At 41.9% G+C, this 129573-nt stretch overlaps 1 protein-coding gene across 1 annotated transcript; it reads left to right on the top strand.

Annotated features, from left to right (window-relative positions):
- The first annotated feature begins 14293 nt into the window (after positions 1-14293).
- Positions 14294-100318, top strand: LOC126412495 (lipase 3-like). The gene is made up of 8 exons (XM_050082113.1): positions 14294-14419; positions 41929-42124; positions 50430-50544; positions 56027-56273; positions 79355-79513; positions 90020-90104; positions 92603-92745; positions 100054-100318. The coding sequence occupies exons 1-8, from the start codon at positions 14297-14299 to the stop codon at positions 100204-100206; spliced, it is 1221 nt and encodes a 406-aa protein (XP_049938070.1). The 5' UTR covers positions 14294-14296; the 3' UTR covers positions 100207-100318.
- The last annotated feature ends 29255 nt before the right edge of the window (positions 100319-129573 follow it).

Here is a 129573-nt window from a genome sequence, read left to right on the forward strand (position 1 = left end):
CGTTTTGGTTAGTGTTACAAGGCCAGATCATTCAATCATCCAGACTGTTGCCCCTGCAACTATTGAAAAGGCTGCTGCCCCTCTTCAGGAACCACACGTTTGTCTGGCCTCTCAACAGATACCCCTCTGTTGTGGTTGTGCCTACGGTACGGCTATCTGTATCGTTGAGGCACGCAAGCCTCCCCACCAACGGCAAGGTCCATGGTCCATCGATCATGTCACATTTATTATGACTGAAACTGTCCTACAGTGCTAGTTCAGGAGATGAATGTGGACGTTTTAAAGTACCGTACAGAAGCAGCTCGAGGTGCCAGATTTTATTCTTCACAAACACTCAGTAGTTTTCCTAGTCTTGCGCTTGTGCAGTAGTAGTGCTTAATCTGTAGAGCATGTATATGATCGTTGTTCTTTAGATTGTGGGCGACTGTTCTTGTGGAGCCTGGCAGCTCCCTCGTATTGTCGCTATGTGTGATGACAGACCGTGATGCTCTGTGATGCTTCGGGGAAGTTGCGAGTCGGTTAGTAATGACTGTATGGAGCACTCAGTCACTTGACTGCGGTTTTGACAAAGCGAAAACATATGCAGATGCAACTGCCTCTACACATTTGTGTAGCTTCTAGGTGTCTTCTCACGTCACAAAGCAAAGCATTACTGATGTGACGGCTAATTCTTTGCAGTGTAGCTGATCATTTTTTTCTAAGTTTTATGTGCTCAGTACTTAAAATAAGCATTCCGTTTAAATAGAATACGCTCTTCTTTTATTTTGTGTGCTTTGATCTGTCCTCTGTTGTATGCATGCAAATAATAAGTAAAAAAGTATAGATTTTTAAATCTGTGATTGGAAATATCACGTGGCTGTGAATTTGTATTGGGTTGGTACATAAGTTCGTAGTGTTATTCGATAAGTTTAATAAACGCAACAGATACATATAACAGATACTTAGGCCTATTCGTAAAATAAGATAATTTACTAATGAATAAACCCTTACGATTAAGACATCCTTTTATTAAAATTATTAACAACTCTTTAGTTGATTTACCTGCACCAACAAATATTTCATTTTGATGAACTACTCTCCTTCAATATTTACAATAGTCTGCCAGCGCTGGGGTAACTTTTCGATTCAGCAACTGCACAAATTACGCCTTTTTGAGGCGTAGAGCTCGTCGAACCAAGTTCGGAGCACATTTTACCCAGAAAGTAAGTTGCTTGATGGTATTTCGATACGCAGCGAAAAATATGAAAATCTGAGGACACACTATCAGATTACTAAGGCGGGTACGGAATGATTTCCCAACCCAACTCCAGTATAGTGTTTTCTGTCAGTCTAGCAGAATGCGGGCGGGATTATCGTGGGGTAGCATCAATTCACGCAGTCTTCCTGGTCGTTGTTCTTGGATTCCGTCTGTAAGAAGTCTCAGTTTTTGACAGTAAATATCAGCAGTGATGGTTCAAATGGCTCTGAGCACTATGGGACTTAACGTCTGAGGTCATCAGTCCTCTAGAACTTAGAACTACTTAAACCTAACCTAAGGACATCTGCCCGAGGCAGGATTCGAACCTGCGACCGTAGCGGTCGCGCAGTTCCAGACTGAAGCACCTAGAGCCGCTCGGCCACCCCGGCCGGCAGTAGTGATGCTTAAACCTTGGATTCGTAGTGCACCACACCGTCGCTGTAGCACCAGATGCGTAACATTCTCTTTAGTGAATGCGCGCACGTCTTTGCATGGGGACTTGCTGTTTTGTTTGGGCTCAATCGTTACTTTCTTTTCCTCATCTTAGCATAAACACACCATTCCTCTCACCAGCAACGATACAAGATGGTAACGGTCGATGTTGTTGACAAGCCATTTGATGACGAGCAAACAGAGATGCGCATACAGCTAGCCGCAGATTTTTGTAATTTTGGGTTATAGCATGCGGTACCCAAACACCCGATTTTTGAACCTTCCCAACTGCTACAAATTTCACACGATGATGGAATGATCATAATTCATCACATCCTGTAGTTCTCGAGTACACTGACGTGATCTTCATCAAAGCCCGAAGTTCTTCCTGATCGTGGAGAGTCTCTAATATCAAAACGATCCTCTTTAAAACTTGCCGTGCTCTGTCCAGTAGCACTATCCACGTACATAGTACAAACGTTTCTGGATTCCTCCGCTGCTGTCAACCCTGTGTTGAACTACAACAGAAGAATGAAATGTTCTGATTTCTCCACTTGCCTCTCCATTATCTAGCGCCCACAGCTCCATTCACTATCTCTAAATTACAAAATGGCGATATTTGCACTCAAATAGCAACAATGAACTACAAACAAAAAATTACAGTCGATTAACAAAGTCATAGCTTCCGGGATACCAACAAGCAAATCTAAAACGCTACGGGCTTATGCTTCAACCTAATATGAATTCATAGCAGTCCATAAAAATACTGTCCCCCTTGGGGTTGAAATCGAGCCTAACTGTGAAATTATCTGGACACTAGCAATAGTCCTTAATAAACTAAAATCTGATTCTGGCGTAAGAGTTCATTCAAAGAAACTCTACTCTCAGTAGCACGGACATATGCCGATTATGCATATTATGTGGGGGCGACATTAACCTAGGGGTCATCCGCAAATTACATCACACGTTGAGGGATTGACAGAGGGTCAACAAGAGTGACATCGTGTGACAAGGGGGAGAAGGGCGGGGTGACGAGTCAGAAGTTTCACGACGTAACGCGTGTAAATCTAAAGTATTACAACTCTAAACTTCAACTCTAACGAAAAACTTTAAAATATTACCAACTTTATCAATATTGTTAAATAAGGTTTAAATTTGTTTGTGTCACTTTTTGGGGAAACGGGGCGGCGAGGCAAGTTCACGTTCGCTGTACCTACGGTGTCGCACCTCGGACGCCTCTGACATACGCAGAAAGGCCAATGCCGCCTTTGAGGATTTGACAAAAGCCGCCGCTGGCCCGAATTCGTCTATGTTTAATTGTTTACATCTTTCGGTAAATTAAAAAATAGCAAATAAAATTGACGAAAAAGAGAGCAACACTTGTAGATTTTGTTTTCAAACGTTCCTTCGTCGTCAAAATCACCAAAACAGCTAGAGCCCATGGGCCTGAAAGTAAGTTCGAATTTTAGATTATTTTAAAATTTCATTCTCCCCGCCAAAAATATTTGTAGTGTTTCGTGGCAAACTGATACTCGGAACAGCACAGTCAGTTGTATTCAGTTGTTATTCATTACTTATTACAAAGCAGTCGGCAACCGCATCTTTTCGTCCGTCTGTCCTAGGTAGTCCAGAAAAGTACAGGGTCGATTTCAGTGCTGTTTTCGCTACCGTGTAGCTAGTTTCTTCAGGGCGACTTAGCACACATTTTGTGTGAAATGCCCGTATTCAATATTTTACGTCTTTTCTTTTAATTGCAGGAAGAAAACAAACAATACTTTCCAGAAGACTCTAAAGATGTTAATATGCAGTCAAGTGGAAGTCAGTTACTTCAAACGATGCCTAAATCAACGCCTAGTCAGAAAACTTCTAGGAATAAAATTGGATTCCCAAAATCTGAACTCAGTAGCTTGCTGCTACCACGTGATGCTGGCATGGCAACAGATAAAAAAAATAAGGAAAACATTAAACTGGAAAAAACATGTTGACGAGAAAAATCAAAGCAGCGGAAATACAAAAAACCTGTGATTTTAAAAACGAAAAATTGTAGAAATTTCTGAAAGTAATTCCGGCTTAGCACCAGCTCTTAAAATTCTAAATACTGTTGGTCAGCCTAGAGTAGAAGCAAATCAGTGAGGTTTATTTCATATCACAAAGGAGGCTGCATTTTCTGGTGGCACTATGATGTTCGACGTCGCACTGAAGTTACAAGTTGCTGCAAAACAGTGGACGACTTACAAGCCGACCTTTGCAAACAACGCTAAACTATCAGAGGTTGAGGGTTATGCTTAAGACTCCTTCTCAGATGAATCACAACAGAGGAAGGAAAAAAAAACACTTGGTAACTGTTTCTGTTAAATTATGCAAACCAAACTCTACGCCACTTGTAAAGCATAAAGATGTCAAATACATTATAGCTACGATAATAACAAATTCTTTTAATCAGTAGATGCCAAAGCACGTGTTCCATTAGATATTACACCAGCAAATGCTCAAGCACCAATATTAATGCACCTCCACTAGCGTAAAATTACCAGATCGTGATTGTGTGCTCGCTGAAAAACGTAAGCTTTTTCCCTCTGTTTATGCAGGTATTGTAATAAAGAAAGATGTTGAAGGGAAACCCGAAACCGTGAGACACTCTGGGTGCACATTCGTAGCGATTCGTCGTTGAAAACATTCTTTCTATTACATGGAGACTAATTCCACAGACGTACAAGGACTTTCTGAATTACCTGCTTTAGAAAAGTTAATGAGAACTCAAGACGCTTTCATAAAATCAGTCTTTATTTTTACTTGCGATGGTGATCCGGACGAAAATCCAGGATAGGAGCGAGTTATTGTTTCATCTGTACAACATTTCAAAGATTTTGTCTTGGATGCTATTTACATTGCCACAAATGCTCCAAAAAACAGTGCGTTTAAAAAAAATGGAGCAGTGAATGGCGTGTCTTAGTTGCGAACTTCTGGTGTTGTATTAAAACATGACGATTTCAGTTCATACCTTCCTTCTAATGATCGAATTACTGACTCGGAGCTAGAAAAACGGAACTCCATGGGTGCCGACATCGTGTTGGCTAATATATGGAGCGAATTGTTTATTGACGATTTCCCTGTGATTGATGAATACATGTGCCAACAGATACCAGTGTGGATATCGCAGAGGTGAGGACACTAAAAAATTATGTTACGTGGTACACAAATCACGTACATGAATCACAATCTTTTTTTACAAATTGTAAAATGCGACGTTGTCGTATGTTGCGGTGTGCGACGATCTAGCCTGTGGCGATCAATATGAGTGGGGCTGTTTTTATTGAACAGACTTCAGACGGGTATATACCCGTAGGCAATGGTAACTCCGAAGGTAAACTTGCTCCGGTCTCACTACATTTATCTGTGGATATCGGAGCTCCATCACATTTGAGGCAAGTTCAGTTCGATGGCTATTGTTGCAGTGTCGAAGCATACTTACTTAAGCAATCGTGTGGAATCTGTGGTCTATATTTTTCATCATACAAAGCCACCAACCAATATTCCGCCCCGATAGCTCAGCATGTTCGGTCAGAGGGTTAGCTGCCCTGTGCAATAAAAAAAAACTGAGTTAATCGATCAACAACGAACTTAAACGGGTGTCTTAAGACGTCCGCCCTGAGCAGATGCAACGAACGAAAGCGAACAAAATGCGATTACAAAAAAAAGTGGTCAGCGTGACGGACTGCCGTCCTAAGGGGCCCGGGTTCAAAAAATGGCTCTGAGCACTATGGGACTTAACAGCTGAGGTCATCACCCCCCTAGAACTTAGAACTACTTAAACCTAACTGACCTAAGGACATCACACACATCCTTGCCCCAGGCAGGATTCGAACCTGAGACCGTAGCGGTCGAGCGGTTCCAGACTGAAGCGCCCAGAACCGCTCGGCCACGGGCCCTGGTTCGATTCCCAGCTGGTTCAAATGGTTCAAATGGCTCTGAGCACTATGGGACTCAACTGCTGAGGTCATTAGTCCCCTAGAACTTAGAACTAGTTAAACCTAACTAACCTAAGGACATCACAAACATCCATGCCCGAGGCATGATTCGAACCTGCGACCGAAGCGGTCTTGCGGTTCCAGACTGCAGCGCCTTTAACCGCACGGCCACTTCGGCCGGCGATTCCCAGCTGGGCCGGGGATTTTATCCGCTCAGGGACTGGGTGTTGTGTTGTCTTCATCATTTCATCCGCATCTGGCGCGCAGGTCGCCCAGTGTGGCGTGGAATGTAATAAGATCTGCACCAAGGCGGCCGGACCTGCCCCACGAGGGGCCTCCCGGCCAATGACGACAAACGCTTATATCCATTTACCAACCAATACATGTAATCGTATAAGAGCCAAAAAGAGGTTTTGCTCAACATAAAGATACGTCCTCAAAGTTGCTCAGCACGAAGATACGTCCTCAAAGAATAGCAGCTTGACATTCCAGGTCAATTACTTTGTCTGATAAACGATCACGATGCTATGTCGCTAGATGAAGAAGACGTGGACAAAACGAATGTTTCTCACATTATACAAATCGAAAACATAGTGACTGCTACGCCACTTTTAAATAATTCTCCAGCCTTTGTTATGCTTTGTAAGTTTTCTGACATGTTTGATTTATTGTTGTTTTTATGAAATAAAGATTTTGGATAGAAATATGTAAATAATTTTGGAAGTGCTATTTTAATTTATTGACTTCTAAATTTAAAATTACAAAATACGTGACGTCACATCAGACGAAGAAAGGAAGGTGGTGGAGTATACACTCATGTGTGACCTCCTGTGAGAATATCGGTGTCAGAGAGCTCCAAAAGATCATGGAATTCATGTGATGTAATTCATGCACAGCACCCTACCGAGTATAGATCATTGCAGGTGATACGGACACACAATCTTGTGAAGTAGTTATGAATACGTTTTCCGAAAGCTTTCTTGAGCACCTAGTTCGACAACCCACACGCAGTGGAAATGTTTCAGGCTTTATAACAACAAACAGATCTAACGTCATCGACAGTGTCAGTAGAAAGAATCACAGCGATGATGGATACTAAAGACAATTAATCCATCATAAAGGCTACGATAGTATTAATGGTAGAAACAGCTGACAAGCAGTTGTTAGCATCCTACTTAGACAATGATAGGAAGTACACTATTGGTCATTAAAATTGCTACACCACGAAGATGTGCTACAGACGCGAAATTTAGCCGACAGGAAAAAGATGCTGTGATATGCAAATGATTAGCTTTTCAGAGCATTCACACAAGGTTGGCGCCGGTGGCGACGCCTACAACGTTCTGACATCAGGAAAATTTCCAACCGATTTCTCATACACAAACAGCAGCTGACCGGCGTTGCCTGGTGAAACGTTGTTGTGATGCCTCGTGTAAGGAGGAGAAATGCCTACCATCATGTTTCCGACTTTGGTAAAGGTCGGATTGTAGCCTATCGCGATTGCTGTTTATCGTATCGCGACATTGCTGCTCGCGTTGGTCGAGATCCAATGACTGTTAGCAGAATATGGAACCGGTGGGTTCAGGAGGGTAATATGGAACGCCGTGCTGGATCCCAACGGCCTCGTATCACTAGCAGTCGAGATGACAGGCATCTTATCCGCATGGCTGTAACGGATCGTGCAGCCACGTCTCGATCACTGAGTCAACAGATGGCGACGTTTGCAAGACAACAACCGTCTGCACGAACAGTTCGACGACGTTTGCAGCAGCATGGACTATCAGCTCGGAGACCATGGCTGCGGTTACCCTTGACGCTGCATCATAGACAGGAGTGCCTCCGATGGTGTACTCAACGACGAACCTAGGTGCACGATTGGCAAAACATCATTTTTTCGGTTGAATCCAGGTTCTGATTACAGCATCACGATGGTCGCATCCGTGTTTGGCGACATCGCGGTGAACGCACATTGGAAGCGTGTATTCGTCATCGCCATACTGGCATATCACCCGGCGTGATGGCATGGAGTGTCATTGGTTACACATCTCGTCACTTCTTGTTCGCATTGACGGCACTTTGAACAGTGGACGCTGCATTTCAGATGTGTTACGACCCGTGGTTCTACCCTTCATTCGATCCCTGCGAAATCCTACATTTCAGCAGGATAATGCACGACCGCATGTTGCAGGTCCTGTACGGGCCTTTTTGGATACAGAAAATGTTCGACTGCTGCCCTGGCCAGCACATTCTCCAGATCTCTCACCAACTGAAAACGTCTGGTCAATGGTGGCCGAGCAACTGGCTCGTCACAACACTTGATGAACTGTGGTATCGTGTTGAAGCTGCATGGGCAACTGTACCTGTACACACTATCCAAGCTCTGTTTGTCTCAATGCCCAGGCGTATCAAGGCCGTTTTTATGGCCAGAGGTAGTTGTTCTGAGTACTGATTTCTCAGGATCTATGCACCCAAATTGCGTGAAAATGTAATCACATGTCAGTTCTAGTATAATATATTTGTCCAATGAATACCCGTTTATCATTTGCATTTATTCTTGGTGTAGCAATTTTAATGGCCAGTAGTGTAACTTAGTTGCAGTGGGATGGACGTAGATGAATTGGGACAGTTTAAACTGACCGTAAATCGCGCCGACTATGTGGAATGAGGATGGAAAAGACACACCGTGGTTTTAAGAAAATTCGGAAAATATGGAGGAAGCAGAGATCGTTACACGGTTGGGTGAAAAAAGGACGTGGAAATGTCGACAGGAAGAAGTTAGTAGAAATTTGCGCGTGTGTATAAATATAGCTGCGTGAAGCACACATCTACCACCGTCATACCTTAGCCAACGATCTTGTTGTGAACCTGAGAAAATTCTGGTCCTACGTAAACTCTCTAAGTGTGTCAAAAGCTTCTATCCAGTCAGTTGTTGATCGTTCTCGTTAGGACGTAAAAGACAGCAAAAGGAAAGCATTTTAAAAAATCATTCACGCAGGAGAAACATACAGATACGATTGGTTGTCCGTCATACTGACTTCGTTTGCAGGACATAGAAATAGAATCCCTGGCGCTGAGAAGCAACTGAAAGAGTTGAAAACAATTAAGTCACTAGGTTTTTACGGAATGCCAGACTCGGTTTTACAGAGGATGCTCTACAGCAATGGCCCCTTACTAAGCTCGCATTTGTGGCGAATCTTTTGTCCAGCTAAAAGCCTCAAGCGAATAGAAAAAAAGCGAAAGTGACTCCTGTGTACAAGGAAGGTAAAATAGTGGATGGTATGCTGTAGATTTCTTGAACATATTCTGGGTTCTTATATAATAAATTTTCTGGGGGCAATTTTCTGTCCCACAAATCAACGTGGATTTAGAAAGCATCGCTCATGCAAAACTCAGCTTGACCTTTTCTTGCACGATACCCTGCGAACTGACTCCTTATGCAGCCTACAAGCTCTCGACCATTGCTTCCCTCGCCATCCTTCCGGAGACTGATTTCGATCGGTCTTCCGCTGCAAGATTTTCGTGATTTGGGAAACTGAATGGCGCACCCTCAGTACACCAAATAAACTACGTGTTATCAAGGAGACAACGAATGTATGGCGGTCAGCCATACAAGCCACTCGCAGGGACTCCGTTGTCCTTTTCCAGCTCCACATCGGCCATAATTGGCTAACACCTGGTCACCTCCTCCATCACGAGGACCCTCCTAGGTATTGCTGTGGCTCCCACATGACTGTCGTCCGCATCTTCTTGGACTGCCCAATTTTAGGCGCTCTGCGGAGGACTTATAACCTTTCCAGCACCCTGCCTCTGGTGTTGGATAAGAATTCCTCAATGGCTGATATATATATTTCTTTTTTTTGCGTTTTATTCGTGAAGGGAGTTTTTATCGCACAGTCTAAGGGTGTGCGTCTGGCCTACTCTTCCAGGCCCCCAGCCTCCCTCCATTTTAACTCTACCTCACTCTTTCTTTGCTGTTTTATTTCCGCTTGGTGTTCTTCTTGTCCCTACGTGTGTTCATCTCGCCTTCTCTTTTAAGCTGGAGATTTTAGTGTGTTGCAGAGTAGCTGGCTCATCCTTTTTTATTCTTGTGATCAGAGAGCCTTGGTAATCTGCTATATTATTTGAATACCTTCCACTACTTTTCCTTTTAGTGTACGTTTTCCCCTTTTGGTTAACTTTTTTCATTTTCTATAACCGTGTGGTTCCCCGTTAGTTTTCCGCTCTTTTCCTCTTCCCGACTCCTTTTGGGAATTATTTTAATCTGAGCCTTGTTTGCATATGGAGAAAGGGACCGATGACCCTCTAGTTTGCTCTCTTTATACCCCAAACCAACCAACCAACCACCGATGGAGATCTATGTTCATATCATACAGAATGATTCTTATTAAAGTTTAAAAACCGCTGAATAAATGTAAATAACTCTGAGACAAGTAATTTAGTACAAGGCAAAAGGGGCCGCAAATGTCGGGAAATACCCGAAAAGTGGATGACAAATCTTGAACATGTGATGTCACTAGTTGACATACCTCGGTGCACAGTCAGCACTTATACTTGACGATCTGACCCTCGACTGTAGGAGGCAGAACCACACATCGCTCGCTATACTACTGCGTTTTCGTTCTTGTATTATTTGGTGTGATACAATAGCGCTCGCAGTAGTAGTAATACAAGACTACTATGCATCGATTTACGTTTATCTCCAATTTTGGGGATTTGCCGTCGTGCGCGGCTCCGCGTGTCTTACATTAAATTACTTGATTCAGCGTCATCTACGTCACTTCGGTGCTTTCTAAATGTCAGTAAAAAATCACTCTGTATATTTATAGATTTTCGGAAAGCGTTTGACACGGTGCTCGCTGCAGGCTGTTAAAGAAGATACGACCAGATGAAATAGGTTCACAGATGCTGAGTGCTCGAAGTCTTCATAAGTAATAAAACTCTCTACGTTGTTCTCGACGGTGAGTGTTCATCAGAGACAGGTATATCATCAGGAGTTCAATGGTTCAATGGCTCTGAGCACTATGCGACTTAACTTCTGAGGTCATCAGGATTCGAACCTACGACCGCAGCGGTCGCTCGGCTCCAGACTGTAGCGCCTAGAACCTCACGGCCACTCCAGCCGGCTACCATCAGGAGTGATCTAGGAATTTTATGATAGGACTGTTATTATTTCCTATATATATAAATGATCTGGCGGACAGGGTGGGCAGTTATCTGCGGTTATTTGCTAGTGCTGCTGTGGTGGACGGAAAGTTGTCGAAGTTGGGTGATTGTAGGGGGATGCCAGATGACTTAGACAAAATTCCTAGTTCGTGTGATGAATGGCAGTTAGCTCTAAATGCAAAAAAAAAGTAAGTTAATGCAGACGAGTAGGAAAAACAAACCCGCGATGTTCGGACACAGCAATAGTAGTGTCCTCCCTGACACAGTCGCGCTGTTTAAATATCTCGGCGTAACGTTTCAAAGTATTATGAAATGAAACGATCATGTGATGATTGTGGTAGGGAAGGCGAATGGTCGACTTCGGTTTATTGGGAGAATTTTGGGAAGGTGAGGTTCATCTGTAAAGGAATTCGCATATAGGACGCTAGTGCGACCCATTCGTGAATACTGCTCGAGTGTTTGAGATTGGCACCAAGTCGGATGAAAGGAAGACATAAATCAATTCACAGATGGGCTCCTATACTTGTTACCGATACGTTCGAACAACGCGCAAGTATTACGAAGATGTTTCGGGAACTGAAATGGGAATCCCTGGAAGGAAAGCGACGTTCTTTTAGAGGAACACAACTGAGAAAATTTAACGAACCGGCATTTGAAACAGAAATGTCTTACTGCCACCAAAGTAAAGACGACGAACATAACATACGAGAAACTAGGGCTCTTGCGGAGACCTACAGACAGTCGATTTTCCCTCGCTACATTTGCGAGTGGAATAGTAAATGGAACGATTAGTAGTGGTACGTGGTGACCGAAACCTTACGCCATAAGGTGACTTGCTGAGTATGTATTTAGATGTAGAGATAAAAAGATATGGTACGACTCAAAGTAGCGCTTCATCAACTTTTCCATTAGCCCTATTTCCTGCACAGGTGTAAAAATCCAGGCCTGACTTCCCGGTCTGTATGTCACAGATTGGTTCTTGGTACTGCAACGCTGTTGTTCCTTCTTCTGAGCGTCCACGGTCAACAAGTGAGCCAGCTGTCCTATTTCTTCAGTCCTGGTGATGAGAAGTTTTGCATAGTCATCCTGCGCATCGTCCAGCTGAAACGGGAACCGGTGCATCCATTGTCGTTTCGGCCATGCGATCGTTGAGTCCAGAGTACGGTGATGAGCTTCTGACCACAAGTTTACTATAATCATCTGCAGTTGACTGGCGTGAATAGGACTGTTCTGATGGTTGACACTTTGCAGCGTAATAGTCGACTTCTTTCTGTCCAGTAATGAACAAAGTGTCCATGGTGGCCACGATGAGATCAAACTGGAGTGTTGTCCTCCATATCCTCTAAATGTCTGTTCTTCTGGCGGACGTGTTACTTGGTGGATGAGTCTGTTGTACCAGCATTGGTTGGATAGTGGATTGTCGTTTAACGATGGCGACCGAAGTCCGAGTCTTTATTTTTTTGCCTTAGTTTCTAATCCGGGAAAGAGTTCCTTACAAAATATTTTGATTATACTTACGGTGTGTTATGTCATGTTTTCGCTCATGAGAGACGTCATTTCCTTGCACGCTTTAGAGGTATTCCATCGTTTCGCACTGTTGATTCTGGATTAAAGCCACATTGCTTTGAAGAACTATCAATTTCTTGTTGTGGGACATAGCATACTGAAGTACCATTACCAACTGCTAGTTTTCCGCTTGATCCAAAGTTGTTCTCTTCCTCCGCGATTCGTCATATGTCTGTTAAGCTGTTTAATTGTATTACTATGTATTTATTTTATGTGTAAGAGAAATGAAGGAGTAGTAATGGAGTTGAAGATCTAAACGGTGAGTAGCGGGAGAGGGGAGCGGGAGTGGATTGGGGGGGGGGGGGGGCAAATATGATTGAACAGTGGCTGCGAATTAGTGGAATTAATAGTGAACTGGACGTAAAGGGGTGAGGACCAAGAGGTGAAATGAAAACGGGGGGGGGGGGGGGGGGGGCGGAGGTAGAGAGAGAATGAAGAAAGGAAGGTACCTTTTGCGCAGTTTTTCACGTCTGATTTCCAATATTTCCTGTATAAGGCCTTTAAATCTACATACATACTCCGCAAGCCACCCAACGGTGTGTGGCGGAGGGCACTTTACGTGCCACTGTCATTACCTCCCTTCCTGTTCCATGGTTCGCGGGAAGAACGACTGCCGGAAAGCCTCCGTGCGCTCTCGAATCTCTCTAATTTTACATTCGTGATCTCCTCGGGAGGTATAAGTAGGGGGAAGCAATATATTCGATACCTCATCTAGAAACGCACCCTCTCGAAACCTGGACAGCAAGCTACACCGCGATGCAGAGCGCCTCTCTTGCAGAGTCTGCCACTTGAGTTTGCTAAACATCTCCGTAACGCTATCACGGTTACCAAATAACCCTGTGACGAAACGCGCCACTCTTCTTTGGATCTTCTCTATCTCCTCTGTCAACCCGACCTGGTAGGGATCCCACACTGATGAGCAATACTCAAGTATAGGTCGAACGAGTGTTTTGTAAGCCACCTCCTTTGTTGATGGACTACATTTTCTAAGGACTCTCCCAATGAATCTCAACCTGGCACCCGCCTTACCAACAATTAATTCCACTTCAAATCGTTCCGTACGCATACTCTCAGATATTTTACAGAAGTAACTGCTACCAGTGTTTGTTCCGCTATCATATAATCGTATAATAAAGGATCCTTCTTTCTATGTATTCGCAATACATTACATTTGTCTATGTTAAGGGTCAGTTGCCACTCACTGCACCAAGTGCCTATCCGCTGCAGATCTTCCTACATTTCGCTGCAATTTTCTAATGCTGCAACTTCTCTGTATACTACAGCATCATCTGCGAAAAGCCGCATGGAACTTCCGACACTATCGACTAGGTCATTTATATATATTGTGAAAAGCAATGGTCCCATAACACTCCCCTGTGGCACGCCAGGGGCTACTTTAACGTCTGTAGACGTCTCTCCTGCGGTCCAAGACCTTCTAGCAATGCTCACGATTCGGCTGAAAGAGAGTTTTCTAAACTACCTCCTTCGTATATGTTGACTTTGCTACCGGTATCCCACGTAACTCAAATCTCTCACGGCGATCACTGCACGTGCACATTCTGCTAAAGAGCAGACATATCAGTTAAAACGAAAAAATGAAAGTGCTAATTTAAGAAGCATAAAGATTTTCACGTCGAACTTTGCAATAATATGAAGTGTTTACATTTAGATACAGCTCTTTCTTCCTTATCAAACCATTAATCGTGTAAAAGTATCTCCTTTCATATTTATCTCCTTGTATCGGAGCTGTCCACGGAAGATTGTTTTTCCCCACGATGTTTCGAAACTGTGATGTGAATCATTCTCTGTGCATATGTGACGAGATAAATGTAAATCTAAATAGTATAGACTCGTGATGCAGCGTGAGATAAGACGATGGGTATTTAATGGGGGAACGCCTTGAGCTGGTGCAGGCACTCACTAGATAGCGATGATGGCCGGCGGAGCTCTTCCTCAGGCGCTGGTGCTGCTGCTGGTGGTGATCGGCGCAACCACGGCGGCACCCGCTGCGGGTGTACCTGTCGCCCACAACGAGGACGAAGACTTGGACACAGTAAGTCCACGATTCGCAACCATTTCTCGACTTCTGTTGGATAGAAGTCCCTTTCAGACTTCTCCACATGTCCGATATTTGGCTTCACGCAAGTACAGATTTCCTATCTCTTTCCTAACGTTACTGATCCTCTTTTATTCGATCGTGCTCATGATTGTTTTTTATCGTAAGGAATACAGCAACCAAAAAAAAAAAAGAACAAGTTTCGCTAGCCATGAAAACGTGCTACATTGAATAATGTTAATAACGTGTTGCTGTTCATTCATATTTTGTTGAATGTCTCGTTCACATGACCATTAAGGAGCCCACTACTTTCGCACAATGTGTTACATAGTCCAGTCACACTAATGAGACCGCCGTATATGTTCGAAGCCAATGTGCTATAACCTCCCACAGATAGCTGGTGGGAGTACTAGCAGTGGAAATTTCGCATACCACTACCGCAACTTGAGATCCACTGAGTGGCGACATCTGCATCTACATCTACATCCATACTCCGCAAGCCACCTGACGGTGTGTGGCGGAGGGTACTTTGAGTACCTCTATCGGTTCTCCCTTCTATTCCAGTCTCTTATTGTTCGTGGAAAGAAAGATTTTCGGTATGCCACTGTGTGGGCTCTAATCTCTCTGATTTTATCCTCATGGTCTCTTCTCGAGATATACGTATGAGGGAGCAATATACTGCTTGCAACCTCGGTGAAGGTATGTTCTCGAAACTTCAACAAAAGCCCGTACCGAGCTACTGAGCGTCTCTCCTGCGGAATCTTCCACTGGAGTTTATCGATCATCTTCGTAACGCTTTCGCGATTACTAAATGATCCTGTAACGAAGCGCGCTGCTCTCTGTTGGATCTTCTCTATCTCTTCTATCAACCCTATCTGGTACAGATCCCACACTGGTGAGCAATATTCAAGCAGCGGGCGAACAAGTGTACTGTAACCTACTTCCTTTGTTTTCGGATTGCATTTCCTTAGGATTCTTCCAATGAATCTCAGTTTGGCATCTGCTTTACCGACGATCAACTTTATTTAATCATTCCATTTTAAATCACTCCTAATGCGTACTCCCAGATAATTTATGGAATTAACTGCTTCCAGTTGCTGACTTGCTATATTGTAGCTAAATGATAAAGGATCTATCTTTCTATGTGTTCGCAGCACATTACACTTGTCTACATTGAGATTCAATTGCCATTCCCTGCACCATGCGTCAATTCGTTGGAGATCCTCCTGCATTTCAGTACAATTTTCCATTGTTACAACCTTTCGATATACTACAGCATCATCCGCAAAAAGCCTCGGTGAACTTCAGATGTTATCCACAAAGTCATTTACGTATATTGTGAATAGCAACGGTCCTACGACACTCCTCTGCGACACACCTGAAATCACACTTACTTCGCAAGACTTCTCTCCATTGAGAATGACATGCTGCGTTCTGTTATCTAGGAACTCTTCAATCCAATCACACAATTGGTCTTATAATCCATATGCTCTTACTTTGTTCATTAAACGACTGTGGGGAAATGTATCGAACGCCTTGCGGAAGTCAAGACATACGGCATCTACCTGGAAACCCGTGTCTATGGCCCTCTGAGTCTCGTGAACGAATAGCGCGAATGACGTTTTGTGCTCCAGCAGACAGATGTTGGCGTGAACGGTGTGAAACGTCTGAAAGCAAAGGGTCCAGGCCCGAAGAGAGAGTGTTATGGTCTGGGGAATGTTTTCATAGCATTCCCTGGGTAGTCTCGTTAATCTGGAAGACACAATGGATCAACACAAAAATGTCTCTGTCGTTGGGAACCATGTTCACTATAACATCTACCACAGGGTGGTTCGGAGAGGACCAAGACGAGCTTATTGTAATCCTCCAGCCACAAAACCCCCCGAATTTAAACCCAATTGAGAATCTGTGTGACCACCGCGATCGGGTTGTTCGTGCGATTGATCCTCAACCGAGAAATCCAATGCAGCTGGCGACAGCACTGGAGTCGGCATTACTCCAAATCACTGTCGGTACCTTCCAAAACCTCACTGCCTCTCGCAGGAGTCCACGCTGCAATGCGTGATATACAGCCTTTTGACAGGTTATCACATTAATGTGACTGGACAGTGTATTTCAATAAAATCTTTATTAACAGCTCTAGAGTAACAGTGCACTATGGTGAATAATTGACACGCCATTGCTACTGTTTCCACTTGATTCTCAGCATAGTGAGAAAAACAGAACTGAAAGTGGAATCAGGAACGGACGTTGTTGTTGTTCTGGTCTTCAGTCCCGAGACTGGTTTGATGCAGCTCTCCATGCTACTCTATCATGTGCAAGCTTCTTCATCTCCCAGTACCTACTGCAACCTACATCCTTCTGAATCTGCTTAGTGTATTCATCTCTTGGTCTCTACGCTGCCCTCCAGTACTAAATTGGTGATACCTTGATGCCTCAGAACATGTCCTACCAACCGATCCCTTCTTCTTGTCAAGTTGTGCCACAAACTCCTCTTTTCCCCAAACCTATTCAATACCTCCTCATTAGTTATGTGATCTACCCATTTAATCTTCAGCATTCTTCTGTAGCACAACATTTCGAAAGCTTCTATTCTCTTCTTGTCCAAACTATTTATCATCCACGTTTCACTTCCATACATGGCTACACTCCATACAAATACTTTCAGAAACGACTTCCTGCCACTTAAATCTGTACTTGATGTTAACAAATTCCTCTTCTTCAGAAACGCTTTCCTTGCCATTGCCAGTCTACATTTTATATCCTCTCTACTTCGACCATCATCAGTTATTTTGCTCCCCAAATAGCAAAACTCCTTTACTTCTTTAAGTGTCTCATTTCCTAATCTAATTCCCTCAGCATCACCAGACTTAATTCGACTACATTCCATTATCCTCGTTTTGCTTTTGTTGATGTTCATCTTATATCCACCTTTCAAGACACTGTCAATTCCGTTCAACTGCTCTTCCAAGTCCTTTGCTGTCTCTGACAAAATTACAATGTCATCGGCGAACCTCAAAGGTATACGTCGTCAAAACGATTCTCAGCAGTTCTGAAGTCATCTTTCGAATCCTTATAAAGGACAAACTAAAAAGAGACAACGGCCTGGATTGTTTTGATAAACTAAATAGAATTTCCAAAACTACGCTTTCACTGTGTCTGGAAAAATAAAGCTTGCAATTAGTGTGTACTTCCAGATTTTACTTACGGCAGTGAGACATGAACTGTTGATGCTGTTAATTACAAACTGATGCTTGTCACCGTAAGGGAAAATAAGCGGGTGGTTCAGAAAACTTTTGATTTGCACTATGCTATGTTAGTATACTACCAAGTGACGTTTTAAACGCTGCACTGAAGCTGTTGCACATCATAGATAAGATATGGATTTCCAAAGATGACGTATTATGCGATATGCTGTAGTTTATCGGAGCAAAGCGTCAAGGACTAACGGTTGTGATAAGTGTGACTGATTACATAGATGATGATGAAATAGTGATAATCTGCGCCATCATTTCTCGCATTACGAACTACTTACTTCTTGAAAACTAAACAATGATATCTTCCCGTCTCTTACAAAGTGACTATCAGACCTGTTTATCACAGATTTTGGTGAGTATAAAGAATGTTTTAGAGGAACCTCTACAGAGTACCTGCCTAGCTGCTTTTCATGCGATGGCCCCTAGTTTCCGAGAAAACCGAAGTTCTATGCGTTCCTCCTATACCAGTAGTATTAAATACGTTTCGACCCACCGAGTGTAGAGTCTGGGCTAAGATCCATGCCTGCCTGCCACGTTGGTGGAATGGGTTCAAACCAAGCCATTGTACTTTTTTTTCAATTTCCCGGAAAGAGTATTATCAAATAATATATGTCATGCAAAATTATTCAAAAATAGTCATTTTCACCCTAGTAATTCCATTAATAAATAAATTATTACAGCTAACATTCTACATTATCTGATCAAAAGCGTCCGGACACCTGGCTGAAAATGACTTACCAGTTCGTGGCGCCCTCCATAGGTAATGCTGGAATTCAGTATGATGTTGGCCCACTCTTAGCGTTGATGACAGCTTCCACTCTCGTAGGTGTACGTTCAATCAGGTGCTGGAAGGTTTCTAGGGGAACGGCAGCCCATTCTTCACGGAGCGCTCCACTGAGGAGAGGTATCGATGTCGGTCGGTGAGGCCTGGCACTAAGTCGACGTTCCAAAACATTCCAAAGGTGTTCTATGGGATTCAGGTCAGGACTCTGCGCAGGTCAGTCCATTATGGGGATGTTATTGTCTTGTAACCACTCCGCCACAATCCGTGCATTATGAGCAGGTGCTCGATCGTGTTGAAAGATGCAATTGCCATCCCCGAATTGCTCTACAACAGTGGGAAGCAAGAAGGTGCTTAAAACATCAATGTATACCTATGCTGTGATAAAGCCACGCAAAACAACAAGGAGTGCAAGCCCTCTCCATGAAAAACACCACCACACCATAACACCACCGCCTCCGAATTTTACTGTTGGCACTACACACGCTGGCAGATGACGTTCACCGGGCATTCGCCACACCTACACCCTGCCATCGGATCGCCACGTTGTGTACCGTGATTCGTCACTTCACACAACTTTTTCCACTGTTCAATCGTCCAGTGTATACGCACCTTACCCGAAGCGAGGCGTCGTTTGGCATTTATCGGCGTGATGTGTGGCTTATGAGCAGCCGTTCGACCATGAAATGCAAGTTTTCTCACCTCCTGCCTAACTGTCACAGTACTTGCAGTGGATCCTGATGCAGTTTGGAACTCCTGTGTGATGGTCTGGTTAGATGTCTGCCTATTACACATTATGACGCTCTTCAACTGTCGGCAGTCTCTATCAGTCAACAGACGAGGTCGGCCTGTACGCTTTTGTGCTGTATGTGTCCCTTCACGTTTCCACCTGACTATCACATCAGAAACAGTGGACCTAGGGATGTTTAGGAATGTGGAAATCTGGCGTACAGATGAATGACGCAAGTGACATCCAGTCATATTCTGCTCTGTCACGATGTCTAATGATTACTGAGGTCGCTGATATGGAGTACCTGGCAGTAGGTGGCAACACAATACACCTAATATGAAAAATGTATGTTTTTGGGCGTTTCCGGATACTTTTGATCACATAGTGTATGGATGTCTATTCAGTTTGTTACAGACTAAATTTCATAATAGTTTTACTCGCTATCACTTGCTGTACTAGAGCAGAACTCCTGATGTTATTTGTCGCAAAAGCAACCGAAACATAAATTCGTAGAGCACCATGCACGTTCAGGGAAATCTATTGCCTTGCAGGCACTCAGATTTTTCAGAAGCGATGTCAGAAAACACAGTTTGTTTAAATTGAAAAACTTCAATGCGAACGACGTGTATCTGAACATTCCTGTGAAAGGTGGTGTACTAAATTGCTGCAGAATAAATTTTCATGGAATCTTCTCTCTCCTCTACTTATCTTCAGAAAGTCGGCAGCATTTTGAATTTTTTTCGTGAACATTTTAATCTGACTGTAATGCTAACTTCGCAGGATGGGCAAAGTAGAGTACATTTGGGTGAGATAATTTTTACGATCCAGCTTGCTCGCTTGCCTTTCATTTACAAAGATTTGATCGTAAAACATCTAATCAGTCTGCCCTCTCCATGAATCAGTAATGTAAATTATATTTTTTTGCCCCTTTTATGGAAGAATGACAGATTAAAAGTTTTGCATGTAGCACTTTCGTATATTTCCCAGATTTCGTGAAGGTCAGAAATACATTTCTTTAATTTATGAGTCAAGCCGACAATCCTTTTCTGTTATAATACGACCAAATTTCCCGGATAGTTCTTGCACCTTTCCTGACGCAGTTATAGTATACTGTGCTGTGAAGAAATGACTAATTGTGTTCAAATTAGATTTTGTCCATTGTTCCACAAGAGATCTACAGTAGTGGAAATCAGTGTAAAGGCAGAGATATTTGTAGGAAAATTACGTTGTCTGTTGGAACACTTAGGCACAGTGTGCATGCAATAGTATGAGATCCAGTATACAGAAAAATTCCATCAAACGGTGTCGCATTTGATGTCGTAGTACATTCTATAACAATACATCAACGAATCAAGTGGTAGAGGGTGGAACTAGCTATAAAGGCAGACGGCTCTGCGGTGTTAGTGTGTGCATACGTGCCTGTACTACAGATAGGAAGTAGACATCGTTAGTGACAGGGCGTGTTGTGTACTTAAACCACGATTTTGACAATGCTACGCGGAAAACTGTTATCATGTGACGAAAAAGTAAAAATCGGTGCGTACAACGAAATGAGATTCTTTAATCGTCAAATCGCCAAAATCTTGAACAATTCAAGTACAGTGACTGATAATATCGTTATATTGGGCGCTTGATGTGGGTAGAACGGAAAATATGGGAAAAGTAGAAAGTTATCTGACGCATGGAAATGGTTACTTTTGGGCAAAGTAAGGAACACAACCCGTTACTCCTTTCAACTTGTTGCTGGTTTACAGTTACCAGTGATTTCCAGACAGGTACGACAGATTTTGTCACATGTCAGATATCTAGCATTCAAGACACGACAGCAGAAACCTGTTCCCTAATCTCCCTGAAACAGAGGAAGTTCATTTATGCATACGATCTTGATTTCGCCATTCAGCAGAAAATCCTGAAGCTGGTGAAGCGATGCTCTCTGCAGATCTAAGTACAATACACGAATACTCCAAGAAGAGGAGATTAATACCAAATCCAACGAAGACCAAAGTTGACTGCTTTCATCTTAACAATTGAAAGGCCAACGCAAAGCTATATGTCACCTTTAATGATATAGTTCTACACCATCGAGACGCAGTCAAGAAGCGACTACAGAAACCTGCTCTAACAATCAAAGATAAACAGGGAGGATTGGTGTTTGCTGAAAAACATATGTCATGGACTTCAAATGGGATAAAGTGATCTTCAGTGACGAGAAGAAGCTTACTTTAGATGGGCTGCATGGATTTCAATATTATTGGTTTGATATGAGAACGGAGCAGCAGATAAGAATGAGCAGAAATTTTGGTGGCGGAATAGTTACGATTTTGGCAGCCTTCTGCGTTAAAGATAAAGCACGCATTGCCTGACTGAACACCAGAATGAATCAGATGTGTACTAAGAAGCTAGAGGCAGAACTGATTACAATACGTGAGGACCTATGGGATGAAAGCCCGACGTTTGAAGAAGATAATGCATCTGTGGATGTTTCTGCAACAACTAAAAAATTAGTTTTAAGATAAAAATATCGGTGTATTGCCTTGGCCTGCACGTAGCCCGGATTTGAATCCCGTGATAAGCCTTCGGGGAATACTGCCAAGGCGCGTTTATTACAATAGAAGGCAATTTGAGGCTGTGTTTGAGATGAAAAAAAAACAATGGGAGAAGAGTGGGCGACAATTTCACTGCAAGAACGACAACCCCCACCGAAATCAATGCCAAAGAGAATTTTTGAGGTGATAAGGAAGAACGGAGGTTGGAAAAAGTACAAACAATGCAATAATACAGGCTGGAGCAGATAAAAGTGACCCGGAGAACAGAGTTCCAGCATACAAAGAACCACAGCAGAGGAAAGAAATACAGTGCTAACCTGATTATAGCAGATGTTGAAAGGGACCAGCATTGATCTCTTGGCATTTTTCGGTAGTGGACAGCAAGTTACTGAAGGCGGATCGAAGTTGGACTGCTGAAATTGTTGCAGTCTTATCCGAAATGTTCAGCTGCACTTCTTGAAGACTATGAGGGTTGTTGCGATACACCTTAGTCTTGAGGGCTCTCCACACTAAGTATTTGCACGCTGACAGATCAGGTGACCTGTGAAGTCGGCTAGGGCAGCGACCAGTCTCACCTCTGCTAACTACATTGTCAGGCGTAAAGATTGTGTAAATCTGCTCCAAGGTTCGGCCGGATGTATGGGCAGTTGTCCATCCTCTTGGAAGTAACTGGGGTGTCTTACTCTTCCGTCAATGCTGGCAAATATAGTTTCAAAATGTTGGCAATGTAACGCGCTGAAGTCAGCTTATGGTGAGGACAGATGGGACCAGCAAAACGGCATGCAGACGCAGCCCATCAAACCCCAACTTTTTGATCATGCAATGGCGTTCCGTGGAAGTTATGCGGATTCTCAACTGCCCAGAACTGTGATTCTATGAGTTGACATAACTACTGAGGTGAAACCAGGTTTCATCAGATATAAAGAACGGATCCATGTCCAAGCCATTCATTGTTATCTCAGTAAACAGCTACTCACAAAACTGGAGGAGCTGAGAAGCATCTACTGGTTTTAGTGCATGAACAACAGACACTCGATGGGGAATCTTATGCAGGTCCAAAAGGAGTACACTTCTGCATGATCGACGTGATATGCCGGTCTCTTGCGACAGGCGTCGTGTTGATTTGGTATGACACTGAAGCATTTACTAGTGAACTGCAGCCAAATTTTCTGGTGTACGGGCACGTTTCGGTTTTTTTTTTTTTTTTTTTACTTTTTCAAAACAGATCATGTCGGACACCATTGTCGGACTAAGCTCTGCATGGCACTCTTTGCTGGCATTTTGGCACCTTTAAATTTCTCAGCAAACAACTGACCATACCGTTTCCGCGACGTTGTTGTCACGTAACTTTCCACAACGAACGCTCACTGCTCCATTGTGAGTGCCATCGTACCCTTTGCACTGCTCCACTGACACACACAGCCCACCTGCGTCTTTAACCGGTGAGCATCACTTGGTGGGTGTAGGCCTCCTACACGTTGTGTGCGCGTCACAGTATGTAGTTATATGCATACATTCACAACCAATTGTGTGCACTCGTCTGGACGATTTTCATTTGCCCCACCCTGTACAACAGTTCACTAAGTGCCTCTATACCAATTTCCATACAGCAAATCCAAATCTATTATTTTGTTAGTCGAGTTATGAAAGAAACTATATAATTCCGTCATGACTGTTTATGTCTTGTACGTATCTACTACTTTCATAGCAAATCCAATACACATTGTTTCAGACATTGTAAATTACTTTCGTAAAATTCTTTCCTTTATACTGATTTTCACTACTGTGATGTATGTCGATTTGTACTGCCAGCCGGTTTGATCGATATTAATTACGTAATCGAGATTAAAATTATGGATGAATACTTTCGTTTGTGTCTGAAATGCTTTCGCAACTGCTAAGACCTCATCCACCGTTGAGAAACCTTTGAACTTATCCAAACATTCGGAATTTTAGCTACCAACCATAAACGGAATACACATGTCAGGAAAAATGTCTTTAATAATTGATTTATTAAAAAATTACTACGGCAAATATAACTGATTTTGAATAATTTTGCGTGACATTTACTGTTTAATGACATTCTGAACAATGAAATTCAGAAAATATGGAGGAACACGGGAAACGTTTGAACCCACCGTCAGCGTGGTGCCTAGAAACGTTAGCGCCTGTAACGTTACAAGTATAGAAGGTGGGCATAAAACTTCAATATCGTTTATCTCGGAAGCTGGGGGCTGTCACATGAAAATCCGCTAGCCGTACTCGTCCGACACGTCACTCTACAACATACGTAAGACTCATCAAAATCTGAGGTTAGCGGGTCTGATGGGCCCTTGTTAGATCGAACTGATTATTCTTAAACATAACGTTTTCAGCTATTTTTGTTTCCTTCAATTAAGAGCCACAATAAAGTGTTTGCGTAAGATCTAATTTCATACTATATCGCACAAACTCTGTAAAATTTCGGCATTGTCAGTAGTTAACAGCAGGTATTCTTCTATATAAAAAATGTAACATATGAATAACTTCCGTATAACTTATTTTGTAAAAATGCAGCACACTGCTTGGCAGATTTGGCTGCCGAATAATGCGGGTGAAATGAGGTGGTGCCTTTTTGTTGTTTATTTTTTATACTATGGTCACCGTTGTCAGCAAACAAGACTTTCTGAAACACTATGGCCATTAAAGTTAAACTGTTAAGATCTTCTAGAGACACAGCACTATACACTCTTTTAGTTTTCCAACAAAATGTAGTTCTTTCCAAGTTCAGTATCAAGAGTTATAAAATGACTTTTATCTTAATAATATAAATATTTATATATGTGTTTGGAGAGAGAGAGATTGATTTTTGATTAAGATTTTTACTTTAAGTCGTAACTGGTACCTGAATTTTGGTTGCCGCCTCCTTGAATGATCAGCTTCTGCACCAGTTGGTGGCGTATTATAATTTGGAGGAAGTTATTGTTCTTTCAGATTTAAAATGCCCAGCTGTTAGTTAGTTGGTCGTATTGCGCATAGCTTTGAGCCCAAGGTTTCGTAGCTTTTCATACCCAAGGGACCACTGTTGTAAGTAAATAAGATAAACAGCAATCTGCTTTTCGTGAGAAAAGGAGATTGCTTAGCACACAAACTTCCTTCAAACTACACGTCCTGCTGCATCAAAATTGGTCAGTGGAGTTCAGCACCATACTGTTATACAAGAACATAATTCAATTACTGCAATTAAGAAATTATGAGAGGCTGTTACTTATTGAATGAAAACCATAGAGAAGGCATTTCCTTTCCTGTATTTTAGTGAACTTTGTACACTGTCGATTGATAGCCGGCGACGACAATGAAGTTCACCTCCTTTTCCAAAAAACAAGGTATTTCAATTCTTCACTTACAGAAAATTTGTATACATAAATGTCTGGCAACTATTACACATACTTTACTCGGTTTTATCACTGAAATAGCAATTTTCATTAAATGTAAGAATACGTTTTGAGCAACGGCCTAGCAACACGTCCTCTTTCCACGAGATACAGATTAACAGTCCTCTGTTTTCTAATAAATCAGTTGTTTTATTTAGAGTCCATACTCAAAGATTCACAACTACTATCGTTGCGGGGATTGGGCGCTAAAGAGTTTCTTGCTGTCCAGCTGCTCTTCACTTCACTTCATGTACTTTTTGAATCACATTTACATTTACGGTATTTACATACTTACTGAGCTTCTCAGAATAAAATCAAGCACAAATTAGTTTTAAAAAAAAGGACAGTGAGGCTCACATAACATTACAGAGTACCTCCTACATTACACGAAATACAGTCTGTGGTAACGTTCCCGACGTAATTAGTTATTGGATTCTATGCTGCACGTAATTAAAATCAAATCTTAGGGTGGTCAGACGCAAACGAAATTTCGAGCTTAACTATCGTAGCTAGTGTAACCGCTGAAATACACTAGTACCTAAAATTTAAAGCAAGATTAAAAGGACGCAGAAAGGGTGACAGAACAGGCTAAAGCGCAATCAATAAATAATGGCTGAAAGATTTAAGTACGACATTTTTGAAACTAAAGACATATTTTTAAAACAAAGTAACAGGACAAATGACAGTATTTGTCTCGGAAGTAACCACTGACCTTGTTTCATTATTTAACGAACAAAAGTGACGACTAGTTTCGATCAATTTAGTTCATTTTCCAGATTGAACAGTAAAGTAAAAGACAGTTGCAACGACCAGCGTCAGCTGACGTGAGTCGTCGCACCTCATTAAAGAAAGTAACAAGGATAGCAGCTGTTGTAGTGGTGTGCGAGTAAGTCTGTGGTGGTCGGCGATATGCAGCGGAAAAGGGCAGCATACCGCGTGACGCCCCGGCCAGAAGCGTCATTCTGATGCGTTTGTCTGTAGCACGTGTTTTGGAGTGTGCGTAGAAGACTTAGCGTTGATTTTAGTGTTAGTTTAGGTATAGTGAAGGATTTTAATCACTGCAGTTTTCATTTCGAGGGGTATAAAGTAAAATTATTATTTAAATAAAAATCTGTTTTAATATAATACGTTTTTAAATCGGATTAAAATGTACAAAATCATTTCTGCTAGTCCCATACAGATTTCTAACACCATACAGACACTTCTGAAAATTAGTGACTGTGAATTTTTAATAGTTATGAAATTGCTTGCAAGAATTATAGCGAAAAACGTGGGGCACATGTAATACACAACTGAAGCTTGAACAGTTCACCTCTTATCTACTGCTTGCACCCCATATTTTTCGTTCTAAATCTTACAAATATTTCTATAGCTATTAAAATTTCACAATCACAAATTTTCAGAATTGTCTGTATGGGACTAGGAGTAATTATTTTACACTTTTAAATCCAATCAAAAAAAGTATTACATTAAAAATTTATTTTTATTTAAATAATTATTTTCCGCTCTTTAGTCTTAAATGTGTGAAATTTCTCAGTGGTTTTTAAACATTTTGATGAGATTATATTTCTTTTTTATTTCTCAACTGCCTTGCTGCAGTGCTAACACCAGTTCCCGTCAGATCACCGAAGTTCAGTGCTGTTGTTCTTGTCTAGCACGTGGATGGGTGATCGTATGGGTCTGCTGAGGGCTGTCGGCACTCAGCACTTGCGAGGCCAATTGAGGACCTACTTTAAGGAGACGTGGCGGTTCCAGTCACGAAAACTGACAACACCTGGGAAGGTAGTGTGCTGACCACATGCCCCTCCATATCCGCATCCAGAGACGTCTATCGGCTGAGGATGACACGACAGTCGGTCGATGCCGTTGGGTCTTACCAGACCTGTGCAGAAGGAGAGGATAATACTTTTACGGAAATAATTATTTATATATACACTAGTATTTTATCCATGGCTTCGCCTGAATGTTTGTACGTCACTACTGGAGCACACATCTCCTCCTCCCCCTCTCTCTGTCCATCTCCTCTTCCCCCTGCTCACACCGATGCCCAACTGCTCAAATACCACTCGGAACGCATTTCGATAGTGTCATCACAAAATGCAAGCCACACAGGACAGCCGAGATTTCAGGTGTTAAAAAATGGTTCAAATGGCTCTGAGCACTATGGGACCTGAGGTCATCAGTCCCCTATAACTTAGAACTACTTAAACCTAACTAACCTAAGGACATCACACACATCCATGCCCGAGGCAGGATTCGAACCTGCGACCGTAGCGGTCACGCGGTTCCAGACTGCAGCGCCTAGAACCGCTCGGCCACTCCGGCCGGCTCAGGTGTTACCAACCCTTTTCACCACCACCATCCCTACCGATAAAACAGTCAATAAACCCAGTCAAAATTGCATTTTCAGCCAGTTCTGGGCTATGTTTAAAATTTCAAGTCTCTATCTCATCGGGAAATTAGTTTCAAATCAACTCCAAAATTTGTACCGAAAATACCGACAGAAAGACAAGAAAGCGACCGAAGAAAAAGTTGTTTAAAATATACATGTTGCGTTAACAAAGGACAATGATAGTTCTCCACAGCACATAAATTTTTCTGTAGAGAGTCAGAAATAGTAGTAGTAGGTAATTCTGGCGTTCACACCAGCGTTGCCAATTACAAGGGTAGGGAACAGTCAGAGCATGTGGCGCGGGACCCGCAAAGGCTCAAATGGTTCAAATGGCTCTGAGCACTATAGGACTCAACTGCTGAGGTCATTAGTCCCCTAGAACTTAGAACTAGTTAAATCTAACTAACCTAAGGACATCACAAACATCCATGCCCGAGGCAGGATTCGAACCTGCGACCGTAGCGGTCTTGCGGTTCCAGACTGCAGCGCCTTTAACCGCACGGCCACTTCGGCCGGCGACACGCAAAGTATTTGTCCATCGCTGTGTGCAGGTTGCATCACTGGCAGTGATGTGGCATGTTCTCGATTGATGACATGGTTCAGCAAGATTACTGAATGCCTATTACATTCCTTAGTACGAAATTAAAGGAAGTCTGAAGGGTCTTTAGTGACGTCTGCGAAACTGCGTTGCGCCTTACAATTGCATTTCAGACATACGTGATAGCATTAACGTCCGGAGGATTCGCCGGGCAATCCAAGTGAAGAATAGTTTCACAGGCGTAAAGTTCATCTAATAGACAATTATCGTACATGTAGAGCAGGGCTGGGCCAACTGCAGCGTCAGATTTTCTGAAAATAACTGATCTTTATACGTCGCGTCATTTACACTACCCCTATATTCATCGTGATGCTTCACCAGATCAGCACCCCATCACCACGATCAAGTTAATCTCTTTCAAAGATGTTTCTACGACTGCACTGGCTGCCACCTTCCCTCTAGCCAAAAGTCAAAGAGTATCATTTTGGAACTATGTTGACCCCACGATGAACGAATCTATCTACATACAGCCGCAAACAGAACCCATACTACTGAAGATCTGCTATACAGGCCATCTGCTATGAGCCCTCGATACACAGTTTAACGGGACGCTGCAACTGCTGAGACCGTTGTAGGCGCTCAGTTGTTTACCGTGCGGATATGGTTCGGATAAGGCCAGATATCGCTCTTATCATCGAGTGATTACACATGGTCGACCTTCTACTGACCTACGACGACTACTCATATCTAGGAACGTGGCACAGTTTTTAAATTGCACATGGTAGAATGCTCAACGCTTCCAAGATTACAACCTGTGTTTAGCTTCAGATATTGTAGGATGTAGGCCCCAAATACCGCATTAGAGTCTCTTTTAGCATATGACGACAAGACCTTATTGACGGCATGACTTATTGTCACATTTTACACCATTTTTTCATAATCTTCGATATGTATGTAACTAGTGTCTATAGATTATTTGTCGATTATTGTCATACCTGAATCTGGTGGTTAATATTTCGAAAAAATTGTTGTGAGTATTTATATTAATTGCTGGTCCCGGCAGAGGTTCGAGTCCTTCCTTGGGTATGGGTGTGTGTTTGTCCTTGGGATAATTTAGGCTAAGTAGTGAGTAAGCTTAGGGACTGTAACGTAAGATTTCACACACACACAATATATATATATATATATATATATATATATATATATATATATATATATAGTGTCAGACAAAATAAATTATTTTATGGACATTTATAAGACTTCACGGTTCCATTTAACAATATATAAACTGATATGAAACTTCCTGTGCCGGACCGAGAATCGAACTAGGTCCCGAGTTCGAGTCTCGGTCCGGCGCACAGTTTTAATCTGCCAGGAAGTTACATATCAGCGCACATTCCGCTGCAGAGTGAAAATCTCATTCTGGAAACATCCCCCAGGCTATGGCCAAGCTGTGTCTCCGCAATATCCTTTCTTTCAGGAGTGCTGCTTCTGCTAGGTACGCAGGAGAGCTTCTGTAAAGGTTGGAAGGTAGGAGACGAGGGACTGGCAGAAGTAAAGCTGTGAGGACGGGGCGTGAGTCGTGCTTAGGTAGCTCAGTTGGTGCCGGCACGGTAGCTTAGCGAGTTCGGTCAGAGACCTGCCTGGCCTCTGCAATAAAAAAACTGAGTGATAATATCAACAACGAACTTCAACAGATGTCATGTGACATCCGCTATTACGGAATACAACGAACCATAACGAACAGGGAAAAAAAGTTGGTAGAGCACTTGCCCGCGAAAGGCAAGGTCCCGAATTCGAGTCTCGGTCCGGCACACAGTTTTAATCTGCCAGGAAATTTCATATCACTGCACACTCCACTGCAAAGTGAAAATCTCATTCTGGAATATATAAACTGTTACTTTTTTTTTAATGAGCACACCGCCATTTGACTGTATTGGCAATACAGTCAAATGACGGTGTGTTCATTTAAAAAATATTGTAAGAGTGTTGCTCAGCAACATCAGAAAAATAAAACTGTTAATCATACTAAGAAAACCGGTAACAGGTAGATAGTAATTCAATGCTTGTATTTGATCTCATTTGTGTCCTTAATAGTGGCAATCAAATAGAAAGTTAATTAAATATCTCGTATTTACGCAGTTCTGCAAGTGACATAATCAGATTTTCAGTTCTGTAGATGAAAGATATGTGCAACAATCGGAACTTGAAAATTGTTTTATTTTATTTATTGTTTTATCAAAATATTATGTGTTTTTAGTTGACTGTGCTCATACCTCAGTGCGAGGTAACACGTACCTCATTTTAAAATAATTCTTAGTGATCTCATTTGCAAAGCAGGCATGTAATTGATGGTGGCGAGTAATAGAAACCAGATATTTGAAGAAACTTGTTGAACTACCAAGTGAAAATTTAATAGCATATTTCTTAGTGAAGAAATCCAAAGATGAGACTAACATAGGTTTACCACTGCATCAGTTCCACTCCTTCGAACAAATTCGAAAAATTGAATCGTATTAAGTTGGAGCCTATAACACTGGAAAGTCAGCTACTTTTCAGAACTCAAATACAGAGAACACAATCACACATTAATGTCAAGTTATAAACTGAAACAACGGACATTTTTCTAATTGTTATCAGTTTTTCAGAGTAAGTGCCAACCAAGTGTCAGGAAACATTCTGCATCACTAAAGCATCTTTATGAAATGTTTTCCTGAGAACAAAATGTGTAACACAAATATTAGCCAGGCAAAGTTGCATGTAGTTTCAAATCTCGAAGTCCGGTACAATATCGAAAAATGTTCTAGTCTAGTATAACAGCGGGAAGACACAGTCAATGCCTTCACTGTATAACGTGGTAATGTTTGTCCCGTCTAGTGGAAATATTTTTTAATGAATATAATTTTTGTAATTAGTACAGGTAAAATTAAAGTTAATCTTTGGCAAAAATTCTCCTCCGAAGTGTAGGTCCTGTCGCTTACAGAAAAGATCAGTAAATTTCGAAAGAAGACTGACCCACACCAGACAGAAACTTAATGCATCACATGTTATAAACTTAATTATTTTAATTCTCTCAAATTTAATCAAGGTAAAAGGCATTCAGTGCTCTGATTTTGCAAAACCCTGTGTGTGTAAACGGATTTAACTGATTCAGAATTAATTGTGAAACAGACACACACTTGAGACTCATTGACGTGTTTTCTGATGAGAATTGCAAAACTGAGACTACCAGTTGGCAAATTTATTCATTGTAGTGGAGTTGTTTATTAATGTCGCGTCTGACTCTGTGAAATGTATCGCAGCCTGACTGGATACGAACAGAGTGCAGGCACCACACGTCACTACCATGAATTCTTCAAAAATGGTTCAAATGGCTCTGAGCACTATGGGACTTAACTGCTGAGGTCATCAGTCCCCTAGAACGTAGAACTACTTAAACCTAACTAAGCTGAGGACATCACACACATTCATGCCCGAGGCAGGATCCGAACCTGCGACCGCAGCAGCAGCGTGGTTCCGGACTGAAGCACCTGGAACCGCTCGGTCACAGCGGCCGGCCTGTTCACCTCCAATCTCTGCGATGTCCTTACTTTTCAAGTCCGTAAAAAGTTACTTGCTCTTTTTCACCTGCCGTCAAGAAAGCGACCACCAGTGCTATCAAAAGTTACTGCAACCCGCCAGAAAATTCGTAACATCAACATGTCAATGAACTGAATTTCCTCCCCTCTTCTCTAAACAGCTTTCCGCAGTTATATTCTCCTGATGCCACTTCTATCACACCGATTGCTGCTCTCACAACCATAGCCTAGCCTCGTGAGGCCCTGAGAAATGCTAAAAAACTGTCCACGAGGCTAGTCGCTGACTTCGCAGCAACAAATGAATCTTTAGTAGATCAGAACTGTTTTGCCATGTTTCCTGGAAAGCTAGGAGATGTTTATCAGCTGAAATATTTCTCTTAACATGATCCTTGTGCCTACCACACATTGACGGATTCCCATCCATCAGAAAGAATCTTTTTCGTCTAAGCCATCCAGAGCAGGCCCATACTATAACTGCACAATAGCCAGCTCACTGCTTTGCAAAGGAGCTTTCTCCCTGACTAGATAAGGTCGTTTTACCTGTCGCTCTCCACCCCTACAGTGCTGTCCCGTCTCATTAACAGCACTTCTCACTTCCGAAACTCGCCTATAAAAGCAAACTGATGTACCCAGTACCATGTTAGATTAGAGAACGTTAAAAAGAGGAAATTAAATCAGCTCGTGTAACCACTGTAATCGTATAAATCTCATTACACTAACTCAACGCCTCTCCAGTCACATTATTAAAAATACATAAATTGAAAGAGACTTGCCGAAATGTTTGTGGCTTTTCAGTTTAAATATCTCAATGGTAGTTTGTTAAATCACTAATGCGGATACTATGAAATTTCTTTTACTCTGTTTATATATGCACAAGATAATTACAGTACTTCAACTGGAAAGCAGTTGTTTCAGACAGCGTAAGAAGTGGGAATCAGGATCATAATCGTACCAGCGATCAGAATCGCAAAGAGCAATGACAAATGAGGGAAAAGTGAGCTTTTTCAGCATCTGCAGTCTATTTTATCAATTCATGAAACCAGAAAGTGGCTAAGAATTATAGCAAAACGTCCTATTCATCTCTTAATATAACTGCCATGGAGGGCACGACTACAAAACAGAGATAAAGCAACAGAGTAGTACAAAAAGTACAATAATATTGTTTATTATATAACTGCCATGGAGGGCACGACTACAAAACAGAGATAAAGCAACAGAGTAGTACAGAAAGGAAGTACAAAATCGTAAAGGATACGTTATATAGCAAAGGTAATGTTATCGAACACAGCCCCACTAAAGTGGAGTTACCAAAAATGGTTTTTGGAAATCCTGTTACCAAGGAATATTCAGTATATATCCAGACTTAGAATCAAGAACAGCCTGCAACGTAAGTAAATTGGAAGTAGATGTCCTTAGTGCAGCAAATAAGGTTAAATCACTTAATAAAGACAAACTTACCGATCCAGATAGTCTATCAGTTGGGTCCCTTTCAGAGTGCGCGCATCAAACAGCTCCATTTTAGCAATCATACGCAAAACTGCTCGCTCTACAAAAGATCCGTGCTAGTACCTAATAGCTACAAAGTTGTAGAGGACACATCAGCACACAAGAAAGAAAATAGGAAAACCTGGTGAATTGTAGACTCATATCATGGACATCAATGTGTATCAGGATTTTAGAACTTATATTGAGATCCAGTATTATGAAATACTTCGAAGGAAACGATCTATTGAAACATAACCAGCGCGGGTCCAGAAAACAACATTCTTGCGAAGCATGATTGGCTCTTGAAACTTCCTGTCAGATTAAAACTGTGTGCCGGACCGAGACTCGAACTCGGGACCTTTGCCTTTGCCTTTTCAGTCCGGCACACAATTTAATATGCCAGGAAGTTTCATATAATCGAACACTCCGCTGCAGAGTGAAAATCTCATTCTGAAACATCCCACAAGCTGTTGCTAAGCCATGTCTTCACAATATCCTTTCTTTCAGGAGTGCTACTTCTGCAAGGTTCGTAGGAGAGCTTCCGTAAAGTTTGGAAGGTAGGAGACGAGATACTGGCAGAAGTAAAGCTGTGAGGACAGGGCGTGAGTCGTGCTTGGGTAGCTCAGATGGTTAGAGCACTTGCCAGCGAAAGGTAAAGGTCCCGAGTTCGAGTCTCAGTCCGGCACACAATTTAATCTGCCAGGAAGTTTCATATCAGCACACACTCCGCTTGCAGAGTGAAAATCTCATTCTATGATTGGGTCTTTATTCACACCCGCTGTGCCAAATGACATTATTATTATTATTATTGGCCGGTAGTGCGATTAGATTTTCGATTTCCTGTAATAAAGTAGTAATTGAAGGGAAGTCATCTAGTAAAACCGAACTAAAACCGAGTTCCCAAAGGAAGCCTTATAAGCTCTCTGCCGTTCTTAATCTCTATAAACATTGAAGCCATCTGAGCAGGCTTCAAATTTACAGATAACCTCGTATTTTATGGTCTCGTTAGGTCATCAGAAGATCAAAACGAACTACAAAATAATTTAGACAAGATATGTGTATGGTTCAAAATAATCGATTGACCCTGAACAAAAGAAAGCGTGAGGTCGTCCATTCCAGTATTAAAACAATTCCATTAACTTTCGGTTGTACGATTAATCACAGAATTTTAAAGAATTACCATATAGAACAGTTTAAATCTGAACCATCCTATAGAAAGCGTTGAGAGAAGGCTAACCAAAAACTGTGGTTTGTTGACAGAATGTGTAGAAGATGTAACCTACATTACGCTCATTCGTCCTCTTTTGGAGTACTGTTACGCTGTATGAAGTCCTTACCAGATGTTGTTGACGGAGGGTATCAAAAAACTTCACAGAAAGACGGCTCGCTTTCTATTGTCTTGAAATCAGTGGGAGAGAGCTGTAGATATGATGAGGGGAGGGGTTCAATCATTGAAACAATGCTTTTTCTTGTTGTGGCGAGAGATTTTCATTAAATTTCAGTTACGAACTTTCTCCTCCGAAAGCCAAAATATTGTGTTGATGCCCATCTACATAGCGAGAAATGACCATCGTGATAAAATAAGAGAAATCAGAACGCGTACCATAAGATGTAGGGGTCCACTTATCCCATTTGCATGTTCGAGATTGGAACGGTACAGAAATAGTATGAAAGTGGTTTTAGGGACCCTTTGCCAAGCACTTAAGCGTGAATTTCAGAGCAATCATGCAGACGTAGGCGCAGAATCAGTACTGAGAGTCTCTATGCTCGGACGTGTGAGTGGGCATCTCGTATACGTCGCGTAGCTAAGTTTGTATCAACGAGTGCTGTTGTAAACAGTGCAGTTCATTATTACCGACATCTGAAAAGCTCTCCTTGAATTTGTTTAGGGAGAAATGTGAATAAAACATATCAACTTTCAAACAACGTAAATCATTTGTATCCATTTTGTGAAGAGTAGTGGTTCTGTGCAAGGGGTGCATAACGGTAGAGTAAACAATAGATTAAGTTGCTCCAGATTATTAATGCAAACAATTTCTAAACAACGGACGAGCGATTAACAACAATTATCGATGCATATTTCAGCAAGCCTAATAACAAGTATATTCTGTGACTCAACGTGTCAGGGTCGTAAAAGGGATAAAAAGAATCGTAAGTTAACTACAGACTGTAAATGCCTTAGGTGACTTTTTTGTTTACGAATGAATTCTAATTCGTGATCTAGCGCGCCACTTCAGTTCACATCAATATGTGTACCTCATGTGGAACTTGTGTCATGTACCCTGTATTCTAACTCCTTTCATATGAGACGTTTTCTTTGCCAGAGATAGTTGTACTGCTGATTTCAGCGACCAGGTTGTCGATAACTTTACCAGGATCTTAGGAAACCCTGTCATTAGCACACCCTCAGATGGGGAAGCCTAATATTTTAAGATCAAAGGCATCGGAAGTTAAGAATTTGTATTACTTTGCAAATTTGCTGGTTATCTGGGTCTCACTGCAGACATTGTACCTGACTGCCAACTAATTTCTACATTCCGCTCTAATGAAATATTATCAGATGCAATTGTCCTGCGATAGTGACCGGTAAAGTAGTTTACCGAGCGCAAAATGTAAAAAAAGAAATTAATCAACAAAATCATGTTGACCGTCACCTAATTTTGGTACCAGATCAGCCCTCAGAATGCCAATGTGTTTTGTAGCAATAACTGTCTTCTCTGCGCAACGTAAGTTTCTGATGGGTCCATCATAATAGAGGAAGCACCAGCTGATTACCCACCTGCACAGGAAGTGCCCAGCGGATTCAGCACAAACTGGAAGACATGGAGGACACTGAACCGAATAAGGACAGGAATGGCCCAAGTGAAGACAAATACGGTTAGGTGGGGTGTTGGAACCACGGATGATAAGTGTGACTGTTGCGCTGTGCAGGATATGGAGCTCCTGCTTGCCTGCCCAAACTGCCCTCACAGGTACAACCCCGACGATTTATGGCTGGACAAGAAAGGAGCCCTGGGCGTGGCCCTATACTGGGCTGAAAGATTGTGGCCTGGTTTCCGGACACGAAAAGTAAAGTAGAGGTGGGTCCATCACTCACCAGGCACATTGCACACGGTGTTTACAGCACGTTCTGCATGGTCACGTACATCATGTGGATTCGATGAACAGATGCGAACATTATTTATTTATCTGGTTTAATGACTTGCAGTGACTGAAGCAAAACTTAAAATAGTTGAAGATGCTTTTGAAGCTCCCTGTGTACTGACCTACGAGCGATATGCAATTTCTGTGAGGCCTTCTGAATGGACTTCTGTGGTTAGCGCTCGTATACATTCGGTATTTCTGTCCTACGTTTTAGGCTAGCGAGTATGGTGTTTCACATACAAACTATGTGTAGCCACGCTTTGCGTCGTTTTTTCTCGATCTAACTGCCGAAGTCCTTTAAGCTGATATATTACAATAAGAGCTTCTCGCGTTGTACAAAGTAAGTTGCTCTACATTCCTTGGAAGTCTGATTATTTATTGAGTTTAGTAAATATCTCTTGGAACATCACATACTTTCAGACTTCATGGAATGCTAAAAAGACCTGTGATGGTCAATGTTACTCTTAAAATAAAGGTCTTTCTACTACAGCTGTCACTAAACATTACTAGCGAAAAAATTACATAATTCTTGAGCTCAATAGTTAAGCGAAGAACTTCAAAAACAAGGATAAAGTTGATGCAATTTTGTAAAGATATTATAAAATGTGAAAGTTGCAACTCAATAGTTCCCATTACTTTTGGGTCAACAATCGCATTCCAGGAACTCATCCTTCTTTTTCTTTTAAAATTACGTTTCCGATTGAAATATCATTGTTACCTTACCAGACACTTTAATATTTCGTCTGAGTAAATTGGTTAGTTGATAGAACTACTGGTCGTTGGACAGTTCTCCACGACTTTCTACAGAACTGTAACAAGTAGTCCAGACTCTTTACTGACACACAGCAAGAGGAACACTTTTCATATCTATAGTCTGATTAAAATTACTTCTCTGTTGACCTAAAAAAGTGCTTTTTGAGTTGATTTCCTTCAGTCAGAGTTTTCAATCCCACGATGGAACCGTTCGCCATTATCAAACTGCGGCAGTTCACTGTCAGTTTCTTGTCCGGCTTTGCTTCTTGAAGTATTTGAAATTGTGAATCCCGATTCCTGGGATTGCCCCTTTTATTTCTCATTTCATCAGACATGATAACACACACACACACACACACACACACACAAAGGTACTAACGAAATGCATACCTTTTACACAACGTTAGATAAGCGTCGTACATGAGGCTGACATTTTTTAATACAGGAAATCATCGTTGCGATTGGTCCTGAAAAATCGTAAATATAAGCATATAACGTATGATGGAGACATAGTGTAGAGGTTAAGATGCATTCCTGACGTGTAAGAGATCGTGGTTTCAGATCTCGTTATATGCTTTGAAATATTATATTTCTAGATCTTATCAAAATGACTTGTATTTTAATTTCTATTTAACAAAATAGTTTAAATGCATTTTTTTTATTTCTCATAGTTCGCCGTGTCATTTTCATAATCATATTGACTTTTTTATTTGTTCTTACTTTTTATTCCTATCATTATTTATTCGTTCGTAATATGCATGTATCGCCTATAACCTGTCAGCAGGAAAGCATATCGGTTGGTAAAGTGGCAGCTCGTGTAGCCAGTTGAGGATAGTTTCAGATAACCAGTGGAAGCCGAAAATTACGGTTTACTTTTAGTAGACAAATTGAAATTTTCCGCCTTGAGTTTCCTCGCGAAGGATGGCTTTTATCACCGTGAACAAAACGAGTGTGATTAATAGTTCTGCCGCAGGTTGTTGGCCTCAGTTTTCACGGACACAGTGCACATAACGAGTCTGTGGGTAGGTTAGGACACGAGTTTAAAATCAGAGCCACAAAACGCGTCGCCCGCCGCAGTTCACTCATTGGTCACATAAAATCAGCGCCGACAGAGCATCTCGCGTTCCCGTCATAAGTCTCGGAAGCCGCTTCCAACATTGCTCCGCATTACATGTTAAGTATCAGCATCAGTCAAGTGACCTACCATGTTTACACTGTGACAGTTATTGACTTACATGAAAAAAAACGGAAATTATTTAATTACGGCGTGCACATACTTTATTCAACATGTAAATGTCACTACAGATATTCGGATTTAGGTTATGTCGTGTCCGATATGCCCGCCATCATTGGCGATGATGTGGCGCAGACGAATAACGAAATTCTGCACGGTGCGCTCAAGTGTCGGAACATCGATGCTGTCGATGACCTCCTGAATGGCTGTTTTCAGCTCAGCAATGGTTTTGGGGTTATTGCTGTACACCTGGTCTTTAATATGGCCCCACAAAAAGCAGTCGCATGTGTTCAAATCCGCAGAATATGGCTACCAGTCGAGGCCCAAGCCAGTAGCCTCAGGGTACTCCAGAGTCAGAATGCGTTCCCCAAAGTGCTCCTTCAAAACATCAAACACTCTCCTCGTTCGATGGGATCGAGCTCCGTCTTACATGAACCACATATTATCGAAATAAGGGTCACTTTGGATAATGGCGATGAAATCGTCTTCCAAAACCGTCATGTACCGTTTGGTAGTCACAGCGCCATCAGGGAGTGTCGCACCTATTTTTCCGTGACTGGACATTGCACACCACACAATCATCCGCCGAGGGTGAAGAGACTTGTCGATCGCGAAATGCTGATTCTCAGTCCCCCAAATGCTCCAGTTTTGCCTACTGCAAACCCATCCAAATAAAAGTGGGCTTCATTGCTAAACCAAACCATACTAAATCCCACCACTCCCCGCGGCCAACAGTGCAGTTTGAATGTCCCTGCGAGTACCGTTCAGAAGTTATGACGATTTTATTTCATATAGTTCAATAATTGGAAATTTGTGGTAAGGGCTTATGGGACCAAACTACTGAGGTCATCGGTCCCTAAGCTTACACACTACTTAATCTAACTTAATTTAACTTGCGCTAAGGACAACACACACACACACACACACACACATGCCGGAGGGAAGACTCGAACCTCCAACAGGGGGAGTCGCGCGAACCGTGACAAGACGCCCTAGACCGCTCGGCGTTCAATAATTATCACCCTTTTATGTCTCCCTCATAACCAAGCGGTTGTTGCGGGGAATGAACCGACGGACGTAGCAAGCAAGGAGGCGTGTCGTGATCCTCAGTTATTTCAGTGTGCCATCCCCCGCATACTGTCACTTTGCTGTTGAGGTACAGAATTATGCGTGGATGGCTAGAAGTGACAGATAATAAGCTACGTCTATCAAAGCGCACTACGCCGCCGTGGCGTAGCTCCTTTCAGCCGCAAAGACAGGATGAGGTCCTAACTCGTCCTCGCATATGCCACAGTCGTCTGAGCGCATAGCTTCCTGACCGGCGAGAGGACCCTCCAATGTGTGGTGCTTGTGGCGTACCGATCACTGTGCGCCACATTTTACTAGACTGTGTTAGTGTCAGAGCGTAGCTGCAGATTTGCCGGCAGATCTGCTCTCTATTCTGATACTGAAACGAATGTGGTTAGAGTTTTAATGTTTTGGGATCCGTCCAACTTGCTTCCGAAAATTGGCTCACCCATGTTTTTTTAGTCCGACAATCCATATCTCTACGTCCCTTTGCCGTTGTTTTAGTTACTCTGTTGTTTTACTTCTGTTTTCATCTGTAGCACCTTTCAGTATATCTCCTTTGTTCTGCGGCTTGTGATATGGAGTGATTGTCCGGATCAACGCGAGTGAAGCAGGAGTGAGCGGGTGAGTGAGTGAGTTTGCCAAGGTTTCTAGCCCTTTACCCATATATGTTTCTTTTAATATTTGTAAGGTGCTGATAACCTCGCCGTCGAGCGCCCGTACATCCCAAAAACAAGAATAACCAAGCGGTTGCCAGCCGCCGATGTGGCAACGCTGTAGCGGCAAGTGACGGACGTCCAATAACAAATACCTTTAATAGGACGATAGCAGTGGCTCCCAACCTTACTTAGATCTTAGTAGTACCCTCACTCTTCCTCCTTCCCCCCCTTCGTCTGCCTACCCTCCCACACCCACACACACACACACGCGCGCACACACACACACACACACAGATACATTATCACCAACTTAAGCACCTAACTTAAACTGTAGAACGAAGACTTTTCATGGAACACATTTATTTTTAAAATGATGTTAGATTAATGACATTTAGATTGTGTGAGTGTGTGTATGTGTGTTAGAACTAATGACGAAGGAATTCGTAGTGCATCGCTAATGCTACTCACAACTCCTTCTCAGATAAGAAAGCTAACTATCGACAGCGATGGTAGACAGTTGTCACAAAACATACTTTCCCTGCATAACTCTTCTCCATCGCAGCACTTGCTTCACCTGCCCACTGCAACCCCTATTTAAAACCAACCAAGTTAAAATGTGCGCTACGATTACTGTTCATGAATCACTTGATTGCTGCACTGCTTACTGCTGAACTGGTAGAAATTGGAATACTTCAGGATGCTAATGCTTTTCGTCTGACCACAGCCGCTGATAGTAATAGTAATAATAATAACAATACCGTGTACAGCACTGAGTTAGCCCGTACATAGTCACTGCTGTGTACTGCTTACAACTTGGAGAAGATATTTTCTTGAGATACTTAGACTTTGTTATGTATATGTCTCACTCTATCGTCAGCAATGTAGGGACAATGCACAACATATCTATGTAGCGGGTGGACTATGTGAGGAACCTGTAACCTCCATCGCATTAATGCTACTAACTGAGAAAAAGTATTAATAACTTTAGAATCAGTATTAGTCGAAAACAGTCTTGGCCGCAATTTTAGTTTTTGTTATTATTAATTATCAACTATGTGTTTCTCCTTATTTAGGCATCTTCAGGCTGATCTTAATTTGGTATTCCTTAGGACGATCCTTTAGACAGTGTAGCTAAGGGGCATCGTCGACTACATCAGGCCAACATCGCCTTCGTTAACCTCAGTAAATACTTTCTAGAAGGACATGAGTGACTCCAAGAGCTGCATAACGCGTTCACGTTCACAGGAGCAAATAATATTATGCCGATGTTGGCCTGATGTACTAGACGATGCCCCTTAGCTACACTGTCTAAGGGATCGTCCTAAGAAATACCAAATTAAGATCAGCCTGAAGATACCTAAATAAAAAAACTAAAATTACAACGAAGAGTGTTTTCAACTAATACTACTAAACACTGGTTTGCTGATTCATGCCACAGATGGATTGGAAGAATTATTATAGAATCAGTATCAGGGTCCTACAAAATTGTAATAACAGTAACGATTTTTTGTAAATGATTTAGTTTCGCGACTGAAGCGGACTCGAATCGTTTAGTTTTAACCCCTCAGAAAATTTCATTTTACCCCTCAGGGGGTAATTACCTCCAGGCTTGGAACCACTGGGCTGTTGTGCAGTTACGCACATTTATGCAGATATGGTAGCTGACCACTTTGCCTAGAAAATTCCTGACTAATGTCCGCTTACTCAAAGAACTACAACTTTTTCATGTTCACTGTGGCGTTTTTAATTATTCCGCATATGTTTAAAGTCATTGTGTTGTCTGCAGTCAGAAATTTTAGAATGAAACTTACTGTTCCAGTTCACTGATAGGCCAGACTGCAACGTTGCATAGAATGCTCAATGGCGCATAGCGGCATATCACAGAAAGCCATACGAGTATCAACTACCTGGAACTTGCCTGTGTGCAGGCGCAGCTCCTGAGGAAGTACGGCTACCCGGTGGAAGAGCACTTCGTGACGACGGGGGACGGCTACATCCTGCGCATGTTCCGCGTGCCGTCCAGCCCCAAGGCGAGTGGAGGCTCCGGCTTCCCCATCCTCGTGATGCACGGACTGCTCGCCAGCTCCGCAGACTGGGTCATCATGGGTCCTGGCAAGGGCTTCGGTAAGTGGCGGTGACTATCAGCTCACCTCGGTCTGGCGTATGTGTAGAATGTTGAAAAAACAATGATAATGTTGGCCAAGTTGCAGCATGTACGTTTGGTATCCTCACTGGATAGCGATGGAAACTGAAATCGTTAAACTTCTCATGATCGGTACGTATTTCAGAAATTTAAGACGAAATGGGAAACGCTAAGAGCGACAAAATTGGATACTTTCGTAGTTGCCCTGTAAATTCTGAGTGTGCAATGGCTAATAACTTGAGATTGGTTCGAAGTACTAGATAAAACTCCTTGTATGTTGTATGTTGTATGTTAATCAGGGACCTAGAAACGACGGAGAGGCTCCGTCCCCACCACAGCCGCAGTGGTCCACAACCCCACGAGGACTATGGCAGTCCACTTCATCCCTCCGCCGCCCCACACCGAAGCCAGGTTTATTGTGCGGTTCGGCCCGCGGTGGACCCCCAGGGAACGTCGCAACCCAGACGAGTGTAACCCCTATGTTTACGTGGTAGAGTAATGGTGATGTACGCGTACGTGGAAAACTTGTTTGCACAGCAATCGCCGACGTAGTGTAGCTGAGACGGAATAAGGTGAACCAGCCCACATTCGCCGAGGCAGATGGAAAACCGTCTAAAAACCATCCACAGACTGGCCGGTACACCGGACCTCGACATAAATCCGCCGCGCGGATTCGTGCCGGGGACCAGGCGCTCCTTCCCACCTGGAAAGCTGTGCGTTAGACCGCACGGCCAGCCGGGTGGGCTAAACTCCTTGTACTTCAGAACACTTCCACTAGATTTAAGCCAGATTTTGCCAGCAGCAGGAATTTTGTGCTGCAGTGCGTTGTACCTTCGTTTGTGACAAGACAGTGAAGGTGTTTTCCATCAGAGCACAGTGCGTAGCAGGCCAACGTTTTACGTCAGCGTGACAGGCCAACTGGCTCTGGTCGAGTCTAATAGGTAGTCGCTGCGTTCTGCTAAGGTAATTGCTGTAATTCAGGTAAAGTTCGTATGCAAAACAGTTATCAGGTGTGCTAAAAAGCTAAAAGTACATTTCATTGCGGAGGAAACTGAACCGTTAACTGACGCTGTGTCTGCACATACCTGTACATGGGACTTGGTCAATTGAGACGTCGTCATTTGTAGTAATGCTAGTAATAAAAATGTCATAACTTTCCTAGATATTGACAATAATACTATATTTATAATTTGATGACAATGCTGTCTTGTAATATATTAGAAAAACGGGTTATAAAAATGTATACTTGAAAATATTACCAGCAGAAGTGATAAATGATGCTAATAAAAACAATAATGAATAAACAAATGAAGGACAAAATATGATTTTTTAAGCGTAAACGGTTGCCTATGCTAACAGAATTTCATTTTAAATTACTTGTTAGTAGCCTGCTCTTCCACGTAGTTCAAAAGTGACGTGAACTGATGACAAATAAATATGAAATATGCTTTCAGCCTCTCTTCATCGTCGGAAAAGTGATTGTTAATCAGTATATCCGACACACCCTCATCCTCTCGGATCAAAAACATATTGCTGACTGTTTAAATGCGTTTCGCAAAAGTCGGAAGCGAATAATTCTCCTTCTTTATAGCCAGTTATTTGTTGTTGAAATCCCTGGGCTAGCAGGACAAAACGGATGAGGTTATATTTGTGGAAAGGGGCCAAAATAAGTTACTGTCAGTTGCACTCAACATATAAACTTTATTTGTTAAAACACACAATCACACAAGCTAGAACCACAAGCTCTCAAGTTTTTAACGAAAGACCTCCTTTGATTTCATTTAGATCGGCTGAAAGCCACATCGAAAATCCAAGGCACAAGGACTAAGCGAGGAATTGAGGTACAGGAGTTCTTCTGGAGTATCGCTTCTTTAGAAAAAAAAATTTTCTTCAATATAAATCGGCTGAAAGCCTTACTTAAATTTTTCCCATAGAACTCGGCTGAAGGCCACACACTAATCAAGGACAGTGTTACGGGTTAAGGCCGAGACATAGATTTTCAATGTTTAATCTAAATAGGCTGAAAAATCGGGTGAAGACCGCATATCAACAAAGCAATTTAATGGCTTACGGCCTAGGAAGAAGAGCTTTCAATTTGAAAAGGCTGAAGACCTCAACCTTAAAATATTTCGTGTAAAACTCGGCTGAAGGCCTCGTACTAAAGAATAGCAATCTTATGACTTAAGGGCAAGACAAGGATTTTGAATTTTTAATGTAAGAGAGACTAAAACTCGGCTAAAGACCACACATCATGCAGAAAACAATTTTACGGCTTAAGGCCTAAAGGGAAGAGCTTCTACACTTCAACTAAAATAGGCTAAAGGCTTTATCCTAAAATACATCACATAAAACTCTTCTGAAGACCACATATGAAACCCAAACAATCTCACGGCTTAAAGCCCAGAGAAAGAAATTTCCAGTTGTTAATCTAAGCTGGAAAACTCGGCTGAAGGCCACATACCAACTAGAAAATATTTCTTACGGCTTAAGGCCTAAACAAAATTTTTCAACTTTTGATTTGAAAAGGCTGAAAACTCGGCTGAAGACCACTTACCAGCTTGAAACAAATTTATGGCTTAAGGCCTAAGAAGAAAAGCTTTGTAATTTTAATAAGCTAAAACTCGACAGAAGGCAACACAGAGTACTTAAGACAAAAAAGGAAATCACTATGTAAAACACAAGGAGCGGCGCTCAGAAGGTTCCAAGGGTCGGACTAGGAAGGTAACACTAACGCACGTTTAGGTGAGACAGGCAGGCAGATCAACAATCTCTTAATCGGAAGACAACCCAACCGAAGGCCAGCCGATGAACCAACCAACAACATCAGTTCTGCTCCACCCGACCAGCAAAACGACAACAAGATGTCAGTAGCACAACAATTTGGATACTGGTGCCCAATCCAGCCAAGTCAGAATAAACGCCCAAAACTACCAACACACCTCAGCTGTCGAATTACACGCCATGCTGAACAGCATCAACACGACGAGGAAAATACACTGCCAAAAATTACGTCAACGGCCACAAGGCAGAAGATACCGCGGGTACACTTCATTAATGAAGAAATGAATTAAATTAAGTTAAACACGACACAGGAAGACGGCTGAAATTCTAGCCGATTTCAATGAATACACGTTGTTGCTCGCGGGAATCTCCCAGAAAGCGACAACCAGGATCAAACGAAGAGATGTGACAGCAGTTGAGGCTTGATAGTAGGTTGAGTGAGCACTCAACTTTAGTGTCCAGGATCGGTGGACGGCGAACTTCGTAACCCTCGCAAGAAGCGCCTCACAACTCCAACCCCGCATGCACGCCTCCAGCGGCTCCGGCCTGACTACGCGCCACAGAGACTTCCTCCCTGCTCTGCCCCAACCAACCGACTGCCACACACAGCACACCCGGACATTATATCTGCCACATCAAAGATAGTATAGCAGTACTAGTATCGATACATGCTGCTGCTGTCACTCACGGAGAGAAGACAGCAAAGTTATGGCGGTAACCGAAGAAGAAATAAGACACCAATGGACTGAAACCAACGATAAAAAACAAGGCATGACGCGAGCCAGCCACGTCTCAGTTATGCTGTCAGTAAACCCAGACATTTCTTTTTCCCGACGCGATCCATCAATACTGTACAGTACATTGGCAGTTCTGTTACAGTAACAACACGATGAATACTCATCTCAGACGTCATGTGTGGACTGAATAGCTGATGCGCTTAAATGCGCTGCGTATTTGAGTTTTGCGTCCCTGCTGACGTAAAACGCCCTGTCCTGCTCCTAGGGAAACCTGGTTTTACCAGTGTGTTAGTACCTTTGCTCATGACATAGGAAAGCTGAATACGCCAAACACGTCTGATATCGGTGGTAAACAGGTTACAACCTGTTCCTTTCCTACAACCAGCAAGCAGTAGTACTTTCTATTGCATTTCGGTGATTTTCGACGTGAATCTTTTGTATCCAGTGCTTTATGTCGAAAAAGGAAAGGCATGATTAAAACATCAAGAAGAGTACTGAGCTTCAATTCAAGGAAAGCCGTTTGTAACAAACAAAGGGACGATTGATGCTCAGAAGTAATCGCCACGACGTGATGTAAGTTCCGACCAATACAATGTAACTGTGAATTGTGCAACATAAATAAATAAACCAAGAAAAAAAATATGGTGTAATTTTGGGGTATAACTGCATGATCAGCCGATCGTACAAAATATTCGTCGCCCAACACGTTAACTACTGAAGAAAGAGAGGATAATAGATTTTCTTGAAGTGAAGTAGAGGAAATTTTATTTACCATTGCGTAAATTATGTCAATATGTACTCTTTGTAAGTGACCTAATGCTGTGCACACTCTCCTTGGAAGTAAAGCATGATACTTACATTTTTCTGCGTCGATCACTTATTTATTTACCATTACTCTTTTCGATTATTGACACTGTTACCTTTCAAGTAGAGAATTGCTTAGTTGCATAGCTGGTGTTAGTAAATAGCACAAACGCCTGTACACAGCACAAGACCACGGATAATGTAAGTAATCTTGCGTCTTTTGCTGTAGATATTTTTTTAGTAAGGAATTTTTTAAGTTGAAAACATGAATTTGTGATAGCAAATTGCGGTTACAGGGGCAGTAGAGTTATAAAAAAGACTGCGTACTGATACTTTTTGTAAGTCCTCTCCACTGTACGTTATGTTTACACTGTCACTTAAGAGATGTTGTACATGTTACTCATCTGCTTGCTTTTCTTTGTATCCAACGTAAACAAGCATATCTGCAAACGTACGATATCTTTAAAGTGACAGTGTAAACATAATGTAGAGTGGAGAGGACATACAATGAGTACCAGTATGCAGACTTTCTACGACCGTACTGCCCCTCTAACTATAATTTCGTCACAGATTCATGCTTGTTTCAAGTTCGAAGTTAGCTTTTCTAATAACCTTCTTTTATCGTTAGCAATAGACGCAACATAACCTGTATTGCCCTTCGTTTGCTGCTGTGGAAAGGTGTGCGTGCTCTCCACCAACACCAGCTATGTAACTACACAGTTCTTCTGTTAAATATGATCGTGTGAACAACGGAAACGCATGGTGATAAAAATAAATGATTGACGCAGAAAACAGTTTTGTTTGCATTTATCAACAGTGTAGTCCTCATGATGCAATCCTCCATGGACGAAACATTCACCTACATCTTCAACTAAACTTTCGTTTTATATTTATTTTTATATTTGTATGTATAACACTATTTCTATCAGAAGTTAAAAATGACGAGAAACTGTCATAATTTGTATTCCTTCGAATAAAATTATTTGTAATGTAAGTCTCTCGTTGTTTTCCCCTGTTATCTTACATTTTGACATGCCGTACTTCGTTTTCACGTTTCCGCTCTATAATTCTGTTAACGAGACGAAATGCTCGGCTAACGTGCCTCGTGCTGGAAGCGATGAGCTGAACACTCATCCACCATGCCCAAGTGACAGTGGCACACGTAGTAAGCCCACCCTGTGCTACACATCGTAAGATGACTTGCGGAATATATAGATGAAGTTGTTGAGATATGGAAGGTAGCACGCCACAGGCATTTCGCTGCTTACGAAGGTTTCATTCACCTTCGGTATACTGTCTTACTACGTCTGCATTTCTGTGAATCTGAGAACATTTGCTCAGCCTTTACAACCTAGTCAGATCTTTACTTAATGCTGATGGCGTTGCAGCTGCACTCTCAACTTAGTCACGTAAGAACCATTCTGGCCACGTATTCCATGGGTATTACAATATCTCCATAACAGATCAACACAAAGTGTGTCAAAGCCTCAGAACTGTTACAGTGGTCCATGTGGTAAAAAATGTGAGCGACTAGAATCCATAACACCAGCGAGAAGTTGACGGCTCTTCTGGAGAAATGCTACACTATTCGAAGAGTTGAACATACTGGCATCCGTGCACAAGTTTACATTCCCACAGCCGTGTTCTAAGCAAACTGTAACAGATGATTTAGACACAGTTTTGTTGAGGCAGATACGGACAACTTTAGTTCCATAAGTATCAGCACAAACCATTAAGCCTCAGTTACGAGCTTTGAAAATCAGAAACGCAGGCATCTGGTGAATCATCAAGCAGTTATTCAATGTCATAGAAGGCTGTAATTAACACTCCATCTGGTCATAAAAAACTATGCTACAAATAACACGTAAAAAAATGGAATAATGAGTTCTATCTTGTTTGTGTAGAACAGGAAGGTCAACAACTGTACTAGAAACTTGTTCTGTACACATTCATACGCGAAACACCACGACCACCACCACAACCATCATCAACTCCACTAACACTAACTACGAGGGTCGGTCAAAAAGTAATGCCTCCCATTTTTTTTCTACTTAAAGAAATTAAGTTAAGTGAAAAATTTGAATTTGGCGCCATTCCTCAAACCTTCTTCTGCAATCCACTGCAGTAGTAACTTTCTGTGTCAACAGGTGGCAGCACAGCAGAAGTTTGTAAGATGGCCGACATCGATGTTCGTTTGAGACAGCGTTGTGTGATTGAATTCTTGAATGCAGAAGGTGAAACGCCCATACGCATTCATGAAAGACTGAAGAAGGTGTATGGTGTTGTGACAGTGGATGGCAGCACTGTTAGACGATGGGTTCGTCGTTGTAAGGAAGCTGAAGGGCAAACACCGTTGACTGACGAAAAGTGGAGCGGCAGGCCGGTGAGTGCAGTGACTCCACACAACATTCAGCAAGTTGATGACATCATTCGTGGTGACCGTCGGGTGACTGCAGATGAAGTGTGTCGCATTATTTCTCTTAGTAAAGGCAGTGTGATCACGATTATTAAACAATTGGGGTACTCAAAAGTTTGTGCACGGTGGGTTCCAAGAATGTTAACCGATCAGAATAAAGAGGCAAGGAAAACAATAGCCTCCCAACACTTGCAGTGCTTCCGTTTGGAGGGAGATGAGTTTCTGAAAAAAATTGTGACCGGGGACGAAACATGGGTGCATTTTTTTGAACCCGAATCAAAGAGGCAGTCAATGGAGTGGCGTCACACAAGCTCGCCGAGGAAGAAAAAATTCAAAACTGTGCGATCGGCAGGGAAAGTTATGGCAACAGTTTTCTGGGATACAGAGGGTGTGATTCTGGTTGATTTTTTGGAGCAGGGATGCACAATAAATTCTGTTCAATACGTCACAACCCTCAACAAACTTAAAGCACGTCTTCAGCGAGTTCGCCCAACAAAATCAATGGCAGATGTTCTTCTTTTGCATGACAATGCAAGACCACACACCAGTCGTCACACCTCTGACGAGATTGTCAAAATTGGATGGGAAGTTTTGCCTCATCCCCCATACAGCCCTGACCTGGCACCATCAGACTTCCATCTGTTCGGGCCACTAAAAGAAGCTCATCGTGGGATTCATTTTGAAGATGAGGAGGCCGTCAAAACATCCGTGGGTCAATGGCTTAGGAAGCAGAGCTGTGATTTTTACCGTGCTGGGATACATGCCCTTGTTCAAAGATGGACCAAAACTGTAGAGATGGGCGGAGATTACATTGAAAAATGACAAAATGATCCTCAATGTTGTGGTTTTCAACCTATGTAATTGCATTTAAATTTCCTGACAATTAAACGTAGAAAAAAAATAGGAGGCATTCCTTTTTGACTGACCCTCGTATATTACCATAATCGTCGTCTACAACATCACCTTCACCGTCAACCCTTCGTCACTATTAACAAACTTCCACCTCCAACATCAAAATCACCACCACCACTACCACAATGAATACCAACATTCCCACCATAACATCACAACCAGCACCGACCCCATCACCAGCACCAACATTCCCTCTAATAACTCCACTACCATATCCATATCAGCACCAATACTAACATAACTCCAACATAAACTCCAATAATAAAGCCAGATACAAAATCACTACCATAACCATCACCAATAAAATATTAATTACTCTCGATATTTCACTGGTTTAGGGCAGCCACTTCGTGAGATATTCACCCTTCTGAATTTCCCTGGCTGTGTCGTGGACGTTATGTTGTGTACTAGGCTCATTTAGTTATAGTGATTTCATCAGTGCGTAATCTACTCTAACATTACATTGCGGTTTACATCACCACTAGTAAAATGTTGCAGACTGTCTCATAAATGCTTTAGAATCTTGCTGTCGGAGCACTACGAGCAAAAGCAGATGTGACTCTCTCAGATTACAGTCTTACAGACATATAGTAGTAGGAAGCAGATTGTGTAAAACACATTTATTTACTCCCGCAGCGTACGTGCTGGCTGATGCTGGCTTCGACGTGTGGATGGGAAATTCACGAGGAAACGTCTACTCCAGGAACCACACGACCATTAACCCCGACGACGACAGCTTCTGGCAGTTCAGGTGAGTTGCAGCAGGATTCACTCAATTTTCTATGCGTTACAAACAGCAGCACCGACAGTAAGCGTGGCAACGTCTGGCTATAGCTATTCAACATAATCAGTAGGTAATCCATACAAAAACTGACTGAATTCACTGGAGGGTTTCACATTTTATCTTGCCACGAAAGTTTAGCTCTTGAGGAAAAAAATTGCTATTAAATTGAATTATGTATCACATTAATAGAAGCATAGTGCAATTGAAACAGATGACCAATGCATTGCAGTTAGCAGTCTAACTCTACTGATTTTCTGTTTGTACGAAGCGTATTCGGAAAGTAAGGTCCGATTGGGAGCGAAATGGTATCCACTGTGACTGTCGATCGCTTTACGTCACTCTCTTCAGGTCAGAGCGCAAAGTGATCACGTAGAAATACCTAAAATAACAGTGTCTCCCGCCAAGTACGTGGATCTGGTGAGAGATTTTGCTTGGAACTATGCAGCCCACATAACATAAATGTCATGCGTTTCTTTCTTCAAGACAATTTTCAGCGGCATTCTGCAGGAGCAATGAAGACGCTTACGTAGCGTTTTCGATGGGAACTCTTTGTTCATCCACAATACGGCTCTTAATTGGTTCCCTCCGTTGTTCATCTCTGCACGCGAGAATCACTGGCTGCGAAGACAACATTATGGCACAAACAACGAAAGGCAGACCAGCTTAGAGGTTTGATGGAAAGCACAGGCGGCTGCTTTCTGTAAAGAGGGTACTGTAAAGTTTGTACAACGCCACGACAAATGTCTAAGCCGGAGCGGCGACCATTTAAAAAGGTAGCTGGAAGGTGTTCCTAACTGTTGCGAAAAGTTTTTTATTTTCACTGTGGTTTTCATTTCGCAACCGATCGAACCTTATCTTCCGAACAGCCCTCGTAAATCAGCATTACTGTCAGTTTTGCACAAGCTCTCTTACGTCGTGGTTCTCAACATTATAGAGTTCGTGATTACGAAAAACTGGCTACTACAGGGAATCTCATACAATATAATATCGTCCAGCTTTTCCACAAAACAGATGCCATGTGGCTACTACCATGACTATCAGTTTTTCATCGTTTGTTTATTTTAGTTACAATTAATACACTCCTGGAAATTGAAATAAGAACACCGTGAATTCATTGTCCCAGGAAGGGGAAACTTTATTGACACATTCCTGGGGTCAGATACATCACATGATCACACTGACAGAACCACAGGCACATAGACACAGGCAACAGAGCATGCACAATGTCGGCACTAGTACAGTGTATATCCACCTTTCGCAGCAATGCAGGCTGCTATTCTCCCATGAAGACGATCGTAGAGATGCTGGATGTAGTCCTGTGGAACGGCTTGCCATGCCATTTCCACCTGGCGCCTCAGTTGGACCAGCGTTCGTGCTGGACGTGCAGACCGCGTGAGACGACGCTTCATCCAGTCCCAAACATGCTCAATGGGGGACAGATCCGGAGATCTTGCTGGCCAGGGTAGTTGACTTACACCTTCTAGAGCACGTTGGGTGGCACGGGATACATGCGGACGTGCATTGTCCTGTTGGAATAGCAAGTTCCCTTGCCGGTCTAGGAATGGTAGAACGATGGGTTCGATGACGGTTTGGATGTACCGTGCACTATTCAGTGTCCCCTCGACGATCACCAGTGGTGTACGGCCAGTGTAGGAGATCGCTCCCCACACCATGATGCCGGGTGTTGGCCCTGTGTACCTCGGTCGTATGCAGTACTGATTGGGGCGCTCACCTGCAAGGCGCCAAACACGCATACGACCATCATTGGCACCAAGGCAGAAGCGACTCTCATCGCTGAAGACGACACGTCTCCATTCGTCCCTCCATTCACGCCTGTCGCGACACCACTGCAGGCGGGCTGCACGATGTTGGGGCGTGAGCGGAAGACGGCCTAACGGTGTGCGGGACCGTAGCCCAGCTTCATGGAGACGGTTGCGAATGGTCCTCGCCGATACCCCAGGAGCAACAGTGTCCCTAATTTGCTGGGAAGTGGCGGTGCGGTCCCCTACGGCACTGCGTAGGATCCTACGGTCTTGGCGTGCATCCGTGCGTCGCTGCGGTCCGGTCCCAGGTCGACGGGCACGTGCACCTTCCGCCGACCACTGGCGACAACATCGATGTACTGTGGAGACCTCACGCCCCACGTGTTGAGCAATTCGGCGGTACGTCCACCCGGCCTCCCGCATGCCCACTATACGCCCTCGCTCAAAGTCCGTCAACTGCACAAATGGTTCACGTCCACGCTGTCGCGGCATGCTACCAGTGTTAAAGACTGCGATGGAGCTCCGTATGCCACGGCAAACTGGCTGACACTGACGGCGGCGGTGCACAAATGCTGCGCAGCTAGCGCCATTCGACGGCCAACACCGCGGTTCCTGGTGTGTCCGCTGTGCCGTGCGTGTGATCATTGCTTGTACAGCCCTCTCGCAGTGTCAGGAGCAAGTATGGTGGGTGTGACACACCGGTGTCAATGTGTTCTTTTTTCCATTTCCAGGAGTGTAGTTACCCCAAATATATTTCATGTATTGAAGTATTAAAGCTTTTCTGTCGTAATATTTATACTCACAGTGTACCATGACTGATAAGAATTATTTTGTGTTAGTTACTAGCCGTAGTTTTATTTTGTGTACAATTAGGCACGTGACCGACTTATTGACGCTTATGTGTAATGCCCTGCAATGTTTGAGCCTCGAATTTCATGAAAATGTTCAGTTTTGCATATTACTGCACAGAATATCTAGGTTTTCAAAGTCAGTCAACAGTATCATAAACTGGCGTAAATAACAGAAAACGTACTCTGTAGTTATCTTATAAAGGTTTTTTTATTGTTTTAGCTCATCATCAGGTCCGATTCCGATAACAAGTAAAATTGTCGCTTTTCTAATATCGGCTATTTCTGTAGACCGGAATCACTTTAAAAAACTTTCACCACAACGAGTAACAGCTCAGTTTTTCAGCTCAGCGTGATTCAATCACAAAAATAAACGTAAACAGCCTTGTGATCACTGCCAAGGATTATGTGATCGTTTTGGCTGATCAGGTCCATCCCATAGTACAGTGTTCACTCTGCGAAGATGATGCTTTGTTCCAAGTCGACAGAGCCCCTGTTCACACCCCTCCCGTCGTCCAGCATTGGTTTTGTGAGCACCATGATGAACTGTCGCATCTGCCCTAACCAACACATCCACCAGATCCCAAAATTGTTGAGCCTTTGTGGTCTACTTCGGTGAGAGGGGTCCGTGATCGCTATCCATCTGCATCATCGTTACTTGAACTAGCCACTATCTTGCACGAAGAATGATACAAGATCCCTTTAAAAACTGTGCAGGATCTGTATTTGCACTACTGGCCATTAAAACTGCAACACCAAGAAAAATGCAGATGATAAACGGGTATTCGTTGGACAAATATATTATACTAGAACTGACATGCGATTACATTTTCACGCAATTTGGGTGCATAGATCCTGAGAAATCAGTACCCAGAACAACCACCTCTGGCCGTAATAACGGCCTTGATATGCCTGGGCATTGAGTAAAACAGAGCTTGGATGGCGCGTACAAGTACAGCTGCCCATGCTGCTTCAACACGATACCACAGTTCATCAAGAGTAGTGACTGGCGTATTGCGACGAGCCAGCTGCTTGGCCACCATTGACCAGACGTTTTCAGTTGGTGAGAGATCTGGAGAATGTGCTGGCTTTCTGTATCCAGGAAGGCCCGTACAGGACTTGCAACATGAGGTCGTGCATTATCCTGCTGAAATGTAGGGTTTCGCAGGGATCGAATGACGGGTACAGCCACCGATCGTAACACATCTTAAGTGTAACGTCCATCAGTTCGAACAAGAGGTGACTGAGACGTGTAACCAATGGCACCCCATACCATCACGCCGGGTGATACGCCAGTATGGCGATGACGCATACACGCTTCCAATGTGCGTTCACCGCGATGTCGCTAAACACGGATGCGACCATCACGATGCTGTAAACAGAACCTGGATTCATCCGAAAAATGACATTTTGCCATTCGTGCACCAAGGTTCATCGTTGAGTATACCATCGCAGGCCCTCCTGTCTGTGATGCAGCGTCAAGAGTAACCGCAGCCATGGTCTCCGAGCTGATAGTCCATGCTGCTGCAAACGTCGTCGAACTGTTCGTGCAGATGGTTGTTGTCTTGCAAACGTCCCCATCTGTTGACTCAGGGATCGAGACGTGGCTGCACGATCCGTTACAGCCATGCGGATAAGATGCCTCTCATCTCGACTGCTAGTGATACGAGGCCGTTGGGATCCAGCACGGCGTTCCGTATTACCCTCCTCAACCCACCGATTCGATACTCCGCTAACAGTAATTGGATCTCGACCAACGGGAGCAGCAATGTCGCGATACGATAAAACGCAATCGCGATAGGCTACATTCCGACCTTTATCATAGTCGGAAACGTGATGGTACGCATTTCTCCTCCTTACACGAGGCATCATAACAACGTTTCACCAGGCAACGCCGGTCAACTGCTGTTTGTGTATGAGAAATCGGTTGGAACCTTTCCTCATGTCAGCACGTTGTAGGTGTCACCACCGGCGCCAACCTTGTGTGAATGCTCTGAAAAGCTAATCATTTGCATTTCACAGCATCTTCTTCCTGTCGGTTAAATTTCGCTTCTGTAGCACGTCATCTTCGTGGTGTAGCAATTTTAATGGCCAGTAGTGTATCCATTCCGAGAGGACTATAAGCAGTTTTGAATACCGTTGGTTTCCCCGCACTGTATTACGCTTGATAATATGTTGTGGTTTTAAGTCCTCAGATTTTTGAACACCCCCTGTACGCCCGGACTTCAGTTCTCCACAGTTCTCATCCTTTATACGCCTTCTTGTTCTTTCCAACTGTTTATCAATAATTCGGCATTCCATACTAGTCCTATAGCGTAATCGCTATCCACCTACATCTTCGTTACCTGAACTGGCCACTACTTTGCAGGAAGAATGATACAAGATCTCCTTGAAAACCGTGCAGGACCTGTGTTTACCACTCCGATAAGACTGGAAGTTGTTTTGAAATCCAACGGTTTTCCAATATCGTATTGGACATGGTAATGTGTTTTGGTGTCTTCTTATTTTAGCCCAACCCGACTAATGTGCGCACCGAACCACAATGGAACTACGCAGTTTTCGCGTTAACAAACACTCAGAGATGAAGAAGTGAGAAGTAGACTTATTCTCTAGATGAAATTGGCACCTGAACTGCATTGTTACGCAACATATGCCGGTATAACAACAACAAAAGTTTTTTGGCTTTGGTGTCAACTCTGTGAGAGAATGAAAACGTTTCATGCACCCCTTACACGTCGTCTCCGTGGTGGCGCTGTCACACTGGCAAGTAATGCTTGCTACGTGTTACGCTCATATATAGTCGTGTATATACTTTGCACTGGCTCCTTTGTGTCGCAGCTGGCACGAGATGGGCGACTACGATCTGCCAGCGATGATCGACTACGTCCTCGCTGAGACGGGCCACTCAGACATATTCTACGCCGGCCACTCGCAAGGCACCACCTCCTTCTACGTGATGGCCTCCCTGCACCCAGAGTACAACGACAAGATCCGCGTCATGTTCAGCCTGGCGCCAGTCGCCTACATGAACCACATGACGAGTCCGTTGCTGCAGTTCATATCGCTGTTTGTCGACCAGCTGGAGGTGAGTCATCCTTCTGTCAGTCTGAACAGAATGCTACTGATTATTGGTAGATCTTTTCCTTCAAGTTGTTGTTATTAGCTATTATTCTTAAGTTCCCTAAGGACAAGCACTAACAGACGAAAAGCAGACATCTATCTAAATGAAAATCAAAGAAACTTAAGTGATGGGAACCCGCCCGGTTGGCCGTGCGGTCTAACGCACGGCTTTCCGGGCGGGAATGAGCGTCGAACCCGCCCGGCGGATTTATGTCGAGGTTCGGTGAGCCGGCCAGTCTATGGGTGGTTTTCAGGCGATTTTCCATCTGCCTCGGCGAATGCGGGCTGGTTCCCCTTGTTCCGCCTCAGCTACACTATGTCGGCGATTGCTGCGCCAACAAGATATCCACGTACGCGTACACCACCATTCCTCTACCACGCGAACATAGGGGTTACACTCGTCTGGTGTGAGACATTCCCTGGGGGGTCCACCGGGGGCCGAACCGCACAATAACCCTGGGTTCGGTGTGGGGCGGCGGAGTGGTGAAGTGGACTGCGGTAGTCGTCGTGGGGTTGTGGACCACTGCGGTTGCGGCGGGGACGGAGCCTCTCAGTCGTTTCTAAGTTCCTGGTTAACATAACATAACATAACGCAAGTGATGGGAGAAGTTACAATGCCAACACAAAAATAAGAAAACATTCCGTTTCACTGTCGCTGTGTAGCGTCATACTACAGTAAAGTATAAGTAATTGACCGATCACTGAGACTACCTGCTGTCTCACGCGGGCATTTATTGCTCTCTGAGTGTATCAAGCAGCTGTGCTATGCAGAACACATTGGCAGATACGCTTGCATACACTAGCCTTAAACAATTTTAGAGAAAACTCACACCACAGTTGTCGTATCATCGCCGGCCGGGCTGGCCGAGCGGTTCTAGGCGCTACAGTCTGGAACCGCGCGACGGCTACGGTCGCAGGTTCGAATCCTGCCTCGGACATGGATGTGTGTGATGTCCTTAGGTTAGTTAGGTTTAAGTAGTTCTGGGTTCTAGGGGACTGATGACGTCAGAATTTAAGTCCCATAATGCTCAGAGCCATTTGAACCATTTTTTGTCGTATCATCAAAGAAATTTATTTCAAACGGCGGAACATATTCATTCCTTGCACAGATTTTTGGTTACTACTATACATGGGCCGAAGAATGAAAATACTCTTTTGGTGTATAGTGGACCTGAAGATGGCGTAAGTGTTGTCCCAAAACTAGTCGTTTGAAATAAACTTCTTTCATGATGCGGCTGTGGTGACGCGTTTTCCTTACTTATATCATAGCCGCTTCCCGAGTCCGTGAGAAAGATGGACTTCCACAAGTTAAATATTTTTGTCTTCGATACATTGCGCCAAAGAAGAATGAAAAACATCTCCAACCCTTCAATCCAAACCGAGGTTTTTGAGATGTTTTCCTGAAGACAAATGCCGCAACTGGAAATACCTTACCAAATATTTCCATTTTGGGATCCCGTGTTCCAATCTCCGTTTCCTTGCGTATTGCTGGGAATATCCGATCTTTACGATTGGCAGGGATCTCATAAACTGCCTTGATCACTAGGACCAAGTAGAAAGGTAAAGAAAACAGGAAATGACACTGAATGAAGATGACACTGTGTTGTAAGAATAAACGCCATTATTCGTATCACAAGTGTTACACTAGAATTCTTAAAAACTGAGCGACAACCAGTGCACAACAGTTGTGCTACATGCACTGACGCCAGCAGGGCCACATTCGATCAAATCGTTAAATTTCACATCCGTCCGTACAGTTTATTGTTTTGTGCATGAATACTACAATCATGGTCAGCTGAGTTAGACACTTACTCTGCGGCGTACAGCGCCTCGTTTCACCCCACATCTATGTCTACGTCCATAATTATACACTGCATGCCACCTTATGGTGTGAGGCAGAGGGTACTTAATGCATCACTGTCACTCCCTCTCACCCTTTTTCCGTTCCATTCACGAATGGTGCGCGGAAAAAAATATAATTGGTAAGCCGCCGTGTAAGCTTTAATCCTTCTGATTTTACCTTCGTGACCTTTTCATCACATTGTGATGCACAATGCTTCTCCTGCAGTGTCTCTCACTGGAGCTAGATGAGTATATCCTGACGCTTTCGAGCTTGCTAAACAAACCTGTGACGAAAGACACTGCTCTTCTGTGTATCTTTCCTGTTTCCTCCACTAATCGAATCTGGTAATGGTTACAGACCGAGGACCAGTACACCACTATCACTCCAACGAGGGCTCTGTAAGTTACCCCTTTTGTCAAAAAATGGTTCAAATGGCTCTAAGCAATATGGGACTTAACATCTGAGGTCATCAGTCCCCTAGACTTAGAACTACTTAAACCTAACTAACCTAAGGACATCACACACATCCATGCCCGAGGCAGAATTCGAACCTATGACCGTAGCAGCCGTCCGGTTCCGGACTAAAGTGCCTAGAACCGAACGGCCACAACGGCCGGCCCCCTTTTGTCGCAAAGCCTACAACGAATCCTTCTGCATTTGTGAGGTGTCGGTTGAACATTTGTCATACGCCTGAAATGGTACGAGATATGAACCCGGAGAAGCACACAGTGAACAGGTCACTCTCCATGAGATCATATGAAATGAAAAAGCGAAGTCGCACAACGGGTAACTAATTAAACATCTGAATTAAACATCAAAGCCGAGTACCCCAACTTACGTAGTTAAACTGATAAATGTTTTGATCTAACTACTAAATGAAATTAAAGGTCACTATAACAATAGTATTTATTGCTAGATGCATTACTGTGGTTCTAGCCAATAAGTAAAGAATACAAATAATTATAAAAGGGAACAACGATGCAGAAACATGTACGAAAGACCATAGCACAGATGGGTAGATTTGAGATTAAAAATTATACAAAACCTGTGTCCACGGAAATCGCCAATGATTGCTAAATAAGTTGATAGCTTAATAGGAAGACCCAGAAAAGTGCTTAGAAGCATCAGTTCTCTTGCCTAAGTGCAAATTGAGTGACGGTAGCTGGCAGTATGCAATAATTCAGAAAAACGAAACTCTGACATGAAACAAATAGCTTTCCTCATCAAGACGTAAAGAGATGTGGCTCATGCTTACCACTCTGCTGACACTCAGGTGCAGACGATTGTTAAAATTGTGGCTGAGAACTCAGTGTTCAGCTGCAACATCTGTCATCAGCAGATCTAGGACGAAGAGACGTACCGTATCGTGCCCTAAAACGAAGTACTTTTCCCCTCTCCTCCACAAATCGTAGCTGCTTCTGCCAGCACCGGAATCTTAGTAGCCAAAAGCAATATACTTTCCGAGTTCTGACCAATGAAAAGTTCATAATAAGTTCAACAATTTCCGTTCCCCTAACGAAACTGCAGTGGTTACCCAATACTGCTTAGTTCGCTCTTAGAGTGGGGCAGTAGACAGAATTTCTCTGCCACTACATGTGTGTTTTCTCTGCAAGTCCGCACTTGCGAGTCTCGAACGCCACTACGAAATTAATTGTCATGAGGTAGCCATGGGTCTCCTTCCAAAATTTAAACATCTACACTTGCAGCTTCCTCCGGTCCCCAACAGCTATGTCCCAAGCCGAGTGCCTCGTGTTTTTCTATTCCCTTCACATATCGTATCTTTTCTAAAAGGCATTCCTTAAACTCCTGCCATAATGAAAGTTTACAACGTGCTGGATAACTTTGGTCTGCCACTCACACGGTGATCGTCCAGGGTCCTCGTATCTGTCGAAGAAACAGCACCTGGTTCCTCCCATGTACCTAACTGAATCCTGCCTTTCAGTAGAAACATTTTTATTTCTGCGTGCCAGGCTCTCATAACCAACAAGCCATCCCAAGTGGCAGAAAAGCACTATAACGACCTATCACTTACAAAATTTAAGGAAAATAGTGCTACATAGATCTGCAATCATTGGTGTTAGATTTAATTGTGTGCGTACTGTCATGCAGCGTTAATAGTTTAAATGGATTGAGTATCCTCATATGAATTATGGTTTCTTAATGAGGTTATGGAGTAGTTTTGGAAAAACTGTCCAATAAAACCTTCCTTACGATTATTTTTCATGAGTTGCTCCACTTTAAAATGATCCATATGCACACTGTGTTTAGTGGATTTGACTTCCTCCAGTGATTGTTCAGCTATTGTCTAATCAAACAATAACGGGTCGTTCAGCCTATTTATGGCGATATATTACATTCGTTTACGCTGAAAGTCAGCTGCCAGTCCCTACACCAAACATCGGTTCTCTGTAGCTCTTCTTGCATTCGCTATAACTCTCTAGTGCTGTTACCTCTCTGCCAATAACAGCATCATCTACAAACGTGCTCATAGAGCTTCCGACATTATCCACTAGGTCATTTGTATAGCGTGATAGAATAGAACGTCTTTGGAGTAAAAGACATTAATGTGTGGTTATTTTAATTAAGTCTCTAGTCAGAAGTAAGAATATGAAAAAAATAATTCCCGCCGTTTCGTTTTACAACACAGGGAGGGGTGGGAAATATAGTATTATTCGTAAATACCTCTGGGTTTCAGAAGATGGCTGTATAAAAACTACTAGACGTAAAGAAAACAGATACACATTAATGGACATAGCATTTCTACAATTTTGTAACTCATATTGCAGGTGCTCAGTTCGAGCACCATTTGTGACATGGCAAATGTCAATACGCACGTGCAATTCATTGACACAAATTGTCTGGTAAGGTACGACCTCGCATCTTGCTTTACAAATTTGTTCAATGAATTGCCTATTTACAGTTTTAAACTGATTTGATGCGACAATACGGCGCAGAGAAGAGGATAAACAATAAAATCTGAAGACAGCATAACCTACAGGCGCATGAAATTGTTATAAGAATTCTGAAAACCATTAGCAGCCTTCACTTTACTACTGGTACACCGATACATAGCAACAACACGCAGCAAATTCCTACTGGTTCTCTGATCGTGGAACACATATTCTCAATGGTAGCGAAATTGTTGAGTGCTCTAATGCTGGTAGTCCTACGTCCTTACTAAACTCTGTACCGTCTGTCAAACACAGATGATATGGACGACAGGAGGGCATAAAACACACACATACACACACCAAAAAGCGTTTTAGTAATATTTATATTTATAAGCAGACCAGCTCCCAAATTTCTCAGTTAACTTTCAGCCTATAGAGTGGCACGGAATCTGAAGGCCTCGAGAACGGGAAGAAGTAAGAACTACTAGCTATAACACAGGATGTTCTCCTGCTGCTTGCCTCAGCCCATGCCCACATGGATTGTCTTACGGCATGACCTCCTGCGGGTAACATTCCAACTAGGAAATGACATACATTCACGTCCTGACGGTACAACAAATCCGAAAAAGGTCGTTTGTCCACAGATGGAACCGCCATACCGCGGGAAGTTGAGGAAGGCAAGGCAGGAAGCGAAAGACCCCCCAGTAAGAAAAATATAACAAAAAAGAATAATAAGTGATTCTATGGCTGATCATGAAAGATTAGTGTTAGAGGATGAACAATAAATATATATAATTTTACATCACATATTTCTGCATGACTTCATAAACACTTAGAGCGTGAAACACTGCCGCATCATGCATGAGGTTTTAATGTATTAATTCTTGATTACATCTACATCTACATCTACATCTACATCTACATTGATACTCCGCAAGCCACCCAACGGTGTGTGGCGGAGGGCACTTTACGTGCCACTGTCATTACCTCCCTTTCCTGTTCCAGTCGCGTATGGTTCGCGGGAAGAACGACTGTCTGAAAGCCTCCGTGCGCGCTCTAATCTCTCTAATTTTACATTCGTGATCTCCTCGGGAGGTATAAGTAGGGGGAAGCAATATATTCGATACCTCATCCAGAAACGCACCCTCTCGAAACCTGGCGAGCAAGCTACACCGCGATGCAGAGCGCCTCTCTTGCAGAGTCTGTCACTTGAGTTTATTAAACATCTCCGTAACGCTATCACGGTTACCAAATAACCCTGTGACGAAACGCGCCGCTCTTCTTTGGATCTTCTCTATCTCCTCCGTCAGACCGATCTGGTACGGATCCCACACTGATGAGCAATACTCAAGTATAGGTCGAACGAGTGTTTTGCAAGCTACCTCCTTTGTTGATGGACTACATTTTCTAAGCACTCTCCCAATGAATCTCAACCTGGTACCCGCCTTACCAACAATTAATTTTATATGATCATTCCACTTCAAATCGTTCCGCACGCATACTCCCAGATACTTTACAGAAGTAACTGCTACCAGTGTTTGTTCCGCTATCATATAATCATACAATAAAGGATCCTTCTTTCTATGTATTCGCAATACAATTTGTCTATGTTAAGGGTCAGTTGCCACTCCCTCCACCAAGTGCCTATCCGCTGCAGATCTTCCTGCATTTCGCTGCAATTTTCTAATGCTGCAACTTCTGTGTATACTACAGCATCATCCGCGAAAAGCCGCATGGAACTTCCGACACTATCTACTAGGTCATTTATATATATTGTGAAAAGCAATGGTGCCGTAACACTCCCCTGTGGCACGCCAGAGGTTACTTTAACGTCTGTAGACGTCTCTCCATTGATAACAACATGCTGTGTTCTGTTTGCTAAAAACTCTTCAATCCAGCCACACAGCTGGTCTGATATTCCGTAGGCTCTTACTTTGTTTATCAGGCGACAGTGCGGAACTGTATCGAACGCCTTCCGGAAGTCAAGAAAAATAGCATCTACCTGGGAGTCTGTATCTAATATTTTCTGGGTCTCATGAACAAATAAAGCGAGTTGGGTCTCACACGATCGCTGTTTCCGGAATCCATGTTGATTCCTACATAGTAGATTCTGGGTTTCCAGAAATGACATGATACGCGAGCAAAAAATATGTTCTAAAATTCTACAAGAGATCGACGTCAGAGATATAGGTCTATAGTTTTGCGCATCTGCTCGACGACCCTTCTTGAAGACTGGGACTACCTGTGCTCTTTTCCAATCATTTGGAACCTTCCGTTCCTCTAGAGACTTGCGGTACACGGCTGTTAGAAGGGGGGCAAGTTCTTTCGCGTACTCTGTGTAGAATCGAATTGGTATCCCAACAGGTCCAGTGGACTTTCCTCTATTGAGTGATTCCAGTTGCTTTTCTATTCCTTGGACACTTATTTCGATGTCAGCCATTTTTTCGTTTGTGCGAGGATTTAGAGAAGGAACTGCAGTGCGGTCTTCCTCTGTGAAACAGCTTTGGAAAAAGGTGTTTAGTATTTCAGCTTTACGCGTGTCATCCTCTGTTTCAATGCCATCATCATCCCGTAGTGTCTGGATATGTTGTTTCGAGCCACTTACTGATTTAACGTAAGCCCAGAACTTCCTAGGATTTTCTGTCAAGTCGGTACATAGAATTTTACTTTCGAATTCAATGAACGCTTCACGCATAGCCCTCCTTACGCTAACTTTGACATCGTTTAGCTTCTGTTTGTCTGAGAGGTTTTGGCTGCGTTTAAACTTGGAGTGGAGCTCCCTTTGCTTTCGCAGTAGTTTCCTAACTTTGTTGTTGTACCACGGTGGGTTTTTCCCGTCCCTCACAGTTTTACTCGGCACGTACCTGTCTAAAACGCATTTTACGATTGCCTTGAACTTTTTCCATAAACAATCAACATTGTCAGTGTCGGAACAGAAATTTTCGTTTTGATCTGTTAGGTAGTCTGAAATCTGCCTTCTATTACTCTTGCTAAACAGATAAACCTTCCTCCCTTTTTTATATTCCTATTAACTTCCATATTCGGGGATGCTGCAACGGCCTTATCATCACTGATTCCCTGTTCTGTACATACAGAGTCGAAAAGTTCGGGTCTGTTTGTTATCAGTAGGTCCAAGATGTTATCTCCACGAGTCGGTTCTCTGTTTAATTGCTCGAGGTAATTTTCGGATAGTGCACTCAGTATAATGTCACTCGATGCTCTGTCCCTACCACCCGTCCTAAACATCTGAGTGTCCCAATCTAGATCTGGTAAATTGAAATCTCCACCTAAGACTATAACATGCTGAGAAAATTTATGTGAAATGTATTCCAAATTTTCTCTCAGTTGTTCTGCCACTAATGCTGCTGAGTCGGGAGGTCGGTAAAAGGAGCCAATTATTAACCTAGTTCGGTTGTTTAGTGTAACCTCCACCCATAATAATTCACAGGAACTATCCACTTCTACTTCACTACAGGATAAACTACCACTAACAGCGACGAACACTCCACCACCGGTTGCATGCACTCTATCCTTTCTAAACACCGTCTGTACCTTTGTAAAAATTTCGGCAGAATTTATCTCTGGCTTAAGCCAGCTTTCTGTACCTATAACGATTTCAGCTTCGGTGCTTTCTATCAGCGCTTGAAGTTCCGGTACTTTACCAACGCAGCTTCGACAGTTGACAATTACAATACCGATTGCTGCTTGGTCCCCGCATGTCCTGACTTTGCCCCGCACCCGTTGAGGCTGTTGCCCTTTCTGTACTTGCCCAAGGCCATCTAACCTAAAAAACCGCCCAGCCCACGCCACACAACCCCTGTTACCCGTGTAGCCGCTTGTTGCGTGTAGTGGACTCCTGACCTATCCAGCGGAACCCGAAACCCCACCAGCCTATGGCGCAAGTCGAGGAATCTGCAGCCCACACGGTCGCAGAACCGTCTCAGCCTCTGATTCAGACCCTCCACTCGGCTCTGTACCAAAGGTCCGCAGTCAGTCCTGTCGACGATGCTGCAGATGGTGAGCTCTGCTTTCATCCCGCTAGCGAGACTGGCAGTCTTCACCAAATCAGATAGCCGCCGGAAGCCAGAGAGGATTTCCTCCGATCCATAGCGACACACATCATTGGTGCCGACATGAGCGACCACCTGCAGATGGGTGCACCCTGTACCCTTCATGGCATCCGGAAGGACCCTTTCCACATCTGGAATGACTCCCCCCAGTATGCACACGGAGTGCACATTGGTTTTCTTCCCCTCTCTTGCTGCCATTTCCCTAAGGGGCCCCATTACGCGCCTGACGTTGGAGCTCCCAACTACCAGTAAGCCCACCCTCTGCAACTGCCCGGATCTTGCAGACTGAGGGGCAACCTCTGGAATAGGACAAGCAGCCATGTCAGGCCGAAGATCAGTATCAGCCTGAGACAGAGCCTGAAACCGGTTCGTCAGACAAACTGGAGAGGCTTTCCGTTCAGCCCTCCGGAATGTTCAATTTTTTGGTCCTGTCCTCCTCAGTTGCGCGTAATACTACGGTATGTTGATGATTTTCACTTATGGACCGTCTGACAGCAACTGAATGAAACACAATGTTAGTGCCATACGCGTTTCGCCTTTATTTTCTGCAAGGCATCATCAGTGGCAGGTTGCGTAGACAGTTTCTTACATATTACGCTCCTGTTGCATTTTTGGTCTTGTTCTTCTTCCTATGAGCGCCAATTTGCTGTTTTTTCTGCATTCCACAGCACTATGCACTGAACGCTTTTTTTTTTAATGCAATGTTTTGGTTTTGCATTAAAAAAAGCGTTCAGTGCATAGTGCTGTGGAATGCAGAAAAAACAGCAAATTGGCGCTCATAGGAAGAAGAACAAGACCAAAAATGCAACAGGAGCGTAATATGTAGGAAACTGTCTACGCAACCTGCCACTGATGATGCCTTGCAGAAAATAAAGGCGAAACGCGTATGGCACTAACATTGTGTTTCATTCAGTTGCTGTCAGACGGTCCATAAGTGAAAATCATCAACATACCTCCGGAATGTCTTTCGCCCCCTGCCACACCTTGAAACGACCTCCCACTCTACCACAGGTGATGGATCAGCCTCAATGCGGGCAGTATCCCGGGCAACCACAGTCGTAGTCCGATCAGGGGATGCGTGGCACGAGCTGGTCGTCCTCGACAAACTCCCATCCAGACCCCCACAGTGATGCCCATTGGCAACAGCCTCAAGCTGTGTGACCGAAGCCAACACTGCCTGAAGCTGGGAGCAAAGGGATGCCAACTCAGCCTGCATCCGAACACAGCAGTTGCAGTCCCTATCCATGCTAAAAACTGTTTTGCAAAAAACGTCTGAACTAATCTACAGAGAGCGCAAACAAATCGACAAAATTTAAACGGTTATTAAAATACAAGATTGCCTAGTAAATGCAGTAATGCTGCTACTTGCGCACTGCTGACACTGCTCGGCGGCGGAAGGAGACTAAGCGAAATTATACTATTCAGGTACTAAAACGCGATGCTACACTCTCAAATACTATAAAACGCCCGAAATTTATGAATTAAACAATGCAAGTACCAAAAACACGCAAAGAAATTAAGAATTATACTATGTAACAAACGAGTGAGCTAGGAGTATACGACTTGCTGCTCAGCTGCTTATCCAACGGCGGCAGGGAGCACACTGACTGTGACCAACCGACACTGGCCGTTCAAAAACAAAAACAGTAGACAAACGACTACGCGAATTTACACTATTCAGGTACTAAAACGCGATGCTACAACTCTCAAATACTATAATACGCCCGAAATTTATGAATTAAACAATGCAAGTACCAAAAACACGCAAAGAAATCCAACGGCGACAGGGAGCACACTGACTGTGACCAACCGACACTGGCCGTTCAAAAACAAAAACAGTAGACAAACGACTACGCGAATTTACACTATTCAGGTACTAAAACGCGATGCTACAACTCTCAAATAGTATAATACGCCCGAAATTTATGAATTAAACAATGCAAGTACCAAAAACACGCAAAGAAATCCAACGGCGACAGGGAGCACACTGACTGTGACCAACCGACACTGGCCGTTCAAAAACAAAAACAGTAGACAAACGACTACGCGAATTTACACTATTCAGGTACTAAAACGCGATGCTACAACTCTCAAATAGTATAATACGCCCGAAATTTATGAATTAAACAATGCAAGTACCAAAAACACGCAAAAAAATCCAACGGCGACAGGGAGCACACTGACTGTGACCAACCGACACTGGCCGTTCAAAAACATAAACAGTAGACAAACGACTACGCGAATTTACACTATTCAGGTACTAAAACGCGATGCTACAACTCTCAAATACTATAATACGCCCGAAATTTATGAATTAAACAATGCAAGTACCAAAAACACGCAAAGAAATTAAGAATTAAACTATGTAACAAACGAGTGAGCTAGGAGTATACGACTTGCTGCTCAGCTGCTTATCCAACGGCGGCAGGGAGCACACTGACTGTGACCAACCGACACTGGCCGTTCAAAAACAAAAACAGTAGACAAACGACTACGCGAATTTACACTATTCAGGTACTAAAACGCGATGCTACAACTCTCAAATACTATAATACGCCCGAAATTTATGAATTAAACAATGCAAGTACCAAAAACACGCAAAGAAATTAAGAATTATACTATGTAACAAATCGACAAAATTTAAACGGTTATTAAAATACAAGATTGCCTAGTAAATGCAGTAATGCTGCTACTTGCGCACTGCTGACACTGCTCGGCGGCGGAAGGAGACTAAGCGAAATTACACTATTCAGGTACTAAAACGCGATGCTACACTCTCAAATACTATAAAACGCCCGAAATTTATGAATTAAACAATGCAAGTACCAAAAACACGCAAAGAAATTAAGAATTAAACTACGTAACAAACGAGTGAGCTAGGAGTATACGACTTGCTGCTCAGCTGCTTATCCAACGTCTTTACTACTAACTCTATTCACAATACTTTTCGCAGACAGTAGTCAGATATAACACTGGGTGCACCTACAAAATTATGTCATTGTACAGCATATAGTTCAGGAGACAGAACATCATAAAAAACTGAGCTGCGTGAAAATGAAACTGCAGGGCGAAATTCGCTAGACATACAGGGGAAGTAGGTGTACAAACAGGTGTAAAATGTGTTACAAGTACTTGAAACACAGGGTGCCACAGAAAAAGGGAACATTTCCACAATCCAATAAAACTAGAAGTGGTGAAGGAAAGAAATTGCATTCATAGTAATTGAAACATTACAACTTTGCCATTTGCGAAACATTGATGGCATTTGTCATTTTTAAGCAATTACGTCCTTTAGATGGCGTCCTCCTGTACGAATACATTCGTGAAATCTGTTGTTGAGATTCCTCATTGACCACTGCAACATCTCAGCTGGGGTACTGTGATTTGCGTCCCGAATTCTCTGTTCTAACTCCTCCAGGGTTCTTGGTCGAGTCGTGTAGACTTTGCTCTTGAGGTAGCTCCACAAGAAAAAACCACAAACGGATAAATCTGGCGATCTAGGGGGCCAGGGAATGTTACCGAATGGTGAGATCACACGGTTGCAAACAAGTCTCGCACATATGCCACTGATTGCCGTGCAGTATGTCATGCCGCTTCGTCCTGCTGAAACCAGGCTTCTTGACATTTGGAAAGTTATTCAATGCAGGTGTAACGAAAGTTCGTAACATCTCCACGTAACAATCGGCATTGACAGTTATTGTGTTTCCCCGTTCATTTGTGAAAAACTACTGTCCGATAATCCCATGTGATGAAACACCACACCATACTATCACTTTACCAGCGTGTAAAGGATGCTCATGAATTGTATTAGGATTTGTATTTGCCCAGTAACGGTAGTTCTGTTCGCCGGCCGGGGTGGCCGAGCGGTTCTAGGCGCTACGGTCTGGGACCGCGCGACCGCTACGGTCGCAGGTTCGAATCCTGCCTCGGGCATGGGTATGTGTGATGTCCTTAGGTTAGTTAGGTTTAAGTAGTTCTAAGTTCTAGGGGACTGATGACCTCAGACCTGGCTCAGAGCCATTTTGAATTTTTGATACTTCTGTTTATTCACATAAGTTGTGAGATGAAAACGTGCCTCATCCACATCCACAACTTGTTTAGAAACTCATCATCATTGTTTATTTTTATTATCATTTGTTGACAGAATCCTAATCGTAACCGATAATCGTTGTCCTTTAATTGTTGCACATCTGTAGTTTATACGGATGAAATTTTAAATTAGGATGAATAATTCTGTGAACACTCTCCCGGAACATTCCAACCACTGCTGCTTGCTTACGAATTGAACTCCGTGGGCTCCGTAAGACAGACTGGCGTACAACATCAAGGTTCGCTGGAGAACGCACACTTCTTGGTCGTACTGTTGGTTTCTTCTTGATGGCACATCCAGTCTCTTCAAAGACACTAATCCAACGTCTTATCTCGTGTTTCGACGGAACGGCATCATTACGTCCTAAATTATAAAAACGTTGAAACTCCCTCTGCGCCGCTACCAACCTATCTTTGTTTTTATAAAACATTTTTATGGCTAACGCAAGCTGTTGTCCGTTCCACTGATCCTTGGTTACTGAAATGGCGGACGGTTTACTCGCTGTCACGAACCTGCAGTGCTGCCAACTTCCCATGGCTGCCACTACTCATATCAAACATTCCCATTATTCTGTGTCACCCTGTATATCTTACATGTGCGCATGCGGGCAAAGCCACAGGTAAAAAAATGGAACCTTTTCAATCAAATTTGGTACACATGTTAGCTACAATCTCAGAAAGAGGTACTATAGGGGTAAGAACCAACGCCCTGAAGTGAACGTCATAATGTGGAGAGAGAAGGGAGGAGGAGGAGATGGACAGACAGAAAGAGGGAAGGAGATAGGAACAGATAGGAGGAGGAATATAAGGACAGAGATAAGGGAGGGAAATAGTCAGAGAGAGTGGAGAGAAGGAGATGGACTGAGAAAGGACGGAGACAAGGGAGCAAGAGATATGCAGAGAGAGGGGGAGGAGAAGGAGATGAACAGACAGAGCTGAGGAGGAAATGGACAGAGAAGAGGAGGAAATCGACACAGAAAGGGAAGGGGAGGAGATGAAGAGGGAGAGGGGGAGATGGACAGAGAAAGACAAGAGGAGGAAATGGATTGAGAGTAGGGGGTGGAGGAGGTGGACAGAGGGGGAGGGGGTGAAGGAGATGGACAGATAGGAGGTGAAGGAGGAGAGGGTCAGAGGGGGAAGGAGGAGATGTACTGACAGAAGATAGCAGTAATGTACATACCCAGGCAATGGCAGGTACTCACCTTGTAATAGATAAATGGGAGGTAAAGAAAGTGATCCTAAAGCTAATGAAAACGATGGGCTCGGATCAAATAACGTCTGAGGCACTGGAGACCTTAGGAAAGAATGCTATAACTATAATTACAAATCTGATCAATAGAATATATAACGCAGGCATAATGGTTACCTTACCAAAGAAACACAATCCAAATCAATGTACAAATTATAGACAATTAATTTTATATGTCATGTTACCAAAGCTGTGACCAGAATAGTGCTGAGAAGAACAGAAAGGAAAATAGAGGAGAACATAGAAGAAGATTTCTTAGGATTTAGAAAAGCAAGAGGGCCCAGAGATGCAATAGAGTGTCTGTGGATGATAGCGTAAAGAGTTTTGGAAAGCAACGGAGAAATGTATGTTTATTTTGTCGATTGAGAAAAAACATCTGACAGAATCGAGTGGTATATGCTGATAAATATTCTGAAAGATACTGGTATAGACTGAAAGGATGGAAGGTTGATAAAGGAACTCTACATGAGACAGAAAGTGGTAGTTCGAGACGTGCAAGACGTGCAGGAAGAGAGTCAACGAAGTTCTGGGAGGTACCAATAAGCATGTGGAGCCATGCCAAATCGACTACCGTATCCAGCTGCACTAGGTTTCTTGGTTGAGGATCCATTGCAAGAACAGCCCGACACTGCGAGCTGTGTGGCATGATGCATTGTTCTGCTGTTTAAATGTCATTGTGCCAAGGGAAATACAAAATGGGTGTAGGGGTGAACATTATCCCCAAGGATAGATGCATACTTTTGTTGATTTATTGTGGCTTCCAGAATGACGAGATCACCCATTGATCCCCACGAAAACATTCCGCAGACCATAAAGCTTCCTTCTCTGGCGTGAGCCCCACAGGCGACTGTTACAGGGCTGCACACGCCAACAGACATCTGTCTGAGGGAAGTTAATAGGAATATAAAAAAAGGGAGGAAGGTTTATCTGATCGGACTAAGACTGTGGTTGCCCGGGATACTGCCCACATTGAGGCTGATCCCTCACCTGTGGTAGAGTGGGAGGTCGTTTCAAGGTGTGGCAGGGGGCGAAAGGCATTCCGGAGGGCTGAACGGAAAGCCTCTCCAGTTTGTCTGACGAACCGGTTTCAGGCTCTGTCTCAGGCTGATACTGATCTTCGGCCTGACATGGCTGCTTGTCCTGTTCCAGAGGTTGCCCCTCAGTCTGCAAGATCCAGGCAGTCGCAGAGGGTGGGCTTACTGGTAGTTGGGAGCTCCAACGTCAGGCGCGTAATGGGGCCCCTTAGGGAAATGGCAGCAAGAGAGGGGAAGAAAACCAATGTGCACTCCGTGTGCATACTGGGGGGAGTCATTCCAGATGTGGAAAGGGTCCTTCCGGATGCCATGAAGGGTACAGGGTGCACCCATCTGCAGGTGGTCGCTCATGTCGGCACCAATGATGTGTGTCGCTATGGATCGGAGGAAATCCTCTCTGGCTTCCGGCGGCTATCTGATTTGGTGAAGACTGCCAGTCTCACTAGCGGGATGAAAGCAGAGCTCACCATCTGCAGCATCGTCGACAGGACTGACTGCGGACCTTTGGTACAGAGCCGAGTGGAGGGTCTGAATCAGAGGCTGAGACGGTTCTGCGACCGTGTGGGCTGCAGATTCCTCGACTTGCGCCATAGGCTGGTGGGGTTTCGGGTTCCGCTGGATAGGTCAGGAGTCCACTACACGCAACAAGCGGCTACACGGGTAACAGGGGTTGTGTGGCGTGGGCTGGGCGGTTTTTTAGGTTAGATGGCCTTGGGCAAGTACAGAAAGGGCAACAGCCTCAACGGGTGCGGGGCAAAGTCAGGACATGCGGGGACCAAGCAGCAATCGGTATTGTAATTGTCAACTGTCGAAGCTGCGTTGGTAAAGTACCGGAACTTCAAGCGCTGATAGAAAGCACCGAAGCTGAAATCGTTATAGGTACAGAAAGCTGGCTTAAGCCAGAGATAAATTCTGCCGAAATTTTTACAAAGGTACAGACGGCGTTTAGAAAGGATAGAGTGCATGCAACCGGTGGTGGAGTGTTCGTCGCTGTTAGTAGTAGTTTATCCTGTAGTGAAGTAGAAGTGGATAGTTCCTGTGAATTATTATGGGTGGAGGTTACACTAAACAACCGAACTAGGTTAATAATTGGCTCCTTTTACCGACCTCCCGACTCAGCAGCATTAGTGGCAGAACAACTGAGAGAAAATTTGGAATACATTTCACATAAATTTTCTCAGCGTGTTATAGTCTTAGGTGGAGATTTCAATTTACCAGATCTAGATTGGGACACTCAGATGTTTAGGACGGGTGGTAGGGACAGAGCATCGAGTGACATTATACTGAGTGCACTATCCGAAAATTACCTCGAGCAATTAAACAGAGAACCGACTCGTGGAGATAACATCTTGGACCTACTGATAACAAACAGACCCGAACTTTTCGACTCTGTATGTACAGAACAGGGAATCAGTGATGATAAGGCCGTTGCAGCATCCCCGAATATGGAAGTTAATAGGAATATAAAAAAAGGGAGGAAGGTTTATCTGTTTAGCAAGAGTAATAGAAGGCAGATTTCAGACTACCTAACAGATCAAAACGAAAATTTCTATTCCGACACTGACAATGTTGAGTGTTTATGGAAAAAGTTCAAGGCAATCGTAAAATGCGTTTTAGACAGGTACGTGCCGAGTAAAACTGGGAGGGACGGGAAAAACCCACCGTGGTACAACAACAAAGTTAGGAAACTACTGCGAAAGCAAAGGGAGCTCCACTCCAAGTTTAAACGCAGCCAAAACCTCTCAGACAAACAGAAGCTAAACGATGTCAAAGTTAGCGTAAGGAGGGCTATGCGTGAAGCGTTCATTGAATTCGAAAGTAAAATTCTATGTACCGACTTGACAGAAAATCCTAGGAAGTTCTGGTCTTACGTTAAATCAGTAAGTGGCTCGAAACAGCATATCCAGACACTACGGGATGATGATGGCATTGAAACACAGGATGACACGCGTAAAGCTGAAATACTAAACACCTTTTTCCAAAGCTGTTTCACAGAGGAAGACCGCACTGCAGTTCCTTCTCTAAATCCTTGCACAAACGAAAAAATGGCTGACATCGAAATAAGTGTCCAAGGAATAGAAAAGCAACTGGAATCACTCAATAGAGGAAAGTCCACTGGACCTGACGGGATACCAATTCGATTCTACACAGAGTATGCGAAAGAACTTGCCCCCCTTCTAACAGCCGTGTACCGCAAGTCTCTAGAGGAACGGAGGGTTCCAAATGATTGGAAAAGAGCACAGATAGTCCCAGTCTTCAAGAAGGGTCGTCGAGCAGATGCGCAAAACTATAGACCTATATCTCTTACGTCGATCTCTTGTAGAATTTTAGAACATGTTTTTTGCTCGCGTATCATGTCATTTCTGGAAACCCAGAATCTACTATGTAGGAATCAACATGGATTCCGGAAACAGCGATCGTGTGAGACCCAACTCGCCTTATTTGTTCATGAGACCCAGAAAATATTAGATACAGACTCCCAGGTAGATGCTATTTTTCTTGACTTCCGGAAGGCGTTCGATACAGTTCCGCACTGTCGCCTGATAAACAAAGTAAGAGCCTACGGAATATCAGACCAGCTGTGTGGCTGGATTGAAGAGTTTTTAGCAAACAGAACACAGCATGTTGTTATCAATGGAGAGACGTCTACAGACGTTAAAGGAACCTCTGGCGTGCCACAGGGGAGTGTTATGGGACCATTGCTTTTCACAATATATATAAATGACTTAGTAGATAGTGTCGGAAGTTCCATGTGGCTTTTCGCGGATGATGCTGTAGTATACAGAGAAGTTGCTGCATTAGAAAATTGTAGCGAAATACAGGAAGATCTGCAGCGGATAGGCACTTGGTGCAGGGAGTGGCAACTGACCCTTAACATAGACAAATGTAATGTATTGCGAATACATAGAAAGAAGGATCCTTTATTGTATGATTATATGATAGCGGAACAAACACTGGTAGCAGTTACTTCTGTAAAATATCTGGGAGTATGCGTACGGAACGATTTGAAGTGGAATGATCATATAAAATTAATTGTTGGTAAGGCGGGTACCAGGTTGAAATTCATTGGGAGAGTGCTTAGAAAATGTAGTCCATCAACAAAGGAGGTGGCTTACAAAACACTCGTTCGACCTATACTTGAGTATTGCTCATCAGTGTGGGATCCGTACCAGGTCGGGTTGACGGAGGAGATAGAAAAGATCCAAAGAAGAGCTGCGCGTTTCGTCACAGGGTTATTTGGTAACCGTGATAGCGTTACGGAGATGTTTAATAAACTCAAGTGGCAGACTCTGCAAGAGAGGCGCTCTGCATCGCGGTGTAGCTTGCTCGCCAGGTTTCGAGAGGGTGCGTTTCTGGATGAGGTATCGAATATATTGCTTCCCCCTACTTATACCTCCCGAGGAGATCACGAATGTAAAATTAGAGAGATTAGAGCGCGCACGGAGGCTTTCAGACAGTCGTTCTTCCCGCGAACCATACGCGACTGGAACAGGAAAGGGAGGTAATGACAGTGGCACGTAAGATGCCCTCCGCCACACACCGTTGGGTGGCTTGCGGAGTATCAATGTAGATGTAGATGTAGATGTACTGAACCTAAATTATCCTAATGACAAACACACGCACCCATGCCTGAGGGACGACTCGAACCTCTGACGGGACCAGCCGCACAGCCTCCGTCGCCAACTAGCATCAGTTTGCATGGGTGCATGAACTACGTACCTGCTGCAGAGGCCCATACATATCAGTGTTCACTGGTTAGTCGTTGAGGTGACACTGTTGGTAGCCCCTTGTTTCATCTGGGCGGTCAGTTGCTCAACAGTTGCACATCTATTCGCCCATACACATCTCTGTATCCATCATTCAGCCCTGTCAGCTATGGATCTTAATGCACCATAGTAGCCCAGGCGTCGGCATTAGATAGCACTGTCTTGCGATGCACGGTATACCTTAACCACGGCGTCACGCGAACAGCTTACAAACTTAGCCGTTTCGGAAATGCTTCCACCCTTGTCCCGAAAGCCACCGATCATGCCCCTTTGGACGTCAGATAAATCGCTCCATTTTCGTTTTACGAAAACGATTACACTGTTTCCCACATCCCTAGACTTGCTAGCATTGGCACCTGTCGTCTGTGAACGGTTATTGCATGTTGACATCGAACATAGGCGTTGCTCACATTAGTGTGCCTGGATTGTATATATGCTGAGAAGCTAATTAATAAAGGCCTTGGAAAAATCAAAATCATCTGTAGTGGGAGGAGAAAGAATAAAAACCATCAAGTACACTGGTGATATGACTGTGATAGCAGAAAAGGAGGAAGAGCTCCAGGTAATGATGGAGTAGATTGTAGGTTTCGATAAAGAGTTAGGAATGAAACTGAACATTGGCAAGATCAAAGTGATGAGAACTGCAAAAGAAGACGACACGATTAATATGTTACTAAATGAAATGGTATTAGCACAGTTACAGTCGTTTCAGTATTTGGGAAGCCTAGTAACTTCCAGGAGGAGCTGTAAAGAGGAAGTGAGACACAGAACTGAAAGATTTGATGATGGCCAGAAGCATACTATTACTCTAAGGAAGAAATTAACCAAATGCTTTGTGTGGAGTTTGGTGTCTCATTGTTCTGAAACATGGACAGTCAGAAAGAAAGAAAGAACAACAATATTTAGGAAGTTTTTAATGTCTTTATAGAGGAGAATGGAAAAGGAAAAATGGATCAACAGAGTGCAGAAATGAGGAGGAGCTGAGTGGGGTAAGATAGGAGAAGAACTTCGTAGGGATGATAAAGAAGAGGAAAACATCTTTGAAGAGGCACATATTATGTAGGAAATGTTTACTACAGAGAATTAAGGAGGGAAAAATAGAAGGAAAACGAGGGAGAGCAAGGAGAAGGATTGGAATGCTAACAAATGTGAAGAGAGGAAGGAGTTTCAAGCAAATGAAGGAGGATGCTCCAGACTGAGAAATATGGGGAACATCCAGTTGTTATCTATCTGAGCACAGATTTATTCAAAGAAGAAGAAGAACTATTTCCTAGCAGGAGTGTAAACTATTGGAAAATACATAATTTCCCTCATTTACGCGCTTGCACAGCCACAGTTTGCAAATTTTTGTTCACAATCGTAGAGCAAAGTGAAATACTCATAACGTTGAGTGCATACTTCAATTTGAAATTGCGTGAATTATGACGTTGTTAATATAATTTTTAAATCAATTACGTACCACATTTGCTTCTCAAATTTTTGGATAGTTGCTTTTTTCAAATGTGTCATTTCTTTGGATTGCAGTTTCTTGGAAGTTAGCGTAAGGAATGTACTTATCGTTTATGTAAACAAGTTATTATTATTATTATATTTTATTGTTATTGGTATTAAAATCTAGTCATCTGTGGTACTTTCAGGTGTTCAAATGGATGTGAATTCCGAAGAGACCAAACTGCTGAGGTCATCTGTCCCTAGACGTACACACAACTTAAACTAATTTAAACTAACTTATGCTAAGAAGAACACACATACCCATGCTCGAGGGTGGACTCGAACCTCCGGCGGGAGGTGCGGTACTTTATTAGCTGGAGTTCATCCGTGGTACTTTATAAGTTGGAGTGATGGCAAGCTTTACTTTGGGGATTTTGTGTGTGTGTGTGTGTGTGTGTGTGTGTGAGAGAGAGAGAGAGAGAGAGAGAGAGAGAGAGAGAGAGAGAGAGAGTCAGTTGGGGTGGGGGGAGGGGGGGGGGAAGCAACAATCTGCCTGCCCTCCCCCTCACCCCATGGGTTTCACATCTGAACGGTCAGCAGAGATCCATTTATGGGGCTTGTCTTCTGTACCCATAACGAGAGGTGGATCTGAATTCCACGACTGTCCCTGATAGCGAGCAAAGCAAATAAAAGTGCCTGTATCATGTTACAGCGCTCGAAGTTGCCTGATGAAGGTTTCTATTGTATTTTAGTGGCATCTGATAAAACAAAAATCTTTTGACAAAAAAATCATTCATCAGTTCAGCTGAAATTTAAGTTAAAGCAGCCATTTATTGGATGCTGTAGATTCAACGTAGTGTCTTTTCAACAACAATTACGTCAGCATGAATGAATAAATAAATGTGTCATCAAGCAAATAGTATTTTCGAACTAACATGTAGCGCCAGAAGCTACAGAAGTCTATTTGTGGATATTGTTGTTGGATACAGGAAATTCCAATACAATACAATTGTAGTGGAAGTCAGGAGATCGACGTTTGGTGCAGTGGAGTAACAGTTGACCCTTACCATGAACATTCATGTACATTACCCTTAAACAGACAGAGCGACACGTTATTGTAAAAATCAGATTATCCAAGATCAGCTGTGTAACAATTAACTTACGTTAAATATTCTTGTAGAAACAGTAAACCGCCATTCAGCTGCAAATTGGAAGGTTTATTAAAACGCTTTTACCATGGTTTCAACGTTTATGTAAATACGATCCTCTGCCTCACGGCTTGCCCTCTTATGCATTTGACTTGTATATTACACACCTCCTACTCTTCCTCCCTCCTCTGTGTTCACTTAATCAACTATATGTCTATCTGCTCCTCCGCACTTTCTCTGTTTCTTCAACTCCTCCTCCCCCTGTTTATCTTCTCCTCCCTCTCTTCCTTTCACACTTGTCTACTATGCCACTACAGGTTCCATCTGCCTCCTGCATCTCTCCCTCCTCCTCTCTCTATTCATCTCTTTCCTTCTGCCCCCCCCCCTTTTTGTCCTATTCATACAAACCTGCCCCCTCTCTCTGTTTATCTCTCCTCTAGGCATCTTAACCTTTCCAGCTGTGCCCATCTGCATGTGTAGCCCTACAAAACAGGTCGATAAAGCAGGGAAACCTGCATTTCTGAGCCTTGAAAACCTTTTCTCCCCCTAATGTACAGGCTGCCTTGCGAAGCAGGTCGATAAAGCACGCCAATACTGCTCCAGCACAACATGCCTGTTGCTCAGAGCAGCCACAGACACTGATGGATGGAAAACTGTTTCTTGTTCCTGACATTTAGGCTGTTCTGGAAAGCAAATCGATAAGACAGCCTGCGTCTATTCACCTTTGTCATGTAGGATAGACTGTGTAGCAGTGGCTGAAAAACCATATTTTTGCCCATAGCAAATCACGTTTTTGGAGCTAGGAGGCTATAAAACCCCACAGTACTGATACTTATACAGTTTGTTGTTTGTGTGCAAAATTTTGGTGAAATCGATCCAACAGTTTGGGACGGGATCCAGGACACACATGCTTGCATGCTTATTTATATGTACATAGGAGGGCATATAGACAGAGAGTGTCAACAAATTAATCTAAATGGAATGAGCACTCGAGCTGTCAGCCTCAGTTGTGTGTACTTTGACATCTACCAAATACTAATTTGAGGATATATTTGTAAAATATTCTGTTCATGAAAAATATATCCTGAAGTCAATGGTTGATAGCTATTACAAAACTCAGTTTACCATACTATCATGGCACCTCAAAATTTCACCTAAAACTTCAGTTGTGTCTTGCACAATGGGTCATTATTTGCACAAATATTCCAGCACCGATATTACTCTAAAATATTTTTTTCTAGAATATTCTAGGCTTTCATTAAACGATATTTCATTTATGGCTATTAAAAATGACTATTTAAAAGGCAGTACTATAGAAGCCTCACTTGCATGTATTTCAGTTGTGTCTTGCACAATGAGTCAATATCTGCACAAATATTCCAGTACCAGTATTATGTTAACATCATTTTTATAGAGTATTCTAGAACTGCACTATAACGATATTTCATTTATAGTTATTAACAGTGACTATTTAAAAGACAATACCATAAAAGCCTCACTTACCCATACCTTCTCTGATTGCAGTTTCTCGCCGGCTTAATAGGCATGAACGAGTTTCTACCGAACAGTGAGCTGATGCAGCTGGTGGGAGATATAATGTGCCAAGATGGAGCCTTCACGCAGGACATATGCAGCAACGTAATTTTCCTTCTTGGAGGCTACAATGAGGCTGAGTTGAACACGGTGAGTTTTAATGTGACACCCTGACCTCAACAATATTATCTCTCACAACGAGGTCAGTCATATATTAATGCGTGAAAACTTTGCAGTATGCACTTTGGGAATGGCTACATCATACCCTACTGCAAGATAGGAGGAAGGGCAGCATCAGACCTAAATATTAAATCAGTTTATTGCAGATCGAATTCAATAGCTATCTGCCGTGCAATTGCACTGTTAGGTAAAGCCTTGACTACGAAGCTATGCTGTAATTTATAAGAATATTTATGCCCCTGAAAACAAATTGGGAATGCGATCTGACCACAAATGTTTAACTAAATAGTAATATCATGTACACTTACTTAATGCGGCACAACAAAAATTAATTTTGCATACCTAGATATTTAAAAATCAAACAACAGATAATCATTAATCAAGAACCTGTCGAAAAGTTGTATAAGGTGTATGCCTTTAGGTTATAGCAAAAAGTAATGCTATGAAGATGACCCCTTCTGTCTGTAATCACTGAATTTGGAAAGAATTTTTATTCAAACACGTCATTTAACCACATAGACCAGAATATATAAAGCGGATGGGAGTGCAGGGAGAGTGTTGAATGTGCTGGACCAGTAAAATCTTGATAAAGTTTAACAAACTTCGTTACAAAATAACCAAACGGCAATTTTAGGCAACGTATAAATATCAAAATTTTGTGGGAGCTTTTCCCAAAATATGATTTAATCATCCAAAACTTTAACAATATAGACTTTACAAGACATACATAACTATTTGAATCGATTCAGAAGATGTTACAACTGTGAACTACCCAACACACAGGCAATTTCAGGCAATTACTGGAACATGTGAATAGCTTTAGACAAGCGATTACCATAGTGCCGACGGGGTCCATTAAAAACAGACCTTTTTTAACTGGTCACATAAAATTTTGAAGAGAATGAAATGATTTTTTTTAAATATTCACCACATTAAATTTTAAAGCAGACCAGAAACAAAACAACTGCGCTCAAATTGTTTTACAACAGGCAAAAAGTAGCAAATGATGAAATTAGTCTTTTAAAATAAACAGCGACACTACTTTTTCTGCAGCTGTGGTACGGTTAATGGTGGAACTAATCACACCCCAAAAAGCTTACTTAAACAGCCAGAATAGCAAGAAGTGGTATTAATCCTAACAGTTCCACCATATTACGCGGCCTTTAACAAGAACATTTACATGAGAAAACCGCTTCCAATGGCACTGACAAAGTAAGTGGCCGTTAACCTTCACCTCAAGGAATACACAAGCTAGTACTATGTCCCCAAAATTAACTCTACACACGTCAATATGTACAGATACCTTGAAAGCGTTAGAAGATGGAATAACACTAATACTTCGTAGCCTAAATATAGAAATGAGCCTAACTCATGTTTCTCAAGAGCAGATAAATGAAAGACATTTCAGTACAGATGCTTTAATTTGAATGAACAGTAGGCGCGATTAATGCCACGAAGCAGTCATTCGACAAAATAACTCTTACTCATTGACTTCATTAACGATTAGACGGAAACTTGATAAACTCGAGAATAGACACGCGGAATACAGAACAGATTCTCTTAATTTAAACAAGTAATAGGTATAACAATTAACTGACAGTAAGAACAGTTACGTTTTAACCTGTAAGATATACCAATATTAGAATGCAGTAAATGCAATGCATGCGCCACCAAGCTTACGAATAAACCTCGACGACGTAAATCTTTAAGCTTGTAGCTTCAATGGCCATGCACAACAGTCTATTGTGTGTTGCCAGTCAAAGGCTGCACACCATTACACTTTCTTATACACAACAGAAATGAGCTCGGTGACGACCTGCAATTCACAGATTGCAATTAGATAATTTGCAATTAAATAACACGTCAATGAGTCAGTGCAAAAGTTCACTCAGAAGAAGGCATGTCGCGTGACCTGAGCGAACAGATGAATCCCAAAACAATTAAGTCTTCAGCCACTTGCCCATTAATCTTGAACATCACAATGAATAACATGTATTGACGCGTGTAATAAGGCAAGGCACTTGGTACAGCTAACAGTCCATTCCCTGTCCCACAATTAGCCTCTAGGTAACATTGGTGGTGAGTTACAGTCCACACAGACACTTTAAGTCCACCAAAAAGCAACTCATCGTTATTTCGAGCAGTATCAGTTAGCTAAGGTGATGTCCTTCCAACGGTTGAGTGTTCAGTCACTTTAAAAAGAGCAAATGCTGTAATGACATGCACTGGCCTTGATCGCAGCTGCTGTAACTCCATTATGTTCAGCCATGGTCCAAATAAACATGTCGATCATAGTCATGGACCCAAGCGTTATGTCCCTGCGTCAGGCAGCATACTTCATTCGGCGTGGAATCACAACTTCCACCCCTCATACGGCTCTTGCCTGCCTCTAAGCGCCTTACCGATGTGACCTGCTCATTGCTCAGTACAGTTTAATAACAATATATCCGCATCCTATTGCAGGTAGGGAGCCGCTCCGTATCATGTGTTCGACAGGACATCTCACTAATATACCAGAACACTGTGTATTGTATCCAGACACCACTAGTCTTCCAGAACAGCAGCCACCAACTTAATCTTACCCTTCTGGAAACTTAACCCATGCACACAATAGAAGTCTTATGCAATGGTAGCATATCATTAATTCATTTAACTGTTCATGCCATATCTGATTACAGATGAAAAGAGATCTGGAGGAGTGTGTGTGAATAAGATGGAAGCACAGGAGTATCTAACTATGCTGTATACAATAATGAATTAGATGACTTGGGTTGAACTAAATAATGCAGAGAGTCTCAAACAGTACATGATTCTCAAAGTTCACTAGCATTCTCAATATAGCTGATACAGTTAAGTTTTCTCGCATAGAATACAAAATTATATATTATCAGTACACGACTTCTAACAAAACAACGAATCATTTGTAACGTAGCAGCGGGTATTATGTTTGAATGTACCGCTCGATACTATAATCTGCTTCCATTTCACGAAAAGTGAGTAAACTATGAATATTCGTTTCACCACGCGGAAGGATACCATCGAAGGTTCTGCACGCTTAATGATAGCACATTTGTGCAAATATTTAGAATGCACGACTGAAATGGCCTATATGTCGCCTATTAGATGCCATGACTGTAACTGAAAAGATGTCACCCATAACCTTCAAGTCATCATCATTGTAGAAACTCCAAAACAGGTCACGTCAACACCAGACAAAGCAAGAAGCAGAATAGACCAAACTGTCTCCCAGGTGCAAAATACAGACACAAAATCCCGAAAAACTCATTCGAAACTACACTCCTGGAAATTGAAATAAGAACACCGTGAATTCATTGTCCCAGGAAGGCGAAACTTTATTGACACATTCCTGGGGTCAGATACATCACATGATCACACATGATCACATAGACACAGGCAACAGAGCATGCACAATGTCGGCACTAGTACAGTGTATATCCACCTTTCGCAGCAATGCAGGCTGCTATTCTCCCATGGAGACGATCGTAGAGATGCTGGATGTAGTCCTGTGGAACGGCTTGCCATGCCATTTCCACCTGGCGCCTCAGTTGGACCAGCGTTCGTGCTGGACGTGCAGACCGCGTGAGACGACGCTTCATCCAGTCCCAAACATGCTCAATGGGGGACAGATCCGGAGTTCTTGCTGGCCAGGGTAGTTGACTTACACCTTCTAGAGCACGTTGGGTGGCACGGGATACATGCGGACGTGCATTGTCCTGTTGGAACAGCAAGTTCCCTTGCCGGTCTAGGAATGGTAGAACGATGGGTTCGATGACGGTTTGGATGTACCGTGCACTATTCAGTGTCCCCTCGACGATCACCAGTGGTGTACGGCCAGTGTAGGAGATCGCTCCCCACACCATGATGCCGGGTGTTGGCCCTGTGTGCCTCGGTCGTATGCAGTCCTGATTGTGGCGCTCACCTGCACGGCGCCAAACACGCATACGACCATCATTGGCACCAAGGCAGAAGCGACTCTCATCGCTGAAGACGACACGTCTCCATTCGTCCCTCCATTCACGCCTGTCGCGACACCACTGGAGGCGGGCTGCACGATGTTGGGGCGTGAGCGGAAGACGGCCTAACAGTGTGCGGGACCGTAGCCCAGCTTCATGGAGACGATTGCGAATGGTCCTCGCCGATACCCCAGGAGCAACAGTGTCCCTAATTTGCTGGGAAGTGGCGGTGCGGTCCCCTACGGCACTGCGTAGGATCCTACGGTCTTGGCGTGCATCCGTGCGTCGCTGCGGTCCGATCCCAGGTCGACGGGCACGTGCACCTTCCGCCGACCACTGGCGACAACATCGATGTACTGTGGAGACCTCACGCCCCACGTGTTGAGCAATTCGGCGGTACGTCCACCCGGCCTCCCGCATGCCCACTATACGCCCTCGCTCAAAGTCCGTCAACTGCACATACGGTTCACGTCCACGCTGTCGTGGCATGCTACCAGTGTTAAAGACTGCGATGGAGCTCCGTATGCCACGGCAAACTGGCTGAAACTGACGGCGGCGGTGCACAAATGCTGCGCAGCTAGCGCCATTCGACGGCCAACACCGCGGTTCCTGGTGTGTCCGCTGTGCCGTGCGTGTGATCATTGCTTGTACAGCCCTCTCGCAGTGTCCGGAGCAAGTATGGTGGGTCTGACACACCGGTGTCAATGTGTTCTTTTTTCCATTTCCAGGAGTGTATATTGTCTCGTGGTCCACGCTCCCGAACATTTCCCATTGAGTTAGAGTCAAATGGGTGTCCAAAGATACGATATACATCAGTGGAGAGACAAAGACATCGCTCAAACAGCTTGTTTTGACCTATGAAGCCGATCATAGTATAAGCATGCAAAGCATAAACTCGCGATTTAAGAAAAGCAAAAATATTGTGGGTAAAAAATTGCAACTCTCAAAAAAAGGAACGTTAAATTAGACTAATTTACCCACGATGAAATATTTGAAAAATATTGTTTCATTATTGCGAATTACCTCCTACTTCGAAGAACTCAATTCTAAGGAGGATTATAATATCTGTAATGGCAAACCATGGGGCAGAGGAAATCCGTAAAACTGAACGATCAAAATTCCTGTGTTTGCACTTCCATTCATTAGTGACAAACGGGATAACTGTCTGGGTTAGTTCCACACACTAACGGAGAGAAGTTCTGTTAAGGACAGTGTCTGTTGTCCGTCCTCATATCACAGGCAGGGAACTTTTAAAAAGCTGGGCATAGAATCGATGGTCCCAAAATGAATTTACTCTTTTGTGAACTTTCTTGCAAAGAAACCGTTACCATTTAAAAATAATAGTATAATTCAGAAATACACCGATGGAAAAAAATTGCAACACCAAGAAGGAGTTCCGTGGCGTACACGAAAGTTCGTAGTCGTGTTCCTACATCTCAAAGATGATGTCTAATCCAGTTTTGCGCCAGTCGCATGAGAGTGGCACTGGTAGCGCCATTGTGAGGATGCAAATGAGGTCTGATTTAAACACCCGCCGTAATACAAAATTGTTAAGGCTTTCGTGGCCACTTGTTGACAAACTGCCTATTGACTTCTGTCTCGGGTTCTTCGACCGACGTTCATCTAATGATTTTACTGACGTTTCGTCAGCACGAGTGGCTGGCATTGTCAAAGCTTCATCCTCCATTGCCGATGGTGAACTGGAGCCGAGCTCGCGGCCGCAGACTATATGTACCTGGCGCGCTAACGTCCGAGGGCTTCTCCGCGATTATTTCCGGTGCTGGTCTCCTCTTGCTACCTGCGACGGTCGTTCGCTGCAGTACGGGTAGCCAGGGTACATTTACCTTAAGGCTTTCCTCTTTCTTATTGAAACTGTTCGCGTGTATTTGTATTTCTACAGCTTCTCTAAACAAGCGCGTGTGATAGTAGTTCTCTACAGCCAGAACTTCCGTGTCGGCGAATTTTATTACTTGGTCGGTCTCACTCAGTGCGTGTTCCGCCACGACCGATTTATCCACCTGCCCCAGCCTGCAATGTCGCTTATGCTCTATGATCCTGGTGTTAATTGATCGTCCAGTCATTCCGACATAAACTTTTCCGCATGTACATGGTATACGGTATATTCCCGAAATAACAAATGGGTCCCTTTTTTCCTTCGCCGATCTAAGACACTCTTTGATCTTCTTTGTCGGTTTGAAAATCGTCTTTATACCATGTTTGCGCAATATACGGGCGATTCTGTCCGTCACTCTGCGAATGTATGGCAGAAAGGCCGGACCCGACATTTCTTTTTCTGATTCCTTACTTCGCCGATAGTTTGGCTCTGTTACAGTTATAATATAATTTGTGGGGTACCCATTGCTCCTCAGAACACTTTCCAGGTGTTGCATTTCTCGTCTGAGGTGCTGCGGCTCACATATTCGTCCTGCTCTCGTTACGAGCGTATTAATCATGCCAGTTTTCTGGCTCGGGTGGTGGTTTGATAGTTTGTGTAGGTATCGGTCCATGTGTGTCGGTTTTCGATACACGCTGTGTCCCAGGTTTTCGCCGTCTCTTGTAACCAGCACATCTAGAAATGGCAGTTTCTTGTCCTTTTCTACTTCCATGGTAAATGTTATGTTGGCATGGAGGCTGTTCAAGTGTCTTAGGAAATCACCGAGTTGTTCTTCACTCGCCGTAATGCTCGTGAGCGTTAGTTACCTTTGATACTGGACGTGGTGCGTTGATGTTAGTCAAAAAAAAAAAAAAAAATGCCTCCAAGGCACCATTACCGTCACTTTGATGAGTTTGAACGAGTTCGTGTTACAGGGCTACGAAAAGCTGTATCTTCCTTCTGTGATAGTGCAGAAAGAGTTGGCAGGAATGTAGCTACTGTGCATGTTTGCTGGCAGCGGTGTTCGCGAGAATATATGGTCACAAGAGGACCGGGCTCCAGACGGCCACGTGGCACTATCGAAGGGAAGACCGTTGCGATCAGCGTATGGCTGTGGCAGCAATTTGAGCAGCAGTTGGCACCACAGTCACAAAACGAACTGTTGGAAATCAGTTACTTGAAAGATAGCTCCGAGCCTACACCCTGGAGCGTGCATTCAAAAAAATGGTTCAAATGGCTCTGAGCACTATGGGACTTAACATCTATGGTCATCAGTCCCCTAGAACTTAGAACTACTTAAACCTATCTAACCTAAGGACAGCACACAACACCCAGCCATCACGAGGCAGAGAAAATCCCTGACCCCGCCGGGAATCGAACCCGGGAACCCGGGCGTGGGAAGCGAGAACGCTACCGCACGACCACGAGATACGGGCAGCGACCTGGTTCTGCCTCGGTGCCAGTGATGGCCGTGTGTTGGTTAGGAGAAAGTCAGTTGAGGGTCTGAAACCAACTTGTCTTAGTGGTAGACTCACTGGACATACACCTGGAGTTATGGTCGGGGGTGCGGTTTCTTATAACAACAGGAGCACTCTCGTGTTACCGCACGCGCCCCTACTACAAATTTGTACGTCAGTCTGGTGATTCGATATGTAGTGCTGCCACTCATGAACAGCATTCCAGGTGTGTTTTTCAACAGGGTGTCGCTCGCCTACACACCACTGCTCTAACCCAACAGGTTCTACAAGTTTCGGCGTATTTCCTTGGCCTGCTCGTTCATCAGCTCTGTCTCTAATCTAGCACATCATCAGACCTCAACTCCAGCGTCATTCACCAACAACATAAACCGTCCCTCTATTAACTTACCAAGCCCTACAAACATGTAACTCCGTCCCACAAACTGTCATATGGCACCCGTACAACACAATGCATGCGCGTTTGAATGCTTGTATTCAACATTCAACACCGCTTATTAACGTGCCAGCACTTCAAATTTCCAATGACTTGACTCACACTTACATTAACCCGTGATTTCGAAACGTTAATCACTTAAACATGTTATGTAAACAAATATATTCGCGAAAGTTCATTACTCTAGGTTAATTATTTTCTGACGTTGATTTTTTTCTGTCACTGTATAACACTAGGAACAAAAATTATTTTCACTACTCACAACTTCATCCTTCTCTTGCAGAGAAATAAGCAAAGCATTTCCCTTATGAATTTCGGCAGACATTTTTCATTCTCTGATGGATGTCGACCGGTGTTTGTCCTTCGGCAGCCAAGAAAAGAATAGCAGCGCGTTAGTTTTCTTTCGATGTATTTGTTAATAATGTCGACATAGTTCACGTTGCCACATTTACCGCACGCATATCGGAAAGACACGTATCTCACACTAATCACTTGCCTACACGTCGATGCTTATATAACCACATCAGGATCTCGCTACGTTTCACATATGCTGGAGCAACGCCCTCGAACAGAAACTTTTGAATTGCTCCTTGTGTATTACATTTGGAAACATACTGACACGTTTCACATCATACTAAATAGGTATCACTAGTTCAGTAAGTATTTAGGCTAATTTGTGTCATCCTTTAATTCCTAAAAATTTTAAATAATACGGATGTGTAATATTATGAGATAGTTAGCCGTGAAAGACAACCGCGAACGTGATAAGGCATTACAAATGCTAACATCATCATCCACACATGTAGACTAAGGGCTCTGGGTGATTCTGATTAACGTTTAAAAAACCCCGAAGCGACTTAGATGACGCTGAGACGAGTACTTTAATATGAGCCACACGGGGCAGCAAATGTAGGGAATCACCTTAAAAATGGGTGGCAAATGTTGATCATGAGACGTCACCAGATGACGTACCACGCCGCACGTGCAGCGGTTGAGCCTATCGGCATGTGTCGCACGTGATCATCCGAACCCAAGAGAACCATTCAAGTCGGTGTGGCTCCGGGTCTACGTGCGCGACCTTACCCCGTGGGCCCCAGGGTTCGAGTCTTGCGACTGCCAGGCAATTTTCTTTTTTTTTTCATTGCATTAATAATTATGTGTTCACATCGAGGTAAGATTCATTATTTTAGTCACCGGTCTCGCTGTCCCCATTGGTTTATTGCAAAGCGCAGTACAACAAAAACCTACCGTAGTGAGCAACAATTAAATGAGTATCGGCTTCCGAACTGAGCCGTTACCACTAAAAGATCTACGTTTACCTTACTAAATGAAGTCTGTAAACAAAGAAAGGAGGGACGAAAGGAAACAAACTCAAAATAAGAACATCAAGTGACGTCACATGTTCAACATTTCTCGACAGCTGCGGCCCCATGTGACTTATATTAAATTAGTTGTCTCAACATCATCTCAGTCGCTAACCGTTAATCAGAATCGCTATGTATATCTCGTATTGATGTAATAGTTCTTCGATTGTTTCTGAAATCCATAGTCAGTCAGTGAATGTTATTTCCCCCTATTAATTGAAACTTTATCATTACTTTAGGTGAGACATGTATGTCCCGCTGGACTTTACCTGGAATAAATTGAGAGACTGTTTCACTACGATAGGGTGTAGAAAGTGTTAAATAAAAACAATGAGCAATATTATTGAACATCGTCACGTTTTCTCCTGATCGGTTACATATCCATTCCTTCAACTGATACTTCAGCTGTATTCTTTTCAGCCATCTTCCAAATGAACCAATAGACTCGGTAAGACGTACGGTGTGGCGTACGATGTACCCTTCATCGTGCAGGGTACAGTGGCTTGCGAAGTATTACGAAAATGTTAATACGTTACGAATGCAGTGTTAGAGGTTGGTGAATGGATTGGTTCTGGCCGCAAATTTAAAAATGACCAACTAAATACAATAATGTGTACAGTTCGGATGTAACAGCGTCGCCAACGATGTAACGCTTTGTGTCAGATATTAAACGGATTTGATTTTGTATGAATTATTTCACACGAGCGTAAATATGTATCAGGACGAAACCGTTTAAAATTTGGAAAGAAAAGAAGCAGAGTGTCCTAAATAAAACTATATATAGTTAGGGCTCACCAGCCATTTGACCATCATCTTCTGTGCGGATGCACAAACAGTGCCAGAACTCTTATGGGAATCGGTACTAAAGCCGCGAGTAATGAGTATGATGGGCAAGGGCACTATGAATATAGTGCGCGACAATAAGTTGCGAATGTGGGTCTGACGGGAAGCGTGCTAGAGATAAGTCCCTGCAGTCGCACTATCCCATTTGTCCTCGGTGGCTCAGATGGATGCCGGCACGGTAGCTCAGCGTGTTCGATCAGAGAGCTGGTTGGCCTCTGTAATAAAAAAAACTGAGTAGAAGGATCAACATACGAACTAGACCGCATGTCATGTCACGTCCGCAACGACCAAACACAACGATCAAAAAAAAAAAACAGATGGATAGAGCGTCTGCCATGTAAGCAGGAGATCCCGGGCTCGAGTCCAGGTCGGAGCACACATTTTCAGTCGTCCAAGTTGACATGCAGCTAAGGGTATTCATTTCACTGTAATTTCTTTCTAAATAAAACTGTCAGAAGGTATTCTCACGTTTTCATGAACAGTACATTGATACCATCAATTGTTGTTGCAGACCATGCTGCCAGTGATCATGGCCCATACTCCAGCGGGATCTTCAAGCAAGCAGCTCATCCACTACGGACAGGAGATACGGAGTGGTGAGTACTGTGCTTGAGGAGCAAAGATCTTCTTGTCACTGTCTGTGTTCATACGAACACTTACCCTGATGAGCCCTAGATGAACGAAGAACAATAACCCACGGTTTTGTAAATGACATCGTGCTTGCCCTTTACTGTAAAATAATCTGTACTGCAGAGTACGGCAGATCCAATTAAGCAGTTTTGAGGTGTTATAAAAAAGAAATTGGAGAATATAGAGAAAAGATGTTTTTATTTTCGAAGTTAGTAGTTCATATCGTTTTATATTCATTCAGTGTTCAAAATGATGACCTCAAGGTGGCGGTCGTTAGCAACAATACACTTTTGTAAATGATCTCTAAGGTTCCGAACAGCTCGTTAATACATGTCACACTCTATGGGGTCCACTTATTCAACGATCTGCTCTGGTAGAGCGTGAGAGCGACGATTAAACACTTGTTCTTGAGGATCCCAGAGAAAGAAGTCACTAATGCTCAAGTCTGTTGACCGCATAAGCCACCCCACATGACCCCTCAAAGAGACCAGACATCATAGAATTATTTGTCTCTGTATAGGACGCTCAACACGAGGTCATCGTCACCTATACTCAACTTCCTGAAAGAAGTACGGGCCTATCACGCCGTGATACTGCACACCACGCCGTTAGTTTAATTTGGGGGGTCATTTTCAAGCCAGTAGTGAAAATTTTGTTTATTCACAATTCCACTGACGTAGAAATGTGCATTGCCACTATTAAAGAAAAGTGCCTCTGGAGGAATCTGTGCAAGCATTTCCCCACATTTCAGCGGGTGGCGTAGTCTGCTGGGATCAGTTCTTAAACGATCGCTGTTTTGAAGGGATACAAATTAAAATCTAAAGCCAGAATCCTTCTCGAACTACAATCTGAAATCCCCAACGCAACAACATGCCTTTGACCTGAACGTCTCGGAGATTGCTCAACTGCGGCTCCCACCAGCTGCACATTTTCTAGTATTCTTACGGATCGGCGTCGGCCATGTGTATCTCTTCTTCACAAGGGAAACTCCCCAGCGCTCCCTCCTCAGGTTTATTGGTAAGATGGCCCAGTGGATAGCCTGTCGAAAACTGAACACAGTTCAAGCAAGGAAGAAGGTATATTTAACTCTCAAAAAAAAGCAAAATAGAAACAGTGAACACTCCAAGTTTAACAAGTGCAATTCGAAATAATCCAATACAGTTCAAAGGAACAATGATATACATAATCAAAATCCTAGAAGGAAACATATTCATTATTCCACATTAACGTTGTCTTTAGCAGAAAAAAGGGTGCACAATACTGCAACAAAAATTTTTGATCATTGGCACAGTGACATAAAATGTCTGACAGAAAGCAAAGTGAAATTTGAAAATAAACTGAGAAAGTTTCTCATTGACAACTTCTATTCTGCAGAAGATTTTCTATTACTGTAATATGTAAAAGGTCGGGTAGGAATTACTAACTCACATCAGTATATCTTTTTTTTCTTTTTGTAGTAAAATATAAAATAAAAAGCTTAAAAATGCTCAGAGTGTAACTGTATTTACAAATTAATATGCGATGTGAACGTAAAACGACTCGTTCCACATCATTATGATCTATCGTGCAAAATAATTTATGGAACATGTAACTAACTAACTAAAAAACTCTGGCGACAGTGTCACCAATGCGTCTAGCCAGCCCCTGACTCGAGAGCGACCGTCGTAAAGGCATTCATGTGGCACCCACAGTGCATAGTGGAGGGGAGCGTTTAACGAAGTAGCTGCGTTCAAACTGGGCAACGAGTGCTTCTCATTAGCTGCCTTCTTGTGAATTTTAATCAAATAATTAACGGCTAATGTTATCAAGCTGAAACTTTAGGCACAGCGACTCCTATACCTGGCAAAGTTATTTAAGGCTCTCCTTTCTCAATCCAACGTAATTAAACATAAAAAATACGGTCCTAAATTTTTTATAAATCTAATCTAATTAGTAAATCAAACATTAAATTATATGACTAAAGTCCTTTAATTATTACAGATTAAATGATGTGATTACTTGTGGGAAGTTCTCGATGTTTTGAGTTGCTATGTGGTTACGTATATAATTCTCCCAGACAAAACTTTGCCATGCTTTTTCTACTCATTTACGGCTCCAGCCACTCATTGCCATTCCCAGGACTGGAATTATGTTCAGCTCTTCACAACAATACAGTTTCCACGATGTTCTTCGTTGCAGTAAGGGTGTTTAAGTCGTTTGAAATGCTGTCGTTTCAAAAGGTAGATTCTTGGCCTATGCTGAAAAGACGAGAATGCTACTCATTCAACCTGGCCTGTTTTCCACGATTTCTCGATCTATCTAAGATTTCCGCTATTTGTATTTTAGTGAACAAAAGGCGACAAGAATTGTATTAATAAGTAGCTTACCCCCTTTGCAAATACTATCAAAATAAACTATGGTCATCTCCATTTTCACATAGTGTTGCGCCTTATCTTGTTCTTACCGGGGATGGCATTCCTTGCAGGACACTTCCGCCAGTACGATCATGGCATGATCGGCAATACGCTAGAGTACGGCAGCATTTCACCCCCGGACTACGATCTGAGCAAGGTCACCGCCAAGGTGGTGCTGCACTATAGTAACAACGATTGGTGCGCCGGTGTCAAGGTAAGAGATGCCTGTTTGCATTAGATCTATAACACTATCCTGAAAAATACTATAAAGGTACTACTCGCCAAGTTTCCCAGTCTTACTTAGAGTCACTAATAAGTAGTGGTGACAACGCATGTTGCTTCCTAATGCAACGTTCAAGCGGAGATGATGTGCTGCTGTCTCAATCACTTGTTGAAGCACTTTTCAGTCCGAATACAGATTTAATGCAGTTCTTCACGCTAGTGCAGCCTGCCCAGATGACTCCATTTTTGGATCACTGCTGCAACCTACAGCCATTTAAATCTGCTTACTGTATTCAAACCTTGATGTTTCTCTATTATTTTAACTCTCCTCCCGCTCACACACACTCCTCCCTTCCTGTGTTTCACTCTTTACCAAATTGACGATTCCTTGATGCCTCTGGATGTGCCTCGTCAGTCTAACCATAATTTTGGTCAAACTGCGCTATAAATTTCTTTTTGCTCTAATTCCAATCAGTACTTCCTCATTAATTATTCGATCTACCCATATGCAGCACCTTATTTCAAAATCGTCTATTCTCATTTTGTTTGAACAAAATATCTTCCACATTCCACTTCATCTTCAGACTTCCTGACACTTAAATGTTTGTTATATTGGAAAAAAATATTTTTAGAAACATTCTAACTATTGCTAGTATGCATTTTATACCCTCTCTACTTCAACTGTAGTTATTTTGTGTTACTGTGTAAGATTTCTAGCTTATTTTTGATATTCAATGAAAGTGATGTGACCTCTCTTTTTATTCGATATGTCACATTTCATGTCTCTACTTAGGATATATTTCTAAGAGAAGTCTTCAGTGGTCGATATGCTTCACCACAAACGGTCTGAGTACAAGCAATGTGATCTTCCGTTGTCATTAGCAGTGTCGTTGCCAGTGGCAATCAGTAAGAAGTAAGAAAGGAAGTCGGATGTTGAACATGGTACTGAGTGGTCTGGAAACAATTTGCAGAACAAAGATCTACAAACACAGAGGATTTTGAATTTTAGGAATATCATTTGGTAAAGATTGCTTTCAGATGTGAGAAGATTTACAAGTAATGTTGCCACTCCATTGCTTGCTCACATGTAATTTATCATGAGTTTGGCAACGACAAATAACTAGCAATTTTCTCTTTATGAATTTGGGTCCGTTAATCTGATTGTCTTTATGAGATCAAGTAAACTTATCTGTTTACATGACTTGTAGTCAGAGTTATAAGTCCACCATTTCTTAACCATTCTACTGAGTAATTTTATGCCAGAGCTATATTTTTTAATAGGAAGTAATCTTTATAAATACGTACGTTACCGTCAAGGAATCAGTTTCACTAGTCACACTGTACTTTTTGAATGCTAATCTTTTCTACATCATTTGGTAAACCCGATATTTTCCACTATCTCCTCATGAAAATTTTACCTTTCTTCATTAACAAAATGGAAAAAAGAATTTTCCAGAAAATACTACCAGGAAAATAAATATACTCCATTAGTGGAGATACATGGATGATATCCTCTGCTTGGTAGACGAAACAGAAAATAAAACAGAACAATTATATGCAAAGACAAACACATTACAGGGGAAAACATAAAGTTCATCTTAGAGACAGAACAAGAAGGCCAAATAAATTTCGCCGGCCGGTTTGGCCGATCTGTTCTAGGCGCTTCAGTCTGGAACCGCGCAATCCTGCCTCGGGCATGGATGTGTGTGATGTCGTTAGGTTAGATAGGTTTAAGTAGTTCTGAGTTCTAGGGGACTGATGACCTCAGATGTTGAGTCCCATAGTGCTCAGAGCCATTTTTGAACCAAATAAATTTCCTAGACGTATCTGTGACAAAGAAAAATAACCAACGCTCACTCAGCATTTACAGGAAACAGACACAACAGACACAATATTATGTCAATCACGTAACCAGCCACAGGCCTAAAAAGAATCTGTCATCAGATATATGATCCACAGACTAAATACAGTACCACTTGACAAAATAACTATTCAGATAGCAAAAACTAAAGGGTAACAAAAATCTCTAGCAACAAGATTCAATAATAACATTCATAAAATCATGAAAATAAAATAACAAACACCACACGAATCTAGAGACCCGTAACATACACCACAAACACACACACCAACATCATCACCCGTACATAGCAAGGGAACAACACAAAAACTCAACAGACAAGCTGGTACACACTCAAATACGGAAACAAACTGACACAGAATTGGAAATATCCTCAAGGAATAAAAATAGCTTACCAAAGCAATAACTCTGTACAGAAATATCTATAAAAAGTATATCGCACTGTTGTGTAATAAAAATTTGAAATTTACCAACTCCAATGTAATAGTTGTGATACTCTCTACTTAAGACAGACAGTCAGAATTTATGAAATGAGATATGAGGATCACAAAAGAGCACAGAAATATGTCACCAGCTACTCTAAATTTACAGAACGCATCCGACAAGAAAACCACCACCCCACCACAACAGAAAACGACGTGAAAATAGATGCAGCAACAATAAAGACTCCCTAAACCTATAAGAAAACTTTCAAATTCAAAAAGAAACAATACAAATTAAACACATGCTAAATCACCACACAAATATCAGCAACCAGGCGTTATTTAAACCAATAAAACATATTGTAGAGAAAGAAAAACCCCCCTAGACAACAGAAAACGACATCACAAACTAGGCATTCCCTTGCTAGATCATCCACTACTTTACCAAAGTAAAGCAATAATTTACACACAGTGTAATTAGGACAAATTACCGACACTTCGTAATAAATAAAGACATTTTACTTAGCGATCTAGACGGTTTTATTCGTACAATATTCATAATGATCACTGGCTCATACCGTAAATATGTTCCCTTTATTAACATCTCTTTTATATTTCTATCGGCAGCATAAGTTCGTCTGAAGTGTGTTGGACCAATTGAGGCTAGTTTGAAGCACAAAATATTTTAAATTCATCTTCTTCCTTCTTATCTATTTAACGAACACGGATATATAACGACATACGTCCTCGGCGCTTTGATCAGTTCCATGAGACTTCAGTGGTTGCTACGACATTGAAATACGACTTCTGTCAAATATTGAATAACCTTCCTAAACAGACGGCTTGTTACGTTTGTCGTGTGCTAGACCTGTCTCCTTTCCTTTCCACAACTAGGAACTTTGAGGTATCAGTATACAGGAATCTTGGGCTACACGATCTGAGAAACTGTTTAATTAATTATAGGTCTCCTTATTTGAACGAGCATGCGCCAGTGATATAAAAATACTGGTCCTCGTCAGATACGGTGCTAAGAGAGCAAAGAAAAAACGCAACTTTTTGCTTATTCTCCATAGTTCAAATGCCAGGGTGCTAATGTGACATAGAGCAGCAAAGAAGCCAATAAGACTTTCTTCCAGCAACAGGTGGAATATGAAATAAATTTCACAGTTATCAAATGAAACTATATGGTTCCTGAGATGTACTGACGTCTCAAACATCTATTATGTACATATGAATATTAAAGCGAAGAATAAAAATTTGTACCATGGTTGGCATTCGAACTCAGGTCTCCCGCTCTTTTTTTTTCCTTTTTCGTTGTTGATCGTTGGGTTTGGTCGTTACGGAAGTCACATGACATCCGTTCAAATTAGTTTGTTGATCCTTCCACTCAGTTTTTTTATTACGCCGGCCAACCAGCTCTCTGATCGAACACGCTGAGCTACCGTGCCGGCTAACTCAATAGGCAGATGCGCTACGCCAACTTGGCCCAGCGGCTTTGCAGAACTGCACAGCAAGCTTCCCTGCTCAATCCATATTCAGTTTGGAGCCTCAGCCCACTAGGTACTCCCCGTAAACTCGAACAGCATTGCAGAGACTCTCAAACGGTTTTGGAATAGCGTCTCTGCATCGAACGAAATGGGGGATCCCGCCTGACACCCATGCAAAGAAAGGTGCATTAATCAATTGAAATTATATTGTTCCAGAGACCTTTCAAGTCTCAAACATCTCTGCTGTATATATGCAGACTGAAGTCACAAAAGCCTAGCGAGCAGGAGACTCAGATTCTCACCCCAGGCTACGTACAAATTTTCGTTTGTCACCTTCTTCTGGATATATACTGCGTAGTTATACTCGCAACTTCACAAATCCTGCAACCAGGAACTTAATTCATTGAAATTTATTGCTGGAACGTATGTCAGTTGATAGCAGCTTTCTCTGCCAAAAACACTTGTCTCACTCCTTGACGAGGACAGTTTGCTCTTTAACGCAGCGCTTTGAGTGTTACAGTCACCGAAATCAATAATAATGTTAATGAGTTTTACCCAGGAAAAGAAAATAAATTATATTCCCTTCATAAATTGAAATGTGTTTTTCTTGCTCCAATCTATACCTCTTACTGTTTGAGATTTCGAGAGTAAAAACGAATGACTATAAACGCGAGGGTAATCCCAAGTAAGGTCTCCTATTTTTTATGAGAACATAGACCTGTTGATTTCTACAATGGTTTACATCAGTTTACAGCTTGAACATTTAGCCATTTTTCGACATAATCACCATTTCTGTCGATGCATTTTTGTAGACGCTGAGGCAGTTTTTGTATGCCTATGTCATACCAGCTCGCCGCCATGCTGTTCAGAAAATTATGAACCTCTTCTTTCACCTCGTCGTCGGAGCTGAATAGCTTTCCGGCCAAATGTTCTTTTAACCTAGGGAAAAGGTGATGGTCACTGGGCGCCAAGTCAGGACTATAGGGTGGGTGGGTGATTATGTTCCAGTGAAACTGTTACAGGAGAGCAACGGTTTGCCGAGCGATGTGTGGGCGAACGTTGTCATGGAGAATGTGTACGCCCTTGTTCAACATTCCTTTTCTCCGGTTCTGAAACGCTCGTTTGAGTTTTTTCAGAGTCTCACAGTACCTGTCAGCGTTAATTGTGGTCCCAATGGGCATGAAGTCGACCAACAATACTCCTTTCCGATCCAAAAAAAAACGGTTGTTATGACTTTACCGGCAGACTGCGTTTGAATTTCCGCGGCTTTGTCAAAGACGGATGCCGCCACTGGCGTTATTGTTGCTTGGTCTCAGGTGTAAAGTGGCATGCCCAGGTTTCGTCACCCGTGACAATTGAGTCCAGAAAGCTGTCCTGTTTGGCTGCAAGGGGGTGAAAAAATGTGCGGGAAGCATGAACTCGTTGCTACATGTGGTCCTCAGTCAGCATGCGTGGCACCCATCTTGCGCACCTTCCGGTAGTTCAATGTTTCCGTTAAAATTCTGTGAGCGGTGTTTCGGGAAACCTCAGGAACCAAAGTGCAGAGATCATCCAGGGTGATCCGCAGATCTTCGCGCATGCTTTGCTCAACCTTCAACACTGTCTCGTCAGAAATTGACGGTCTCCCGCTCCTCTGTTCGTCGTGAATTTCGGTCCGACCAGCTGCAAACTCTCTACACCACTTACGAACATGCACGAGTCACCATACACTTCCGTCAATTGGCGATGGATTTCAATTGGCGCAGTGCCCTTTATGTTCAAAAAGCGAATAACTGAGCGCAATTCGCACTTGGCGGTAATATCCAAAGGGAGCTTCATTCTCAACGGCTGCCAAGCCAAGACTGAGCGCCTCAGCGCGGCGTGCGCATGTTTACACACAGCGTGTGAAGCACTCTTCATAACAGCGTGACCAACTGCCACACAAACAGAGTTCTTTACTTATAAAAACATATGAGGCTTACTTTTGAGGCCGGCCGGGGTGGCCGAGCGGTTCTAGGCGCTACAGTCTGGAACCGCGCGACCGCTTCGGTCGCAGGTTCGATTCCTGCCTCGGGCATGGATGTGTGTGATGTCCTTAGGTTAGTTAGGTTTAAGTAGTTCTAAGTTCTACGGGACTGATGACCTCAGCAGTTAAGTCCCATAGTGCTCAGAGCCATTTTTTGAACCTTACTTTTGAGATTACCCTCGTAGTAATACATTAACGTAAAAATTATGACGTGAACTTTTTGCATAATGGGCAGTAAAATGAAAACCGAATACGCACCACAACGGGACCACGTAATCACCACACTTTTTAAGAGATTCAGCCCACTGGACACGAGACGATGAATTCCTCTTTTGGTAGAACGCGGATAGACAACTGCACCCCTCTTACACCCATCATACCACTGAAACCTACGTCCACATATGTCTTCCTTCAGGTCGCCAAAAATGTGAAAATCACACGGTGAGAGATCCTGGTTGTACGGAGGACGCTACATTGTTTCCCAACAACATCACTGAAGCGTAGTATTCATTTGATTGGCAGTGTGCGGGCGGGAGCTATAGTCCAACAGGAGGGTTCCTTCTGACAGGAAAGCAATGCGTGAGCGATTTGGTTGGGAAACACAGCAGCATCCTCTGTACAGCCTGGATCTTTCACCGTGTGGTTTTCACATCTTTGGCGATCTGAACAAACACATGTGTGGACGTCGGTTTTAGTCGTACGCGAAAGCGCAAGAGCGAGTGTGGTTGTAGATCCGTTAGCGGCCAAATATATTCTATGAAACGCGTTTGGTGATTAATTTTGAATGGATCCATTCCATGGTCCTGTTGTGGTGGGTGTTTGGTTTTCATTTGCCGCTCATATAAATATCTCACATGAAAACAAGACTATTATTCCAGATTAAATCCACTGAAGATACCCTAATGTGAAAAGCGAACGATTCTGGAACGTAAACAAATAGGCAGCATGAAAAATGCTTCTCAAGTTATAAAACGAATATTTAGATGGCTACTGCAGACACTGGCCACACCAACAAATTTGTAAAACAAACGACTTATTACCTGTGTAATTTAAGTAATGAAAGTGAAAACAGTTAAATTAAAATGATGTCATAACATCAAAGGACAGATGTTCATGGTTTGGTTCAGGAATCCGTTGCCTCTTACACATGTCGTAATTTTGAGTTATGACGACGCAATGTAGATGTGAAAGTGGCGCGCATAGTATTTCTGATTCTACGTTATAGTGTATTCCTCCATAACAGTAAGTTGGTTAGCTCACTACAGGAAAGAAACCAATTTTTAGTTCCAGTAGCTAATATTCTATGCTAACTTACTTAACTTTTTTAAATACGAAATTTATGAGATAAAATAATGAAAGAACTGCTGTCAGCTTTGTCATAAGACAGGAAAATCATACATACGGTACACAGCACACGTAACCTTAGAAGATGTTTACAGTGTAAGTCAAAGAAACGTAAGAAAACAGACATTTTGGTCAAATACGAAGTGTGTGCAGCTGATGAGACCTGTGTGGCTGTTTTCAGGACGTGGACAGACTGTACGAGGAGCTGCCCAATTGTATAGGCCGCTACCTCGTGGCCGAGGACTCATTCAGCCACCTGGACTTCATGTGGGCGATTCACGCCAAGGAGCTCGTCTACGACGAGGTCGTCTCACTCATGAACCAGTATCTGTGACTTCGTACGGTCGTTGTGAGGCACGCATAGCCTCCACAAACAAAAACAGTATCTCAGAACGTTCCTTGAAAACTGTAAATCAATGAATTAATGTGAAAACTAAGAATAAAGAAGTTCTGCCAATAAATTTCTTCTGTAATCCTATCCTTGTTCACTTCTACACTACTGGCCATTAAAATTGCTATGGGGTGCCACTGGTTACACGTCTCGGTCACCTCTTGTACGCATAAACGGCACTTTGAACAGTGGACGTTACATTTCAGATGTGTTACGACCCGTGGCTCTACCCTTCCTTCGATTCCTGCGAAACCCTACATTTCAGCAGGGTAATGCATGACCGCATTTCGCAGATCCTGTACGGGCCTTTCTGGATACAGAAAATGTTCGACTGCTGCCGTGGACAGCACATTCTCCAGATCTCTGAAAACGTCTGGTCAATGGTGGCCGAGCAACTGGCTCGTCACAATACGCCAGTCACTACTGTTGATGAACTGTGGCATCGTGTTGAAGCTGCACGGGCAGCTGTACCTGTACACGCCATCAAAGCTCTGTTTGACTCAATGACCTGGCGTATCAATGCCAGAGGTGTTTGTTCTGGGTACTGATTTCTCAGGATCTACTCACCCAAATTGCGTGAAAATGTAATCACATGTCAGTTCTAGTATAATATATTTGTCCAATGAATACCCGTTTATTATCTGCATTTCTTCTTGGTGTAGCAATTTTAATGGCCAGTAGAGTATATGTATCAAAACATTCTTGCCGGAATGAAGTATGAAAATGATTGCTAGCTGATATTTTGTGCCTGTCTGAGTAGTATTTAAACACAGGAATAGAAATGTTAAAGACTGAGGATTATAATGAGTAGCTTTCTCTAGCAGGGGCAATATGGAGAACCCGAGCGAGGTGGCGCAGTGATTATCACACTGGACTCGCATTTGGGAGGACGATAGTTCAGATCAGTGTGCGGCCATCCTAATTTAGGTTTTTCATGATTTCCCTAAATCTATTCAGGCAAATTCCGGCTCTTTGTAAAGGGCACGGCTGATTTCCTTTAACATCGTTGAAACAATTCGGGCCTATGTTTTGTCTCTAATAACCTCGATGTCGACAGCTCGTCAAACAGTATTCTTCCATCCTTTCCAATACGGAGACAGAAGAAGTCGTTATATATGTGAAAAATAATCATATATTAAAAAATATAGACACAGATAGTTTTTGCACAGAACAACACATGTCATATGGAGTTACTGAACACCTCACTACTAGTTATTACACTTTATATAACCTAATGGGGAAGAAAACGAGGCAAATAATAATTTGTGGTGTTTTCAGTATTATCTTTTTTAAGTAATCTGAGTAAATTTCGGGTATATTACTCAACAGTTACAATTCAACGTCAGTTCTAAAATTCTCAACAAGAACTGTGCAGAGCTGTAGCACCCAGATAGACAACATTATTGCAAGTGATATGTAGTCAATGTTGTCTAGTTTCAAATGGGTTACTGGACGACTACCGTTGACAGATACCTATAACAAACAACACAAAAGCACAAAATACAAACGTTCGTTAGGAAAATAGAATATTTAATGATGTCACGAAAGACACTTTTGGAAGGAAACTGCAAATTTTCAGTGGGAGTGAAGTATACACAGTAGTGGATATGAATGAAATGAAATGAAGTCCCATGCTTCTTGACAGAGCGTAGGGAAACGGTGCGGGAGACCCGCACCACCGTACTAGGCAAGGTCCTAATGGAGGTGGTTTGCCATTCCTCCGACCATAATGGGGGATGAATGATGATGATGGAGACGACACAACAGCACCTAGTCATCCTGGGGCAAGTGAAAATCCGTGACCCTGCCGGGAATCGAACCCGAGAGCCCGTGCTCGGGAAACGAGAACGCTACCACGAGACCAAAAGCTGCGGACACCATTGGATATACATTCTAAATTTAATAATTTCTAATAAGTAAATTTCTTTCTATCTATATCAGCAGTTTTGGATTAAAAAAGGCATTAAAGTGTCTTGTGTGAGGAAGAAGGTATTGTACGAATGCTCACTATAAACACAGATGAGCTACTGCTTTCAGTTACAGGAGATAATGTTCCTTACTACCAAAAAGGTTTAAAAAATCAGAATTTTTGCATATTTTCGGAAACTAACATTTCTTAAAACAAAATCAGGAAAATGTGGATAACAGTTATGAGAGAAAATGGGAAACAAATTGGTTTACTAAATAAAGACAATAATCAACTGTTAAAGGATAACACATGTGGCAACCACTTTACCTGTTACCACTCGACTCAAAAGAAAAAACGTGTCACTGTGTATGAGAATAACTGCGACAAGCATTCATTCAGTTTGGCGTTGCTACAACTTCTTCCACTAAAAAAACAGAAAAATGCATTAACTCTTTTAAAATCAAAAATTCTCGTCAGGTTTATTGCATTTGAAGCAACATATTAAAAGCTTATTCTCTTTCACAACAGATGGAGTCACTCATATGTATAATGTACCTCTGCCAAATGTAATCTTTCCAGACAGCTGAAGTGCATCATTCTTTAAGAAAAGTATTGGGATACATGCCAATTCCCTTTCAAGACATTTGGTGAACGTAATGTATAAGCACAACTGCATATATGAGACTATTAGTTGGTAATAACTTGTATTAAGCAGGGTCTCTCTGCTAAATATGCCTCCAAATACTTCGTCATTAAAATATCTGAATAACAAATTTTAATCTGACTTTCTTATTTTTCTAAAGTATTCGACTGTATAAATCACAATATTCTTTTAGAGAAATGTAAATTTTATAGTTCTCCAAGGTACAACAAGTAAGTGGTTCACTTTATTTTTAAGTACTAGAAATAAAAAGGCCATATTCAGCAGTTTTCATGAATAATCTTCTTCTGGGTGGAACCAAATTACTATTGGTTGAATAACGTGAACACTTATGTGCTTGGTGTGTATAAATAACCTTCCCTCTTCCACTGAAAAAGCAGAAACAGTGATGTTTTCTAATGAATTAATGATCATAATCAAGCCTAAAGAAGATTGACTAATAAATTAAATACTGAGAAAAGTTGCAGGTTAGTTTCCAGTAAATGTCCTATCATTAAAAGCAGAAGAAAAGTCAGAACAAGGCAGAACATTTCGCCATCAACATCAACAGTGCACAGGGAAGGGAAATTTGAAAAGCTGATGTATCAAATTCATGGGAATACATACTGATCAGAACTTGAATTATTTCAGTTAATAAAGATCTTCCCAAAACCTAAATTCATAAAAAATTGGTTTTATGTATTGTTGCTGCTTTCTGTGATAAACACATGAAAAAATAGGTGTATGTTCTACACTTCTGCATGTTAATGTAATGTGGCATAATTTTGGAAGGTAATTCCACTGTCACACACACTCCCTTGTACAGAAATACATTGTAAGGCCAACGAGAGGTGCCCATTGACAAACCCAATGTAAGGAACAATTTAAAACATTAAGCATGGTTACAAAAAGCCCCACAGTCTGTTTACTTCCTTATGAGTTTGATGTGAAGAAAACAGATACAATTTGAACATAGCATAAATTTCAAAAATTTCCCCAGCTGTTTACAACTTAATATTACCCTTGCACAGAAAGGGTAAAGATATCAGGGTATAAAAATGCTTGACCAACTTTCATATGAATTACAAGAACAGTCAGTCAGGTATAATGGTTTGATAATGCCTAATGTTCCATAAAAGAACTTCTGAAAAGGTAATATCTGCATGTAGTTCTGTGACATTTATTAAATTTGTATCATAGATTAAGGTGAACTAAAAAAACACAGAGAAGTAAATAACCAACACCTGCCTATATTTTACTAAGAACATAAATAATGTTCTAAACTTACTGCCACATTCCAGATCATAACACATTGTTATATATATAATCTATTATGTGCACAATAAACTAAGTACCCTATGTACAAGAACAGTACCCTGTTACCTGACATTTAATTCTTATAATAAAATATCTTAAGCGAAAAAAGTAGTAGTATGCTTCCTAGGAGATATCTATCTCCAGATATAAAATCAAAAAATTGATAGCTGCTAATCAGAAGGAATACAGCATTATCATTGTTCTCATTTGATGATGATTATTGGGATCAGAATTGATTACTTTAACCTATCACATTTTATCTGGTGATAATAAACTACTGAGCTTTAGGTTCTGAAGACAGATGTTAGTGTGGTTGGAAGAATAGGGAAACAAGACCAGATGTGATCTAGCATGTTTAACAAAATTGCAATACTTAAACATAAATGAGCCTGAATTAAAATCAAGATACATGTTTCATTACTGATGAAAGATGAAAGAAAAATGAGGTGTAGCTTTCTGTGGTAAACAGGAAAACTGAAAACAGTACTACAGATATCGAGGATATATTAGACAGGCTGCAAAGACTTATTTTATAAATAAACAAGAAATATTCCCTTGAGATTATTCGGGTTTGCACACTAACCTATTTACATCCTCAGGGTATGTACAAAGGTTTGTTGACATTAATATAACTGTCCCTCCTTCTACATGATGACACTGGGGATTTTAATATGAATAGGAAACAAGTAAGGAATGATCCTCCAGTGAGAAGAATTGTATGGTACCAGAAAAGACAGAAGTCATGCATTAGTGTCATTTTGAGACAAGAGTAATGTGTTTGTTCTTTACACAGTCTTCCAGGAGAACAAAGAAAAAACAAATAGTATATGAGACTGCCAAGGACGAAATGTAACTCGAAATGAAATTGACTGAAAGTTATCAAAGGTCAAGATATTGTAGAGAACGTGACAATCCTCACCATCTTCAGAATTTCAGCCGACTTTAAACTAGTAAGAGGCTGAGCTGTGAAGGTAAAACCATTAAGAAACAAGCTCATTAAAAATGAGAACTATTTTTTAAGAATAGGCTGGCAATACATGATTAAATTAAGCAACAACCACAGCATCTTGTAATTGATAAAATACGTCAGCTTAGACAAAAGTAGGATTCATTTCACAAAGATAGCAAACAGAAAAACGTAATGTAGGTATGAAGAAGGTAAAACTAAAAAATTAAATAGTAGATGGCAGTTATTAAAAAGAAGATAGGAATTCCAATCACACCGAATTAGAAACATGACAGAATATGCTTATTTAAACAAAACTATTTGATAATGTCTTGGAAAGGATTTGCGAGGACAGAATGAAAATTTTGTAAGACAGAAACTATTGAAAACACTGAAAGTATAAATGAAAGAAGCTTCACCTGTTTATTCATCACATTTCGTCTTTTAACATGGCAGATGGAACAGAGGAAAATTTTTACAAGCATCGAAAGATCTCTTAAAATGTTTTATTAGGAAAACATAAGGCATTAGAGGCAAGCGTCCTTCCGACGACACCGACTCTCTGCCTAAAAATCCTAGCTTCTATTCTCATCAAAGAAACATTTTTCAAAAGTCCTCGATTTGCTCACTGCCAGCCAGAATATTTGATATAATAAAAAAAATGACTGTGAATACAACGATGACGGTGCTGCTGATGAAGTCGCTTCCACTTTAAAGATTACATAAAATTTTCCGCGGAAAACTGAAAAAAATCTACCGAATACATAATAATTGAGTGGATGAATGTCAACCATAAGCTTGTTGCTTTAGATTAGACATAATAGCAAAAGATAGAGACGTTAAAGTGGGCTTACTATCGCTTCTTTCTGCTTATGTATAATAAGCTATCAGATCTTTCCAAATTTATTAATTTGTTGGAGAGCTGTAGAGTTGTGTAGAAATAATAAAGCCTGTAAATAAGTTAGAATCACTGAGGAGCCAACGAAATACTTACTGAATGGGGACTGCACCAGGAGTTGCGTGCACCACGACCAACACACTAATATTAATAACAAAAGAAGGGTCAACATTGGTAACTGAAGTAGAAATCTTTATTTTTACTGCAAATCGATTTCGATCGCCTTTGTACCTGCCTTAATGACAAGTACTCTTCGTTGATATGTGCAGATACTGCAGTTTGAGTGAATGACTATAAATACAACAATGACGGTGCTGCTGATGAAGTCACTTCGACTTTAAAGATTGTAACTTTCTTTTAAAAAAAGGGTGAATATAATAAACTTTACGATTACGTTGATCTGATCTGTGGAATGGATACAGAATTCGAATTGTCGTGTTGCGTTTTGCAACTGCAAGTGGTGTGCTTACTCTGCGTTATTGTTATCAAAACTATACACGAATCGATTTGGCAATGCAACTTCCAATACCAATAATGAAATACAGTCACTGCAAAACACATTCAGCCCCTTAGGCAGTGAATCATCTGGCCCGGTTCAAAACTGATAACTTTGGTCCTGTGCACCCAACAAATAAATTAAACTGTCTTACCTCCAGAGTAGCAACGGAGTAAAGATATATATTTTGATCTGTTATACAAAAAATATTAATAAGCTAATTACAGGCTCAGCAGTGTGCAATACCGGCCATAAAGCATGAAATGCACATGAAATTCATTTGGCTGATGAACTAGAACATTTAACAAAATTCAGTTTGTTTAAAAATTATATGGCCTGGACTGGGAGGCAGTATTGATTATGGTGAATTCCTAACACTCAGTTTTTTAGCAAAAGTATATTGAAAGTTATGTTTGTCTTTTCAAAAACATCTGACAATTTAAGCTGCATTACTCACAACTGATTCACAAACAGTGAGATATAAACAGCAGGTATTATCTAACTTCATTAATCCAACATAAATGTAAACCTCTGTTAACAAATCTTAAAAGCACTACAAAAATGAAATATGTAACTGGTCAAAACCATTTATGTACATTCTGGGTTACTCAACAATTACAAATTATCAGCCAATTCACCTATACTAATGCGCTGGCAAAAACAAAAAATCATAATTATTTAAATCTTTAACTTATTTGCCTTAAGATTTATGCTTCCATGTTCAACAATATTGACATACCTAAATTAATCAATCTCTTGGCTGCTTCACACAGCACACTACAAAAATTGCCTATTCCATTGTCTTTCCCTCACAGACAGCTACCTACAACTGTGCGCCCAGTGCTCTGTTACTCCAACAAAGCAGTACAGTATCTTTGGCTCTATGATCCCTCACAGTCAGCGATCCACATTATCGAGCCTATCACAGACATTCATCGTTTATAGTATACAAGTTTCATTTAATTTATTAATATTCTTATCTTATTCTGGTGCCACATACTCCTTTGACAACCGCCCAGAGGGTTTTAACAAATTTGGCACATATTTGGAAGTACCTTGTACAAAAATGTGTGGTAAATTTATTTAACTGTATACCATCATTAAACTCGAAAAAACTGATAACACTTAGATGCACAAGTATAAATAATAATCTGGTTATAATCTGAGTAAATTGTCTCATAAAGAAGGTTGCTGGTAAATAAATCATGTAAAGCAGCATGCAATCTTAATCACCAACATAATGGTACAGGATTGGGCAAGGGAAAGGAAGAGTCATGGCTGAAGCCTATGAGCATGTTGAAGTGACTGTATCATAAAGTCCATATCTTTTATTTGTGCAGGTTCAACAACTAATAGTGACCCATATGGATTGTATTCAAGACATGTGCAGAGGCACAAGAGGTATTCAGCAACAGATTGCTGGCAACTGTAGTTGTCGACTGCCATAATATCAGTAAAGTGATGACCTTCATCATCACTGTTCTTCATGTGATTCTTCCGAGATCAAACAACATATATAGTGTCTATGTTGAAATATGAATACCAGTAGTAAATTGCTCCAATACCATGAACTGAGGTAGGAGACTGGATAATGGAAGGTACAAAAGGTAGCAAAGGTAATGTAGTGTAACATGACCATTTCTACCTATATCAACTTCGAGTAATCTATCTGATCTGAATAAGAACAGTATCCTAATGAAATTACAGACTGGATGAAGCAACAATACTTTACATCAGATTGAATAGGCAAAAGTGAAACTGAACTATGAATAATACAACATCAAAAGGTGTGGCACCAGGCTGCCAATTAGACATAGAATAACCTAACATGATGCAGAACATCACTGGTTCATAACACTATACTTTGGCTCTCATAGGCCTTGTATATGCAATATTGTGCTATAATTACATCAGAAACGTAACAAGACAATAAAGAATGGAATGGTTCCAGATGACCTTGTACTTAGAATACATGCAAATCTTAATAACTGCATTGAATAGAAAAAGAGTTAATCAGAGGCGCCATGAGATTTTTCAACATACTTAAATGCTGATCTTAGTAGCTATAAAATGTTACAGACATCATATTTGTAGCTCAAAGTGGCCCAGTTTTACAAAGACATAATTGCAGCCTTAATAACTAAAACGTGTCAAAATATTCTTTGAGGTTCACAGTGGCCTGGTTTTACACGAGATAAATGCTTATCTTAATAGCAAATGTGAGAGAAAATATGTTTCTGGCTCACGGTGGCCTAGTTTTACATAGCATAAATATTAAAGCTTAGAAAGTACCATAAAATATCCTTTACCTATAATTTTATATGGCCCTCAGAGGCCTATGCATAATTAATAATGAGAATACTTAAATTGAAATGGCTTTTTACAGGAACAAAGTGCATAAATAGAAGTATTAAATAAAAGTATGGCTCTGTATGGCCTGCATGAATACCTATTAGATAAATAGAATCATAGATTCAAAGTATGGTACCATATGGGTAAGGACACAATATTTATAGGTTGTATAGCACCACTGGGGCTTCATAAAACTGTCTATTAAATGACCTATATCTCTAACAATGCGCATATGTACAAGAAGGGATATGGGAATGATTGACAAGAGCAGTGCACTTTATCTGTAAAGAAAATAATTAAAAGTCAATCGTCATTTGTCTTGAGTCAAAAACTCCTATGGCCAAAGTAAAGAAAAAAATGCGATTATAGTATATGTAAGCATAAAGACAAGAGTACTAACTGCAATATAGCTTAATGACTAGGTAAATTTAACACATTACAAGAAGTCAAGAGATAAATATACAAACATGAGGGTGAAGAGCAGAGATAGTGGAACCTGGAAATGTGATTATTAACCTGAAAAAAAAGGCAGTCATGCATGCCAACATAAGAAGGCAGTATCATAAACAATGTTAAAGGAATGGTGAAAAAAATTTCTTTAGGTGTAACGTCTTGGTGACATTCTTCCACAAACATCTCCAATTATTTGACACGAGGTAAGGAAGATTTTCATAGAATGGACACAACACACACAAAATACATATTAACATCATAGAATAACATAAAGAAAAACATCAGTATATCAATACAATCCTCATTATTGGAGTGCAGCTCATGGTATGAACTCCTATTAAACATCAATATTCCATCATTATTTCAAAAAAAATGGTGCAGCTCCTTAAATGTCTGAACACACAATGGAGAGAAAAATATCCTTAATCAATCTTTATAGGCAATCTGCCTAATTGATCTAGTACGCTAAGAGGAAAATGTTCATAAAAGGGCTGCCAGGAAACAGTGTGAGAAGTGTCAACGGTGTTTGATTGCCTATAAGCTTCTCATGTCGTGCTTTCTATGTAGTGCATTTCCTGCACTTTCATGTGCTTCTAATTATGAGCATAATGTCTTGTTTGAATACAATGAGCCTTTGGTACACTGGTTCTGCAAAATATATAAAATGGATGAGTATGTGTAATGGAGTTACAGGGCACATTGATTTCTTAAATCTACATAGGTGAAAGCAGGTAATCTAGTGACATCATCAAGTACAAGAGACATAGCAAATGAGAGTAGAAGACTGCGGATAAATGATACATGGCAACATCATAAAGTGCAAAGAGTTACTAACCTAACAAAAAATGTAAGATAATACATTAGACAATAGCATAAATATCAGTAGCAATACTATCTTGCCTAGGGTGTGTAATAATGGAAAAGTGAAGTAGCATAGCATCATAAAACGGCACATTGCATGGTAGCAGTAAAGACAACATAGCATCAGAAATAAATGAAAATAAGATATAGAGATGATATATACAAAAAGGACACAAATATTTATTACATAAAAAAATGTTTGAGTCACAGTTTGCAGCTGCCAGACCACCCAAGGGATGTGATCCGCTAGATACATATCAAAATAAATGGTGTCTCTTTCAGTTGTTGTTTTTACGCACATGCTATGAAAACAGAAAATGTGCAAGTCCTAGGCTAACAGCAAGAGAACTGACCTGCAAGATTCTCCCTACCGGACACGTCGTCACCTAATGTAATGCTGAATAGTCAAGGAAACGTAGAAATAAGGTATCAATAGAATTGTATAAGCAAGAGAATTATGTAAGAACGGGAAATTCATCAGGTAAAAAATTTGTGTTGTGTCATATTATTATGTACACTCAAATGGAAAGCATAAGTAAAAGCTGGCAATATAAACACGCAGTTCCGTAAAACAAATTTGGCAATTAGCATAGTTCCTGAAAAATAGGAAGGGCGAAAAAATATATTAATAATAGTGGTGAAATGTCATCAGAATACAAGATGTCGAACTGAAGTAATAATTTATGTCATCAAAATTGGTGCATGTCGGTAGCGTAAATAACGTGGCTGATTACATACGAAGTTCGTAGAATAAATGCCGTAAAAGTGTCTTCTGAAATTCTTGGTGTTGAAATAAGCGTGGGTATAATTTCGTTCGTAATCGCATCCATATTCTTGGCGCTGGAACTTACCTTATTGGTATTTCTGTACTTCTGATTATTGCTATACGATGGAAATGAAAATTCAGTACATATCCAGTATATACTCAGGTGTTGCATAACTACAAAAGACGTAGAAAATAGACAAATTCAGTCTAGTAGTGCCAAAATCATGTGTAACGTCGCAGTCCGGGAAAGCAAAATCTTGATGATGAAGTCCCATACTCCTTGAACGAGCATAGGGGAACGATGTGGGAAACCCGCACCACCGTATTAGGCAAGATTCTAGTGGAGATGATTTGCCATTGCCTTCCTCTGGCCGTAACGGGGATGAATGTTGATGATGATGAAGACGACACAACAACACCCAGTCATCTCGAGGCGGGTGAAACTCCCTGACCCCACTGGGAATCGAAACCGGGGCCCCGTGCTCAGGAAGCGAGAATGCTACCGCGAGACCATGAGCTGCCCTCAGCAAAATTCTACAAAAAGTGGTTTATGTGATGGCAGAATCTGCTATGTCGTATTTAAACAGCGCAATATAAGTGATCCAGCTATGTGTTTGGCTTGGCAAAATATTTTTGAGATGATCAGTTTTGGAAATCTATGTATTCAAATAAATCTGTTTGACAGTTTGGCGCTGGTGGCATTCAGCTCTGGTTGTTTTATTGTCTGCTGATTTACTGCTGATAACTTGGCGAGTAATTTCGTGGGATCTGTACATTGCTGTTAAATCAGCTTGGCTTTGTGAGTAAAAGAAAGCAGGTTTGACGGCAGTGGGCTGGATATATGCGGAGCAGAGTTTTGTTTTGGGCGGCGTAGCGCTACGTTGCTTTGAAGTAAGCTGTGGTGTGCGGCTGGCGGTGCGACGGTATTGTTGACCGCGCCGCTGCTGGTTTCAATGACGGCATAGCACTTACCTGTTGCAGATATCACACCTTGTTTGCCCGTGGTCTCTATTTTTTTATGCTGCTTAATATGGGTAATAGTTAATTCCTCAGCAAAATTTTGCTCTTTATTGACGATGGGTTTTTTAATCATATGTGAGGTTTGCAATGTGGCAACGTCTGTAATGGGGTCTACAGAATTATTTTCAGTGGCCTTACAAAAATGAAATATCTAACTAGTCTTTTTCTCAAAATCGTTTACGTACATTCTGATGCTACTCAACAATTAGAAAATATCAGCCAACTCATCTATACTAACGTGCTCGCGAAAACAAAAAATTATAATTATTTAAATCTTTTGTTTGCCTGAAGACTCCCGCTTCCAAGTTCAACAATATTGACATACCTAAATTAATCTGACTCTTCGTGGCTTCTCACAGTACACCACAAAAATTGCCTACTCAATCGTCTTTCCCTCACAGGCAGCTACCTACAACTGTACACCCAGCGCTCCCTTACTCCAACAAAGCGGTATAGTATCTTTGGCTCTGTGATCGTGCACAGTCAGCGATCCACATTATCGAGCCTATCAGAGACATTCATCGTCTATAGTATACTAGTTTTATTTTATTTATATTCTTACCTTGCTCCGGTGTGTAATGGTTCTGTATTTGCGAAACCATTACCACCTGCAACCCTATTTTTCGATACTGTAGATTAATGAATATTTTTCTACGTAATGTCTCATATTTTTCACTCTATTCAAATTTGGTTTCATTTTTATATGTATGTACGTCGATATTTTGAAATGTTGAAATCGATATAATATCTAGTGTGAATATCTTGGTACTTATTGTTATCTTTGATGCTGGTTTGTGACTTTTGGCGCGGATGCGTACAGAGTAGTCAAGTTTTTGTGTTGAATATGAACAGTCTTGACTTTGTGTTGGAAATGAAAAGATGAGAATGAGTTATGGACAATGAAAGATGTTGTGAGTTTTATTAAGAGCAGTAACGGCTGTGAAATTGTATGATGAAGTAATGTTTCTAGCATGCGAAAGTATAAAAGTTTAATAAATGTGAAGTTTTGTGAAAAGTGAGTGTCAAGAATTATTTTCAAGTGACCATTGTTTAAAATGGTATGAAGCACATGCAATGAAAAACATAAATCACAAAATTAATCCTAAAAGATTGTCTTCGTAAGTGCTTCAAGTCAGCGTAATTAACATCCGAGTGCCTTTCGCACCAAAAGCGATAGTCATGCTACCTAGACAACATTTTTAATTATGAGCCGAAGCCAGAGCGATATCGACGTTGGATTGCAAATGCAAGATAAGTTATATTATTGTTAATTTTTTTCAGAAACTGTAATCAACTGATGTAGCAATACCTGCCACATTAAAGACCTTTTAGTTGCACAATAAAAAGATCATACTTTGAGTGCACAACATGATAATTTTTGAACTAATTAACTGTTAGTGGTGGTATTGTTATAGGTGCCATGTACAAGTGCGGCCCAGTATACTCCTTTCAAGACCACATAAAATTTTCTGCATAAAACTGAAAAATATCTACCGAATAAATAATAATTGAATGGATGAATTTCAATCATAGGCTTATTGCTTCAAATTAGACATAATGGCAAATGATACAGACGCAGAAATGGGATTACTATTGCTTCATTCTGCTAATGTACAACAAGCTATCATATCTTTCCAAATTTATTAATTTGTTGGAGAGTTACAGAGTTGTGTAGAAATAACAAAGCCTGTAAATAAATTATAATCACCGAGAAACAAACGAAATACCAACTGAATGGGGACTCCACCAGGAATTGTGTGCACCACGACGACCACCACACTAATATTAATAACAAAAGGAGGGTCAGCATTGGTAACTGAAGTAGAAATCTTTATTTTTACTGCAAACCGATTTTCATCGCTGCTTGTCAGACTGTCTCTGCACCTGCCTTTCTGACAAGTACTCTTCGTTGATATGATCCTACCCAGCTTCGCGCAGATAACACCAAGTATCAAACGCTAGACTGCCTGGCTGGTGTAGCGTTAGTAACTTTTATGCAGAAACCTTCCTCGTGGATCACGATATTTGTGAATGAAAATAGTATCTAAACCCCAGAGTAGTGCCTGAGATAAGCCCTAACTAACTGACGGAAAGCGCAAAGGGGCGGTTTAATTTATGTATGTATAGATAGATTGTGAATTACTGAGCTATTGTCTTCAGTTATCGTTTTTTTATTATTTAACATACTTTTATTTTTATTTATGGCCTTCTGTACGAAAAATTGAAAATATCCGCGGAAAAACGGGCTAATCCTCAAATGTAAATATTTAGAGATCAGTGTTGCCATCTGTTGTTTGGAAAGGGAACTATCAAAACTGACATTGGTCTCACCCTTAAATATTACTTAGGGGTGAGACCAATGTCAATTTTGACAGTTCCCATTCCCAGCAATACATGGCATCACTTATCCCTCTAAGCTTCCATATTTGAGAGTTGGCCCTTTTTCCACACGTCTTCAATTCTTCTTGCAGAGTGAGCAAACTTTTTTCCTTTGTTGTTAAGGTACAAGAGTGTTATTTCTCTTTTTATTCCAGTGTGGGGTGATATTCTTTTATTAGATGTTCTGTGTATGTGGAGTGGACCAATTCACTCTTTTGTGGCACCACACGTTCTTTGGAGTTCATTAAAATTTCTTCATCAACCTTCTAAATTTAGAGCTGTTGCCATTACATGATATCCATATGCACCTGACCTGTTGTAGTTGACTTTCACTACTGTCGCAGTTATTAATTTTATTCACATTTTGCTGTATACTGTGAAGGATATATTAATATTATGTTTTTGTGGCGATGTTACTAATATTGGGTGTCAGTTGGTTGGGGTATGTTATTGTGTGCCATTTTGTGTTGAGGGATGAGTTTTCTGGTATGTGTGTGCATTGTATGTTAGCCATTATTTGTTTGGACATCTGAGCTGTGTTAATTTTGTTGTCTTCTGTTGTGTCCTAGGAGCAAACTACAAAATGGAAATTGGGAATTAATTACAGCTTAGAAGATTTATTCTGTAAACAAGGCGAAACGTAACTCAGCGTAATCACTCATGTCCAGGTCCATAGCCAAAGTTCGTCTCCCATAAACACTGTCATAGAAACAGCATTGCAACTGAGAGACCTGCTCCATACTCTAGGAGGCCCCCCAGATGACTCCCTTTCTGGATTGTTTTTTTTTTTTCTTAATTATAATTTCATTCCCCTGCCCCATATGGGCAGGGGAGGGCTGGCAGCAGCACAGTCCACCACTCTTCAGCCAAATGCAGCCAAATGGCTTCAACAAAAATACAAGGGGAACTCTTACATAAAAAACGGGGGTAAAAAGGGGGACATAAAAATACAGTAAATGGAGATGATGGGAGCTAAAATATACACTAATATGGAGACATTGAGTGACAGTTCAAAAGTCAACATAAAGTTAATTCGTTGCGTTCTTAAATACACTGGAGTCAAGCACAAGGTAAAAGCCGGCCACAGTATAAAATTCACACAGAGCGAAACACTTAAAAAACAAACCACTGGAAACGACGAAACACAAAGATTAAAAAAACACTGGTAGGGACCTGCCGAAGGACTGGAGGTTGGAGAGGAGGTAAAAAGAGGGGGGATGGGGAGGCGGGAGAAAGAGGAAAAAGGGGGACAGGGGCGCCCCAAGAGACAGGAGACGGGCAGGATGGGAGATGAAGAGGGAAGAAAAGGCAGGAAAGCGTGCAGAGACACTTTAAGGGGAGTATGGAAGAGGGAGGGGGTGTAGGAGGGCGAAAGCTGCTCAGGAGAAGGAAGGGGGAGGTGAGGGAGCCCTGAGGAGGAGGCAGGAGGAAGGTGCGGTTAAAGGTGGCAGGAGGGGTAGACATCAGAGCGAAGTTCATCATCCAGGAGGGGTAGGTGCTGGAAGTTGCATTGGGTAAGAAGGTGGAGGATGTGGAGATGGAGAGAGGACGGGACACAACGGTAAAGGCACGGCAACAGGCTGGGAGTGGAGAGGAAGGGGTACACCAAGGGAGGGGGGCGGGGGGATCGAGTCGGCGGGCAATATACAGGGTGCAGATCTCTTCTGGGCCGTCGACGCGACTTAATCATGTGGGGCTGCATCCAGATTGGCTACGTCGACTCCATCAGTTTGACTGCTGCATCTCTTGTGGCGCCCTCACTGGAACCACTTTGAAGTATGTTGCGCTGCTGGCACTGGAGCATTGGCACACGGTGCTCTAGAAGGCGGTGGCAGCATCATACGTGCAGTGACCACGCTGTATGAATGCACGGCACAACTCTTCTGTTTCTGTTTTCATTTTAACTGTGTTGTGTGGATTGTGTACTGTCTCGCTGAGCATCCATTGTTTTATGCTGTGTTGATTCCTTGTGCTTAGTGTGCCTGTAGCTGTCTCCTCTCTGAAAATGTTGAAGCTGTGTCTGACACTAGATTCTGATTTTGAGGTGGAGATCGAGGTAGAGCATTGTTTCTTACATTTCTGTTTCCGTAGTGAATTGTACCTTGTAGTCTGTGTTATTTATCAGCCTGTGTAAATTGTCCAAAGTCCCCTTTCGCGATTTTCCGTCTGCATGGGAAGGTCAATCTCAGGAAGAGCTGTAGGTACTCCTATACGGTTTACTGATTCATGAGAAAGGTTTGTGTGTATAACTTATTTGTAAATATTTCGTGTAAATTGGCTGAACTATGGTGAATTAAAGTCTCTCATCATGTTGTTCTAACTGCAAATGAAGGCTAATCTCAACTCGCCCATATTTCTGCACTCGTTGGCTACCCCTCTTCCGGGATCTTGGGAGGTGTAATGGCCTCTGATCGAATTCGTCCAGTGGATTAACGACGAGAACTGATGTGCAGGATAGCCTGGATGTTGTTTTTAGGCAGTTTCCCACATCTGACTACATACGTACTGGACTAGTCACCAGATGTCACATTGCTTGAAGACAGCTGGAGTGCACTAATTAAGTCTCTGTGGATAAGAGATGGTTACAGAACGGACATCTGGCCACCCTCTACAACCAACATTACTAAATCCAGTAGATAATATGTCGACCACGTGAAGACATGGGATAAGGCCGGGGGAAACCGGAATTAGAAGAAGCAAAGGCTAATCTGAGGAACTGCTGTAGGAATTTTGATACTCCGGCTGTAAATACTTAGGGCTACATCTGTGAAATCGGGACGAGTCGCTAGTTTATTATAATTTTACTCCTCGATTATGTTTGGCCATTCGACCATTTTACAGTGATCCTTGTAAACCAAACGTAAGACAAAAATTGTTATAGTTGAGGTGTCCTTCTTGTGCCTGCACATATGTTACGAAAACAATGTTTCTACTTCAGCATTGAGCACTCTGTCTTCAGGCCACAAGTGGCCCATCTGGACTATCCGACCGTCGTGTCATCCTCATCTGAGGATGCAGATAGGAGGGGTGTGTGGTCAGCACACCGCTCTCCCGGTCGTTATGATGATTTTCTTTGACCGGAGCCGCTACTATTCGGTCGAGTAGCTCCTCAGTTGGCATCGCAAGGCTGAATGCACCCCAGTGCATGGCAGCCCGGACGGTCACCCCTCCAAGTGTCAGCCACCACCTGACAGTGCTTAACTTCAGTGAGCTGACAGGAACCAGTGTATCCACTGCTGCAAGGCCGTTGTATTTTCTACTTCAGTGCTGTTGATAAATATAGTGGGTAGTCTAGCCAATCACCCAGACGTAACCTTACAAAGCGTGCTTGTTTCAGATACTTTGAAGGTTTGTGCCTCTGACCTACTGATACGCATTCTGTACAGGCTCTCCCGAATTTGTTGGACTAGATTTTCTGATCGAGATGATAGGGTGGAAACGTATTAGTTATTTTCCCAAGAATGCCAGTCCTGCAGATTTTACAAGAGATACTCTGTGTACTGACTGTGTGTGTCAGCAACTACTGTATATAAACATAAATTGTATATCACAAACCACTTCACTATCCACTCACTAAGCACAAAGAATAAAACATTCCAAGAACTGGAAGCGAGGTGTAGCAAAGCTAATGCAGTGAGCGCTCAGCTACGATCTACTCTCTTCTGCAAGAAGGAAGTCAGTACCAAGACTAAGTTATCTGTGCACCGTTCAATCTTTCGACCAACTTTGTTGTATGGGAGCGAAAGCTGGGTGGATTCAGGTTACCTTATCAACAAGGTTGAGGTTACGGATATGAAAGTAGCTAGGATGATTGCAGGTACTAGTAGATGGGAACAATGGCAGGAGGGTGTCCACAATGAGGAAATCAAAGAAAAACTGGGAATGAACTCTATAGATGTAGCAGTCAGGGCGAACAGGCTTAGATGGTGGGGTCATGTTACACGCATGGGAGAAGCAAGGTTACCCAAGAGACTCATGGATTCAGCAGTAGAGGGTAAGAGGAGTCGGGGCAGACCGAGGAGAAGGTACCTGGATTCGGTTAAGAATGATTTTGCAGTAATAGGTTTAACGTCAGAAGAGGCACCAATGCTAGCACTGAATAGGGGATCATGGAGGAACTGTATAAGGGGGGCTATGCTCCAGACTGAACGCTGAAAGGCATAATCAGTCTTCAATGATGATGATGATGATGATGATGATGATGATGATGAGAACAAAGTAAATGGTTTTAGGAACGTTATGAAAGAAGACACACAGAAAAATGTCTTTTCTGGAAAATAACAGTAACAGTCATATTAACGTACTGAAATCATCACTCACGTAAGTCAGTTATTACTTACAGCAGCCAAAAACACTGCACCTGCTATTAAACAACTGAATACAGATGTATTAGATTTACTTCGGCAGACGTTTAATGCAGCACGATTCGAGATTAGTTTAAAAAATCTCGTCCCTACATAGACTACAGAATTCATCAGCTCACAAGAAGTGGTAATTTTCTTATCTACGATGGCGTTCCTAGAAAAACATGAAAATTTTGAGATGAGTTGATAAGACTGCCCTTGTGATCGGTCAGTGACTTAGGACAACGTCAGACCTGAAAGAAGGCATGAATAGCAGAAAAACATCCTAAGACCGACTGCAGACCGAAACCTGCCCTTTGCATTTCTATTCCGATACTCACCGGCATGGCTTCCCATATGTTGTTCTGGTACTCCTGGCTCTAGATAAACAATGGTGAAATACTTATTGACGTGACGGTCAGATTACTGTTGCGAAAGAGGTCCTAAAAATTAGGATCGGAAGTAAAAGTATGGAAAACGAATGGTTCGTTTAGTTATCTTATTTTTATGTATTCTTACTTTTTTATTTATTAGGTTCGCCTGGACCATGTATACAAAAGCTACTTGTCAAAGGAATGAATGAGCACATGGTTTATAGAATAAATTAATAAAAAACGAAAAAATGGCGGGGGAGTTTACGAACAGATAACACATCACAGATAAACTTCTCAACTACAGTGAGGAATTTCTGTACAGATTAGGAGTGTGCCACAACGAAATCTTTCAACGTGAGTTTGAATACTTGGGGTTTTAGCACTCAATTTTTTTCAGGTTTACTGGAAGCCTATTGAAAATGAAACCCACTGAGTAGTGCACACTTTTCTGCAGAATTCTTAAGGAAGTGTTATGTAAGTGCAAATGTTTTTTGTGTCTAGTATTCCTTGAATGAATCTTGGAGATTTATTCTGAATGAGTCAATACCATCAACAACAAATCGCATGATGTAATTTATGTACGGGGAGTTTGATAATTCGTGAGAAATATCATGATTTTTTCATTGTCCTGATAAATCATAGATTTGGCACTTAGAACCCTTTCACTTGCAGCGGGGCGGGTTCTAAGCTCTGACACCTTTCTGCACCCTCTTCAGATCACAGCTTGACCTAAAAGTCCCCATTTGGCATTTCGGTGCAGAAGTTTCAGTCCCCCTACCTGGATAGGCTATACTCTGCGTTGATAAGAACTGGTTCAACAGACGAAAAAACATCGTTGAAGAAACGTCGATCAAATACTTACCAAACAAAGGTCGCATAAGTCAGGCCTGCAGACATATTCTGTAAGATCGTAAGAAAATATCAGGGTTCGGGATATCAATAACTACCGTAAAAAGATTTAAAGTTCAATTAATTAGGTTTTATTGCCTCTGAAGCAAGTTTAAAATGACTATCAAGTCCGTGTTTACAGCCGAAACTATTGTCATTGCAAGTTGGTTACTGTTTTACTACAAGTCTTCACACGAAAGCAGCCAGAATTTTATAAGTCTGACCCGAATAATTTCATCGTTCAATTGAGTCACTGACCCGCAGCTATTTGCGAGTTACTACATCATGTCGTTCGGTGGTCTTATTAAAAAAAAAGTGCTCGCCATAATTACCCGAGAATGATCACGAAACACCCCACCCGGAGTTGTTATGCCACAAGGGAGTTCACACGCAAATAACTTCCAATCGAATTCACTTAAATTCTTCAAACTTTCACGAAAATGTTTGAAACTGTAGTCGCTTCATATTTCTCGTAAAAGAACAGGCAGAACGAATTCGTTTCATCTCAAATTTGTGTGGCGCGTTTCCACGTGATCTGCACAATAAGACGGTTCCCGAGCTGCTGCTCGAGCCACAGAAGCGCAGTACAGAGCGCTACGCGTTGCGTCGGAAAGCTTAATTCCTATCGGCTGATGATCTAGAGGGCCAATCAGAACAGCCTCTGCCTCAAATACTGTTGGTAATTCCTCTATCATCCAACAGGATTACAGAAAGCAAATTATGTAAGAATTTCTGAATTTTTTCAACAAAATTTAAATCAAACAAACCAAATTCATGGAGAAGAAATAAAAACTTTGAGGTTCGCCGATGACATTGTAATTCTGTCAGAGACAGCAAAGGACTTGGAAGAGCAGTTGAATGGAATGGACAGTGTCTTGAAAGGAGGATATAAGATGAACATCAACAAAAGCAAAACAAGGATAATGGAATGTAGTCTAATTAAGTCGGGTGATGCTGAGGGAATTAGATTAGGAAATGAGGCACTTAAAGTAGTAAAGGAGTTTTGCTATTTGGGGAGCAAAATAACTGATGATGGTCGAAGTAGAGAGGATATAAAATGTAGGCTGGCAATGGCAAGGAAAGCGTTTCTGAAGAAAAGAAATTTGTTAACATCCAGTATTGATTTAAGTGTCAGGAAGTCATTTCTGAAAGTATTCGTATGGAGTGTAGCCATGTATGGAAGTGAAACATGGACGATAAATAGTTTGGACAAGAAGAGAATAGAAGCTTTCGAAATGTGGTGCTACAGAAGAATGCTGAAGATTAGATGGGTAGATCACATAACTAATGAGGAAGTATTGAATAGGATTGGGGAGAAGAGAAGTTTGTGGCACAACTTGACCAGAAGAAGGGATCGGTTGGTAGGACATGTTCTGAGGCATCAAGGGATCACCAATTTAGTATTGGAGGGCAGTGTGGAGGGTAAAAATCGTAGAGGGAGACCAAGAGATGAATACACTAAGCAGATTCAGAAGGATGTAGGTTGCAGTAGGTACTGGGAGATGAAAAAGCTTGCACAGGATAGAGTAGCATGGAGAGCTGCATCAAACCAGTCTCAGGACTGAAGACCACAACAAACCACAGTACGAGCCATCCCTAGAAATGAAACACTAATTAATTTTACACCTAACTTTTCTTCTGGCTGCTTTTATACAAAAGCATGTACACTGGACGTATGTTGCATGACTCCTAATCTCACAACGACGCTTTCGCGTATACTGGCAGCGGGCTATAGATAAGAGTAGTTTCGTGGGCATTTCTCTAGTATTTGGATGTCATGAACGCGTAAGCATCTCTGTACTGTTTGAAATTATAAGCGACCAGTGTAGTCGAATGTGCTGTGCTTCCTAGAGGCTTGCTTGGATCGTCTCTGCTTTCCAAGATGCGCGGCAGATGAGGTGCACCGTTAATCGCGTGATTAGGATATAGAGTAATTGGCAGTGATGCGTCATGGGTAGTAGTATGGCAATAGACCGAATGGTGCGGTTGCTGTTACATTCTGAGGAAGTGGAACATGTTGATTTACTGATTTATTATTTGAGATGAGAAAAGATAATGAAAAATTTTGAAAAGAATATTTTATTATGATTATTTTAATGAATTACAGATGAAGATTAAGGTAATCGATTTCAGATTGTGTACTTTATTGTGGCAGCTTGTAGTTACTCATTCTTGGTTCAGACATCCAGAGACTTGAGTATAGCCGGCCGGGGTGGCCGAGCGGTTCTAGGCGCTACTGTCTGGAGCCGCGCGACCGCTACGGTCGCAGGTTCGAATCCTGCCTCGGGCATGGATGTATGTCATGTCCTTAGGTTAGTTAGGTTTAAGTAGTTATAAGTTCTAGGGGACTGATGGCCTCAGAAGTTAAGTCCCATAGTGCTCAGAGCCATTTGAACCATTTTGAACTTGAGTATATGGAAAGATAAAGAGCCATGCATAATTTTCAATTTTGAATTTGAGGTAGGAATAACGGTTAAATTTTTAATGGCATTTTTTACGAGTTGCATTTTTGAAAAGATCACATTTGATGTTAAAGACTACTTACGTTTGTCCACTCAAGAACTGTAATTTTTTCGTATATTAATGTTCGTGAAGGAAAGAAAGAGATTATTTTTTCAATATAAAACTTTCCTAACCGGAAAAAGAATTCCATTTGATGTTATAATTTATCCCAACTCAATGTCCACATCCAAAGTCCATGTCAGAATATGAGTTATCGTTCTTACTTTTTAGCATTTGCTATGAAGTAAATACGCTTCTGCTTTTTTTTTTTTTTTCAAACAGAGCGCACTGCACCAGGTGCATCTCAACAGTTAGTTGCAGCTCAGCAAATGCGACGCACTTTCGAGACAAAGGCAGCGTCACGGTGTTTCCATTGTGCAACAGCCAAGCCAAAATTAAATAATAAAAAAGGGAACATTGCGTTTCCCCAGGGCCTGTTTATCACTTCAAAACCTTAATGATTCGCAGCACTGAATTCAGACAGTATTCTTGCCATTACGAATGTCTGAACAGACAGCTTACATTGATAGGAAGCAACATTTTTTTTAATAACAACAATCACTATTTTTTATGAAGATAAGTTTCAATACTTTCACACAGTTTTTAATAAAATAAAACATCCATACTTTAGGTCCATACACTCTCCCAGCCTCTTCACAACACTCACACAGCAAAACATAATTGAGTAATTATTTTAAAGTGATTACTTTTACATCATCCAATTATTGTAACGTAAGCAAACATAATTCTAGAAAGACAATTTATATGAGCTGAATCTTTTTGGTTATAGTTTTAAATGATATTATAAGTGAATGAATTACAATCTCTAGCTCTATTTTGCAGCAACAGAAAAGTTATTATGAGTTTTAGGTAAAAATTTTATATCTACGAAAGTACTAAAGGTAATGAACTGAGGTTTTAACAGTATTGTTGTAATATCTGTACATGTCTGTATATGGAGTTAGAAAAGATCGAATACATTTTAATACTATTTATTTAGTTTCAAAGCGAATGAGGGTAACGTACCGATCGCACACCAAGCCAGTCCACTGCCCCAGCGCTCAACATCAGCTGCGCGAAAGAAAGATAAAAAAACTACCTCTCTCTCGGCTACATGGCAACACATACTCTCAGATCTCTTACGTCCCTGTGAAGAATAAAGACTCGGAGTAATCGGCTCCGTTACGCATTTTACAGTCTTTATTCGTATTACGTTCCATGTCTTTCACAATAACATTTGTGTCATCTCCGAAAACAAAGTTTTTGATTCATCCGACATGTTAAGGGACAGATCACTGACATACGCTGGAGCGCAGATCATAAGAACGAAACTAGCTTTCGTATTATGTCTCACTACCAAGTAACTAGGTTCCATTAAACTTGGACCACACATAGAAAGAACTTCTGCAGTAAGGTGCAGAAGGCAACTGAAAGAAATACACAATGAGACGAATAGAAATGAAACTTTTATTGGAGGACAGTAGTTTCGCTAAAGTCACTGCGATTCAGAACGGCCCCCTCGACATTACAAAAGGCGGGACATGGTACTTAATAGGGTGTGTCATGGCTACGTACGGCAGTGCGTGCTCTACAACGTGCTCCATGCTGGCCATAACATTGTTAAGGCAATCTTGGAGCAGGGCGTTCCAGTCGTTCACTAGCACGATGGACGACTCCTAAGTTCTGTTTGGTGCATGCGGACATGCTGCAGAATGTCTCCTCAATGCAACCCACACTCGCTCGAGGGATTTAAATTGGGAGCACTTCCAGGTAAGTCCATTCACCGAATATCGTATCCTTCCAAGAGATCCTCCGACTACGTAGTTTATAACACCATTTGTCTATGGTTGATCTAAATTTTTTATAACTATGTAAATTGTTTGTTGTTGTTGTCGTCTTTAGTCCAGAGACTGGTTTGATGCAGCTCTCCATGCTACTCTATCCTGTGCAAGCTTCTTCATCTCCCTGTACCTACTGCAACCTACAACCTTCTGAATCTGCTTAGTGCATTCTTCTCTTGGTCTCCATCTACGATTTTTACCCTCCACGCTGTCCTCCAATACTATGGTAAATTGGTGATCCCTTGATGCCTCAGAACATGTCCTACCAACTTCTCCCCAATTCTATTCAATACTTCCTCATGTTATGTGATCTACCCATCTAATCTTCAGCATTCTTCTGTAGCAACACATTTCGAAAGCTTCTATTCTCTTCTTGTCTAAACTATTTATCGTCCACTCCATACAAATACACTCAATACAAATACCTTCAGAAACGACTTCCTGACACTTAAATCTATACTCGATGTTAACAACTTTCTCTTCTTCAGAAACGCTTTCCTTGCCATTGCCAGTCTATATTTTATATCTTCTCTACTTCAACCATCATCACTTATTTTGCTCCCCAAATAGCAAAACTCCTTTACTACTTTAAGTGTCTCATTTCCTAATCTAATTCCATCAACATCACCCGATTTAATTCGACTACATTCCATTATCCTCGTTTTGCTTTTGTCGATGTTCATCTTGTATGCTTCTTTCAAGACACTGTCAGTTCCGTTCAACCGCTCTTCCTGCTCCTTTGCTGTCTGTGATGGAATTACAATGTCGTCGGCGAACCTCAAAGTTTTTATTTCTTCTCCATGGATTTTAATACCTACTCCGAACTTTTCTTTTGTTTCCTTTATTGCTTGCTCAATATACAGATTGAATAACATCGGGGATAGGCTACAGCCCTGTCTCACCCGCTTCCCATCTACTGCTTCCCTTTCATGTCCCTCGACTCTTATAACTGCCTTCTGCTTTCTGTACAAATTGTAAATAGCCTTTCGCTCCCTGTATTTTACCCCTCCCACCTTCAGAATTTGAAAGAGAGTAATCCAATCAACATTGTCAATTGCTAGAAACGTAGGTTTGCCTTTCCTTAATCTTTCTTCTAAGATAAGTCGTAGGGTCAGTATTGCCTCACGTGTTCCATCATTTCTACAGAATCCAATTTGATCTTCCCCGAGGTCGGCTTCTAGCAGTTTTTCCATTCGTCTGTAAAGAATTCGTGTTAGTATTTTGCAGCCGTGACTTATTAAACTAACAGTTCGATAATTTCCACATCTGTCAACACCCGCTTTCTTTGGGATTGGAATTATTATATTCTTCTTGAAGTCTGGGGGTATTTCACCTGTCTCATACCTCTTGCTCACCAGATGGTAAATTGTTTACTACGCTAAATAATTTTCTGATGGCATTTTGTATTTAAAAATATCTGTGTGTATAAACTGTTGATGTAAATTTGACATTTATAAGAAATGATCACGCTGAGGGACAATGTAAGAAATAGGTGTTATGTAAAAGCCAGTGTGCTTTTGTTTGAAACGAAAGTAGCTCTGGGGACTGGAAAAGACGGCAAGGCCATTGGCGCGCAACCTAGAGCAGGCGCGGGAAGTAAGTCACACAGTCTGTAGGCAGCAGTGATTGAGGCAACACTCTTGTGGAACAGGAGAAGCTTTGCCTGCTAATTTAGACAAAAATGTCTCGGGTGAAGAGTGAAAACGGCTTACGGCATAGCTGCGAGTTGTTGGGGTATTGTAGGTAAAACTGAACGACGACATGTAGGCCGTACTGTGGGTAGAGTAGCCGCTATAACTGTTCGCCACGCTCAAGCCTACAGACACGACACAAGATTTTTTGTTTTGATGTTTTACTTTTGTACAGCGTGAACCATTAATTTAAACTGTGTTTTATTAGTGAATAGTCAGTATTGAACTTTAAAGAAACTGGTTCACCCTGTTATTTCATCCTAATCATATACCTATCTAGGGTTCCTTCCTGGTGTTTGATTATTCAGAGTATCCTGTTTTACAGTCTTATGAAGAGCCAAGTGAATATAAAGATGCACCATTTGTATTGTTTTTGTGTAAATAATGAGACATATGTGTGAGGGACTAAATCCTGTAGTAATGAAATTACGTCTCAGTAATGGAAGAGTGTAAATTGAATAGAGTGAATTTAAATGAAATTTTGCATCATAAAGTTAAAGAGTTCATAAATATTTTCATCTTGAGCAATAGTTAAAGAAAAGTTGTCTTAGTTGTTTCACTGAACGGTGCAATGAAAATTTTAATAAGAGTACTAACACGTCCATATTTTAGTACATTAGAGAGAAATAAAGTCAAACAGTTCTTGTTTTAAAAGTTTTCTTAACTATTGTAAAGCGTTACAGTAAAAGTTTGTTTGCGTAAAATTCAGTCATAGTGAAGCAAAGTTACTAGAATCTGTTAAATGACTATACAGAGTTAGCTCAAAGAGTAATAGCTTTCGAAAGTAAATTCCAGTAAGAAAGAGGTTTTCTTGAAGTGAAATGTTCAGCATAAAAAGTGTGTGCTTTAGTGTCGAAGTATGTTAGTATTTAAGTTTTTTGATTATGGAAAGTGCTTTTATAAAGGTCCCGCCTGGCCAAATTTTTTTTGCTTCCTTGACGTTATCTGCTGAGATTTTTTTCTTTTAAAAACGTAATGTATAAGGTTGTAGTAGTCAACTAATTCAGTGTCTGCACCAATATTGTTTACGTCGAGTATCATTCATTTGAAAAAGCGACTTAACCAGTAGCAAGAGAGTATGCAAAATTCATATTTCTGCTTTTCCAACACTTCACTATTGCATTGCCTGGATCACCTGGCGACCGTTAGTACATATTTTAAAGCATTAAATGAACTTGGAACTGAGTTGTCCTAGCTTCAATATAATACTATTCTTTCTGCGTTTCTTTCCATCCGCTGGGTAAGATCTTAGGAAAAGAACTGAACAGCCTGATTTACTTTTCCATTAGACACAGCACACGGTCGAATCCTGTAAAAAAAGTAGCTATATTGGTTAACTTTTCCTATTAACAGGACTATCCTCCCATAGTGTACTTAATTAGGGAACTAAACAAAATTTAGTAAGAGGGTTATACACCTAAATCTACATGGATACTCTGCAAATCACATTTAAGTGCCTGGCAGAGGGTTCATCGAACCACCTTCACAATTCTCTATTATTCCAATCTCGTATAGCGCGCGGATAGAACGAATACCTATATCTTTCCGTACGGGCTCTGATTTCCCTTATTTTATCATGGTGATCGTTTCTCGCTATGTAGGTCTGAGTCAACAAAATATTTTCGCGAGAAGAAAGCTGGTGATTGGAATTTCATGAGAATATTCCGTCGCAACGAAAAACGCCTTTCTTTTAATGATGCCCAGCCCAAATCCTGTATCATTTCTGTGACACACTCTCCCATATTTCGAGATGATGCAAAACGTGCTGCCCTTCTTTGAACTTTTTCGATGTACTCAGTCAGTCCTATCTGGTAAGGATCCCAAACCGCGCAGCAATATTCTAAAAGAGGAAGGACAAGTGTAGAGTAGGCAGTCTCCTTAGTAGATCTGTTACGTTTTAACTGTATGGCTCACAGTACCGTTGACCGGTGAGTATCCGTGTACAAAGATTATTCCCATGTGAGATTGTGCCACCCCACACCGTAATACCTGGACCACAAAATAGATCATTTTCGACAAAGCTGGACGTATCCTCGCTTGGTGACAGGTAGGAACACGTAAAGCACCCAGGAACATCGTCGAAGTGATCGTATCGGTGGTTCAGATGTTAGGGTGTTTCGCAGCACGTCCACGTGCAGCCACAATCATTCAGTAGTTGTAAACCACGCTCCTGGGAAAATGGAACGCCCTACCGCTAGTATCCCTCACCAAACTTGTGGCCAGCATGCGCGCACGTTGGAGAGCATGCATTGCCTTTCGTGGTGATCACGCACGCTATAGAGAACCATGTCCCAGCGTTTGTAATGTCCAGGAGACCATCATAATGCGCGGTGACTTCAATGTGATTATTGCCTTTGAATTAAAGCGTAATTTCTGTGCGTCTCACTGTGGATTTCTTTCAGTTACCTGTTGTACTATACTGTAGCAGTTCTTTCTGTGTATGGTACAAGTTTCATTGTGCTATGTTACTTGCCAGTGACAAATGGCGCCAAATTTACTTTCATCTTTAATTTTTGCGCAAGGGTACATCAAGAAAAGCAACGGACTATTAAAATGGATGAAATGAAATGATCGTATGGCATTGTTGGCTGGGAGGTCCTCTTCGAGTTCGGCCGCCAAGTGCGAGTCTTGTTTCAGTCGGCGCCACATTGGGCGACTTGCGGCCGATGATGAGGACGAAATTATGATGACGACACAACACGCAGTCCCCGAGCGGAGAAAATCTCCAACCCGGTCGGGAATCGAACTCGGGCCTAGTGTATGAGAGACAAGCACTGTGGCGGTACGTCACATAAATATTGGCATTTTTAGCGGTTGTAAATCGTAGTTTACGTATTTTATGAATATAATTAGTGTAAAAGATATAGTTAATGTTCTTGAAACAACTGATATGCAGCGATAGCATCTTTATTTAACGTCTATGAAAATAAAAAAAGATCGAAATAGACGCGATTGTACGGCCGAGGAGGAAGGACGTATTTTGTGGAACACACACTGTTTTGTTTCGCTATACGGAAGGCAGCCATTGAGCGGCTACATATATTTTATGTAAGTTATTCGTATTTCTGCTTAAATAAACTTGTTGTTATTATTACGAAATGAATTTCTTTGTAATAGTTGTCACCTCAAATGCTCGCCGTGGCTAATTATTTTTAATAAGCATTTTTTCAGTAAATTGCGCTGCGAGAAGCTCATCTTACGATGCAGCCTCTGGTCGGCCATTACGCGCCAAAGTATTAATTTATTTTTCAGTGTTTAACAGTAACTGTAAATGCGAGAGATTTCGTTACAAGAACCTTTTTAAATTGCAACAGACAATTAATTTACGTTAAAGTTCATGTTTTTAAATTATACAGATTCCATGAGTTCAGTAAGTTTTATCTTGGGCGCTCCACGGCAACAATCGAAATTCTCTCAAGCCTTGCTTTGCAATCAATAAATATAAATTAACAAAATTACATTCAATTCAGTTAACGGCAACTATATTTTAGTCATCACGTTCCAAATCTTAAGTTGGTACATGAATAACTGAGGCCCTTCGAGAACCCGTTTCATATATACTTATGCACGTAAGTAAAAGCGGTAAGAATAGACAATATCCCTGAGAGAAAGAATCTTGCTGATAAAATAAAAA

This window comes from Schistocerca serialis, chromosome 7 (assembly GCF_023864345.2).
Source record: "Schistocerca serialis cubense isolate TAMUIC-IGC-003099 chromosome 7, iqSchSeri2.2, whole genome shotgun sequence".
In the NCBI taxonomy this organism is placed as follows: domain Eukaryota; kingdom Metazoa; phylum Arthropoda; class Insecta; order Orthoptera; family Acrididae; genus Schistocerca; species Schistocerca serialis.

Bases quoted from the DNA above. Each gene is read 5' to 3' on its own strand.
- LOC126412495 (XM_050082113.1), top strand. From the start codon at position 14,297: ATGATGGCCGGCGGAGCTCTTCCTCAGGCGCTGGTGCTGCTGCTGGTG. The intron at 50,545-56,026 runs GTGAGTTGCAGC...TTTGTGTCGCAG, and splicing joins GACAGCTTCTGGCAGTTCAG to CTGGCACGAGATGGGCGACT. The intron at 90,105-92,602 runs GTGAGTACTGTG...CATTCCTTGCAG, and splicing joins CGGACAGGAGATACGGAGTG to GACACTTCCGCCAGTACGAT.